Here is a 115,984-nt window from a genome sequence, read left to right as displayed (position 1 = left end):
TTGGGGCTGTAGATGTGAACGCTACCACAAAAGGTTAGAAAATAAAGTTTCCTCTTCTTCCCCAGCTGCATTTACACTAGAGGGACACTGTGGAAGGTGACAGCAGCAGATTAGCCATGCCAGAGTCCTGCCATGCTGCCACCCCAGCACGGTGACATGGAACAGCTCAGGGGAGTGAGCAGCCTGAAGGCAGGGGCTGCAGCTTGCTGCTAACCCTGCTTAGTAAATGCAGAACATGCTGCACACTCATTGCTCCAAAGGGAAATGTCACCAGGGTCCCTTGTCACTCCTCCCCAGCTTTGCCAGGAGAGCAGTGATGGAATTTCTGCCCCAAAGCCAAGTAGGCACTGAGAAAACAGCAGTTCTTCGGCTCGAATCCCAAGGTCATTTGGGCATATGCACTGCAGCGCAGCCTGTGGGAAAAGGACAGGGCTTGACTGGGGAGGAAAGTTCATCAATGTGTTCTCTTTTATTAAGTACCACCTTTCAGGGATGCCCTGACTGCATCTATACTATAGAGATGAAAACACATTAGCCACAGTTTACTGGCAAAAATATTCTTTACAGAACAGTGACTGGCAGGGGAAAGTAAGGGGTAGTGCCAAGTCAGGTGCCAGCACCACTCAGGGCTGCCAGAGCCTGTGGGACGGGGCAGTGCTGAGCCAGGCTCATGGGAAACCAGGGGCAACAAGCAGCAGGTATTTTCTGCACTAAAACTTGCAATTTCTGGAGTCACCAAAGGTGACATTGTTCCAGGCTGCCAAAGCTTCCCAAGTGCTGAATTTGTGTAAACTGCCCAGGTGTGCACAGAGGGTCTGGGCAAAAATAAAGTGAGTGCACAAATTAGAAACTGGGTATAAAAAGAAATCCCAGATCTGGCTCACATGGACCATTTCACCTCCACATAACAGGTTTTTTTAGCAGCCACTTGAAAACATCTGTTTTGCCTGGAGAATGTCCCCCAGCATCACATGTTTGAGGTCTGACTCCTGGTTCAAAGCAGGTATAGCATAAATGCTCCCAGTGTGAACACATGGTGCTTTCTAATGGTCTTCTGTGGGCACAGCCTGGCTCAATGCACCCTCTACCCTGGGAAGACAGAGGTCACTTAGAGCCTTTCAGATTAAAGGAAATCACAAGGTAAAAATAGCATGTGGGTCATTTTCTGCTAGGAGAATTGTTGTTAGCAAAGGTCAGAAAGAGGTAAATGGAGCCAAACTGGCCTCATCAACTGGGAAAGGTGCAGTAAGTGCAGTTTATTTTTTTTGTCTGCTTAGCAAGTACATGTGTGCTGTGGACTCAGCTCTTTCCAGGGGTGTCAATGCCAGGATCACATAGTACATTTATTGCATGCAACTGTATTATCTGGCTTTATGTGTTGTGGATTTTTTTTAAATATATACAAACAAAGTCACCTCAACACCACGGTAAAAGTAACACCAACCTCACCTTTTATTTTGATGTTTTCCAGCTCACATTAATAGACAATCCAGGCAGCCATCGAAGTTGCATCGTTCTAAAACCCCTGGCAGAGACTTGGCCCAGGATTCTTTATCAGCACATTAAAGGCTGATACTTTGAAGTTCTCTATTTCAACAACTGAAAACTGGAGTAATTGCAGCTACTTGTCAATTTTTAGATATACGTGGCAAGAAAATGTTGAGATAAAAATTCAACAAGAAATAAGACAAATGCCAACCACTGCAAAAAGCATGAACTGTGTTTCCCAAATACCGGTTTTACGAAAGCACGCTGTCAGCAGGAAAGATAATCCTCTCCATAAACTGCCACAACGCTCATTCAGAAGCACCAGGTGGGAGCGGGTCAAGAGGGACATGCAGCAGAACAGGCACAGTGTTACCCTCAAACCTGACGAAACCCACAAATGCATTTTGGAGATGGATCGGCCACATGCTTTAAGGTTTGAGCCTTTAAAAGAGAAACATGGGAGACTACGAGACCCACTCACTGCTCCATTGCAATAAATATTCCTGCTTTGTGGAGAAGTGTTCATATGATCCATGCAGAGCCTTCAAAGTAAGGCTTGGGCTGATTTTAATTGTCCTGACCCTGATCCACTTTATCCATCTTTACCAGTGGCTTAGTCAGGCAGCTGCAACAACTGCTGTACTGTTGATATCAAATTAATGCTTTCTTATGGTGAATACCGTCCCTCCCTGCAGCCAGAAGGCTCAAGAAGAACAATAGTATTTTATTTAATGGTTGATGGTGATTTCCCACCCGGTAAGCCAGAGGGGCACAGGCAGGAACCTCTGTTCCACCCAAGCCTTTACCTGGCTATTTTTGTCAGCCCAACTCTTCAGACCTCATCTGCTTCCCTTCCAGTCTTGGCCAACCCTTGAGTCACTTGTAAAGACAGAAAGCCCTGTGCTGCGTTCAGCTTCAAGGAATGGTGATTTTTGAGAGAAGACCGTACCCCTGTATCCCTTCAGCACGACAGATGGTACCCAGAGCCTCACTGTTAGGAACAGAACACAAACCATAGCCTGGGGGGAATACACTATTGTGAAGGGCCCCAGTGTGATTTTGCTCACCCTGTTCACATAGCTGTCCTGAGTTCAGACCCTCTCCTGACACGTGCAAACAGAAGGAGGAGGCAGCCCCAGCCAGGAGGATGCACATCTGGACAGCTGCAGGAGCACTAGCTCTGCTGCTTCCCCAGGTGCCACACACTCACAGGGCTGGGAGGTGCCAGGGGCACCTCAGGCTGCATCACACACATGAAACCCACCAAAGGCCAGCAGGGACAGGGACACATCACATGTTTGGGTGGTCTGGCCAAGCACAAGGCACCACAGGGGCCATCCCTGCTGGAAGTGACTGCTCATCTGCACAACCTGCCCACAGCTCTGCTCTCTGCTATTGATTATTTATCTTTGATATTTGTAGAACAATCCTATGCAGCAAAGCAAGGGTAAAACTGATCTTGGAAGATATTCCAATGCTTATTTCCCAGGGGCTGTATCAAAACCTGCTCCCTTTCTCTTGCCCCCACAAGACCAGCTGTGTGTCAGGGTTGCTGACACCCACAAACAACTTTCCAAAAATACTAAGAAGTGCACTTGAGCTGGGCTTAGTTTTTTATGGGGAAAAAAGCACTTCTGTGTTTGGTTTGGGTTTTTATTTTGTTTGGTTGGGTTTTTTTTTTCTCCACCAGATACCAAAGAGCCCATTGTAAGTGACTAAGAGCAGAGAAAATGTTTAGATTCATTCTACCGGTAAGGGATTATAAATACTGATGTCCTATACAAACACAGCATACTGCTATACTGGTCACTTTTGCAAGAATAGATGCTCTCAGCCCAAACATCCATGGCTTCTGCAAAATTTTTGTTTTTGAGACAAAGCCCTAACTTATCTCAGCATTTCCTATTTAACTTCTGCAGCTTCCCAGCCAGGCAGGGAAAACCTTTGCCCCAGGGTGAGCCAGCACCAGTTCCCATGCTGGAATCACTGGTGGGAACTCAGCTGTGTCCTGCTTGGTTCCTGCTGAGCATCACAGGACCCTGCGGTCAGTGGGAAAGGCAGAAACCCAGCTGAGGGGCCACCCTGCTCCCCACAGGGACCTCATGTCCCCTCTGCTCTCAAAGGAGCTGGAAGCAGACCCAGCACTAGCCTCCAAAAGTAGAAGCAGGTCCTACACCACATCAGTCCCAGGCAACCTTTCCCCAGCTCTCTGCTGGCAGGGAGCAGGTGACAGGCTTCTGCTAAGGATATTTATGCAGTCCCAGTAGCATTAGGACAACCACAAGGTGCCACTGAGCAGCTCCTCAGAGGGCTCATGGCCACCTTGGTACATGTGAGAGCTGCCACTGGGCAGACCTCGCATGGAGATTCTAGTGGTGCAAGGTGGCACCAGGCAGATGCACCTAGCCTGAAAACGGGAAAACCTATTAACCTCCAAACTGGAACCACCCCACCCCCAAGATGTACCCCAGGGTACAGATGAGGGTACCCTGTTTGCAGGTTGCATTTCCCCATTTCAGAGCATTTCTGAACAGCACAGAAATGCACGCCCAGCTGATGACAATGTCCCCAGCACAGACACCAGGGCACACAGGCACATCTCAAGATGCAGCTGCCAGCAGAGCCACGTGGACCACTGCATGCCTGCCACACTGATCCCCTAACTGGATTAAGACTGTAACATGGAGGGCCAATTCACACTGAGCTAACGTGTTTCAGCCTGTTCTGAACATCTTCTGCACCAGAAAAGCTGCCTGAATTGGGCTATGGGGACATCAGGCTGCTCCAGGGCCCACGTGACATTGGTACGGAATGGTTTTAGAGCAGGGAAGAGGCAGAGAAATAGTGTTAGTGCTTTGGGCTGTGGAGAAGAGCAGCAGTCTGGATCTGGCAGTGTTTCAGACCTGCAAATGCCCCCCAAAGCCCACCCTGGAACTGCAGGCAGCTCCACTCTCACCCGGCTCCTGAGATCATGGGGTGCAGATGGACCTGGTGCCCGCATGGTGCAGTTTCACAACCCTTCCCTCTGCACTACCCGCTTCATCAGCTTGTTCCACAGCATTAAGTGTGCAAGTTCAAGACCAAGGGTAATTTCACCACAAGTGGAAACAAGGTTCACCACACCATGGAGGTGAGGTGCAGACAGCTCGTCTCCTCCTGGGCCCTTGGGCTCAAGATGCCCTTCGACTTCTCCTGTGGGTAAAAAAAAGGAGCCAACTCCATCCTGTGGGAAGATGTGGCCCTTTCCTACTTGTGCCAATGCTGTCGAGAGAAAGAGCTGAGAAAATCCTGTACCAGCCTCAGCAACTAAGACGGAAGCCTCACTGGGATGTGACCTCTTCTCAGGTTAAGGCCAACATTGTTATCATCCCAATAAGGCCGAGAGATAAGGGGATGGGCAGGTACGAAGGTTCCCCAGCCGAATATCCAGAAAAAACCCACCACCTTACCACAACAGGCAATGCCTCAGGCAATGGAGGAAAGCTTTGCTGTCAGGGAATTACTAAACCTGATGCTACTTGCAGGACTGGAGCCACCTTTTCACCAGCAGTTGGTTGGGATGACAAAAGGTGCCCTCTCTGGGTCAAAGACTTCCACCACATGGGACAGGAGAGCCTCCCAGTGCCTGTGCCCCAGGGGCAACCAGCCCAGGCACAGTCTCTCCTTGCCCTGGCTCCCATTTTCACAAAGGGAAACCCAGAGCAGAGGTGGATGTGAGCCAGGCATGCTCCAGCATGTCCCCACAGCATGCTGGGGCAGGTCCCAGTGCAGCTCCGTCCAATTCCCGGCAATAAAGGGGTGGGGCACCCTTTATGTGCTGGGGCACATTCCTCTGTTATGTTGTTCCTTAAATAAACACATCCCCCATTCAAGGCACTGGATCTAACAGAGATGGGGGAGACATCACAGCTTTGCCACCCTGAGTAAAACCTTCTAGGAGCACTCAGAGGACCAAGGGCAGAGCCACCCTCATCATTTTGCAGGAGGAAGAACCATCCTACAAGAATGGAGAGGATTTGGCTTTTCTCACTCTGCTGAGGTTGCTGCGCTCCTTGTAGACATGAGACACCAAAAGTGACCAATATTTGCACCCAAATTCAGCCCAGCTTGGCACAACGCTCTTCTCCTGAGGGTTTTTAGCACCAGCTGAAAAGGCACAGCTCACCCGCAGATCAAAACCTCTGCAGGAGCAGAGACAGTATCCAGACTGAGGCTGGAACATGATCCCCATGCCCCACTCAGACCTGTCTGATCTCTCCTGCAGAGCTGGACTAGCCCTTCTGGGCCTGGCTTAGAGCACCGTGAGCCAGCAGTACAGCTTATCACAGCGGGACCTGCCAGGGAGGAGCAGCAGGAAGCTGCCAAGCCCCATCTGGAACACCCCCCCCAGGCACCCCCTCCTGCAGTATGTCTCTCAAAGAAGTTCGGTGCAGGGCAGGCTGTCCTGCTCTAGCCAGGGGGTCACTGAGCAGAGCAATGTGGACACAGCTCCCCAGGCTGAGCACAAGTCCAGCTGTGTCCTGTTAACACATGACTCTATTCAAACCCACTATTTGAATGAGGATCAGGAGCTGGACCATGGGCTGACACCTCTGATTTTATCTCTACAAGACAGTGCCCAGGGAGACAAGGTTTGTGCAGTTTTACACATATGCAAAACTCCTTAGACCTGAACCCATGTTGCTTCCCCAGCTCTTTCTCATTATCCAGGGCTGTATTGAGAGCATATTTCCAAACCCATTCCAACCACCAAGGAGCTAGATCAGGTTTCACACCCCATCCTGTGGCCAAACGCTGTCTAAAAGTTGCAGAGTCACTGCACTGGGGCAGAGCAACAAGGATCCCAAATAAAACCCCTGGTCACACACACCTGGCAGCTGTGACGAGCAAGAACAAGCTTCTCCAGCCCCAGAGAAGACTCTGCATGCCCAGGTTTTAGCTGCACATGTTGCCCTGGGTGGGGGGGCTGAGCTGGCTCCAGCCCCCAGCATAAGCTGGGTAATTAGATTACAAGCACTTGGCCAGACACAGCCACACAGGCCACTGAAGGACAGAGAGAAACTGAGGACAGCATTTCCCAGCAGGGCTGTGATACTACAGGTCAGCACCACACACCCCATCTTCACTGCAACAGGAACAAAAAAAAATATACGAGAAAAAGAAAGAAGGGGAAAATGCTTTTGCCAAACCCCACCTTCTTAAAGATATTTCAGTTGGGACTGAGGAGCAGAAAAGCAGCATAATATTGCCCCCCTCAGACTCTTTCCAGTATCACAGCCTCAGCTCATGAGCAGGATGCTGTCACAGCAAAAACACCCCAACCTCCCCCGCCCAGGGCAGAGGGGATTTGGGAGCTCCCAGCTCTGGCTGAACCCGATGCCACATCTCACCTCTCTACAAAGTGCCACCTTCTAGAGACGTTTTTCTTCTTCCACGGTGATCCACAAGATCAGCTTTGTGCTTATTAAGGAGTTTTAACTGACCTCTCAGCTCTTCCTTGCAGAGTCATTCAGAATAGGACTGTGCTAGAGCCCTTAGAATACTAATTGGCCTGAGGCCCTGGGCTGAGCTTAAACAGAGCTCCGGGGCCCACGGATGTGGGCCCAGGTGAGGATGGTCAGGGTCATTAAGGCCCATCAGTGTTCTCAGGGCTCTGACACTTTCAGTGTCACACCCTGCAAAACAAAGCTGAGGGATTCACTTCATTCCTCTGCCACCCTGCCCAGGGCACAGTGGGACCCTGTGGAACCATCAAACCTAACACACAGCAGGGCTTGGTCCTGGCACTGGTCTATTGCTGCTACAGCTCTGTACGGGGTTTTGAGTCATACAGGAGCTAATTTCATGCCTAGAGAACAGTAACTTCAATTGCTCTCCCTGGTTCCAGCTTCAGGTTGCATCCCAGGATGCCCAAATCACACACTTTGCAGTGCCAGCTAGGGTCTGGCAGATCCCAAACTGAAGTGTCACAGCATTCACATGTGGGTTCCTGGTCTCAGGAGTTGTTCGTTCCTCAAACTTGGCTAACAGACCACTAGCAGAAATATCAACACTAGGCTCTATTGCACCACATGCTATTAAAAGCAAAATTAGCAGGAACGGAGAGAAAGGCATGTGAAGGTGAGAATTAGCAGAAGGAGAAGGGGAACAGCCACCTACTCCCGCCCATCTCCCCAGTGCTGGCTCCCAGCAGGAACGGTGCTGCTGGTGTGTTGGGGGGGCTGCCTGGCTGCTGTCCCAGCAAAAGGTGGCTGCAAACCCCAGGGCAGACAGGGCACGGCCTCCTGCTCGAGCAAAAAAATGTTTGAAGAGAAGCTGATCCTCGCTGCGTAGAGCTGGAAATTTCTGGAGACGCTTTAATTCGTCTAATCCAGGGCTGTGACCCAATTAATATTCTATAGAATCTCCTGGAGCTCTTGTTTTGTTCTCTTCTTGGCTTCAAGGGCTGCAGAAGAAATTGAAAACAGATTATTGGGAAGAAAACAATTTCAACTTTTAGACAGCTGTCTCTAGTGAAGTTGGCTTCACTTCCACTCATTCCCCAAGCTTGATGCAAGTCTGGCTATAAAAAGTTTTTCCCTAGTGGCAGCAGAAATGCTTTGCTTAAAAACAAAAGGTAAATATCCGGGAATGGTGCTCCGGGAATGGTGCTGAGCAAAGAATGGACAGGGTCTGCCTCGCTCACAGCTCCAGCGCTCGCCGACACAATGTGTGGGCACCCAGCGAAGGGGCACGGGGGCGCACGGCGGGGCGGGGGGGGAGGAGGAGGATGGGGGTGCCGGGGGGCAGTGGGGAGCCCAGGGCAGGGATGCTAGAGGGAGGTGCGAAGCCAGGGGTGCAGCTCCAAACCTGCGCCCGGCGGAGCCCGAGCGGAGCGGCCACGAGAGGGAGGCAGAGCCCGTGCGCTGCGGCGGGGCCGGGGGCTGCGGGAGCGGGGGCTGCGGGAGCGGGGGCTGCAGCTCAGTCACCGCCCCCTCACCTCACAGCCCCCGAGCCGGGGCGATGCAGGCGCTGGGCCCCGGTTCAGCAGGGGAGCACACACACCACGGGCAGGCCAGCGCTTGCGGTGGTCGCTGAGTGATATCGCTGCCCACCACCCCGGGGACCTTCAGTTCATCTGCTAGGCCTGGCTGGGGAAAGAATGAACACTTATATACAGAAGTTATGGCTTTCAAAGGGCTATTCTCTCTTCCAGTGTCAGCCCAGGTGCCACGGCTGCAACCCATTCCCTGTTCACACCCAAGACATGGGTTGTGGATAGGAAACCTCACAGGTCAGCAGCAGGATCGGGCAGAACAGAAAGCCTGGGAAGTCCCTGCAGTTCAGCCCCCATGTAAATCAGGGGCAGTCACCCCACTGTGCCTTACAGAGGGACTGTGCAGGTACAATGCATTAAGCAGGGATGGGCTGTCAGTCCCCGCGGCTGTATAACCATCCTCTGTCAGTGGTTCCAGTTCAGCCCCAGTTAACACCATGACAGGCTGCTGACCAGCACCAGGTGCAGTCAGGATCCCATTCCCACCACAGGTTCAGAGCCCAGATGGGCCCCAAAAACACAGAGAGCCCCCGAGGAAACCTCATCAGCAGAGGGGTGTCCTGTAGCAGCTGGGCATAATCTGACAGCCCAGGACATGGTCACACTCTGCAAATCAATGGCCTCTTTGGGTACTGCTGACGCACGTCTGCTGAAAGACCTGATATTCACTGACGGAAAGAGACCGGGTGCTAATGAGACTGAACATACCTGGCAGGGAAGAGGCACTGAAAAGCTGCAGAAGAGGCGTGCGGGTTACCAGGGCCACAGCTGTGCCAGGGCCAGGAGAGCAACTAGAAGGGGGAAAAAAACTCAGGAAAGCTTCTTGTGAAGGTGTTCTTAAAATCATGTCATGTTCAAGTGTGAACTTTCCAGTGACACACAGGAGAACTGGCTGTGTCATACAGGAGTTCCTGACACAGTGACTCATTACAGTCCAGTGACATTTTAAACACCTAATTTCCAACTAACTGAAGACTTTTGAAAGAACAGCCTAAGGTCAGCCTGGCAAGTTGTCACTGTATGGAAAATGACTCCTTGTGGAAATCAGCCTTTTGAGGGGATGCCGCACAGAGGGTGGAACCTGGGGCACAGAAGAGCTGGTCCCCTGGCAATCCCGGGGCGCTCCCCATGCTCTGCCAGGCCAGTGCCAGAGATGCTCCCGGCCAGCGCTTGTCTGCCGTGTGTCTTTCCAAGACAGACTGAGAGCCCAGGGCTGCCCGCCCGCCCCGTTCACCGACAGCAGAAAGGAATGGGGAGGGCAGAGGAATGCAAACCAGGCCGGGGGACTCATTCATCCTTCCCGCTCCCAGCTTCGGCGCGTTCCAGGCAGTCTTACTACAATGCAGCATTTTGTGCGCTGCAATCCGTCCGTACACACACTCACCTCTCATCCTCTGCCAGGACTTACTCTCTGGAGGCACCTAGAGCTGAGTCTGTAATAAATCAGACGGCAGCCTCCATCCAAGACACGCACACTCTGGTTTGCTCTGCTGAAAAATGAGTTCTTAGCTTTTCATGTGAACACCTGCAGCAGGCAGGCAGCCGCGCTGACCCAGGGTGCGGGATCACCTCCTGCATGAAAGGCTTGTTGCTGTTCAGACACTGTCTCCCTGGCTGGTTTTCTGGGCGCCGGCATTTTTCTTTTCCCCGCGCAGGATGGGGCAGGGAGCTGGTTCCCACATCCCGATCCCCTGGGCTCTGTGTGCTCAGTGCTGCCAACATGGGTTTGAATTCATCAGCCTCTTTGAATTCAGTGATGCAGGTGTTGAGAGTGGCCATTGCTTTCTAATGAGCTGGTGAGAGACTGGCAGCAAAATCCTCCCAGTGCACCAATGGAAGCTGTGGAGACCCCTGGGAACCAGCGTGTGCAGGGCATGGTGGGGGAATGAGACCCTTGGGAAAGCCAGGAGAGTGACCAGAGCCAGGACATGGGCAGGGCAGCCACACTCCCAGAGACACCCAGCGAGTGGCCAGGTCCCCACAGCTGGGTCAGCACATGGCCCCACCGTAGCAGGAGCCCTGACGGACAGCTGCCCGAGGAGGGGAGCTCACAGCCTCAAGCTCCCTGCGCTGCACAGTGGGACATGGCCCACTTGGGGAAGCTGGAGATGAGGCCAAACCCATCTGGCTTTGCTTTGCACACTGCTGAGATCTGTTTGGTTGGGTTTATTTTCACGCATATGCCCAGAACTCAGAGATGGGCAGGGAAGCGAGAGCTGAAACCAAACAGGAAAAAGGCAGGTTCCCTCCACTTCTATTTTTAACACTGCAAACAGCATTAGTGTCATTATATTTAGAAAAAAAAATTCAGAGCGTTTCCTGCATTCCCTTTCAATACCTTCAGCTATTTCCTTGCAGATGTTGCCAGGGGCTGGGGCTCAGAGGCAGGAGGAGAGAAACTGGGCTCTCACCCCACAGACCAGCCCAGGGAGGAGACAGTCCTGGGAGACAAAAGCAGGTGCCTGTGGCCCCGTGTGGGAACAAGGAGGACAACCAGGCTGTGGAGGACATGGTCACGTCCAAGCAGAAGCTGTGTGCCACTGCAGAGCCATCAAGCTGCCTCTTTGTGAGCTGTAGCATCTTTGGTGACATCAAAGGTGGCAGAAGGATGAGTGCAATGCAGGGGAAGGCACAGCAGCACTGTTGTGGGTTTAGGAAGAGAGGCTGAGCCTGGGCTGAGCAGATCATGCCTGGCCCAAGCTCCTAGACAAAGCCAGTCTTGGACAAACAGGGTGGCTGATGTTCCTTGGAGTCACAGCTGCTCCACTTGTTGCTTCTCTGCTTGCGTGTACCAGGCTGGCTCAGCTTCACTTCGCAGCTTGGAGGATCTTCCCCTTTGCTTTGACAGCTCTCGGCTCATTGCCTCACACTCAAGGGCTGCGGTTTGCTAACTGTTTGTGTTTAATTCTCATACAGGCAATCCAGGGCATGTTTTCTGGATGGCAGGCCAGCCGAGTGGCTTCGCCTGCACAGGCAGGAGGCCACAGCTCAGCAGGACCAGGGGATGTAAAGAAAACTGGGATTTGACTGCGGTCAGCTTCTGGTGCTGGAGAGCGCAGCCGACCGCTGGGGAAACAGCTCTCCTAACCCCAAACACGCTGTGCTGGATGTGGTTTCCAGCAAAATCACAGCGTGGGGAGACCAGATTTCTCCATGTAGCCTGGGAAGCTCCCTGTCCCAAGAAGGAGATGGAGATAATGTGGGAAATGTGGCATGGGCAGCATGCACAGCAGGCAGAAGCACCTCAGAACATCTCCTCCAGGCCAGGCTGTTAGCGAGGGCTGGCCTGCCCCATGCGCATGCTGGTCCTCACGCTCTAAGCTACTGCCTTGGTGGTACCTGTAAGAGATGTCATCCAGATGCCAGAGCAGGGAGAGCAGATGTCTGTGTTGGTCCACGAGAGGAGCTGCCTTGGGAAGATGCTCCTCTGAGGCTCTGGCTGGCTCCAAATCCCAGGGTAGCTTCGCTGGAACCAGCTCCTGGGACCAGCCAAGCCATAGTCAGGCTGCCATCACCAGCCCTGAGCAACCAGGTGCAGGCAGTCCCATGGGTCAAACACTCCTTTTCTGGATTTCCCTCCCCAAAGCCCTGCAGCAGGTGGAAACCCAACCCCAGTGGGTCATGATTTGAAGAATACATGAAGGATGCCCTGCAAATCCCAATGCAGCCCAGGCTATCCCAGTGCCAGCATGGAATAAGACATTCCCAGTGGTGCAGCCAGAGCCAGGGAGGTGCCAATCTCTGCCAGAAACAGAACATGCCCAGTTAAGCAGAAGGAAAAGGCAAAGGGGACCAGTCCAGAGCAAGCAGGTGCTAATTCGGAACATGACACATCCCAGTGAGTCACAAATGGCCTTTTTTTTCTTTTTTTTAAATTTAGAAAATCATCAACAATCTTTAGTCGGAAAAGGAAAATCTTCCAGAACAGTCTCCCTCCCCATGACCATGAGGGCTATGGGTGCAGAGACACTGCACAGGCAGGGCTTGCACAGCTGAAAGCCAACAGAGTCCCATTAAATAAGAATTAGGAGTTTTCCTGCAACTACTAATCAAGTGTAGTAATCACTGCACTGCAACTACCAATCAAGTGTAGTAAGCACTAATCAAGCAGCCCACCGACACCTCCCCACATTGTGGGGGCCAGCATAAGCCAGCCTGGCTGTGAAAGGCCAGTCTTGCTTTGAGGTCAGAGCACAAAAGAAGCCCAGGCAGGCAGAAATTGCTTTTAGTTAGACCCAGCAGCCACCTCCCTGTTCCTTCATGGGGGGATTCTCGTTTAGGGACCACCAGTTTGCAATTAGCACCTTGCCGCTCTCCCACCTCCCAGGGCAAGGTCACCCTGCCCTGCAGGCAGCCCAGCAGCCAGGCAAGAGCATCCCCAGCCAAACACCTTGTACAAATCATTGTGCATAGTTCGCATTCTCGGCTGGTTTATGAGCATTTCAGCTCCTCATATTGATCAGAGCTGGAGCCGAAGTAATTACATTCATCAGAAATAATTTCCCCCTGATTTTGAGTCATATTTGAGCTGGTGCCCACCTCCTCCACGCGCCCCTCGACACAGGCAGCTCTTTGCTTGCTGGTACATACTTTCCAGGCGACATCGTTGCTTTCATAACCATAGTGAGACCCAGAGGTTTGTTTTTCTCCACTGGATCCCACACACACACTTAAGGTTTCAGTCGTGTCTTTATTGACTTGGCTGGGGATGTGGACAAGAGGAGGTGTTTTATGTGAAGTGATGTCTCCATATGTCTCTGGCATTGGGAGGGCATGTAGGGGAGGTCTGGGGGCCTGGGACCGCTCTGCATCACTGGCCTCAGCTTTTCCAGTCTTGCTCAGGAGATGGAGAGCAAGTCCAGCCCTGGCTTTATTCCCTGGGGTGGAGGTAGGATGTGGGACTCACCCCCAAAGCCTTTGGTGTGAGCCTTGGGGAGCAGCAGCACATCCCCTTGCTGGCTGTTTTTGGGTGGTGACCACTCATTTGGGTATTTTAAGTACTGGGTGTGAACGAAGCCCTGGTGCAAGACAAGTGAACTGTCAGCTCTTCAGTCCCCCCAGACCAGCCCACCGCGCTGAGCCCTGCTCATGTGCCCAGTGTCTAAGCTGAAGCCCCTTCCCCGCATGGGCCAGACTCCAGGGCCAGCCCTGGGGGTGTGAAGGGCCGTGACATTTGGGAACAGACAAAACCTGTGTCACCCAAACCTCTTCCAGCACCACCTGCTCCCCAGGTGCAGCACTTGCATCCTCAGAGGTCTTTGTAGAGTCACAGAAAACAGGGCTGGAAGGAAACACAGACATCACCTAAGCTGTCCTGCTCTAAAGCAGAGCTGGGTGCAATTAAAAGGTGAGTTGGGCAAGACCTAGAAGCATCACTGGCTGTACCTTAGTGCGTGACTCAATTTGCAGCATATTTGATGCTGCAAGGAACATGGCAGCTGCTTGAGAACACATAGCACACCCGAGCAAGACAGGAACTGAAGGAAAAACACTGTCTATTTTAGCCTGAAACCACAAGAGAAACAGAGATAGTCAAAAAGTATGAGCAATTTGATCAGGAAACATGAGTTAGCCATGCAGCTCCATGGAAAATACCAAGGGCTTCTCAGTAACGACGCAAGGTCAGGATCTGGGGTTTATATCTTGTCTGAAAGACAAAACTTCTAGTGAGATTTTTTAAAAGAAGTTTATGTTTGATGACGTTCGATACCAAAAATAAACTCTCAGAGGATCATAATGTTTGATACATTATGATTTCTGACACTGTTTTGCAAATAATAATGGAAAGACTCATCTGGCTGAAGTTTCCAAGCTTTGTTTTTAAAAAGTCTTATTCTTCGGGTTATCTGAATGTTTAACTTAGGGGGACAATTATGAATTGCTCTTGTCTGGACTGCAGAAAAAATAAATCACGCAGAATTGCTGCCCGGGGTTTGATGTGTCTATTAAGAAAAAGTGTTTTCCTTTCACAACAGCTGATACAAGGCTGGGCTGTACAAGTGAGAAGCCCCTCAGTCTGGCTGATGAGAATTCACTGTATTTTGGCTAAGCAAGCCCTTTCTTGGTTGTGACAATCTGTTTGCTCCTGTGTAATCACTGCACTCTTTCCTCTTGGCAATGTCAGACTGTGAGACCAGAACCAGCACCAAGTCCTATTTATCAGTGATCCATTCTAAAGACACCTACTTAAAAATGCCTGGAAACTGGTGAAGGATCGAGTGTCCCCACCACCACGCATCACTCCCCATCCAAAAGACCCTTTCTCCTTGGGACAGGGCTGTTGCCGGCTCCTCGCTGGCCTCGCGGTGGGAGCTTGGAGGGGTCAGTTGGTCCCAGCTGAAGCCGAGGTTTTTCTGATGCAGTCGCCTGACCATCAGAAAGCTGGACGGCAGCCCTGAATTCTTTTCTCGCAAGTCACTTGGACGGGACCCAGATGGTAAATACTTTCAGTCTCTGCTAGCCCGGGTCTGGGCTGGAAGCAGTGACCTCAAGGTAAAAGACTGCCTGGCCCGTTCCTTGGGGTGGCCAGTCCTCCCAGCCTGGCTCCGCTCTCCAGTGAAGGTGCGAGAACCAGAGGGAATAAAAATGGCCAGACAGGGCTGGAAATGGCCATCACCACCTCCCTCAGCTCCTGCTGTTTGAAACTGGAGCCGGCTTCATTCTGGGTAGGAAACAACTTTCCTGTCCTGCCAAAAATGAAGGTATTTCAAAGTTTCCCAAAGCTGGGGTGTTTCCAGAAGTCTCATGAAAAACAGCCAGCAGCCACCCCCAAAGTCTCCAACAGCTGAGGGAGACCTGAGATGTCTCCTTTTCATCTCGGGGCACTCAGCTTTTCCAAGCTGGGTGCCTGTCCAGCTTTCCCACCCATGCCATCCACCCCCATGTTCAACCCTGCTCCCCTGCAGCAGGGATTTGAGCCAGGAGTGCCCAGACGCAAAGGGAACATCCTCCCCACCAAGGTATGGAGCTGGTGTCACCCTAGATCCATTATTTCACTGTTGATACAAAGAGGAATAGACACAGTAAGGACACAGGACAGCCCAGGTTCTCCCCAGCAGAGATGAACATCCAGACCCTGGTCTGACTTCAGCCAGCTCTAGGGTGTAAAGAAAGGAGAGTCTTGAGTAAAGGAAAGGGATGGAGAGCGAATGTGGTCTATATCCCCCACAGATGGATGCAATTTCAGCAGAGCAGGGTGTACAAATGAGAGCTTTGTAGTGTTATTCAAGATGGCACATTAAATGGCACAGACATTAAAAAAAAAAAAACAAAACCAACAGCTGTCTAAAATGTAAATTCATGGGGTCAGTTCCTTCATTTCTATAGAAACAACAGAGCTTGCCAGCGTCTGACTCAAAGGACATGTATTCAGACCCCTGTACCAAATATTTTCTTGCACAACTGATCACAAAAAAAAAATTACACCCCCACCAACCTGACAATAAAACCACGGAAACTGTGGAGCATGACATATGGACTTAATTACTAGCTATAAAATCACATGTATGGTACAGAACACATATGGGCTACATGCTCCAGAGGGGAAGGGTTATAACTGAGTGTTTATAAAATGAACTGCTAATGTGCTGCTCTCGTGCAGCTTTGCAAATCAAAATCTGTGCCAGGGCTGCATCGCTTTGCTGGGCTCTGCCTGCAGCCCATGCCCCTGGCACAGCGATCTGGGTGGGCACATGGGACCCCGCGAGCCAGCAGAGGGAAGCTCAAGCACAAGTCACCCGCGAAAAAGCCTCCTTGGGGAGGCAGAGTCATGGTGGACTTTGTGGGACCCCCTCCAGCCACATCCTCTGGGCACCCCCAAAATGAAGAGGTATTGCTTGACGTGGACAATGCCATCTGATGGATGGGCAGCTGTTGGGGTGCAGGGTGGTGGGTTTGGCTCCTGTCTGGCTGTGTGACTTGGTGGTGCGGGTCTCTGTCGCTGCCTGAGCTCTGCTGGCTTCCTGGTGATGTCATACCATCACAGTGATGTCATACCATCACCATGATGTCACCTTATGGCAGCAAAATCTCAGTGATATCAGGTTGGTGGAGAGCAATGTCCCCTCTTGTCCCAAGCTGAGGGAGAAGGTACACAAGGCGTCCCCACCCCGAAGAACCAAAGCTGTATCTGGGAGAGAGCAGGCAGTGGGGTCCCCAGGCACCCCTGAGCCCCAGCCTGCCCTGGGTACTGATAGAGGCACTGCAGCCACCTCCGGGATGTCTGGCTGAGCCGCAGCATTGGGAGCATGGCGTCCAGCAGGAGGGCATCAGCTCCGGGAATGGAGGAGCAAAAGGTAGCATGAGATGTGCCTCCAGTTTTGGCATCAAACCTTCTGGCTTGTGAGCACCTGTCGGTAGGGCCTGAACCCCCCTGTCAGTGAGGATTGAGCAACATGTGGTCCTCACACCTCCCCTGCGATGGGCAGGGCTTGGGTGATGCAGGGACCAGGGACTCCAGCGCTGGGATAAGTGACAGCAGCCCTTGGAAGGTGGCCTGGTGTTTCCACAAGCTGCCATGACCTCATTAACAGACTGATTGCAACTAATGAAGCAAAACCAAAGCAGAGATGTGTGATGGGTGTGTGATGGGAGAGCTGTGGCTGCGCACTCCTCGCTGCCCCTGGCGTGGCAAATGGCAGAGCTGAGGTTGGGATTGCTGTTCAGGTGTCTCAGGACCTGTCACCTGCCTCTGAAAAAACAAAAGGAGTGGGAAAAAAGATGGAAAGAAGCATGGAGCATCACTCCTAGTAGCATAATTTCAGTGCTCTGCTTCTATGGCACCCAGACCATCATGCCTGTTTGCCAACATATATATGATATATAGCAGCAGTTCTCATTGTGTCTGCAAGGCCAGGACAATCTGTGCGCAGTCACCAGGGTCCGTCCCTTGGGGCAGGGCAGGAGCAGCGTTCCCAGCCCCCAGACCTCATCCCGCAGGTGAGGGGTGCAGGAAAGGAGCCAGGGAGCAGGGCACCCCGCATTCTCACGTAAGCTGACTTTTCCTTTGAGCTCCAGACTCACAAATTGTCCTCCTTGCATCTTGTGATAAGATCTGGGGGATGGGAACGTGGAGAAGGGGCTCAGTTTCCTGAGGGTCTTGAGGTGTTTTGGTTTTTTCTTTCCTAAAAGCCAGCCTCGAGTTCCCAGACACAGCAGCCCCGAGGAAAGCTTGCACAGGACAGACTGAAAAGCAGTAAAGCCATTGGGAGGCAACTGCTGAGCACCCGCTGCTCTTCCCTGAAATTTAATTTTAAATTGTCATGCTTGCCTAAGCCAGTTGTAATTTTTCAGGAGCTGAACTGGGGTTTACAAGGCTTGAAATCAGCAACACTTCTGCAAGGGCCAGCCTGCAGCCCTCTCTGCATCATATCCCCAGGGCAACAAGCAGGATGTGCATCCAAACCCCGCCTCCCAGCCCCTGCAGCCCCCCCGGACAGCCACAGCCCCACTCAGGACAGGGGATGCTGTGGCAGCACCCCCACCACAGCAAATCCCTTTCCAGCTCTTGCTGTGCCAGAGAAATGGAGAGGGACGCGCATCACTGCTGCCTGGAGAGTTACCTGGCAAACCACTGCTACCGCAGCTGCTGGCAACCAAATCCAAGTCACACACACTGTCACTAGCGAGAGAGGGACAGGATCCCACCTGGGACTCCAGGGCTCTGTACAGCATGGACAACTCACCCCACTCCACAGCCTGCCACGCACGGCACTCAGCTTGAAATACAGGGATGGGTCCCCTGCTCAGTAGTGGCAATGTCCCAGAGCGATGGTGGCAGGGACAGCCCCTCCAAACCCTGAAAAACCCCAGAGGAAGACACCGGCTGTGCTTGGGCAGACGTTGGTCCATAGGAAGAGGCACAAACCTTCTCTCCAGGTCGTGGTTGGCAGCAAGGAGCCGGTTCACCCCAGCAGCCTGGCTACCAGACCCTCTCCTGTTCTCCCTCGGGAGAGCATCCCTTCCCTTCGTTTGCTGTCTCAGTGAACAGCACATTCTCACCTTGAGAGGAGTGGAAATGGCAGCTGGAATGTGGACTGGAAAAAAAAATGAAAAAAGAAAGAAGAAAAAAAAATCTTGAGGCTTGTCCAAACCTACTCATGTTTATATTGGAGCCTGTGAGTGACATCAGAGCAGGGAGAGTATAAACACCAGCAGGACCTACTCGGGGCTTTAAAACCTGCGAACACGCCGCTGCCTCCAAACTGCCTGGGGGGTGATGTGCTGAAGTGGTGGAGGGGAGAGCAGCATGAGGCTCCAGCTGGAGAAGCGGCTCCTCTTCCTCTCGCTCCTCTGCATCCTCTCCAAGGTAAGGGAGATGGGGCTCTGGGGCAGCTTTAGCCTTACTCGAGGAAGCACCTGGTTCTTGCAAAATAAGAAGCAGGGAGTACTGGGCTGTCATAACGAGCCCGGTGCTAACGCCGGCTGGCAGCCAGGCTGTATTGATGCAGTCCCGTGGGGGCACAGCTATGCATGGGAGAGACATTTGCAATGAAGCAGTGGGGTCTCATGTTCATGGGCCAAAGGCATCTGTTGTGCAAGTTCACAGAGCACAGAGGAATGACAGCAATGCGCTCTGTTTGCTCGCCCTGCAGCTCCCCGGGGCTGTGGTATGTGTCCCTGCAGCAAGAAGCAGCCCGGCAGTAGCGGCTCCAGCAGCCTCCTTGGTCCCTGCCCAGGCTGCAGGGCCAAGCAGCGAGCACCAGCCACAGCATTACTCAGCCGTCCCTCCCTCCCTGGGATGCTCATGCAGAGCCAATGCCTCCGGCAGAGTTGGGGTTGTTGTAGTCATTTCATTTTTTTTTGCTCTTGGACTCTGTGTGAAAATAGTTGCCTGTGCAGAGAACAGGAGAGTTGAGATGCCTGGGCTATCTCAGCTTCAAGTCCTTCTAATTGCTGCTTGAATCCCAAGGCAGATCTTCTGCAAGCAAGGGCATCACAGCAGCACTGTGCCTATTTGAGTTCTTTCCCACACAGTTAAGATCTCTGATAGGAACCACATTGTCAGCTAAAGACAAGTTAACTACAAGGAGCAGAGGGAAATGGATTAATGGAGTTGGCTTGGCTAATCTTTCTAAAACATTGATCTGTAATAGCAACCTCCTGAAAGATGAAAAATGCCCTTGGCTGCCTGGGTAAGCTGTGATGGAGAAATGGCTTCTGGCCCAGGTGCTCAAGAGTGTCTGGAGAATCACCAAGGGCCCTGGTGCCTCCAGCCCAAACCTGGCCACCACCTTCAGTCCCTGCCGGCAGTCTGTCTCTCATTTCTGCCACACTACTAATGCTGTTCACTGATGAAACTAGAACAAGACTCAGATTGTCCAGCCCATTTTGGATATATTTTATCTCCAGTTCCTGGCACTGACATTTCTACAGATCCATAAAGAACATCTGAACTTCTGCAAACAGGGAGCAGACAGCACCCCAGCACCCACCTTCTCTAGCTGGTTGCGTCAGACCTGATGCTACTTGGAGATGCTAGGAGAGAAAGAACAATGGTATCTAAAATCCACATATTCCAGCTGAACCTATTGATCTCTTGGCAGTCTCAGCAGAGACACTAGTGTCTGAACCAGTAACAGGGCTGAATCTTTTGGTTGCCCATTTGACAAAATGCTGTCTGTGTTGCACGTGCTGGCCGTGCAGCAAGCAGAGCGGCCAGGCTGCCAGAGAGCGGCTCAGAGCTGCTGCGTGGGGCTCACACACATGCACGTGCTGTAAGGCCAGTGCTGGCAAAGAACTCACTTCCAAGCTGCAGAGCTAAATCCCTTGGCTTCAGTCCCCAAATGAAATAGCCCTGTCAGATGCGACATGACAGGAGCACGAGCGCTGCCTGCAAAAGCTCTTTGTGCCAGGGTAATTGTGCGAGCAGAATGAGCCCTGGATGTACCACCGACCTGCCGGCTGAACTGCTGCAGGCACAGCCCTGGCAAACAACCAGCTGAGCAGACGAACGGCTGCCACGCACAGCCCTGCCGAAGCAACTGCTCAGTCTAGCTGTGAGGGGAGATGTAGCTCTCAGTCCTCGAAAACGTGCTTATCTGCCAGGCCAGGCAGAGGATGCTGCAGCCAGGGATGGGCAGAGGAGGCAGCTGGGCCGGGAGGGAAAGCCGTGAGGTTTGCCTGGCTTCAGATCCCCCACTGCTGATGCAACACGCTGTTTCTTGGCATGAATGAGAGCTGTTGAGACTGTTCAGAATGAGGTGCTGGGCCACCACCAAGTGCTTGCAGCCCCTGCAAAGCCACATCTCCAGCTGGGCACGACCCACTGCCTTGGTGGCAAGCATGGGGGCATGCTGCTTACCCCCCATTCCCAGGCTGCTTAGGGAAGCACTCGACTGCCTCCAGGGCCACCAGCCCTGTGAAATGCCCACCACTACCTGGGATGTTCACTTTGCAGCTCCATCTTCCTCCACTGCTACCTGGGTTGTTCACTTTGCAGCTCCATCCTCCTCCTGTGCATTCAGAGCAGTGATGTGTTCCCATCCTGCAGAGTGCTGAGCATCCCTAATTCTCTTGGGTGTTCATCATGCTGTGCCTTTAGAGGACAATAGCTTTCCAGGCTGCTTCACCCTATTCCCGTGGATTTTCAGAGCTTCCCTCCACTGAAAATCTGCCCTAATGATTAAGAGAGGGCTAACCTGGCTGTCCCAGTAAAATAGCAGCCATTAGCCAGAAGAACACCTGTACTGAATCAGCAACGGCTTTACCTCTGCAGGTGTGTGCCCAGCTGTGCCGGCGACCATGCTACTGCCCCTGGGTGCCACCCCGCTGTCCCCGTGGGTCCCCCCTGGTCCTGGATGGCTGTGGCTGCTGTAAGATCTGTGCTCGGCGCCTGGGAGAGCCCTGCGACTACCTCCACGTCTGTGACCAGAGCCAGGGCCTCGTCTGCGACTACAGCACAGCACCCACGGGGACAGGAGCCACCTGCAACTGTGAGCACAGGGCTGCCCGCTCCCCCCAGGCCTGTCCCCGAGCCCCCAGCCCAGCACAAGCCCCAGCTCCATCCAGGGCACCAGCCAGTGCCAGACATCCCATAGCGCTTTCAGAGAAGGAATTAAGGCTCTGAAAATAGCTTTATTGAGGCTGATGCAGTAGCTTGGCTGTGGGGCTGTGCGGCAGCTCCAGTGAGCTCTTGTGCCATTTACTGACTGGGGTCTTGGGGTGGTTTGAGCAGAGATGGACACAGGGGTCCTGGGGATGCTGCAGTCACGTTGCTGGGTCTAGAGCCTGGAGGTCCAGCAGAGAAATTTCAGAGGAACTTTTTCTAATCTGAAAATCCTGAAAGGCAGGGTCAGAACCAAAGGGCAGGGGGTTTCTTACCAGCTGGTGAGCTGCTGCTTTGAAAAAACAGCAGAGATCAGCAGAGGAGGTAGGGAAGCTGCTGCAAACCTCTATCTGCCCCACACACCTCTCAGTCAGGCCTCCCAGTTCAGCCACTTCATGCCAGCACCATTGTTTCCCTCAGCAGTCCCCTCTAACCATCCACATCTCTGTCACTTTGTCCCTAATGGGCTCCCTGTCACTTGCAGTTGAAGACAGCGAGGAGGGCTGCGAGGTGAACGGCCGGCTCTATCGAGACGGGGAGGTTTTCCAGCCCAGCTGCAAACTCCAGTGCCGCTGCCTGGACGGGGGCTTCACCTGCGTCCCGCTCTGCCAGGAGGACGTCCGGCTGCCCACCCCGGACTGCCCCTTCCCACGGCGTGTGGAAATCCCAGGGAAGTGCTGTCCTGAGTGGATCTGTGAAGTGCGGGACCAGCGCCTCCTCCGGGATGCTGGGGCAGGTAAGATGCAGGAGGTGTCAGTGAGAGGATGCCCACACAGGTCTCTGGGGATGGTCCCTTCACCCCCAACCATGAACATCACCAGGAGACACCTCATTTCCCCACCACACAGGGCTATGCCTGCAGCACCCGCTGCACAGTACCTGGCTCCAAACACCCCTTTCCCTTCATCTCTTTCCATCCAGCCCCTGGGGCAGTGTCCCCGTTGCTGCCGTACCCCTGCCAGGAGTGGGGCACAGAGTGGAGCGCCTGCTCAGTCACCTGTGGCGTGGGCTTCTCGACCCGCGTCTCCAACCAGAACCGCTACTGCAGGCTGGAGACTCAGCGGCGGCTCTGCATGGCCAGACCCTGCCCAGCTCTGCCGGCAGCATCCCCAGTGGTAAGTGCCTCGGTGAAGATGGTGCCTCTGGGCAATAGGTTTCACTGAGAAAGGGAAATGCCAGGCAGCACGAGCCGTGGCACCTTATCACACCTTCCCCACCATGAGCTGACTGTCTCAGGGACAGATAACCTATGTCCTGAAACTGAGCTTTGAAAATAGCTGATGGCAGATGCAGACCTGAATGTGGGGGTCTCTGGATGTCTGAATCCAAGAGCACTATGGATCCCACATAACTTTGAGCTCTGCAGGTGAGCTTGCCCTGCACCTGTGGCTGGAGAGACACCTGCAGCTCCTCCCTGGGGACACCAGAGAGGCAGGGCTCTGCCAGCCCCTCAATTTGCCTGACACAGCCCCAGTGTGGGCACAGTCAAAACTGCCTTGCTCACATGCAGGCAGCACTTTCCAGGACTAGGCACCTGCACTGCCACATGCCTCTGCTCCCTAGACATGGGGGACATGCCACCACCCTGCTCCATCACCCTGTCACTCTCTGCCTTTCCAGAGGGGAAGAAGAAGTCATCTGTAGCTGTGCCCACACTGGTCGCATCCCAGAGCCAACGCCTCATCCTGGGAAAGAGTCTGGCACAAACCCATGGCACTGTGGTTTTGGTGGAGATGTAGGACATGTCCTTTGGGAAACTGGGGAAGAACTGCTGGACTTTGGCTGCAAAAGAGAGTGGAAACAGAGAGCAAGATCCCCATGTCACACAGCACCTGTCCCCTTTGTGAATCCCCGCTGCTCTAGGCACGATTACTGGGCAGCATCGCTGAGTTTCTTAGGCTGAATGAAATGGGGAAACCCTGCCATGAGCACAGACACACCTGAGAAACTGGGAATTGGTCTTTTCCTGGATCAGTGGGGCTTTTGAGAGGTGATGCTGCTCCTTTGCCACATTGCACATGCAGCTCTGCTCTGTGGGGGCTGCAAGAGAGACCATCTCCAGCACCTGGAAATCCAAATCCCTGGGGGGAACTCTCATGCCCTGGCCCCCCTGGGATGGAGCAGGTGCATTGGGCTGCACACCACAGCACCTCAACCGGGCACAAGCTCAGCCATCCCACCATAGCCACCTAGCAGCAGCATTCCAGGGCACAGGCAGAGGCATCCCTCTTGATGGCAGCTCTAATTCACCTTCCGTGCATCTCTCCAGAATAACCATGAACCTTCCCACTCTGCCTGGCCTCCTCCTCTCCAAAGCGCTGACGGTTTGGCAGGGCTTCGGTGAGCAAGGAGCTCAGACGAAGGAGACACAGCTCCACAGCACCAGACACATCGCCTGCCATCCAAGCACATACCCCACCAGCCCAGGCCAAAAGAAAAGCAGGAAAAAAGAGAAAACAAATTGCAAGTTCCTGATGGGCTGGAGCTGCTCCAGCTGTGCAAGAGTCGGCGCAGGAGAGCTGCTCGGCAGCTCTGCCGTTGTTTTCTCATAGCAAAATCCTTCTGGGTGATTCAAAAATGAAACCCAAATGCCCTCTAATGGCCTTGCACAAGCTTGCAGAGGGAACGACTGTCCCGTGGCTGGTGAGAATGGCGACTGGAAAGGAGCAGTGGTTTATGCGACACGTCCAGCTGAGATCTGGGCAGTTTAGATGTGTATTCGTGGAACTGAAAATAAAGATGTGCTCATCTAGGTTAGAGCTTGTATAGGCCTGTCTATGTGAGGTAAACCTGGCTCCGGTGAGCCCTGCTGCTCCCGACCAGCTTGGCTGCTGCAGGAGAGGCTTGACCCAGGATGAGGGAGTTTGGAGGCACCTCAATTCAGGCTGCTTAGAATAAGGAAATAAAACAGAAAAAGAAGTGAATCAAAGCACTGAAAACATTACTACAGTATATTATATCCTCGATTAAATTCTGCTCCTTTGCTTTTTCCCAGCCATAAGCCCCATCAGCTCTGCTGACAGGACCAACCCTGGCCATAGCAGTGCCGGGTCTTGCTCGCTGCCGGGATGAGTGGGAGAGCACAGCACGGCCCCAGCTGCATTGCTGCAGGCACAGACCAACCGTGCCTCTTCCCAGCCTCCCAAAAACCAATGGAACCCCTTTTCCCCAAATTACATCTGACCGCCCTGGTAGTCAGTAGTGCAGTGACCCAGGAGGGGCGGGTTGCAACGACCACCCAAGGCAGCCACTCGCCCGCTCCCCTGACACCTGCAAAGTGCTGAAAATAAAATCAATGTCAAGGCTGTTTTTCAGTAACCTCTTGGGGAGAAGGGAAGGAAAGAAGGGGGAAAAAATTAAAAAAATCTCACTGCTCATGCAGTAAAATGTTGCTTACAAAGAGAATTATTTACTGTGATCATCTGGTGCTCTGCTCGAATGCAAATCATTAATTCAGTTTGATATGGGGATGCGGTGAACCTCTGGCAGGCAGCAAATCGCAGAATGAACGTGGCCCTGTGTGCAACTTCCACTGGCTTTTTTACCTCTGCAGTGGCCATGCCAAAAAAGCGGTGACATGAGGCTCTTGTGGACCTTGAAACCACAATGTTCCTCGACTGACATGGGTAAGACATGCCCTGTGTACTGAAAATCCTGGGGTTTAAGCCAGTTCTTGTTTCAGCACACAGTGACAGCGCCAGCGAGGCCGGCGGGGAGTGCTGCCAGGGCACTCACCTCCTCCCAAATCCTGCCCAGCCGCCTCTGGATGATGGAAAAAATCAAAAGGTCACTTTTTAAGCAGCAACCTGTAATTCTCATCTCCAACAGTAATGACTCAACACACCTCTGCTATAATTTTCTTTTTTTTTTTTTTAGTTTTCCTGCAAAATGTCATTCCTCCCTGATTCACTAAGCAGAAAACATCTAAATAATGAATTAATAAATCCAAATAAATCAGAGTTATTTTTCCCTAAGAATACAGGCAAATCAACTCTTGCAATTTGATTGCCAGTCTCACAATATTTGCTATTCGAGCTAAAGCCTTGCTACCCTGGAAACATGTGGCTATTTGAGGATCACTTTTATTGCAGCCTCTGATGCAGCGGGTCCCGGGCTTTGCCTGCTCATGCAGGGCAGCAGATGAATACTCTGCCATCCACATACTATTATGGTCACCTGTAAAGATAATAATAATAATAATAACCAGAAGACAAGTCACCCCTGTCCTCAAGGCACACTGCCACATCTGCACACATCAATGGCATGTGATTTGACAGCCATATTCCTGAACCAGCGGTGAGCAACAGATCACAGCTCATATCAGCACAAGCACACACAGCAGCTGAAGGAGAAACTGTGTGCTGCTGCTGGAGTAAACAACCCGCATCAAAATTTGTTTTTCCAAGCCATTCTCATGACTGATGATATTTAAACGCACGGAGCTGGCTGAGAAAGGGCTGGACAAGCCCCTCATTAAAGCTAAATGTTTTCAGATAGCCAGACTGCAGCGCTCAATAAGCTCAGAGCAGCTCGTGACCCTTCATGATCTCTGCCTCAGTTTCCCTAATGATCAATGCTCTGGGACAAAGAGGACTGCTCCCAGCTTGTTCCTCTTATCTCACTGCATGTCTGCAGCTGTATAAAGTTGTTCTGCAAATGCCCTGCCAACCCCAGGCTGCAGGAGCAGCTGAGATGCACAGAGGCAAAGGGGGCAGGAGCAGGGCAGGATGGAGCACTGCTTTCCCAAGGGGGGAGCCCCCACAGACCCTCTCCTGCTGCTACTCTGGGAGCACAGACCCAGCGCAGCTTCTGCAAACCTCAGAAAACCCATATCCTCACCCCACGGAAACGGCTTTTCAGCCTCAGCTCTCGGGGCACGCCTGTAGTGGCCAGATGTTATCTTATAAGCAGGAAATAACAAACAGCCTTTCCCATCGTGTATCTGCTCCAGCAAACACTTTTTGGAGTCAGCACACCAATATCCACCATAAGCAGCTATCTCCACCCCACATATTGAGCTTCCCCAACCTGCCATGCCCAAGTAGGGTCCAGCAGAGATGTCTGGCTGCTCCTGAGGGACAGGCAGTCAGGATGGCTCAGCAGGACCCACTCATCTCCTTCCCTGACAAGATATCAGCCTCTTCCCAGCCCTTGCCCTGGATTAAGTTCCCAGAAAGCAGGTGGCCAAGCTGTTCCTGGGCCCAGCCCTCCACCTGATGTTGTTTTGCCAAGGTCATTTCCCTATGGCTTGCCAGGGTGAACCTTCTCCCTTCTGATTGCCTGTTTACTCCTGCGCCTGGAGATGAAGTTATTTCTGGCTTTATTTATGCGGCAGCAACTGCTCAGCAATGTGAACGGGGGCTGGCTTGCCTTGGGGGTCCTCTTTAGGGCCATCAGTTTTAGCTCTCACCCCAACCTCACAATATCTGGGTGTCTTCTGCATGACAGCCCCTGTGGCAGGGAGGGCAGGGGAGGAACGCCACTGCCTGTCTCACGTTTCTTCCCTGCATGGGTCAAAACTGCTCAAAGGAGGGCAGGAGGGAGAGGATTTTTGTGTTTGGGGAGGGATACAGAAGGATGGACAGTGTGGTCTGAGCAGCGGGGTCAGGAGAAAGGCAGTGAGGGGCTCATGGGCTGCAGGCATGCAGCCCCTGGTCTGGAGGGACAGGTGGTTTGTCCTCACCCGAGTGGGACAGAACAGGCTGAAAGCTATGGCCCTCACCATCAGACATCTCCCACCCTCTCGGAGGCAGAGTCCCACTCCCGCCTCCCTGCTCCCTTCCTCCAGGCACGCACGGCATCCAAAATAGCCGGAGCCCTGTGCGTCCCTGGCGCCCGGCTCAAAATATCTCAAGTGGGCTGGCGGCAGGCGCCGAGAGCTGCGGAAGCACTGGACACTGAGGCTCTCGGCTGAGGCGGCCCTCGCCATGTCCTCCCTGGGCTCCAGGAGGGAGCCACGCATACCAAACCCCCCGGGAGCAGGGAGGTGAGGGCATCCGGGAGCACCACGCTGGCTCTGGGCACGGCAGCATCGGTGCCACTCCACCCTTGGTGAGAGGCTCCACTTCACCAGGCACCAGCACCCCCACCACCAGCACCGCCCCAGGAGCAGGGCTGCCGATGGCCAGGGAGGCTCTCACCCCGTGGCCTGGCAATGGCAGTGGGTCCCTGTGCCCCGTGGACGCTGCCTTCGCCCAGCGCTTCTTGCCCGCTGTCTACCTGGTGGTGATCCCGCTGGGGCTGGTGGGGAATGGGCTGGGCCTGTGGCACCTCTGCAGCGGTCCCCGACGGGGCGTCCGCCATCCGCTGGGGTTGCTGGTGGGCAACCTGGGGCTGGCCGACCTGCTGTACGTCAGCACACTGCCCTTCCTCGTCAGCTACTACCTGCGGGGCAGAGCCTGGCTCTTCGGGCAGGGCTGGTGTCGGGTCACCCGTGGGCTCTTCCACCTCAACCTCTACGCCAGCATCGGCTTCCTCACCTGCATCAGCGTGCACCGCTACCTGGGCATCGTGCACCCGCTGAAGGCACGGGGCAGGTGGCAGGGAGCAACCTCTTCAGCGTGGCTCAGCGCGATGGTCTGGGGGTGGGTCATCATGCAGGTAGCTCCTGATTTCGCCTTCAGCAAGATGGATGACACAGGGACACAATGCCATGACACGACAGGGCATGAGAACCTGGGTGTTTACTTGCCATACACCGTGGCCATCACCGTGACTGGGTTCATCATCCCATTCCTCATCATCATTGGATGCTACTGCCATGTGGTGGTGGTGCTCTGCAGGAACGACACCATGGACCTCAGCCTCAGGAGAAGAAGCATCAGACTGGTGATTCTCGTGATGGTTCTCTTCTCCATCTGCTTCCTCCCCTACCACATCTTCAGAAACCTCAACTTGTTGTCTCGAGGCTGGCAGCTGCAAGGGTCCTGCACACAGGCTTTAAAGAACATCTACATTTCCTACCAGGTGACCCGGGGCCTGGCCAGCTTCAACAGCGCCCTCAACCCCCTGCTCTACGTGATGACCAGCGAAGACTGCATGTCACGTATGAGAACCATCCGCCAAAGTGCCAGCCAGTCCCTGGGGTCCACCTTCAGGAGGAACAACTCCTGCCAGGCAGATGAGAAGAAGGTGAACATCATTCTTTGTGAGGAGGAGGCTTCTGATGAGCTCTGAGGTACCCAACACCTCCTCCAAAGGATGCACCACTTCAGTCTGTGCTTGACCTCTTCTTGGGAGCAGCCCCCTACCTTGATGCCTGTTTTGCAGAGATGGTGACTGCAGCATCACTGGCTCCAGTCTCACACAATGGACAAACAGGACTGATAGCATCAGAGAGCAGACTGGGGACAGGTTTTAGGGGGAAGCTGCTCAACCCAACCATTTTTCCTATAGAACACCTGGAGATGGAAAGACAAACATTGTGTTTACTCTGGTCCTGAAGCATTTCTCAGTCCAGCCTCCAGTGCAGCACTCATGGCTGGTTAACACTGCCCTGGCTCCCTGGTCACTCATCGAGCTCCTCAGTGAGTGTGGGATGGGGTGAACAATGCTTTGTCCCACCTCTGCATCCCCTCTGTCCCACTGGACATGGATTTTAGACAGGATTCTCTCCTTCATGCAAGGAAAAGGCACCAATAATTAACTCTCTGCATCACAGGACAGCTGAGAGGGGGAATTTTTGCAGGCGAAAGTGCTTTGGAAATATTCATTAAAATATCAGGTTTTAAATACATGACTAAGCTGTGCCAGTTCCTGGGTTAGTTGTTCCTGGGTGACTGAGCTGCTTCAGGATCTGCCCACCTCCTTCATAGAAGAAAGTAAGTATTTTAGCATTACTCACTCTTTTTTGGAAGACCATATAGCAGACAACAAATTGGCATTTTAAAGTTTCTGGAGGCTGTTGGTTGGGTTTGGGTGTTTTGCAAGGCGACCAGCTACAGTGGCCTGAACTGCTGCTTTCAGCAGGTGAATCCTGGAGAGGTCTGAAATCTTCAGGTGGGTGGCTGCATCTCTACTCTTGCATCCAGCCTTGAGAGGGGAGATTAGATGTGTCTGTTAAAAATCAGACATGCAAAGAAAAGAGAGACGATGCTGGTTTGAAGGCTTGTGAAGGCAAGATTCAATAGCATGCACAGTCCGTGTGTTGTTGCTGGGGGGGGTCGCAAGGATCTTTTCCTGACCAGCGTTTTGGTTTTTGCTCTTTGTGCTCCCCACCACGAACAACTTGAACGTTTTAGTCCTTGTGAGAAAAGCGACATGATTTGAAACAGCAGATCTTGCAGCTGAGCTGAAGGAAGCAGATTGTGAGTTAAAACCAGCCCACGCTGGGACGCGCCAACCCACGGACGCTGTGCTCTTTGGACCAAAGCCCGATGTCTATCACAGTCAGCTGCTCCTCGCTCGGACCCACCTTTGCCGCTGCGCAAAGGGAGCTGCAGCTGGGTTTCCGATGGAGTCGATATGTCCAAAGTGCAAATAAACACCTAATGCTTTCAGTCGCAAGTCGTCTGGCTTCTTTTAAAGCTTCACAGGAACACAGGAGCCAGCTGGTCAGCAGGCTGGGGTAGGGGTGACGAGTTTCCCAGGGCTCTGCAGCCAGGAACAGTCCCTGCCTGTGCGGTGAGCCTGCAGGCAGCTGGACATCAGCAGAGCCGGGCCAGACACGCACTGAGGCGGGTCCCAGAGTCTGCTCAGCACCTGGTGGGGCTCCAGCAGAGCCCTGAAACTTTCAGTTCCCACCTCATCCAGAGGAAACCCCAGAACAAAGCTTAAATTCATAAATAAGCTGTTCTTCTGTCTCCGCAGTCCTGGGGACATTAAGACCTGGTCTGGCCCCTGCTCCTTGCACACACACCCCAGATCTGAGCTTCTGCAGAGCTCTGAACTCGAGTCCTCCTTTCCTGAAAAAATACCCACACCTCTGAAACCTGTCCAGCTTTTCCATCTTCACACACAGATCCCATCTAAGATACTCCAGCTTCCCGCAGAACCACCCGTGGATGCCCGCAGCCCACAGGAGCTGCAGCACCCTGACATTGCACCCACCTTGTGCACAGCTGATTAGAACAAAGCATCGCTGTATCCTGGGGAAGGAGCACATCATAGGAAGTGCCAGCAAACTCTGCTCTCACCTCCTGCATCACTGTGTCCAACTCTGTCTTCTCCAGTGCCCCCTCATGTCACCGTTAATGATGATTTAAAGATCTGCATCCTGAGAAGCATCTCTGAGCCCCAGGGACAGTCACAGCCATAAATCTGCTTATTTTTCTGTGTCTTGCACCCCTCAAATCAGCACAAGCCGTGAAGGACCTGTGTGTTAGGATGATAGCCCCAAGATATAGGAGTTTTTTGGTATCTCATGCCTTGCATTCCCCTTGATTTTCAGACAATATTGCTTCCCTTTGTGAACTGAAGAGACGAGCTCCTTCCCTTTATTAGCTGTATGCGTAATTAAGGGCCAACCACTGGCACCTGAGCCAGCCTGGCTGGCTTTCACAGTTGGTGATGGGGCAGCAAAGCAGCTCTTCTCCCTCCAACCCTCGCCATCCAGGCAGGCTCCTTTCCTCACAAAGATCAGCCACTGTTCTCAGTGGGATGCTGCAGGACATTGTCACTGCTGGGGACCTGCCCAAAATGCGTGGGCACCACTGACCCCTCCAAGCCCTCCCAGTGCTCTTTATTCCCTGGGAGCAGAGCGGTGGGACTGTCCCTGTAGCCCTGTTCAGGCTTTGGGAGAGGTCCTTTCCCTCTGCTGCAGAGACTTTCCAGCACTGGCAGGTTTCCTTACACGAGCTGCACATTCTCATGGGGATCTGCAGGAAGAAATAAATTAATTTCACCTCTTTTAGGCTCCTGGCTTGAGATGATCTGAATGTTCCTCTTTCCCTCCCTTGGCCTGAAGATGCCTAAAGTCAGGCGAGAGGAGTCCCACCTGTCCCATCTGCTTTTCCCACAGACTCTGGCACAGTGTGGTGGAGCAATCAACTTGTCTGCAAAGGCAGATTTTCAACTCCCTCACCCAGATTAGACCAAACCAACAAACCAAACATGGTGGGAACTCTCCTGCTGACATTAACAGGATTGGGATCAAGCCTGGAAACCTGACAGCATTTCTTGCCTTATTAAATAAACCCCTCTTGGTTGAGGTTTTGTTGCAAACACAGTCAAGATTTGTTACGTTAAAGAGAATTTTTGAGCTGACAGCCCTGGGAAGCTGTTCAGGCAGAATTAACAGGCACATGTACAGTCACACAGATGTACAACCACCTTCTTTCCCTAAAACACAAAACTGTTTTTCTTGGCATGCAAAACACTCTATGAGAAGAAAATATTGCTATCGGCAGCAGCTAAATGCGTAGAACTCAACTCTTGTTTAATTCTCTATTTCACTTTTGCACAGGTTAAAAAGAGACTAAACATGTCATGGTTCCAGGGTTTTTGTGTTTCCAGAGGCAGCCAGCGAAGCGAGGGGCTGAGAGGCTCTGGTGGGGAGCGGGAGCGAGCGGTGGGTGCTGCGGGAGCGAGCGGTGGGTGCTGCAGGAGGCTCCCGCGGGTCTCAGCTCCCCATTAAGGCACTGGGATTTTGCGGTGCATTTTTACAGCGTGGTTGGAGGCGGCTGTGTGTGCACTGAAAGGGATGAGTCACTCAGGTCACTAATGAAAGGTCACAGCATCCTCAGAGTCAGCGAGAGGCATTTATTTCTTCAACTAAACAATTTCATTGGTAAAGTACCTTTGGCTCCTCTAGCCAACAACAGACCTGACGAGTTATCTTATTTACCAAGGATATCGACCAGACTGGGGAAGGAATAGTGGATGCAATTATGCCAGGCGACCTGGGAAAAAATGGTAAATATAGCTACGGCTTGGTGCTGTTGGTGAAGAGTTTAATAAAAGAGAAAAACCTGAGTCTTTGTCTACGCTGAGCAGAGTGTTTTGGGATCTGAGAGACAAACAGCTTGTGAAGAAGAGCGAATCACATAAATAGAACAACATTTAGCATGGCTGCATGAGGCCATCAGTCTAATATTACTCCTGCAGCGCATGTAGTTATAAATAGGTGATGCCGTGTAGCGTGGGACCTGGGGAGGGCGAGAGCTGAGGAATGCACTCGCGGCTCGGCGCAGCGGCACTAACGCGCATTTGTATGTGCGTGACAGAGCGACTGCGGCTGCACCCGCAGGCAGAGTTGTCCTGGAGGACTTGGCGAGCCCAGGCTTCACAAAGATGTGCCATTTTTCACACCATCCCTCTAAATATCCCCCAGCAGCAAGCACTCTGCACCCCTTGCCATGGGTGCTGCTGGTTGCTCAAGGCAGGGAGAGAGAGCCGGGCAGCAAGAAACCCCCGGGAGCTGCTCTGTGCATCGCCACACAACCTGGGAGCAGAATATAGTTTGAATTTCTCCCAGCACCTCCACTCTGCCCTGACCAGGATATGCTCAGATTGGACCCTGCTCCCTGAAGAGCCCTTCGTGCCAGGATACAGCCCAGCCAGCGTGAAATTCTTCTGTTTGTTTGGGTTCATGGGCAAAAAGTTTACCCCAAGGAGCATCAGAGAGCTCCCAGGCTTCTCAGTAACTCCTCAGAGAAGTTGATCCATGCTGTGCAGAGGACATCCAAGGATAGGAGACAGATTAACTCCATCCTGGATGCCTTTGCTCTGATGTGGAGGTGCCGCTCGGCAGAGGTGGGTGAGAACTGCACACCACAGATCCCAGTCGGCCCTTCCCACCCTGGAGCCCCTGCAGCACTGGTCAAAGATGTTTAGGGTGGGAAGGTCCCATGGCAATGCGAAGCTGCTGGCACAGAGGAGAGCTCTGGGGTAGATTTGTTGGTGGTGATGTCAAGAGCCAGGCACCTTCACTGAATGAAGTGTTAGTTGGTTGTAGAAGCAAAAATCCCCTATAAAAGACTGCAATGCTGGGATGGCAATGCAGTGCCATGCTGGGAGCCTGGAGGGGCCAGGGATGCAGAGAGCCCTTGGGCTGCAGCTCCTCTGCGTGCCCGGGGCTCTCCAAGTCCCCAGCAGGTCCGCAACACCCAGCAGGAGATGCTGCAGCCTCCCCAGGGCTGCTGGGGCAAGCATCTTTCTGCGTGCGAAGCAGAAACAACAGCCCCTACACCACCGCCACTGAGACAGGCGGAGGGGAAGGGCTCTGGTGCATTAGCACCAGGGCCAGCTGTAGAACAGGGACATCGATGGCACAAGGTGCCCAGTGAAGCAGAGGGCCCCCATGAGCTGAAATATGAGGGACAAGTCTCTGTTTTAACCCATCTATCCACAGGGATGAGCATGAGCCATCTCCCTGTGCCTGGGTTTTGTGGGCACAGCCGGTGGTGGAGGAACCAGCCTCTGGGTGGGTCAGTGCCTCCTCCTCCTCCTTGCCAGGTCTCCATTTCATAACTCCTCATCCTCAAATTTACTGCCAGTGGCTCTGGTTAACCCCAAGAGAAGCAAACCCAGCAGCACAGAAGGCAAGAGGAGGGTTTATTTTTTCCTTTCCAGTGCCGCATGGGTGTGGAGCAGAGGGTGGTTCATGGATGAACCGCAGACTCAGCCTGAGAGGACTGGGCAGCATCCCCTCCCAAAGGCACAGCACAGGAATGAGCCATGGACCTGTCACATCAGCATCTGCAAACCCCAAGCTGGGGGACAGCTCGCAGCTCCCAATCCTCCTACATAAAGAAGACCATTAAAATGCAGTTCCCAGCCAGAAACCCAAAAATGGCCATGCTCGGAGTCTGTCGCCTGGCTCCGGAGGTGCCCTGGGGGATCAGCCAGAAGAGCATCATTCCCTGTCACCACTTTGCCTCCGCTCCCACCCCAAGAGACACTCAAACAAGAGACCTAAAAGTTAGCTAAATATTTCAAAACCCAGAGAAGCCCCTGGTTTATTTTCCCATGGAGCTCACGTGGTTTGCCTGCCTCCAGAAAAGCCTAGCATTAATTTGATTGCCCGTAACTGATTCACAGCAGAGCTGGCGCCCTGATGCCCAGAACAGCTGGGATTGCTGTGCCGCTGCTTGCTCAGCCCCAGGGACACCGCACAGCCCCTGAGTGTGGCTGGAACAAAAGGGCCAGGGCTGGAGCAGGGGACAAACAGCTGAGCCAGGCGCCCACAGGAACCTCTTTGCATTTGCAATTCAGAGAGGATGAGTCTCATCTCCCCAATTAATCCTTCCAGAGAAAAGCCTGGAGAGAAGCAGCTGGAAAAATCTCTGCATACAAACAAGACGTAGTAAAATCTGTAATTTTGAGGTGGAGGAAGAAATGTGGCCCCAAAACAGTGCTCTCACCACAAGAGAAAACAAATATTTTCATTTGGTTGTATTCATTCCCTACCGGGAACCTGCTGTGCTCTCAGCCATGGCACAGCTGGGAGCATTTTTGCAGAGCAATTCACAGCTCGCTGGGATGGGAAATTGCTTGTGGCCCCAAAGCTGGAGCTGCTTTAGGCTGGTGGATGCTGGCGGATGGGACCAGCCCAGGGAGTGTCACGAGCAGGGAAAGAAAGATGCATCTTGGTGGAATCAAACAGCCCATTGAAGTAAGTTGATGCTTGTATGGGAGGCGTGATCGGCATCTCAGCACCAGTTCCCTGAGCTTCAGAGGCAGAACAGGAAAGATGTTTCGAGTTTTACAAATAAACACGCTTTTTCCCAGTTGAAGTGCTTGGGGCCCAATTTGTTTCCTAATGGGTTATTTTTAGCATTGAAATGACCTGTTTGCTGTAAACTGTCTGCCTGGAAAGCGAAGCCCCAGGGTGGCAGATGGGGCTGCCGCAGCTCCTGTACCATGAGGTCACTGTCCGAGATGCCGACAGCGCCAAATCTCAGCTCACCGGTGGGACAGGAGCCACTGTCGTTCTTCCCTCGAGCACAACCAGGCAGGCATGCACTGGAACCGGGAGCCACTGCCCTGCGTGTCCCCTGTGGGAAGAAGGGTGCCAGGGGACCCGGGCAATGGACCAGCCATGCAGGCAAACACCTTTGGTACTGCAGCCACCCATGGGGCTCCTGGCCGGGGCCGTGATGCTCATTGAGTGCCAGTTGGGCTATGATGGGGCACACCGAGTACCAGAGCTCATCACTGGCCCGGGGGTGTCCCACTGGAACCCAACAGCGGTTCAGGACCTTTCCCATCTCCACAGTGCAGCGTTGCTGTGGCAGGGGCTGGCCTTGCAGGACAGGGAGAAAGCTGTCACCGGAGCACCCTCTGAAAGAGCCACACATATTTGCAATTCGTTCCCAGACTCTTTTCCCCCCCTGTCCTTGACCTTCCTGGCAGCCCTGCGGGCTGTGATGCAGGAAAGTCATTTATAGCATCGCTGCGCTGCCGTGGGGGGAGCAGAGGGGTGCTCAGGATCAGGTCCTGCTTTCCATTTCGCCAAGGGCTTGACATGCCCATGTTTCTTATGGCGAGTCTGTGGTCACAGCCATGGCAGCTCATCTCCAAATGAACCTTCCCAGGGAGTGAGACCTTTCTCCAGAAGTGTTCCCAAAGCCTTTCTCCTTTGTCACTGGGGCCAGCAGCTCCCACCCCAGCACCCCCAGCAGCACCACAGGGCCTGCCATCCCCAAGCCTCAATCCAAACCAGTTGCTAGCTCCGATTTAACAAGCTCTCAGCAAATATTTCTACAAATTATTAAGCAGGGGTATCAATATTTTATCTTATTTATTTTATTATTAAAGCTGAGATTCTCAAAACAAATAAATGAACCAACTAAAGCGGCTGAGATCAAGAACTTGCTAAAGCAGAGCAGCACCTTTCCCGCTTGGTTGCGGTCCAGGCAGTTTATGGCAGGTACATTGTGCCTGGCTGATGTTCAACTGACAGCTTTCCAAGCGTATAAAAAACTTATTAGGCTGAAAATAGAGTCTGTGACCATAAACTGTCAAGCGCACTGTCAGCATTTCCAGCCCAGATCTGCTTCATGTACGAGCACCAGTAATTCAGGCTACCAGGGGAACAGGGGTGGGGAGGATGGGGCTGTGCAGCAGGACCTGGTTTGGGTAGGAAGGGTAATTAGAGAAGGCTCATGAATGGGTTGTGGGGTATCAGGAGGAAGCACAACCGAGGTTTAGCATGGCTGATACCAGGCAAGGTGGTTGAAGACAGTCATACGTGGAGCTGTGTCCACTTGCCCTGGGGGTTGAAACCTGCGAGCACATCCATGGTGACTACGTGGAGCCAATCTGCATTTGCAACCTGTTTATATCCAACGCTTCATTAATCCCGTCGCTGAGCTTCCAGGTGACAACACAGAGCAGAGCGCCCGCAGCCATCCAGGCTACAAAGAGTCAGGGAGGCAGCGGGAAAATCCCAGAGCCGAGAGAAAGCCGTGAGGTTCCTGAGCCTCCGGTGACCCTGAGCACAGGCTGTAGGACAGACACGGAAAGTTTATGAAACACACACTGCTGTGTTCAGCCCGGATCTCATCAGGGATTCTGTGTCTGCAGAAGAGGGCATGGCCGTGTCCCTTGGCGAGAGGAGGGATCGGTCCCGGTGTCACCTGGCCTGGGACAGCCAGGCTTGGAGTCCCACCCTCACCCGGGCAGCTGCAGCTGGGTGTTATTCACATCCCAGTCTCTAATCCTTTTTAGAAATGAACTAACCCATTGCTTTAAAAATACCCTGCAGTGTTGCAGGGCTACAATCTCAGTATTAAATGGCATTAAAGCGAAAATAGCTGATGCTTTTACTAAGGCAAAAGAAAAACATCTATTTGTTCTCTAAAAATAACTGAAGAAAGAGCATGTCAGGACGGTACCCAGTACCACAGGTCCAACTAACTTTGCTGGGGGAGCAGGAGCTGTCAGCCCAGGCCAGCGCGGACTGAGGCAGCATCGGTGCCCAAAGCAGCTCGAGCAAAGCTGGCGCGATGCTCCCACCTCTCCCCACCTACCTCGTGCTGTGGGACCAACTCAAACAGCCCCATGCTGCTGACGCCTATTTAGCATCTTCTGTCTGATATTGTTAAGCAGCTTTGATTATTTCAATCCATTAAAACTAGAAAAGATTTTTAATCAATTCCCCACCAGCCAGAAATTAGTAGACGTGGGCAAATTAGACACGTTAATTAGGCACTGGTTTAAACACAGATGAGGTTTGACTTTGTTTACCAACCTCGGAAGGAAGCAGCTTCTCAAAGTTCACCTCCGAGGCACCGAACAAACAAGGTACGTTCGTTCCTGGTCACAAGCACCTTACAACAGAAACCCATCACTTTGACTTCTGTTTTATTTTCAGAGCTCTTACTTTCTCTCTGCCTCCCCATGCAATAAAAATGAGACATTTAATCTCATAATGCAACTTCTCACTGGAAATCGATGATAAAGTACATTATCTTGCCCCGCCTAATCCTGCAGCTCCCACCTGACCTTTCTCAAGCACAGCGAAGTCAGGGGAAAGACAAAGGTTGAACTGAAGGAGCTTCCCAGTGGGAAAGCGTGAAACTTTCCTGTGCCCTGCACAACAGTGATCTGACACAGTTGGGTCTCGTTCATGGCCCCGTGCTCGCTGCGTGCAGGAAAACGCAATGCGTGAGCAGTGAGACATCAGAGCAGGCTGACTGCAGCACCATCTGAACCGCAAAGCCTGCAGCCCCATTCAGAGCACAGGGCTCTGTGTGCTGCCGCCCACACGGTCCTGTTTTGATCAGCACTGGTTTTGTTACTGGGGGGGTTACTTCTCAGGAGCTGGATCCTGCTACCTTTGTTCCTGCTGAGTAGCATTTACTCCACAGGAGCTTGTGACCTGCATGAGGTCAAAGCAAATGCCAAAAGGAGAAACCAGTAATGAGACCCTCTTTCAAGTCTGCTCCACCTCCCATGGCTGGAGAGCATCTCTCAGGGTTTTGAACCTGCACTGACATGTTGGTCCGATGCCTGCACGAAGCAGCTGGCTTTGAACAACATGCTACAGCATCTGCTTAAGGCTCCAAATAATACCTGGGGACCTCAGAATTTGGCCTCAAGGCACTGAAGGCCCCAGAACCCCTCCTAAAAGATATCGGACAGGCATGCAATGATAGGATCAGCATGAGATCTTCTTATGTAACAGAACCAAGAGGAGCTCAATTAGCAGCACCATGCCCTGTTTTCAAGGTGTGCTGTCACTGTTGACCAGTGGAAAACATCAGCAGCAGCTGGACAGCAGCAGGTGAAGTGTTTCTTCTCTAGCAGGCGGACCCCACATTGCTCCGGAGGTTTGACAGCACCCCAGGCCCTGTTTGCAGGGCTGCAAACATCCCCACGGAGAACATAAACCAGACACGTTCCTCCAGCAGAGGCTTTGCCATGTGATTTAGGAGGCTGCAAGTGCTGCGATGTCAAACAGCAACCCACCGAGAGCTTGTGCTGCTGGTGATGGATGCCGGAGCCTGTATTTTTTCTCCAGTAACAACTTTCACTAATGGTCCTGGCATGGAGGCTCAGCAAGGAGGAGGGAAATGGCAAGTGTCCAGGGTGAAAAAGAGTTCATGACTACAGGGGGAAAGGACACCTCGTGCTGGCCATGGAAATGCAGAGGACAGGGCTAGAAGGGGCCCCAGGAGGGCAGCAAGTTGTCCTCTGCTCCAGGAGAGCGTCAGCTGTACCCAGAGTACTTTTAGCAGATATCCAGACATCTGCTTATCTTATTTTTAAACTCATTCAGTGACAAGGCTGCCACAATCTCCCCAGGCAATCTGTTCTGGTGTTTTACTGTCTTTATAGTTAAAAAAAATTTCTTATGTCCAATTCAAACCTCCTTTGCTGCAAGTAAAGCCCCAAGAATCTTGTCCTCTCCATAAAGAGAAGTGAGAGGGATGAAGATATAAGCCTGCTTGTTGGTTTGTTTGCCTTGTTTGTTTTACTCCCAGTCAAAAGAAGGAGAGTTTATTTCTTGAAGGCAATAACTGTCTTCTGCAACATGCAACTCAGAGAAGCGCCTTTCTATTTTTAAAAGTGAAACATAAGGGTTACGTAAAAGCTCAGGAAACCAGTAATGAGAAACAAGGGCTTCACTTTGTGGGCTCTGCCTCCTCCCATAGCCAATATCCCTGCACCTCAAAACCAACCCAGGCTGTCCACAGTGCATCAGCATGGGGAAGCTCCGCTCGCTGCCCCCCATGCCAGCACAGGGCTGGCGGGCCCTGCGTCCCCCCACATCTGCGGCATCTGATCAACACGCCAGAGAAATCAGCAGAAACACTGTACTTGGTTATTCTGTTCCTTTCTGCTGTCTTAAAACAGCACTGGACACAGCAGGCCAGAGCATCTGCTCTGCTAAACAGCTGGAAAAAAACAAAGATAACATGCACCACAGCAGTTTCCTCACTGCTGGGGTGTGAAGTGGCATCTCCCACCTCTAGGGCCGAGGGCTGCTCGCAGGGAATGGCACTGCAGGGAATGGCACCGCAGGCTGCGGGAGCAGGGGCAGCTCACACAGCCCCAGGTCACTGCCTTCAGCCAGGATGCTGGCACAAGAAACTCCTCCAGCCTGGGCGCACGCAGCCAGGTGCAACTCTGGGGAAAGGGACTGTTATTCATGTCACCCACATGGGATGAAGTGTGGCCTTGTTCGCGCCCACCTCCAGCCTGGGGCTGCCGGGCACGGTGGGCTCGGGGCGTGCAGGAGCCGGGCTCGCTGCAAGCGGGAACCGGTACCGGTGTCTGCAGGAGCCGGTGCACAGAGCAGGCGGTGCGCGGTGCACGCAGCAGGCGGTGCGCGGGGGCGGTGCGCGGGCGCGCAGGGGGCGGTGCGCGGGCGCGGGGCCGGGCCGGGCGGGCGCGGGGGATGCGCGGCGGGGCCCGCGGGGGGCGGCGGGCGCGGAGCCATGCGGAGCCCGGGGTGAGGCGCCGCGGCCGCCCCTCGCCATGAAGCGGCAGAACCTGCGCACGGCCGCGCTCATCCTCTGCATCTTCTCCTACCTGCTGGTGGGCGCTGCCGTCTTCGATGCGCTGGAGTCGGAGGCGGAGAGCGGCCGCAAGCGGCTGCTGGAGCAGAAGCGCGGGGAGCTGCGGAGGAAGTACCGCTTCTCCGCCGACGACTACCGGGAGCTGGAGCGGCTGGTGCTGCAGGCCGAGCCGCACCGCGCCGGCCGGCAGTGGAAGTTCGCCGGCTCCTTCTACTTCGCCATCACGGTCATCACCACCATCGGTGAGTGCTGGAATCCCAGTCTGTGTCCTGTGCCCTTCTGTCCTCACATCCCTGCACTCCTGCATCCCCACATCCCTGCACCCCATGTCCTCCCATCCCCACACCTCTGCACCTACACAGCCTCCAACACCTCCAACACCTCTGGGTACCGCAAGGTGAGTTGCCTGTGTGGGAGAGGCATGTCTCACCCTCACAAGGCTGGGACATCTCTTCAGGCCATCCCCACGAGCTGACCCTGTGGGATCTCAGTGCACTGTGGTGGAGGAGGTAATTCAGGCAGGCTGGGAACACCCGATCCTGGGGTATGTTGGGGTGCTGCAATGGCTGGAAACAGAAAATGTGACCTGCACAATGTCCCAGGGAGGCGGCAGCACGCGGAGCTTCTGCAGGCACCTTTGGGGCAGGCAGCTGCAGAAGTTGTCAGGGTGTAGGAGGGCAGAGGTGGGAGCCACATCCATCCTCTGTGCAGTGTTGTAGCCAGCAAGCCTGGCTGAAGAGCTGGGCAAGAACTGTTGGCTTGCTTGCCAGCTCAAAACTCGGGATGTTTGGCTGTATGACACCTGCTTCAGGGAGCCAAGACAGCCACCAGCTGCTGAACCTCGCTCTGCCTGAACAGAACCTGCAGAGAGATGGGTGTGAATTAGCTCGAAGGTGAATCAATCATGTTAAGCCCCTGTGTAGACACACACATACTAGAGCCCAGCCTTGGTTTGCCCACTTCGGTTTTGCCAGAGAATGAATCTACATTGAATGAGGATTGCCTTAATTCTAGGTGAGATTAGCCACATGGGAGTTTAGCATTGTTTAATTAATCTACTTCTATTAATCCATGCACCCTGAGCATCCCATGGGGTAGACAGGCGTGGGAATCCTGTGCTAATGTCATTGCTCCTGCTGCGATTTCCATCAGCAGGAGGTTTGGAGGCAGGAGCCCCGAGGCCGAATCCTGCCCTTCCACAGCCAGCAGCCCCCTCCTCGTTGGCAGGATGGGCCTCAGCCTTACCGAGGGGCTTGAGATGGGTGAAATACATCTGGCAGCTGAAAGCATCATCCCCCAGGACAAGGGCTGGTGGGATCAACTGTGCTGGGTTACCAGAGGACAAGCGGTGGTGGAGGGGCAGGTACCCTGCAGGCCCTGTCCTGGGGGGCTCCGTGTGCCCCCACGAGCTCTGCTCTGGGGTTTGTGCAGCTGGAAACACACGTGGCCAGCAAACAGCAGCGGGTTCAGGGCACAGTTAGTGTCAGGCCCCAGCAGGAGGGGAGGATGAATGGCTTCAGGAAGATCTCCATCATCTTGTGACAGGTTATAGCTTCATTTACATTATTTGTCTGTTGACTGTGACAAACAATAGCTACACTTATCACACACCCCGTGCGATAAATAATTTCAGCCCAGGTGCCATATTTCTAAAAGGCTGACATGTCTGATCTCTTTAGGTTGGGCTGTGCTCCAAATCTCAGTTTTAATGTTCGTGTAGCTATGTTTACTCTTTCTAATTCCCTTTGTCATTTTGAAAGCATCAGTCAAATGCTCTTTCAGCAGTCTCTCAGGGTACAACAACTGTTTTTCCACTTACTGCTCTTCTGGATCATTATATCTACCTCCTCATTGCTGTCATTGTATTATCTTGTAGCCTAAGACCTGATAATTGCACTCAGTTATTAAGCTTGGAACTGACTGGTTTGGTTTTTTTGCCAGTGCAGTCTCATGTCTGCTCTGTATTTGTATTCTGTGAAATGTGGCATGCAGGCATTAAGTTGATAATTTTTAATTGCATGGGTTTATGAACAGACAGAGCAATTAGAAACTGGTCCCTTCCTGCCTGCTTGCAGTTTGGAGCACATCACTGTTGAGGATAACAGTGTCCTCAGTCTCCCAGCCCTGTCCCATCTTCTGGTCCTCCCACCACCACCTGCTCACAGCTTCCCTTCCACTGGCAGCGGAGACAGAGGTGACACCAGGTCACAGCTTTGAACAAGACCAAGAAATAAAAAAAGGATGGTTTCCTCCCGTATTTTGATGCAAAAGTCATGCGGTTACCTGGAACAAGTGAAAATATGAATAGCTGTTTGCAACAGGCCATGCAGCAGCGCGGGAAGGAGGTTCTGTAGGTGCCTTCAGAAGGAAGTTTCCAGCCCTGGCAGTTTCTCATATGAACTCAAAAGAAAGGCTTGGTGCCCTTGGATGCTGTTACCTCCTGTGCTCCATGACTCCCTTGCACTGAGTTAGTTACTCATCTGCTTAGGTCAGAGGCCATCGATTCGTGTAAAGCCTCTATAATTAAGTGAGGTGGGTGCAGAATCACTCAAGTCTGGAAGATCGCGGTGAATGCCTCATTACGACTCATGGCGTAATTGTGTGTGTCCTTGAGTCACAGCTCTGAAACTTGGAGCAAGGTGGGGAAATTAAATCTCAGAGGGTGTTCAAGGAGAACCTTGTCCTGCCTGAGCTCCTTGTCCCTGGGACAAGGTCTGACAGGGCTGCGGTGACATAAATCCTTCCCTGCATTTAAAACAGCACAGCCCATCCTCCCCAGCAATCGAGCAGCGGTTTAGATCTGAGTCTTAGTGACACTGGAGTACATCTGAAGTTGCTCTGCAGGAGTCCTCCCAGACTTAGCTGCTCCTGTGGGGACTGGCCCTATAACACAGGCACCATATAGCTCCTCTCCAACAGGCCATGCAGTAAATGATCATATAGCTGAAAGTCAAAGATGCATGTGACACTGGAGGGCTCAGGGCATAGGAATGGGTGCCAGGGGGATGTGGCGATGTCCCTGCAAGGGTGGTTGTGGACACAACTGGCTGAGCAGAGTGACCTGGCACTGTTGGTGTCAGTGTCGTGTGGAGCCCTTGTCCTCCCACTCTGGGGATCCAGGTTTCCCCGCAGATGTGGCACCAGCACAGCATCCATGCCTCTGAATTGCTTATGAGCTGCAGAAGCTTTGCATACCCCAGTCCAGTTCTAGGGCTCCTCTTGGCCTTCACAACCTCGTACGAGCCCAGGGGCTGTCAGGAGGGCACCTTTTATCTTTACAGGCCGAATGAGGTTCTGCCCACAGCAGATACAGCAATGTGCAGTCAGCCCAAAGGATGTGGCATCCCATGGCCCCAGTAGAATTGCCTGTGGATTTCTTAGTGTTTAATGTTCCATTTTCTCCCCCATTCCCCTGCTGCTCCTCTTGTTCCCAGGGCAGCCTTGCTGTAAACCCCAGCGGGGGCTTGACGCCTGCCTTTCCTCTTCGCAGGCTACGGACACGCTGCCCCGGGCACAGATGCTGGCAAAGTTTTCTGCATGTTCTACGCCATCCTGGGCATCCCCCTGACACTGGTCATGTTCCAGAGCCTGGGCGAGCGCATGAACACCGTCGTGCGGCTGCTGCTCAAGAAGATCAAGAAGTGTCTGGGCATGAGGACAACCAATGTCTCCATGGAGAACATGGTCCTCGTCGGCTTTCTGTCCTGCATGGGGACCCTGTGCATCGGCGCAGCAGCCTTCTCTTACTTCGAGGGCTGGACTTTCTTTCATGCCTATTACTACTGCTTCATAACCTTGACCACTATCGGCTTCGGAGACTTTGTGGCTCTGCAGAAGAACGAGGCTTTGCAAAAGAAGCCCCCGTACGTGGCTTTCAGCTTCATGTACATCCTGGTGGGCCTGACTGTCATCGGCGCCTTCCTCAACCTGGTGGTGCTGCGGTTCCTGACCATGAACTCGGAGGACGAGCGGCGGGACGCCGAGGAGCGCGCCTCGCTGAGGAGAGCCCGCAACAACATCCACCTCAAGCCGAAAGAGGACAGCCGGAGCGGAAATGCCATTTTTCTGCCCGTGGAGGACAGGACGAGCCAGATGAACCTCATCCCGCTGGTCCAGGAGGATGCGGGCAGACAGCGGCGCCAGTCGGCCAACTCGGCGGCCGCCGTCCCCTCCTTCTGCACGTGCCTGTGCTACAGACCTCAGCTGTGCGGCAGCCCCGTGCCCTCCCACCCCGAGACCCTGAGCTGCCACACCAACCCCGTGTATTACAACTCCATTTCCTACAAAATCGACGAGGTGTCCCTGAGCACGCGGGGTCAGACCGGCTCTTCCCCCGGGAGCACTTTATCATCCAGCAGCCCTCGCTGCCGGCAACGCTCCCGGCTGCGGAGGAAATCCATCTAGGAGCATGTGCCGAGCTGTACTCAGTGCTCGAGTCCTACTATGATGATAAATTAAGAACAGAGATGTCAGGTCCCTCTTACTGCTCTCATTTCTTCTCCTCGCATCCCCATTCAGCTGGCAGCCAGCCCCACGCAGGGTCCAGCAGGAAACTTTAAACCCCATTGAGAAATAATAATTTCTTTTTGCAGGCACTGAATGACATTGTGTTTCTCTTTGCTTTTCCCAAGTAGGTTCAAGCATTTGGGCCTGGCAAGAGACCCCCCCGATGTGAAGTCCAGCAAGCTGTAGGTTTGCTTTCCCACCTCCCTGCCCCCCCAAAACGATGTTGCTGCCCTCCTGCCCTGCATAACCCTGGCCATGGCCACTGCCAGCCCGTGCCTCTTGCTACATGGGCTGGATTGCACTTGCTGAGAGCATATCAAAAGCAAAGCCCAGGTTAGCGAGCCCTGCAGGGCTGCAGATCTTTCAGCTGTCCCCTGGCAGCGGGTGCAGGTAAGTCGGTGCCATGCAGCAGGTTTGCAGCTGGTGGGTGGGCAGGAGAGGACAGTCCTGGCACTTGGCACATGGGGACAGCTTCATGGCACTGCATCTTCCACACCAGCCCTCCGGGTCTGAGCTCAGGCTTGTGGCTGCCTCTGTATTTTTGGAAGCTGGAGGTTCACACACCCAGCAGCACACCTTACCTCATGCTGGCAGGTCCTCCAGGCTGGGCTGGCTGGTGGGACATCATGTCCCCTTTGCAGGGAAGCTGAACCCCCTCCAGCCCAGCCACGGTCCTCTGCAATAAGCCCAGGCTGCACCAAGGACACAGCCCCAGGGACAGCCTCGCTCAACCACAGAGGCTTTGCCACCTGCAAAGGGTTTGGCCATGATGAGATCGTTAGCTAAAATCACCCTTTCCTGCACTGCCTTTCCTCCAGCTGGCAGCCCAGCAAGCGTGTCTGCTCTTCATCTTCTCCAGTCCCCAGGACCCCCTGGGTTTGTGCTGGTTGCTGCTGGGGTTGTGAGCGAAGGGGTGAGCCCATCTCAGTGTGAGCCCCCGGGTGGGATGCGGGACCCGCACAGCCCTGCCTGTTCCCAGCTGGTCCCCCCCACCATGGCCTGTGTCCATCTTGCCTTGTCTGGAAGAAAGCAGGACTGGGCTCTGAGGGCAGTAGCAGCTCTGTTTCACTTATTTTTTCCTCCATAAACAGCCATTTTCACTCTTAGTTCTATTTAAATACCCTCCGAGATGTTTTCCTGGAGGAAAATCCTCTTTCTTTTTCTGGTGGGAAGGCATGCAGAGCGCCAGCACTGGGGAGGCCTCAGGGGAGGCTTTGCTCTCTCCCTTTTTTTGTTCTGGGCAGTTTAATAAAAGGTGAATCCAGCTGGTGATGGTTGGTTATTTGTCACAAGGGGGAGCAGAGGGATATGTCTGAGCCCCAGCCCTGTCTGGGATGAGTGCACCAGGGCTGGCTCCCCTGCCACGGGGTGTGGGCAGTGTCAGTATCCAGGGATGTTATCCCTGTGGATAGTCACTGGGATGTCTGGGCGTCAGCAGGAGAAGGCGGTCAGAAGGGCTGTCCCAGAGCTGGGAAGCAGTTGGGTCTCATTGCCCATCATGGGTGTCTTGCCCCCAACACAGGGATGCCCTGGGCTCCTCCACCCTCCCTGGTTGGTGACCCTTGTGTTTCTGACCTTCCCTGGAGGCCGCTTTGGGCTTTGATGTCACCCCAAATCTGTGCAGGCTTGTTACGATTAGGACTGTCTTGTTCCAGTCTCTAAAATGGCAGGGATTTGGGCTTCAAGAGAAGCAATGCCCAAGTGGGCAAGTACAGGACGAGCAGGAGCTCTGATTGCAGGGGCCGCTGGCAGGAGAGCACGATGGGGCTGCCTGTGTGGGCGAGGGGGCGTCCCCACCCCTGCCCTTACCTGGGGGATGGTCCCTGCTGGGTTCTCCACTCCGCTGGAGGCAGAGGAAGGACTTTACACCCGCTCTCGAGGTGCAGTGTGGCTGTGGTAGATCCATCCTTCCTGCCCTGGGCAGCAGGACTCCCATGGGACACTCAGCACTTCCCCACCTCACAGTCCCCTCGTCCCATGTGCAAGCAGGGAATGGACAGTGACAGAGCTGGGAGTTCAGACCCAAGCTGTGAAGAGCCTCCCAACACCAAAAGGCCTTGGCTGCGGTTCCCCCAGGTGCTCAGCAGCTGCATTGCTTTGCACCAGTGACCCTAAATCTGGGCTAGCTGTGTGAGCCCTGGGTTAAGTAAGGAGGAGTGTGGGGAGAAAGCAAGCTGTGAGCGTATGCAACAGGCTTAAAAATGAGACTTTCATTGTCTTCTTAGCTCCTCAGTGATATTCTTCCATGTTGATCCCACCAGCTCAGCCCGTGTTGCCATGTCCCATCTACCCTCACCAAACCTGGGGTGTGAAGTGGTGCCCCTGCCACCAGTGCTGTGCAGGGGACAGAGATCTTGCTCTTGCCCTTTCCATGTTGACCCTGGGACACCCTCACAGTGGCCGGGATGGAGCCAGCACCTCCCACCCTCATTCCGCTCTCAGGGAATAAAGCATCTCTCCAACTCCGACACAAGTCAGAGCCCATGTGTCATCACCCCGGTGAAACCCACCTCGTCTGGAGCTGGACGCAGGAGAACCACCAGAACCCGGAGGCTGAGCCGGCCTCATGCTCCCTCTGGATTCAGTGCGGTGCTGCCAGTGCTCGGTGGCTCCGTGCTCGTGCCGCAGAGCCCGGTACCTGACGATGCAAAAGCAAAGCCCAGCAGAGGCACCAGGGCTGGCGGCACGATGTCTGCACCGTGGAGCCTGTCTCAGGCAGAGGATGGAGCTGCCAAGGAGCTGATGGCACACAAAGCAGGGCACCTGCTCCGGTTTGTTGCTGCTCCTGTGCAGTGGTGCTGGGGAACTTAGTTGCTTAGTGACGGCCAGAGCCCCATCCTGCTTTAGGAAGCTGGTGAGGAGATGCCATTCACGCCTCAGCGCTGGGCTGGGCCGCGCTGAGCTGCCAGCCACTCGCAGACCGGAGAACTCATCCTCCTCCTTCCTCCACCGCTGCCCCCCCAGGGCTGTAGCTGCGGTGGGTGGGTGGCTGAAACTCAGTGATCTGGGACACCGCAACTGCTCGCAATTCCATGGGAAAAGGGCTTGCAGTGGCCCCCCAAGGAGCCCTGCACATTCCTGCCACCTCCTCCTGTGCACCCTGCAGCGGGAGTCAAACCACAGCCCCCAAATACTCCCCAAGGACTCACAGCTGGAGCCCATCCTGGACCCGCACGCCCAGAACACCCATAGGTCTCCTTCCCCCAGGGTCCCCAGGCTCGCCCTGCACCTACCCTGACTCCTGGTACTCCCAACAGCCAAGGCCAGGGGTATTTTTTATGCCAGTAGCATCTTCACCTCCAGGGTTTCAAAATCGACCTCTAATGGCCAGCGTTGACCACGAAAGGCCAGGAGCAGAGGGCTTTATGACTGGGGCAGTGAGCAGAGCACAAGCCAGGAGCAAGCTGAGCTCTGTGCCTGGAGATGCCCATGGCCAGAAGACATCTGGAAATGGTGCAGGGAGATGCAGGGGTGAAGCTGCGGTGGGTTCAGAGAGAGCACCGGGAGGGAGCCTGGGCCAGCTGAGCTCCTCGCATTCCCTGTAGGCACAAGGAGAAGGGAAGGGACATCTGAAATTTTAGGTTGGAGATAATAGTGGTGGCAACAGAGAGGGCAGAGACGCTCCACAGAAAACCTCCAACACAGCGCAGGAAAAAAAAAGAAAAGGTTTTATTATCACCATTATCAACGTTTTCATTAGCTTAACACTGAATTGTAAATCACTCAATCATTACATATTGTCTGAATAAAACCTACAGACAGGAAAAAAATACAGCAGAATCCTCTCCTGCCGGCGGCACACCAGCCATGCCGGACGGCGTCCACCTTCCACCCAAGGCAGCCCACGCACCTCGCGAGCCACTCGCCACGGTGGCAAGCAGCCTGCCCAGCTCCATTGCCTGCGCTCCCTCCAGCTCCACGGAGATCACATCTCACCGGATGACGGTAAAAACCTCCAAAAAGTTTTGGAGAGGGTTACAGAGCCCAAAAAGAGCAGAACAGCCACTCCCACTCCTATGGAAAGGGAGGAGGGGTAGAAGCTGTGCAGTGCCCCTGCAAAGCTATCGGGTTTTGCGGAGCAATTAATGAAGTAAAAAGGCTGAACCCCATGAAAGCGGATTTCCCTCCCGCGGCCAGGCCCCTGGGCAGCGGGGGACACGGCGGAGCAGCGGCGCGCTGGGCTGGGCGGCGAGCGGGGACGGGCAGAGGCCAGCTCTGCGGCACGGCTCCCGCGGGATGCAGCCTGCGGTGCAGAGATGCTGCGGGCAGTATCAGCCCCCTCGGCTGGGAATAAGGCCTCGTATCGAGAGGGGAGAACCCACATAGGGACCAGCGGGCGCAGGGGAAAGCAAAGGGAGCCTGGAGGAAAGCTCGCTGGGAGCTCCCCTTCTCCCCGGCCGGCACAGAGGCAGCTCCCTGCCTGCTCCGTACGGCACCTCACGCCTGCGTGAGCTGCCGAGCCCTGGCAGAGACCCCTTGTCCCTACTGGGGACGGGAAAAGAATGACCCTCTGCGGCCTGAACTAAGGGCTGCCACAAAACACAGGCAGGACACTGGCATCCCAGGGGGTGTCAGGCCATGGCAGTGCTGCGTGAGGGGCCTCGGGGACCCCTGTGTCCCCAGGGTGCCATTCCCACCGGGCGCAGGGAGCAGAATGCAGCTCACAGGGGCAAGGCGAGCACAGTGCCGCAGGGCTGGGGGAACATGCCTTGGATTCACTCCCCAACCCTCACTCCTGCTCTAAAGCCAAAACCAGCTCCAGGTCGAGGAGATGGAATCACCACAGCAGAGACCAGTGAGCAGCACTGGGTATGGAGCAACAGCCCCAAAGAAAAAACTGCTGCAGGATTTGAAATTCCAGGCTGGTGTTTAGTGGGATCTAGAGCCCAGGTGGGCAGCTATCCCAGCCCGTGGTGCCCAAACTACAAAAAAAAGTAGCTCCTGGAAAGCCTGCTGGCATGGCTTCAGCATGAGATGTGCCTTGATTCTCCCCTGGGGTGGCTTCTGTCCCGGAGAGCAGAGCTCAGTGCTGCCCCTGCTCCTTCTTTGCCCCACGCGAGGCGCCCAGCGTGCCGTGCGAATGCAAAGGCTGCCTGCTGACCCGGCAGAGTGGGGTTTCACAACATAGCTTTGGTTGCCATTTAGCTACTGGAAAGCCGTGAAGGGGAAATCGTTAGGTCGTAGCCTCTGTTTTGCTGGTGCTCTGTAAAGGGCTGGTGCTGGCTCCTTCTTAAGTCTCAGCTGCTAAAGTGCAAAGAACCAAATGCTACAAGAAACTCTCCCCAGTTGTTCTCCTCCACCAGGACGAGAGCAGCTCCCACAGGGAAGGGAGGGCAGGGGGGTGTCCGCACCGCGGGGACAGCTTGAGGGTCCCCAGGAACAAGCCTGATGCTGCTGTTGTGGGCGAGTGGCTGGGCAAGGGATGGACGTGCGGCTGCTCGGGCACCGGGATGTTGGTCACTGGGCAGAGGAGCCTGGCAGCCTGAGTTTAAGACTCATTAGCCGCATTTTGACAATACCTAAGCACTGGCAAACTCCCCAGGAATTCCATGCTCACAGACGCAGGCTGCAAAGCCGGGCAGGGCGCAGGAGAGCAGCCCTGGGTCTCTGCCACAATGGGTGTCACGAGTGTCCCGAGCAAAGGGCTCACCTGGGGGGCTGGGACACCAACTGCACGACCAGATGTCACCTCCCAAGGGAACCCGGCATTTTCCAAAGCGTTACTGTGCGCCCTGTGCCTGTATACATTCATATACACACGTATGGACAGCCATGTGCACTGGGGTAAAACATGAAAAGCCTTTCACTCGATCATCCTTTTTTCTAAATGTTTGACTCAAATTTGACAGCTGCAATTTCATTTTAGCTGCTTGCTCCAGGTTCGAGTATGCCCTTTCCATTACTAAAGGTGCTACAATGTGTTGTGTCCTGGACTTCTCTACGGACAGCATTTACATGGCTCTTTTTTATTCTCAAAGCATTTCACAAAAAAAAACAAAGAAAAATAATGCCATCACTGATTGGGGCTCCCAGCATCACTGGGCCAGTGACCTGCTGCCCACATGGCCAGCGTGCTGATTTTTCCTATGGGAAATGAAGCGAGAAATCCACAGGCAATGAGCGGGGATGCTGCTTTGAAGCTGCTTTATTTTACGCGCTGCATCAACGACAGAGCTGACTTAAAACCCAATATCCTGATCCTGTCACTTTGGAAAAATCTTTAGGCGAGGCCAGCATTATTGAACTTCTACAGAACAGCACGGAACAGCCTGCTCCTGTTCCACACATCAGCCCCCCGCGATCCCCTGCGAAGGTGCAACCTCTCTGCCTTGGGTGGAATCTTCTAACAAAATGGACAAATACCATCTATGGAATGGACAAAATAACCCACAAAGCCTTTAAAGAAGAGCAGCTCAATGTGCTGCTCCGAAAAACCCCTCCCCTTAGCTTGGCCCTGGTATCCCGAGGAGAACAGGCAGCTGTCAGGCAGAACTCGCGTGGCCCTGGAGCGCAAAGGCTTTTTTGCTGTATCAGGGCTACAGTGGCAGTGGGAACCATTCTCATCGAGTTACACACACTAGATAGCCTACGAAAAACAGGGAGATTGAAACAGTCGTCAAGTTTATATCGAAACTACTTTTTACCTCTGTAATATGAAGTCACCTACAGCCGCTTCATTCTTCACCTAAGAGAGATTTCATGTTGATGGGCACATACACTCACAGAGAAGTCTATAGGATGAATATCTCACAAGGCAATAAGCCCAGTCTTGGTTGTTTTTTGTTTTACAATCAAAGTTAATATGGATCTTTTTCAAAAGTGATGTCATTGAGATTGAAGACAATTATAAACTGTATCAACAATATGTACTACAGCCCGCAAGTCACAATCTGTGCACACCAAATGGAATATATTATTGCTTGTTAGCCTATTAGACTTTCTTTATAAAAAGATTTTTATACAGAGTACAGGATTATGACAAAACTAACTAAGTAGTTCTCATCTCGAAAATACAACATCAATTCTTTCAACAAAGGCCTGAATAGTATCTGAGAGTTAATGAACAATAACAAATACTTACTAATAATTTTATGGCCAGTTTGAACAGAATTTCTTCTAGGACTCTTTTCTGGTGTTTATTTACATATGCCTCTCTTCTTTTGGAAAAAAGTTGATAAAATATAACAAGGAACATAGAAATCAAAAGAATGAGTAAACTTCATACCAAGAACATTAATCATTTTTGAAAACGCTAAATTATGTTGTCCGTTAAAAAACATACAGCATTTTGTCTTTAAAGAAAAATATTTTTTCCTGTTTTAAAATATTACCAACAGCATGTAATAAACTAACTGAAAATGAGTTTCATAAAAAAGTTGTCTTGCTGTCTAAACATGACTAAACATGCTCAGGTTGAGATTCTGTTAACTGCCTCAACATCTTAAAAATAGCTCCTTTACAGGAACTTGTGATATTCATACTCCAGAAGACCTGCAAATTTAGAACAGTACATCGATAAAGGTTCTGGTAGCTAGAAACAATAAATAGATATTTCAATTCAAAGCAAATAATTCTGCAACGCCCTTTTGAAAGAATCCATGGCCAAGAAGCGGGGATGTGCTCGGCTAAACAATGAAGTCCCCCGGCCCTGTCCCTGCCGCGGAGCACGGGACGCTCAGCCTGCCCAGGCGGCTTCGGCTGCGGGACCGGGACCCGGGGGCTGCATCGCAGGGTGAGGACCTTGTGTCGGCTCTGCAGCATCCCGGCTGGGTCGGGGCACAGGGAAAGGAACGCCAGGAGATGGGGAAAATGTCACTTTTCTTTGCCTGAACGAGCTGGGACACACACGGTTCTGCTCGGAGCACAAAGAGCACACAGCCGGGAGGGAGCAGGTTCGCTCTGCTCTGCAGGGATTCCCACTGCACAGAGATCGTTCTGCTCCCAGGGATGCTCCCACCATCAGGATTTCTTTGTTTTCCATGGCAATAGTAAGCAATGTAACATTTAGGGACCAGCTCTCCATTATTTTTGGGGTTTTTGGCAAGCAATCCTCCCATTACTACTAAAATGTGGTATTTTGGCTTGGCAGTGTTAGGTTAACGGTTGGACTCGATGACCTTGAACATCTCCTCCAACCTAAACGATTCTATGATTTCATGCACAATGAACAGGGAATTAGCCCTGAGCTGGGCAGGTGTTTCTCTCCTCAGTCTCATCCCTCACCACTGTGCTCAGACTAAAAATACTATGAAGCCTTTTCTTTTTTTAAGTCTCGTGCTCTTCCTCTCACCCCCTCGCTGACTATAACCAGGAAAAACACTCAGTCGGGACTTGCAAAGGGCACCAAAGCTGAGTTTTCAGCAAACTGCTGCTTTTTACACGACCACATTGGTAATCCCAACTGTCATATCGCATCCCCTTAGAAACTGGCAAGTCAAATTTAGGGGCGTGGGGGGCGTAGAAAAGGTTAGGCTTTATAAGACTAAGCTATATCAGGCCTGAGATTTGCCTTGGATGGACAACCAGGCTTCTCTTTTAACTATAATACGCCGTGGTCAGTGCAGGAATCGCAGGCGTAAGTGAAGCAAGGATTTAGACCCAGGGAACTGTGCGACGCCCCTGGGTACTCTCAGAGGGTCCTGCAAGTCCGGCTTTACAAAACAGCTCATCCGCACGTGGCAGCGGCCGGGACGGGCTGTGCGGGACAGGCAGGGCTGCAACGCTGGGCTGCTGGGGACAAACGGGACTTGGCAGTGAGGAGAAACAAAAGCGAGAACCACCAGACCACACAAAAACTGCAGCAGAAAACAGGACGGAGCAGACTGTTAAAACCGCCTCCAGATCGCAGGAGCTGAGACGTTAACAAAAATAACAGGAGTAGAACTGTAATGTTGGGGTTTTTTTACCTGACAGTGACCTTCTAGCATGATTAAAAACACACGGAAGATAGTCCTTGGTGTTAAGTGGTCCTATTGTAACTACACCGATCACGCTGGAGCCTGCAGAGCTTTCGGAGGGGTTGGATACAGAGACACGCGGCCCCTGCCGGGCGCGCAGGAACCGAGCTCTTCAACAGTCATTAAACAAAGTGTTCTGGGGGGATATATTTGGTATACATAGTCTCCTACTCCCCACCGAAGCCTGCAAACCATGATTAACTGTCTGTTCCTGGTAGATAATGTCCAAACTAAGTGCCAATATAAAGTTTTCAGCATAACTTAAGACAGAAGCCCTGTTAGAGCTGCCAGGTCTGGCACGGACCCGGAGCTCCCCGCAGTCCTTTTAAAGACATAGTTATTAAAAGATCCAGTGCTACAAACCACTAAATCTACCTAATCTATTCTAGTTCATACACATATTGTACAATATTGCCTAGTACTCACTACATACCAAGAGGAAAAGATGCTGACTTGAATTACAGTAAATGTGCTTTTAAAAAAAATGAAAATAAAAGAGAGCCACAACATAGTTTGATCAGCATGCAACAAACTTCCTTCAGCTAGTATATAGAAATTGTCTAATACGATTAGAAAAAATAATTAGTGAGAGGCCAGAGACATATTTGATCAAGGAAATTATGAGATCTATCTGAAATGTTGAGGCTTTTGCCACTGAAGACTCAAAAAACTATTCATTCTATGTCCCTTATCCTCCTTCCCTCTCCTTTACATTATATAATTTTTACAGAGATTATTGTAAGGCCTATTAGTTTTGCATCTAACCTGTAATTTATCTCAAAATAATTTAAAATGCCACAGACAAGCTAGGACCAAAAGCAATTGCTTTCACCACCCACTCGACACTCATGCTTTTATTCTAACAAAGCTGAGGTCCACATGCAGAAATAAATGTTCAGGTCAAGAACCTGCTCATTCCTAAACGTCACATGGGACCTTCACTTCTCAATCACAAAGGAAAACATCTCCAAAAGCTTATTCTGAGATAGCAGTCAGACCCTCAGGAGGACCCGAGACAAAGCCTCAGGTCAATCCAGAGAAAATCTTTGGAGATACTCTGTGATTCGGGGTAATAAGATTTTAATTGTCTGAAGGCTCTAGTGCACTCACTCCAGCACAAGGCTCTGCCCACAGCAGCTGCTGTAGCTCGGAGAATGTGCTTCACCGGCCTAATCTACAAGACTCGTTTAAACTTCAATTAACAAAATATACATGCTGTGACCACTGTGTCTTCAGATTCCTCACCTCGCTACCTCTCCATACTTTGGGGATCGCATCTCCTCTTGCAGGACACTTGGCAAAGTTCATGTGCTACCGAGACTGCCCACAGCACCTCTCTCTGCACCAGGAAGGTTACGTGCTCTCCAGCCCCTTCTTGTCAGATGGCAAACTGGGGTTTCTTTCTTCTGCACCCCCACAAACCTCAATCTCCTCTCCTGCAGCAGGATAAACCAGCCCTGTTCCAGGTCAGTCCACAGGCAGCATCTCCAGCAGATATGTACCAGTACAAAGGAGACGGGAGAAAAGCAGAAGGTAAAAGACATCGTGACTGAAGGATGCAGAGCAACAAGCAAGGGAGTCAGTAAATCGCAGAACGTTGTATCTGACAATACAAAACATTTCTCGAGCTGTAAGTCTGATGTTTGTGTTTGTTGGTTGGTTTTTTGTTTTGTTTTTTTCTGAGAAAAATGTGCAGTTAATTAGCCTGCTAAACTCAAACTCTGTTCAAACTGTCTGGCCTAAGTAGGCGCTGCTTATTCTCCCACCAAGTACGCTTCATCAGCAGTGTTAGACAAGTAATGCAGTAAAGACACTTGCTGGTAATTTGGCACAGTTTGAAAACACAGCGATGACAGTGTTACAGTTAACGTGACTCACTGACAGGGAACTGATTCTAAAGAAAGAGTTGCAGGTTTCTTTCTTTTTCTTTCTTTTGAGAAGAGAGACCTTAAAAAACCCTAATGCTTCCTCTCTTAAACTTCCTGCTCTTTTTAGGTCAGATATCAGCCTCTGAATTTTTCAGGTACGTCCTCGTGAAAGAATCCGTATTAGAAATTTCTAAGATATACAGTTAAGAAAAACTTTCTTACTCCCCCCAAAATCTTTCAAACGCTGCAACTTTCCAAGGTTAATACTGATCTGAAACAAGGGTCCAAGAATGACAGCGAGAGAAGTGAAACAAGAGGTGTATGTCTAATTTGACAACTAGGACTCATGCCCCACGGCACCTCCTCCTCGGGCGGAGAGGGCTCAGCGCCCTCCCCCTCATCTTCTGTCTAAGGTCACTGGTTTATCCTCCTCTTCCAGCTCCACAAGAACTGATTGAACATGCATTGCGCTTGAGGTCAGAGTTCCAGCAAACAAAACCTTGACAGCATGTTTAAAAAACAAAAGCAGTTCCCTTTCCTTACTCACTAAGACCTGTCACAGCAGGGTCCCACTGTGCTCTCCAGGGAAAGCTGGGAGGACTGGCGCAGGAGCGGGCCCGTCGTGGGATCCACCATCGAGGAGGTCGGGAAGAGCTTGTACCAGCCGATCGCTAAAGTTGACAAATCCAGTTCTTCCAGGAGGACCCTGGCGACTCCCATGAAGTGCTTGCGCTCCATGCGCCCGTAGTTTCCCCAGACTATCACCTTGGGAAAACGAAGGAGGAGCACAGTTAATCCTCCAACCTGCACACTTGCTTGGGAAGCACAAGTCTGATAAATCCTCCTTTTACCCATCCAGCTTCCCAGGGCTTCACTACAGTCCAAGAACAGCAGAAAGGTTTATGCTACCAACAGGTGACGTGAAACTCTGGCTGATGATTTCACTTATTTTTTCTTTAAGCACAGTTTTACAAATCCTAATGTTGTCAGACTTTCTTCTCCTCCTCCATGGAAAAGGGGTGAATGCACATGGGGATGAGACATCATTCTGCTGTTCTAGTTCCATTCTAGCACGTGCACAAAGTATCCCCGGAGCTGCAGCTCCAACACCTGCATGTAAAGCCCGGTCCTGGCACAGTAACACACCTTGGGCACAACAAGGGGTGGTCTGTGCAAAAAGGGCAGGAAAGGCTCCTGATCTGGAAAAATACACCAACACAAAAAAAAAGGTGGGCGATAGCTTGAGTGGGCGATAGCTTGATAGCCAACAGTTTGAGGAAAAGAGAACGTCTTAACTTCTGCACTCAGAGCTCGTGACAGATGGTGACGAGGGACGGCCACTCACCTGGAGAAAGGGCAGGAGCCGAGCGCTGGCAAGCGGGACGGTGACATGAGGGACACACGTGGAGTGGCAAGCAGGGGAGGCAGAATAGCCCGTGAGAGAGGCTGGCAGACGCAGAGGAAGGGCTAATGAGAGAGAGCTGGCAGACGAGCAGGGAGCGCTGAATCACGCTTATGACACGATGGAGACCGGTGGGTGGAACGACATGTGTGAGGGTCACAGGCTCGGGCATGCTGGAGCTCTGCACGTGACCAAGTGTCCCGGCGTGGCTCAGGACAAAGGTGACGACTGACAGCAGAGCGAATCCATGTTCTGAGGAGGTGAGGATGAGCGCGATGGGTTATGACGGTGACTAGTGATCTCTGGCTAATCCTGACAGCTCCCTTCCCTAAGCTCTGAATAACCATCACGTTACCATTTTCTGTAAAACGAGGTAGGAAAAAACCAATGAATGTCAAATTAAAAGATAAATAACAACACTCAGGTCAGTGTGAGATGGAGCAAGACACCGCAGAAAGTTCACCTGGTGGCATGGCCACTGTCAGCCAGCCAAGCTCCTGGTGTCATTCTCTTGGAATAAGTGACTTTGCTGGCAGCAGGTAAGGAAACCGTGCAAGGCAAGGGCAGACCCACCCAATTTCAGCTAAAATGTTCTGTCTCATTGCAACAGGGAAAAATGCTTTTAATCAAGGTAAATGAGGAAGAGTTCACTAATGAGAAGGATCCAGCGGTTAACTGGCAATTCATACGCCAGTGGAGGGAAGCAACAGAAACTCACAGGTTAATTACGTCAGTATTACCAAGGGATTTTAGCCAGGCTTTATTGGATGGAAATGATTTAGGTATGAATTAAGAATGCAAATGACTATTTGCTCTGGAAACACAGATGTAGATCTGAAAATACGAGTGTGGCAGAAACTGTATGACAGCAAAAGAAAAGAGATAGGAAAAGGTAGGATATGCGACTGGGTGATAGCCAAAGCAGAGTGCTCTGAATACATGTAAATGCAGAAGACAACCTATGCTACAAGATTGTTTAGCACCTATAGGTACTACCTACCTCCTAACAGGAGAAAAGAATTAAAAAACATAAAAATCCACCTTTTCCTGGTAGGCACTCATGTTACCCGGCAGGGTGTCAAATAATAACCAGTTTGAGTATGAAGAAAAGGTTTTCCTTCCCATTTGTTACATTCAGATCGAGTGCATTTGGTTCAATTAAACATTGGCTTTTTCTCATCTATAGTAATTATCCAGATCCCTTGCCAGACTTAATATCTTCCAGCAGAGGTGGAAGAGACAGCGTGGCAGACTTGAGACTTGCTCATCTTACCTGTAACACTTTGCCCTGGGGGCTCTCAGGAAACAGTAACACCTGATTGTACAAAGGGTCTAACGATTTGCGAGCCACTTTTGTCTTCTTTTTCGCAATGCACACGCCATTCTCTAGCAGGTAAGCTTTGATGTAAGCAGCTGGAAAAAATAAACATGGTCAAATATGAGAGAGTCTTCATGCTCACTTTAGAAAAGACAGAGTGCCATGTCTCAGCTGTTTCTAAAGAAGGCATTTAGAGCAGCGAGAAGACGTGCTCAGCCTGCCTTGTTTTCAATACCGCATACAGACTGCTTATGCTTGCAGAAGCCAAGCGGAATTACCATTTTCTCTATTCGCAAGCGCGGCAGGGGCTCAGGGAATTACTTCAGGAGGTCAAGGCACACTACCTGGCAGTGTTTTGGAGCCGGGTTTTGGTGTCAGTCCTCGAGCCTGAATGATATCCACTTCTAGCTGCCCATTGCGCTCTTGCAAGCCGATTTCCACATCCCCTAAGCCAAAATGACAAAATAGAGAGAAGACGCTGAAAACAATACGTGTGGGCTACTAAAATGTTAAAAAAAACCCAATTTTCACATCATGCCTGCTACAAGCTGTAACAAACTGTGGGCCCTGAGTGCCTGATCTCCCGCATCATCTAGAGCGGCTCTGAGTGATTCAAACCCACACCTTCAAAAGCAATCTCTAATGTCAGCCCTCTAACACAGAATCATAGAATCATTTTGTTTGCAAGAGACTCTTAACATCATTGAGTCCAGCCATAACCTAACTCCAGCACTAAACCACGTCCCTAAGAGCCTCATCTACACGTCTTTCAAACCCCTCCAGGGCTGGTGACTCCAGCACTGCCCTGGGCAGCCTGTTCCAGTGCCCAACAGCCCTTTCCGGGAAGAAATGTTTCCTAATATCCAATCTAAACCTCCCCTGGTGCAACTTGAGGCCATTTCCCCTCATTGTAGCACTTGCTACTCAGGAAGAACATGGCTTGGGTGACTCAGTCTCACACTCTTCAGCAGCATCGAGCCTCCTCATCTCTTCCAAACTGAAGCCCCTTGAATTACAGTCTGCTTTGGAAAAATGCAATTATGGTGGAGCACAGGAAAATCTTTAGAGAGCCCAGTGGGTCTCAGAGAGCAAGTAAACCATGAAGATGAACAGGATGCATTATCAGGATTTTAGCTGTGTTTTACTTAGTCTATGCCTTTCGGATGTGATGAGGAAGGCACAAAGCTGGTGCTCGCCTACTGACACTGCATCCGCAGATATCAGCAAACCCCTTCAGCCAAACTTACTCGATTTAACAGAGAGAGAAAGAGCCAGGGAGTGGGAGGGCAGCAGACGCTGGACACGTTACTAAGCAGCTGGTAGAAGCGGTCTGGTTCGAGATTAAATTAAAGCCACCTTACGCCTTTCTGTTCCTTACCCATGGAGGTGGTGGCCAAGGTCTGACGGCCAACGAACTGCGCGGGGCCCATGCTCCCCAGAAAGTCACTGAACTGCCCCGCAGACGCCAGGTGGACTCCACTGAAATTCAAGCTGCAAAAGAAATATATTTCGGTAAGTGTTTAATTTGCATTTTAAAGCAACCCAGTAACAAAGGAACCAGATTTAATACATCTCTGAAATAAATGGCAACTACAGAAGCCTTTTTTCCTTGCAAAACTCAGAGATTTCCAGGAAGTTAAGCTACACGTGATGTTTTTGTGACATTTAGCTCCAGGTGATCTTTTTGAGATACAACAGGATTTATAACTGGCATTAATTACAGGGAAGATTCTTCTTGGTTTTCAGTGTCACCGACTCCTCAGGGGCACAAGGCATGTCCCCAGTGCCACTGTCCATCCCGGGGACAGGGGCAGCTGTGGGGCCATCCAGCTCCTGCCCCAGTGCCCAGCTGGCATCTGCCAAACCTGATGGGACAGACCCCGAGGACAGGACCACGGCAGACACGCTGGATTGTGCGCAGACAGACAGACAGACAGCCCCAGGGCCAGTAAATCTGCAGGGACGGGGAGATGCGACGGGGAAAGGAGGGGAAGGGGGAGCCTGGAGCCAGACGGGTTTTATCAGGCTCAGGATTTGCCCATACAAGGAGGGAAAAGCGAGTCCTGTTCCAGGGAGGACCAGAGACTCCTCACGCCTGCTGGATCAGGCGTTTTGAGCTGCCCATAGAGAGTCAAAAAAGGATGAAAACTAGTGCTTAGAGAACCTAAAACAGTTTAAAAAAAAAAAGTGACCTGACAGAGAAAGACCTAAGATTCAACAGGAGACGAATGGACTATCAGCCGGAAGGTAAATGTTTTCTTTACTCTCCTCAACTCATGGAAGATAAATGGGCCAAGCTCAGGTCCCACTCCTGCCCTGGGGAGCGTGTGACCTGAACCGGCGCGTAAATAACGAGCTGGCAAGACAACTCACAGCCCTTCAGGGAAATGTTCACTGCTGTGCTCAGAACAGATGCTTGGGCTCATTAACAAGATGCTGAGGACCAGGACAGGGGAGGGGAAGCGCAGGACTGAGCAAAGCCTAACGCTGCGAGAGGCTGCAGAGCACCCAGAGCCATCCAGAGCCTCCTCGCCGTGGGGACTCAAATCTGGGGGACAACCACCCCCAGAAACTCTGCTCGCTGCACAACACCAAAGAGAAACTCTCCTTCTGGCCCTGGAACACCCAAAACAATTCCCAAAACCTGCCAGCAGACCATTTCCCCTTACCTGCTGGGCAGAGAATCGCACTGAAGGCTGATGCCATATATTTCTCTGTGCTCGATACACACGTGGATAGAATCTCCTTGTGCTTCCACACACCAGCTCAGCCCTCCCATGGGCCACACTGCTCTCAAAGGCTCTGCCCAGCGGCTGGGGCAGCTCAGGAGCAAACAAAATCATCTGCTAACAGAACAACTGATGCTGCAGCCTACATCAACAATACCCCAACGTGAAGCAGGAGAGAACGAAGAACAGTGCGAAAAAGCATAAGAACACAAGCTGTTGGGCTAAAGGTGAACCAACAGCAACTGGAAGTGTTTCCAGCAAAGCCAACGTTGCCCTTATCTCTGCACAGATGCGGGAGTCGGAGGGCTCGGGATGACCCCGAGGTGATGAACAGTGCCAGTTCCAGGGAGGGGACAGGGTGTCACTGTGGGGCTGTGCCCCGAGCACCGACCATCGCAAGGGGAGCAGTCGAGCCGCTGCCCGAATGAAGCTGCTGCTGCGTTGTGATCGCGAGAGAAACAGCAAAAACCCGCTTAAAAACACAGGCCAAGGTCAAGACTCCAGCGGTTTGGATAACAGGCTCAATTAACAGGTTTACTGGCGCTATATGGAAGTCAGTATTAGGTAAAACAGTTAATGTCCCCTGTTGTCGTTATATTTGACTGGGAAGGGAAAACGTAGGGAATTAATTCTTTAATAGATGATGCCATTAGCTGGCAGGACTGACTGCTCTGTTGCACAGAGGCTGACCTTCAGAGGCTGCTTTATTAGACATTAGAAGCAGCAGCTTTAAATCAGGCTCCTCGGCTTTGACCGATTCCTGGATGTAAATTTGGGTATTGCCAATAACCATGGAACAGAAACAATTTTTGTCTGGAAAAATCACAAGCCACCTCCAAGAAATCCATTGCTTCTCCCTAGAGAGGAGAGGGAAGGGGAAAATAAAACTGCAAAGATTTAGAATGCATGTGAATTAGAAACAGCAGGGACCATTTAGCTGCATCGGCTAAATGTAGGATGCTCAAATCCATCTTGCTGAGCTGTGTCTGTCAAGTGCTCGGAGAGGAGCTGGGATGCTGAGGTGAGGGGGCCGTGTACGGTTTGGCTCTGAGATCGTTGGGACAGCCCTGCCCCATTCACTCAGTTGCTTTTCACGCAGCTGAAGCGGGGAGGAAAAGAGCTCCAGGCACAACAGTGATTCCTTTCGGGTGTTTAAACGCAGCCCTGGTGCTCGTGGTCCCAAGAGCTCTCTCCTGCATGCTCAGCAGATTTTTCCTGCCTGATTTCCGCACAAAAACGAGCTGTTTCTCACCTGCCCTTGATCCAGCAACCAGCTCTCCAGCTGAACCCCACAGCGGGTGCGCTGGCAGGGAGATGTGCTCCCGAAGGGACCTGCCGCAGGTGACAGTGACACTCATCCCGGGTGACAGCCAGCAGACGGGCCTGGAAAGCCCATCGCCAAACACGCTTGTCCCTTAATGGGAGAGATCCCTACAACCTGGTTATCACCAATATCACCAATTTGAAAAGAAGTGCTAAAAACAGCTGGAGGAATAAAGTGTGAGCATTTAGCAGCTGACTTGCAAAAAACCAACTGCCATAACCAGCAGTGCCCTGGGGACCCGGGCTGCGGCAGGGCCACCTGGAGCTGACAAACAGCCGCACACGAGCAGATTAACAGGTGACACTTGCCAGCCTTTTGTCTAAAGGGCACAAATTGTCCTCTGAGCAAGGGCAGCGCAGCCTTTTGATCAGGAAAGAGAAATTAATTCTCTCTTCTCTGGCCCTCTGCTTTCACTAATCATGATTCACGTGCTCTGCTTTGCCACAGCTGAATGAGGGTGATTGTAATGAAGTTAAAAGCTTACAGGTTTTGCTGGGGAATGGGTTGTAAATTGAATGTGACTCTGTCAGTGACCTGAAGGCACAGCGAGAGCAGCGAGACCTCCAGAGTGTCAAGGACAAACAAAGGACACGTTGCAGGAGGACCTGCAGACACAGCCCTGGGCTCTGAGTGAGGATGCAGAGCAGGACAACACCACACACCACCGATCCCGGGGTCTCCGAGCCCACTAATGTGGGGCAGCAACAGCAGAAACCCCCACGAACGTTAATTTTGTTGGCGCTGTTCCGCTTAAATTTGAGAAGAAACATCTTCTCAGTGAGGGTGACAGACACTGGAACAGGCTGCCCAGGGGGTTGTGGAGTCTCCTTCTCTGGAGACATTCAAACCCACCTGGACATGTTCCTGTGCGACCTCACCTGGGCGTTCCTGCTCCAGCAGGGGGATTAGACTAGATGATCTTTTGAGGTCCCTTCCAATCCCAAACATACTGTGATACTGTGATACCTGCACCCCCAGGCTCAGCACAGGCTGCAAACCCCGTTTCAGACACATGGATAAAACAGCCGTTTCTAAGCCAAAACTGTCCCTGGCCCAGCAGCCGGCTGGCGGGGACACCTCACAGCACAGACACAGCTGGGGACAGAAGGGGACAAGTGCTCTTGCTGCAGTCGTGTGGACACCCGCGAGAGGGAGACAAGGCCACGCTGACACCGGGCTGGAGGCTGCAGGCAGCTCCAACCACGTCCTGACACAGCCCCTGCAGAACAGGGACCTGACCACCCTTCCTGACCGTGTGAAAAACACAGGACTGCATAAACTACTTATTTCTTTTGTGATGCGTTTATATGCAGAATAAAACTGCGTGTTCGCTCAGTCTGAGGCACCGTCTGCTCAAACTCAGGCTGAAATTGCCTAGATGTTCTTCTTTTTAAACACAACATTCATAATCCTGATTATTCAGTCTCTGAAGACCGCACTCCTGTGTTGCGTGCTGTAGGTCAGGGCGTATGAAATCTGTCCTCTGTAGTGTAATTTAAGAGGGGCTTAAAGGCTCTTTGCCAGCTTCTCTTAAAGGCAGCAGCATTTCCTGACCCACCCAAATATTCGTGTCCCTCCTCTGCACATGCAAAGCATCGAGCAGTTGGTTCCTTCACAGCAAGGCCACTTTTCTTCAGACATATTCGAATAGAGAAATGGCTTTTCAAAGCTCACTTGGAAGCTGATCAGGATTTGAGCGCCTAGACAGGCAACGCAGATTTCAATATAAAATGGTACGAAGCAAATTCGGAGCCCCCGTGCCAATCCGTACACACGGCTCTGCTCAGCCTCTCCCTGCGCATCAGCATGCAGAGCATGGAGCAGCACAGACACGTTTAGGGAAAATGTATCATTAATTTCTTTTCCTGTCCACGAGGAGTTTGTCTGACCTCTTTTCTAAAGCTATTTTTAAATTGCTCCTGGGGATCTGGATGCCAGGTATACCATTATGCTGCTGCAAGCGGCTGCACAATCAGCTTGTCAAAACCTTGCAAAACTCGCAGAAAATATGGCAAGAAGGCACATCCACAGGTCACGGAGTGCACACCCAGGTCCAAGGCCAGAGCAGCTTTATTTTACATCATTTGTGACAGCTGCTTGTCTGACCCGTTCTTAAAATACCTCCCTAGGTAATTTATTCCTGTGCTTCGCTTAACTTTTTCCTTCCAAATCTTTTTCCAGTCCTTCCTCTTTGCACATAAATCCTCAACACCATTTGTGAGTTACCAACTGGAAGCACAGACCAACTTATTTCCTTTCTTTTGCCCTCGATACAGCGCTTTTTAATTCTACCTTTCAACGCTTTGGGACTGGTCTCAATTGTACCAACTTGTAATGGCCACGCACTCGCTGCCGTGTCCACGCAGAATAAATGCAGAGCGAGGTGTTCATCTCCTCCCTTCGCAGGCTGAGTGTGACACCTGTTATTGAGGAGCTCTATCAAGAAGAGGGGGATTCTAAGATGACTTTGTGTGTCTCCTCCTTGGATCAAATCCCCATTACTGCCTCTTTATCACACTTGATTTTTGCTGAGCTGCACTGCTGCGGGTTCCGCCGGGGTGGGGGGTGAAGCCAGAGCCACCCCCAGCACACCCAGACAACAGCTATTTTCAGAAGATAACATTTTGCCTTGTGCTTTTCATGGATTTATTCACACTATCCACAAAACCACCTATTTGCCATCGATTCAAGCCTCTCGAGCTGACACACTCTTGAAGAGGTGCCCACCGTGCCCAGGATGTACACGGGATGTGTCTGGGGCCAGGGTTCGGAAATTATTGTTCTGTTCTTGGAAGTATTTTCTAAAAGGCACCTTTTTTTTTGTCCTCTTAGCACACAAAGTTGCAATTAATAAGCAAGATGCCTAAACACAGCCACGTAACTTAATGGTTTGACTTGCACAACTGAACTAACAGATTTGCTATAAGCCTATATCCAATGCATAGCTATGTTCTCCAGCTCTGCCTTTAAAAACTGGGACAGCAACACACGCTTCCCTCATCCAGAAGAAAGAAAGGGAGGGGAAGTCTCCTCTGAGACCGATAACATATTAGACAGTTATTTTATTTGAGCATTAAAAAAAAAACAAACAAAAACAAACCAAAACCCACGCCATCAGAACTCCAATTTCAGGGAGCAGAAATGTTCCACATTACAATCACACTCATCCATATTGCATGATAAGCTCTTTTAAATCACATCTTACACGCGGAAGCCAAGTACATATCTATCAGCTAAGGAGGATGGCATAACTGGTTAATTTAATGTCCACTGCCCCAATCCTTAAAATATTCATGGTGCACACGAGGAATAATTAATGTGACATGCATCTGACTGCATTGTCAGGGGACTGGGCACACAGTCCCTTACCCTGTTGGAGTGGATGTGAATAACACAGGAGCCTTCATGTTGGCTGGGGGGGGTTCTGTGAGGAGCGATCCCCATGGGACCCAAACCCAACCTCACCCCCCCGCCTGCACAACCTGCTCTGTCTCGAACCGGCTCCGCTGCTCTCCCGGGCACTCCACTTTCCGAAGCATTTTTAGCACTGTGACGTGCTGTCTTATGTGCTGTAACACACTGTACTCCGCTCGTGTAGCCGGTTCCGTCTGCTCTACGAATCCTGCCACCTAAACGGAGCTATAAAAACCGTGCAGTGAATTATGTACAAAGGCCTCTCCCATTCCCCTCCCCGCCTCACCAGCCCAGCTCTGTTTTTAGCAATCACAAGTCATCTCAAACGCGTTGAATAAAAGATAGCTACCGGTCTTCAGAGAGCAACATTGCCTGCTCCCAAGAGGCTGCTGGAAGTGGGATTCACTGTATTTACCGCTGTAACAGCAGCTCTCAAGGTCACGTCCTCTCCGAGCTGCACTGGTCAAGCTTAACGGCACCAAAAAACGTGCTGGTGCTGAACAGGTTGACTAATTTCTTGGCATATTGCAGAAACAATCCCCATGGCTTTCCTGGTTTGCATCTCTGAAGGCCCTGATTTCCTATAGCCTGGACTGTATTAACAACAGATTTCATTGTATTTCTTTAAAAGGACTTGGATAAAAGGAGAGCTCTAAAGATAATTTGCTATAAAAGAGTCTAGAAGTTCCCTAGTTTGGATACTGAAAAACAGACATCCAGTGAACAGCTAAGATATCAATCACCTGAACGATGCATTCAGGAATCAAGGCTTTTGGTAATTCTCAAACGACGATGGCTAACTTTTGGTGAAGAAAAGTGAATCTTCACATGGTCAGGCCAGTGTTTTCTCCAGCTCACTTTCAGTCACTGCTCCACGGTGACACAGAGAAGGGCAGGCGGCTCTGCCGGCCTAAGTCCCTGCATTGGTTCACATCAGACAGGATAAGTGGTACAAGCCATATCTTGCAAAACCGGCACAAAACAGAGCAAAACCGAGAGGCGTGAGCTGCCGGCACACGCGTGCCAGGCTGTGTTCTGCCTTCGGGCCGCGCTCAGCCTGGCGCTGCCCTCGCCATGGGAAAAGAGAGATGATTCGGCTAACGACAAGATGATTCCTTGCTGGACAGGCAGACTCAGATAATACAAGAATAATCCTCTAAGTCTTTGCTACTCATCACCTGCTGTGCTTTTCTAAGGTAAAAATCACCTTAGCTCTCCATAACTTAATCATCTCAGCAGTAGCCAGCAAGAACAAAAAAGCTGACAAGTACCACTTATTAGGGACTACGGCAGCTCGCAGTCTTTTGTTCCAGCTCCCTTTTTGTCTCTCTGCTCCGTTTTCAGAAAGGAAGGTGGTTGGCAGGAGTAAGTGACACATAAGTCCAGAATCTCTTGCTTTCTGAACATCGCACATGGTCTCGTGCAGCTGCAGCAAAACCCAGCCAAAACAAGATGTAGGTTGTGCAAGAGCCAGGATGGAGCTGGAGATCCCCGTCAAAGCTCAAGGGTTTGTTTGTGAGCTATTCCTATATTCAGAATTTTATACTTGCAGTAACCTTAGTGTCCTGAGACTGCCCAGTAGGCACATACTACAGGGGGTAACTGGCCTCTCGTGGAGGTTTTTAAGTACATACATAGAATAAAATATCCACTTCAGCAGAGGTTTGTAACCAGTACAGAGACTGGTCTGGATGAATTACAAATGGAAACATCTGTGTGTGTGAAAGCACAACCAACCTGGCAGCAGCAAACCTGTCCCCTGACCACAGGAGGACAGAGTTAGAGCACATCACTTCCACAGCCTGACTGGAGGCAACTACAGCCCAAAACAGCCCCCGAACAAGGAAACAAAGGCAGCAGCACTGCTGAAGGTCTACGAAAGCCAAAAAAACCAAGACCCTGAGGTGAGAGATCACCCCATAATAACAGGTAAGTCCTAGAAAGAGTAAAAAACCATCCCCAGAGCCCTTCTGTTGAGAGGAACAACTTGGAGGACACGGTGAAGGTTTGGCAGAGGGTGTTCCTGGTCCCCCCCAGTGTGGCTGCAGCACCTGCCTGGGGAGCTGAGAGCACAAGTGAGCGAAACCCAGAGGCGGGAATGACTGAAAACAGCTCTGTTTAGAATAAATATCACCTTTCCCTTCCGTAAGCTCTCACATTGAGTTTTATTATATTAATTTCCTACACTGGAGCACAACCACTGTGCAGTATAAAAGGTGGGTAATATAGCTGGAGGACTTAATGTATAGCAAAAAATTAAATGGAGCGGTGTGTTGACATTGTTGGCAGTCGCTGGCTTGCGCACGAGCTTCAATTCCAGTCGACACATCCTTCAGACCAGCTAATCTTCATTATACTTCACCACCAGGTAAAACCCTCAAGGGAATATTTTCTTGAAGGAGGGCCTAGCATATCTGAGAGGTATAGCCCTATGTAATAAGCTTCTCCGTAAGTGCATTTTATGCACTCTGCTACTCAAACAAAAAGCAGCGTTGCTCAGAATCGTGCACTACAGAGCACTCTTCCACTGAGATGCTTTGCACTGGCACTGAGCAGCTGTAGCTGCCTGCAGCTCATCACAACTAACATACAGACCTTTAAAAGTACGCCTGTATGACTGAGAACAGGTATTTAAGGCCTTCTGCAGCAAAATTTCACCAAATTTCAGTGTGCCGCCTTTGGAAGTTGTCCTTTTCATCCTTAAATTGAAAAGGATTAGGAAAACGTATTGAACTTGGGAAACAAGCTCAAGCTCTTGGAAGATGACGTTTTGAATCCACTTTCTTCCCAGTGTGAACGTGCTGAAGAGATGCGTGGGTAGGAAGAACTAGGGTAACCTCATCTTGCTGAAAACCCAGTTTTTGACACTCAGTGCTGAAAACTGCCTCGGACCTGGGAGCATCTGCATCAGTGAGATGCAGACAGCTCGACCTATCCCCAGCATTAAATAAAAAGAAAATAAACTTGCCACTGCTAACACAGTCATATAAATCTTCATTTTGCCTCCCTGGGAACACAGCTACAGCAAACGAGAGAGGTCAAGAGAAATCTGATTTAGGAGAATACGTTTCTGTCTCTCGGAGCTATTCCCCAAACAATTCCTTTCTTTGCCGCAGGAAAAGCAAGCAGAGAAGTTCCCCTCCCACCTTGTTTCAAGAGAATAGAGCCCTCTTAGCTCTTTGTACTCTCAGCCCTGTTTGCTTATCACTCGCAGCTCAGACAGATCGATGCAATTCCCACCAGCCTCCCAGAGGAGATCAATTACCCCACCTAGGAAAAAAGCACCCAGGACACAACACACTTCTCGGAGAATTAAAGAGGAGAAACTGTCCGGTCACTGGCAGAGGGGCTGGCCAGGATGTTCTGGCAGCATTCAGGGTTGGAATACCAAATGTTAGGCTTGTTCTGATAAAGACATTTGGATTGCAAGACAGGATTTTTCTTTCTTTGTAGAGCTGATAAGATACATGCCGCCTGTCTCCAGGATAAAACAGCGCTTGCATGGGTGCAATATTTTGTTGGCAGGAATATTGTCACTCCAAGAAAGCCCAACCAAAGCAACCAGCATATGCGACGACAGGACACAGACCTGCCATAGAATTATACCCCTTTCCCAGGAGGGTAAGCTATGTAAATATAAAAGGAAAGAATCTGACTCGGCATGAAAGCAGATTTTTGCCCCATATTGCCAAGGGACTGAACTTAATCACCAATCCTGTGCATCTCATAGAGGAGGCAGAACGCCAAGCCACAGGACTGTGCTGGGGTAGCAGGAATATTTCCCCGGAGACAGCAGCTCACAGAACAGACAAGGTACATCACAGCTTGGGAGTGACAAGATTGCTGTCGCAGCCTGTGCCTCATTACTATTTCCAACCTCCAGCACAGATCTGCAATGCCTTTCTAGGATTAGCCTACTTCTAACGCTAAAGAAAGTCTCTCTTCATTTACAGCCTGTTACTTATTTAACACCAGAATCACGTTAACTGAGAGCGCCTTTGGACTACCCTAGCATTTTAGCAGCACAATGTACTTGGAATATCACGTAGGACTAGAGAGAGTGTACAGAGAGATGCCAAGTGTGGTACTTGGCCTAAACAGAGCATGTTTTAGGTATACAAACATTTTGGCCTCATACCTAGAAGCACAGAATCTGATGGTATATATTGCCTCTGGTTCTAAATACTGGGCTTTTTTCGTCTCCAAAGATTCCCATGAATGGTCATCGTAATAAAATGATGATTATCTCCATATATGGCTTCTAATAATGGAAATACAAAAATGAGAACTGAAGACAAGTCAGCCCTCAAAGTTCTGCCTTAAGGATCCCCTGCTTTGCATTCTGGTATAAAGCCTGAGTGCACCAAAATGTGGTATAACTTTTCTTAGAGTCAAAACCCACTTCTAAAATACATTCTTTTAGGATACTAACTCAGATGAAACAAAAGAAAGCTTGTTACCAAAGGTATATACAGGCTTCTAAATGTGTATTTTGATAACAGAAAGATTATTTTTCTACTTTCATCCTTTTCATCACCTTCAGAGTTCTTTCTTTTTTTTTTCCCCAAACCAAATGGCTATTTTGAAAGAAGGAAGATGGACAACTATCGTGCAACATTAAAGAATATCAATCAGCTTACAATTTATTACCAGTAATGAGCCTCAGCTATTCACCCTGAATCTGCTTCAGCTCAGAATAATGAGGAAACTAAAAAAAAGTATATAAACAGCTAGAGTATGTGTCAGCTATGCAGACAAAGATCCACTCCACTTGAGTTGAGCGGGTAGTACACCTGCAGCATAAGAAAGTCACACAAAAACATTGTCTATCAGACTGGACATAAATTAGTAAGTATAAGAAGAACAGTGCCTCCCACAGGGGATTACCCAGCTCCCTTTTGACGACTCACTTTCCCTCCGATCCATAGCTGTTCATGCTGTCCTCAATGGACTCGTGGCTGGCTTGGCGGACGGTCCGGCTGGGCATTTCCACAGCCAGCCCCGTTTCTGTGCTCCTCTGGATGGCTCCTTTCAGTCTCCGACCATCCCCATCTAGGAACAAAAAGGGAGTCAGACAGTCAGCTATTGCTAACACAGCCTTTGGCAGTGACAGAGTGAAGAAGCAGTGAAGGTATTTCAGGCCCAGCACCTGGCACCCAGGCAGCATTTTGCCCTCACACAGCATTTTGTTACTCAGTCCTGCTTCATCAGCAGCTCCCAGTCACTTTTGGAACCAACCCAGTGCTCCAGCAAGCCAGAGCTCAGCAGAAACCCAAGACACACGTACCACCTCACCTACTCCGACCATTGGTACCAATTAATTATGCCCGGAGCACAGGTGCACACAGGCCCACAAGCTGGCTACACATGGAGCTGCTTGCTTTGGGGTCACGGCATCAGCACCCATGGGCAGAGCCGAGGCACACAGCCTGCTCATGCCTCAAAACAGCTCCTAAATCCCATGTTGCTGCCTCGGATCGTGTGGAGCAGCAGGTCCCATCAAGGGAGTAGATGCGAGGAAAAGGCCAGAGGTGATGTGAAGGCAGGATCCCTCCCAGATGTGCCATAGGGGAATGGTTGGGCACAGCCAAAATATCCCCCGGTGGCACCTGGAAAGGCACCAGCAACAGAACATCCCAGAGGGGACTATTTCCCTTTGCAGACACCCTCAGCCACAGCGCAAAGGGAACTAAGTAGGTTCTGGTTCCTCCGGGGTGCAGCCCTCAGAGACTCAGCCCTCTGAAATGAACAGCTGCTATTTTCATCCTCCATCTCGAGCGGCCTGTTGCTCAGAACAAACCACGTTATGTAATGAATATGTAATGAATACCATGACTATTAATTGCTTTAGCTAGTGTTAGGAAGCTCCAGATTTCAACCCACATACAGCAGCACTCATCCTGAAACACATCTGCTACGAGTTTACGGAATGATCAAAATCCTTTAATGATGCCCGGCCATTAACCTGGATTCAGGCGACAAACCTCTGGCCCAGGGTGCTCTCAGAAAGCCACCAGCTTTTTGAATGCCACCCCTGGAAAAGAAATGACTCGGCAACTGAGTCTAGAGAACTCAGGATCCCCAGATATTAAAGAAAACAAGTCTTTCCCAACTACTTTAGAAACATGGGGATATCTGTAAGAACCTGTTTAAAATACGCAGAACATTGACTAGCAAGCTGCTTGACCTAAAACATCTCATGTTAGATCTTGTGTGAAAAGGCACTTAAAAAAAAAATCCGTAAGATATCAGAAATGCTTCCTATCCTGCTTCTCAAATTACACTTATGCTGAAATGCAGAGACAAAAATTCTCCAATAAATACGGCTATAAAGTCCCTTTTCCTCTGGTATCATGAGGTTTCCAACTGGGTGAATGTGTTGGCCCCAGGGCTCTGCACCAGCTGCTGTCCTCCCCACATACGGCTCAGCACGTGTGTGCACGTCCCCATGGGCCAAGAGGAGAGAATACGCGTGTTCTGGGTTAACATTAACTACGCTTTGTATTTGTCTGCCTGCAGCGATGTACGGAGCACATTGTATAAATCAGGAAGTCGCACAAACGTAAAACATTTTTAACATGTGCTCAAGATCCGAACCTTCGGGCAAGAATAATAATATAGGCATCAACAAAAGCAAAGCCTCCTGCAACGGCCTGACTTCCCAGCTGCTGCAGAGCCGATCCCTTCGCTGCACCTCCTCCAAGCCTTGTGCAGCTCTGCTGGATCCTCTGACGGGGTTTCTGGGCTCCCCTCAGAGAGCTTCCCACAGCCTCGCGGGCGCACTTGATGGTCCATTTCATTTGTCTCACATCCACCTCCACAAACAATCTTTTAGTCATCCACATCCTTCTGCGCCTTTAAGGTTCGTCCTTACGAGAGCCTTGTAGGCAATCAGAGCCAAAGCAGCAAATGACAAATATAAGAAACAAATTAAAAATGCCCTGTTGTCCATCTGCTTCAAAAAAGAAAAAAAATCTCTTTTTTTCCCCAATCTAATGCCTGGAGACATTCATACTTAGAAGATTATGCACCAACATCTGGCAATAAACTAGAGGCTTGGGACAGAGCGGGGCTTTAGAGCTTGCTGCCCCCTATTAGCCATCTCCCGATTCAAAGCTAATGATGTAAAGCAGAAGGGCCCAAAGGCCAGGAAAGGCGGCACCGTGAGCGGTACAGAACACCGGACTGGAGACCATCCGGCTGGCGCGGCACAAGTTCAGCTGTAGCACCACATGCGCAGCTTTGCGCTGCTGGCTTCCTACCTGGGGGTGGGTATCTACATATACATACAAACTACGGAACACAAGAAGACAGAAGACAAGAGTCCTTTACTCCTCCTTCCTCCTCCAGGCAGGTATCCAGAGCGACTGCTGCATCTCACAAACCATCTCCCCGTACTCCAGAGAAAGGTTTCTCCAGCTTCCTTCCCCTCCAGTCTGCTTTTTGTCAGAAGTTTCCCTTGAACAGAAGGGGAGGAAACTTTTGACAAAAGGCAAGTTCCCAAACCACTGTGGCCAGAGTCAAGACTGAAACAGGATGAGATAGACCTAAGCACGAGATGCCACCAGAAATGAGACAGAGGTTCCTAAATCACACCCTTAAAACCTCTAGTCAAACTTTACTTACAGTCAGCGCATTACAAAAATACCATGTTTTAACCCCCTCCGTTGGGAGAGATGGGCAGATCATAAACGGCACACCCGGAAAGGAAATAAATACGTACAAAGCTGCACTGCTTGTCTGGGGACCAAAACCATTTCACAAGCCACAGTCACCCAAGAACAACCTTCTCTGCCCAGTGTGGAGCATCATCCAGGGGCTGTGCCTCCTCCCTCACCCGAAATCTTGTGCTTCAACAGCTTTGCAAATCAAGGATCATCTGTGAGGGTGTTGCCTGGCAAAACCATTTGTCTTTATTTAATTGTTAGTGGTATCTGGAACAAGTAAGAGTAGCACTGATGTTTTCTGTGGGGTCACCAGATTGATTTTCTGCACCTTTCCCAATGAAGCAGTAAACGACAAAGGTTAAGTGGCTGGTCAAGAATACAGTGCAACATGCAGCTGAAAAGCAGATTCTACTTCAGAATGACCTTGAGAAGAAGAAACTTTTTGCCCCAATAGCCAGGCTGGAGACACCCAGCACCTCGCAGACACCAGGAACCAGAAGGGAACAACCACTCTGCCAAGTTTTCTGTGTTGACAGGTGCTTAGATTTTGTTCTGCTCAGCCAAACAATTTATGTTTGGCTAAAGAATACCTTCCAAAAAAGCCATCCACTCTGGATTTGAAGATATCGAGAGATGAAGAATCTGCCATTTGCCTGTGCAGTTTATTTTACTACTAAAAGATGTGACTTAAATTTGCCTGGTTTAGCTTTCAGCCATCAGTTTTTCTAATGTCCTTCTCCACTGCAGGGGCTGCTTTGTGTTCTCGCTATGAAGGCTCTTCCGCACTGTTATCAAGTCATCTCTCAGTATTTTTTGACAAGTTAAATAGACCAAGCTCTTTATGTTTCGTATGCTCTAGCATTATTTTTCTCCTGGCCTTGAATCTTTTTAATGACCTCCCCAGGTTTTAAACGCCCCTTTGAGAACACGGCAGAACTGGAGACGGCATTTTAGTGCAAAAACATGTACAGAGACAAAAAATCAGCTTGTATTCTCATCTTCACTCCTTCTGCTTGCAGCTCCCCAGACCACAGTGACCTCTTGGAACAGCATCGCACCTCTCCTGGACACTGCAGCCCCTGCCTGTCCTGCTGGTACAACCTTGTAGAACATTATAATATATAAAGAATAATAATAAATATAATAAATTATTCTTAATATATTAAGAAATATGTAAGAAAACATTTTATTTGAAAGGAGACCGCAAAAGGTCCAGACAGCTTTTTGCCACTCTCCCATCCTCAGTGCTATTTATTATCCTGATAATGGGCACATTGCCTGTGAATTTTGTAAGGTTTAAACTCATGCCTGCTCCAAATAAACTGAAAACGTTGAATATCATCACGGCCCACAGCTTAGGGGAGGAGGGACAGGCGCTGATCTCTTATCTCTGGTGAACAATAACAGAACCCGAGGGAATGGCAGGAAGATGAGCCAGGGGAGGGTCAGCTGGACAGCAGAAAAAGGTTCTTCACCCAGAGGTGCTGGACACTGAACAGGCTCCCCAGGGAGATGTGACAGCCCCAACCTGACAGTGTTCAACAAGAGACTGGACAACGTCCTCAGACACACGGCATGACCTGTGTGGTGTCCTGTGCAGGGACAGGAGTTGGACTCGATGGTCCTTGTGGGTCCCTTCCAGCTCAGGGCATTCTGTGATTCTACAAATAGCACCAGCCCTTCGAAAGAGCCTCCTGCCTTCGAGACTGTTCCTTGACAACTGCTTCTTGAGATGCGAAGTAAGTTTTTAAGCCATTTATCATTTTTTAGGGTCATGTTGTTCTAGGACAAAACCCTTACATGCTTATCACATTTACCCAGATACCTGCTTCTACTAAAACTCAAGGGAAAAAAACATCTAAGACCCATTTTCCCTAAGTCCTTCTTGACTGGCATTAATTATATTCCATCATTTTGTTCTTTATTAATTGGATCTCATTATCTTGTTTTCCCTAATTCTGCGACACTAGACCGAATAACCAAAAGTTCCCTCCAGACAAGCCAGTAATGGACAAAGATGAGTAAGGTGATGGAGCAGGTGCCCTGCACAGCACGGAGCATCCTTTGGAGAGCTCCCTTCCTAAATACACTTCCAGCTCTTCCCATGGATGACGCCGCTCCTGTGGCAGAACTGCCTGCCACCCAGAATTGTATTTGCTTTCTCTGGAGAAACAAGTCTCTTCACAGCCCTTCCTCTCTGCTATGGCCAGGACTCTCCAGGCTCCGAGGACATCAAGTCTTGAAAAATCTATGCGAATAATGCAATAGCTCACCACAAGGTCACGATTATGTAATTATTACTACCACACAGAACCGCTCTACACTAGGTGTTTATTGAGTTGATGTTTCCGAGGGACAGAGCGTGCCCCTTTCACCGTTATCCTTGCACCATCTCCTCTCTTGTCACCTCCTTCTCCTCCACCCAAGTGTTTGGTACCTTCCTTTTCCAGTTTGCTTTCAATTTTCTCCTCCATGTTTGCTCAGTTTGCTGAATGCTATCGACACAAAACAAAACCAGCATGATACATGTGCTACAGACCCTCACGTACTTTAGAACTAATTGATATTGATTCAACCCTGAGATTAGGAATTGATGAATTTCAACTCAATTGGCTTTGCTCCTAAATTAACCAATTGCTTCCAAGCATGGAACATGTTGGTACCCAAAGCACATGGCCAGGCAGCACCAACACAGGCCACCCAATACACACCAAGGATCTGGCAAAACAGCCAAATTAGCTTTTTACCTTCCCAAACTTCACCTTGGGGTGCAAGGCAAGAAAAAAATATCAAGAAGATAAAAATCGGTTGCATGCTTACTTTCAGGTTGCATTGGTTCCTATTGCTAAGCTCTGGAAAAAATCACATTTTGCATTTTCCAGGAAAGCCTAGTCCAAGCCTGAGCAAACAGGTTGCGTTTCTATTGCTTTTCTTACCCAAACCAAGCAGTGTGCATCGATCTGCATCCACACACACACAGGGTACCAACCAGGGCAGACTCTGCTCTCCGGTTTCACACCCGGGTTCTTCAGCTTTGCTCCAAAATGAGGCGCGGGTACAAACCAGCACTTAGGAAGCATGGAGAACTGACAACCCCAGTGGGAAAACAGAGAAAAACCCATTTGTCAGAGTTGATGCACCTTTCGGAGCATGTTGCACATCATGTAGAAGCAAAGATGATGAGGAGGATGAAGGTCTGTGGCAGCAGAGCGCTCTGCAGGCAGCATCCAGCACAGGGACGGGACCGACAGTCTGCAAAGGAGATACAGCCCGAGCTATGCGGTACATTACACCAAATCTTTCTGCTCTACCCTCAGCTCAAACACGGTCTCACAAGCGCTTTCATTTCACACAGCCACAAACTTCACTCTTAAGGTCAAAACCAAAGAGTCAATTCTTGCTTTCTTCTCCATGAAGATCCACCCCAGAGAAAAGATGCTACACATTAGTTTTGGGGCTGAAAATGAAGAAGGGAAAACACCAAGCACTCATCTGGATATTATCACCTGTTGAGATTAGGAAGAAGGTCCCCAAGTCCAGCAACAGGTCTTTGACACATCTGTAGGCAAAAAGCAGCAGTGGGAGTCAGCTCAGCACACCGTGAGACTGCTGGTGTGCTCACCATTTTACCCACTTCTTATTTTCAAATACTCTGATAAAAGAACCAAAACGTTAGCTCCTTCGCTTCAGACTTCGTCACTGCATTGTTGCTCCTAATGGGTTTAAAAATAACAGGATACTTTCTGTTTAGTCAGATGCTGAGTCCCTACAGATGTGTGCTCAGATTTGTGTGCCATGAATCAATTCTGAAGCGAATAAAAGTCTTCCCACGGCCTTGCACGACCGTCCAACACCTGCAACAGCCTGGCACACGCTGAGGGAGCAGCTGTCGGGGCGGCCATCGCACGCCCTTCCACATCGGCGTCTGTGTTCGGAGCAAGACGTGCTGCTCTCCTAAGGGGATGCTACCGCTAAGGGAATATATATATATATATATATAAAAATACTGGATTGTCACTTCAGAACGCAGTTTAACGAGACAAACTCAATCTCATCATGCCTGGCAAGCTCTGATATCCAGCCAAGTATTCCCTACATCGACATCCTAATGGAGCGTGAATTATGAGCACCTGAAGAGAGGCAGTTTGTACTGCGCTCCGGAACACGCCAGAATATCATCACAACCTGAATAATCCACCAGAAATGTCAGAAAACGGCTGGGGATAAGCAGGGGCACTAATCAGGCTGTTTGCTTCATTCCCTTGTCCTAGTTTCACACACTAATAAAATCACACCCTTCCCAAATTAAGCAGAAAACCTTCTATGAGATGTAAAAAAAATATATATATATTTATATATGTATTTCAACATGTTAATTCTTAATCTGTGCAAATTAAATACATCCACAGGGTTGGGAAAGGTCAGTCAACTGTTCTTGTGAGAACCAGAAAATAGTAAAATTAGCAACTATTTGTATTGCTGTGACAGCCACAGAGCCCAGCGGAATGCAGAGCAGGGCCAGGCACCCTATGGAGAAGCCAACGAGGCACCTCCTCTGAACTCCCACCCATAGCAGAGTCACCAACACGTCCCACCGCTCCTGGGCCACTACAGTATTTGGTATTTTAGCACAGAGAGCCCTTTGTCTCATCCTAGTGTTCAACCCTGCCCACAGGCAGCGGTCGCACCTGTGCCCAGATGCATGGACGTCAAACCCACTCCCACTGAACACATGATTTTTGCTTCTTTGTCCTCACTATTACAAGGACCAAAACCCATTCACAGGGTTATTTTTATGAGGCTGGCAGCAGTCTGGGGGGCTGCCCTCCCTTCTTCACCCCCCGAGCTGGAGGTGAAACTTCCTCTGGCTGCAGAAAGGCAAATCATCCCATAGCTGTAGACAGCACAGGAGCTCTGCAAGTCTTCAGAAACCTAACAGCCCTGTTTTTAAAGCCTAACAGTAGCTTAATTTAAATAGGACATCGCTTACCTTCTTCCTCTTCCTTCCTATAAACACTAAAAGCAGAGCACAGATCTGACACCCCCTGTCTGTCCCTCCACTGCCCCAGCCCTGGGACAGAAGCATTTCACCCTCTAACCCTCCGCCACCCCCCACTGTGGGCAGGGGAAGCACCAAACCCCCCCCGGGGCTTTTAGCATTGCCTGGAGTGTCCAAAGCCCCCCAGCCCAGCCCATCCCAGTCCCCCAACTCCTCACCCACGTTAAAGCAGCAAGTGTTTTCTCCCCCAGGCTGCAGTTTGTTTTAAACCCCACAATATCTGTATTTAAGCAGATCTCCACCCCAGTGAGATGTTACCACCTCTCGCAGGTTGGCTGGAGCGCTGGTAAAGCACTGCTTTTGTGTCCTATCTCCGCAAGACCCATTTTTGTATTTTAAACTAGGATAGTGTGATACATTTTTCCTGTTCCTTTTTGAGGCTAAATCCAAGTAGTTCCCATGAAACTATTTTTAATTTTGACCTTTTTGATAATTCATCTATATAACAAAATTAAATGGCCAAAATTTTCATTTAAAAATGTCTAAAGAAAGAGCTCTGTAACTAACATTTAGCCAGGAAAATTACTTGGAGATTTTTTCCTTCGCTGACAAGAGAGAAAGCTAATAAACCAAAAGCTAAACATATATATATTCCACTGCCAATGACTTTTAAACAATTTTTGACTATGATAAAAAATTGTTTAGCTTTTCACCATAAAAAAGTTACAGTACCATAACACTAACAAAAACATTGGCATCTCAGATTATTTCATGGGAACCACCTTGCAACTGGATCCAGAATTCTTTCCATGTCTCTATTTTGTTTGCAGCAGTGGGATCCAAATAGCTTCATCTGCTTCTGCACTTTTATTTTTACAAGAAAACGGAACACGCTGCCCCCTTCTTTTCCCCCCAATCTGCCACGCTTTGCAGGAGAGCCTCATGCAATGCAACGTCCATACGCATACAGAAAATTCACCGCTGTAATATTTCACCAGCAGCCAAGCAACGAGACCCAAACGCTGTCCCGGCTGCGGGCCCAGGTCTCCAGGGACAAGCACGGGACGGCTGATGCTGCCCCGGTTGTCCCTGGAATTGCTGCACGTGTCTGGGACACACACAGCCCAGGCCCATCCTGGAGAACCATCCTCTGCTGCTTTGTGTTTGGGCAAGGGCTGATGACTTAAAAAACCCACAACTAACTATGATATTTATCACTCAATGAGCCACATATCTACACACACACCCTGGCTGCACAGCCATGAGGGGATCCAGTCTTTCCACTTTTGTGATTTCGTAGCTTAAGCTTGACTAAGAGTCATGTCTATCTTAGAGTCTGCCAAGCCAAGGAGGGTTTAATTGATGGGCTCAGAGAACAGGTACACCTGGAACAGCCACAGACAATTAATAATAAATAACTGGTTTTATTTAAACTACTACATTGTAGTATTTATTCCCTAGAAAGCCAGGGGAAATGTCTGACAGAGGACTAACAACCAGCAGTGCTTTAAGACAAAATGTTCTCAGTTCAAAACTCTTAGAACTTCGTCAGCTATAAAGGTCTGGGCATCAGGAAAACATGAAAAGCCAAAAGGTGGGTGGTTAGTTCATCTGCCAGGACCATCCCAGGGCTTTCTTCTTGTTATCTCACCAGCAGGACCAGAGGTGGAGCCGATTCGTGTCCCAGTGGCTCGAAGCCCTCCAGCTGACCAACATTAGTTACCAAAGCCAGGTCAGGATCTCTATTTAATTACAAGTGAGTTGAACCAGAGCACCCTGTCCTAATTCTGCTGTCCATCTCACACTATTAATAACTCTGAGGATGTTGCTTAAGTCCAGGATCTGAAATATGAATGAGCCTGAGCTGCAGAAAACCTCTCAATTTAGGAGAAGATGACAAAAATGAGATGACTGCACAAAAATAAATCCGCTAGAAAGTGTCATTGTAAAGGAAGGATGGCACGAGATGAAAGAGCTGCCCTGCCTACATTTCGCTAATCCAGGGAGCTTTGCACAAGGCTGGTCCTAAAACTGAAAAGTATGTGCTACATTTATAGGAATGATGGAGAGAGGGGTGAGGACAGGGCTCTGCCTTATGTATTAAAGAAGTAATTGACTCCCTCAAATTCACAGCTAGGGCAAGTAAAGTTTAGTTTTGGTCAGGTAAAATTCAGGGGAAAAGAGCTGACAAGGCCAGATTTATTAACAAGACTGTCCCCCTCTTCTTCTGTCCCATTGATGCTCTTTTAGGAGGAAGCAGCTTTGTCAAGACCACGTGTGTGAACACACAGAGCAAGCAATGGCCTTGGCACAGTGAATGAGTCATACAACCTCTTGTTCATTTGTTATAAACACAATTAAAAACACAGCCACATTTCTTTAACAGGCATGAAGCCACAGAACCCTGGAGTCATTCATAAACTAGAACCATGATGCAGAATTGCACTTAGAATAGCATTTGATTTGTGTTTAGCTTGGGTTGTAACTACATCATATTTTCCTTAAGGAAGTGAATGATCAGATTCACAAGGAGTTGACTTTAATTATACACACTGCTTAACAACTTGCATCCATTTGGAAGCAATTATTTGATCCACTGCGGCAGCAGAGAGGGGGAGATGATGGTCTGGTTTCCAGAGAAGTCAAACAATTTCAGGCATTCAGCTTCTAATTCCAGGCAATTTCACCAGTTCATACAACTACCTGTGTCAGCCTTCACATTGGGTTTCATCTCATGGCAACCAGCCCTGTCACTCTCACATCATAGATACCTTCAACCGGTGACAAGTCAAGCCATTAAATACTGAAAACATCGTCCAATAGCAAAAAGAGGTGCTAGAATTTAACTACCCGCCTCCTAACAACAACAACAACAAAATCTGAGCAACATTTTCACCCTGAAGAGATGCACACAGACTCATCCGAGTGACAAACTCTCCCACAGACGAACCCGGCAAACATGTAACTACATCTGCCTCCTACATGCACAAAAGAAGCACTCGGAGATAAACGCACCCCAAATTATTTGGGAAATTCAGTTCACTATCCAAGCAGAATATTGAGCTTCCAATAGAGGAAAAAAAGCCCTGTGGCCAGAGCTAGAAAACAAACATAATGTCTTAATCTCCACTGAAAGATACTGGAGAACGTGGGAAACCAACCAAAATATCATGTCTGTCTGAAGATTACTGAGTATTTGAGGGGAAAAAAAGCCAACACTGACAGTGTAGATTAATGTTTTAAGAACAATACCAAAATCTAATCTTCTCAATTATCAACCATTAGATGCAGAAAGAATCTGTCCTTTGCAAAGAAGAGATACACTACGGTGTTCAACATTGTATTAAATGCAATCTGTGTTAATCAGTCAGCGTAGAACGGCCATAAGAAGCAGATGGCTGTTTGTAGCACGGCTACCCCATGACAAATATATGGCAGCAAGTTCTCCAAAATTCCATTAATTGTGCCAAACACTTCTAAATATGTTTTGTAGAAGGAGAAGAGATGAACAAAACACTTAAGAGCGCCTTGCTGACTTGTCTCTACTATGAGAGCAGAAAAGAGAGTGGATGGAGAAGAAATAAAAGTAGTACGGACTTATGATATAGCATCAATCTTGCAGACAACACTGCCAGCTCAGGAAGATCAAACATGCACTCCAGAGCAATATTTATCTTTATTTAGGAGTGAAAAAATAGCTTTAATATAACTAACAAAAAAAAAAAGTTTGATGGGAACTTGTTTGTAACCGACCACCAGTAATGACCCGAGGTCAGAAGAGGAGACCGTGCATTAACCTTGACTTATGAAGCATCAACTTGCTTTCTTGTGATACTTGCAGGTAACTCTGACACTTCGGTGCTCACACTTAAACACCGGGCTGACACAAGGAGGCCTTGGGACTCTCTTGAGGTGGCCCTGGCAAGCTCAGAGCCGTCCATGTCAGGGGCAGCACAATCCCTGCTCCACAGCCACGCTGGTGACCTGCGTCCAGCTGCCCACCCCAGCTTACCGGTACCAGGGTGAGCTGGTTCCAGCCTCCACATTTATCTGAACACAGAGACAAACGTAAAGGAGGGCAGACACACAATTTTGAGGGTGAACTTCAGAGAGAGGCCCTTGGTCCCAACCCATTCCCAGTGCCCCATAACGAGCCAAATTGCAAAGCGAGCTCAGGAGGTAAATAATGTCCTTTCCTCCCCCTCCTGCCTGCGGAGCCACAAGTTCAGGGCTCTGTCTCCTTGGCAACAAAGAAGAGCATCACAACAGCGTCCTCACTAGCAAATGGCACAAGAAAGTGTGTCATTTCTTTTCTCTTCGGTATCTTTTATCCCTAGGGAATAAGCCTGAGCTCAGAATTCACCACTCAGCAAAGATGAAAATAGATATCTATTATTGCTACTTAAAATGCAAGTATCTTTGGAGCCTTTAAGCTTGTCCAGAGATAGGTAGTGAGTAAGGGATATTAATTTATTAAGTTAAAAAAAACCAAAACTACACCTGACTGAAGTCACCTTTAAAGACAAATTAAAAAACTTGAGGAGTTTGGGGAAAAAAATGCAGCTCATAAATTTAAGATCTGTATTTTAGATTCTGTTAATATTCACTTTTGAAAAGCATTAGAAATGAAGATTACAAATTTAATAATGCAACACATGGGAGGAATTATCCTCCTCCCCGTATAAAAAGGCAATTTGTTCTCGCCTATAAATTGACTTTCTATTACCGTCATTAAAACCAGCACAATGTGCTAAAATTAGGGTCTGCCCCACCACAGCTCTGTGGCAACCCACAGCCAAGAACCCGTCATGGTGACAAGTGAGAAGACATCCCAGCGAGTTGAGAGGGGCAGCGGACAGCGCTCCCTGCCCAGGACGCGAGGCCTCCTCGCTGCAGGGCTTTGTGGTGCTGCTGGTCATTAATGAGGGATCAAAAACCAGCTGGACAAATTAATGAGGAAAAAAGTCAAGAGTAGAGGAGGTCCCCAAGCCACGAGTCAGTGACTGGGCCAGCATCCCGATGAAACAGCCCGATAAACCTGCACAACCCCCACTCCCTGGGTTACGAGGTGGGCACTCGCAGAAGCCAAACTCCCGGCTGGCAGACGTGGAGGCTCCTCCTTTCAGGTTTCCTCCATGGTGTCAGACCCTCTTACCATCTCCCTGACTCTCTCCAGACACAAAAAACGCTTACTCCTTCCATTTTGCCACAACACAGAGAAGATCAGAGTCCTCAGACTGCGAGTCTCCCGTTCACTTCCTAAGCTGCTTCCGAGTTTCCCTCCTCTGCAGCTTGTGCAACAGGTTTCACGGATGTCCCGTGTGGTCCCCGTGCTCCGTCTGTGCCCAGCTCACCAGAGCATCTGCTCCTTGCCTCTCACTCAACATGCTCACGTCTAAACCCACACGTGCCCGGAGCATCAGGGACGATGCTGCAATGCCCACACGAGAACTCGCTTAGCAGCACCAGCATCAAAACCTGTATTCAGTGATCTCCTCAAGCAACTGCATAGAAACAGCTCCACTGAAAGAACATTAAAATTGTACTGCCAGCTCTTTAACGTCCCCTGTCCCACAGCTCTTCTCCATCTCAAAGTTACTGATGGGTTATGACACATTTCAATAATAGAAACCTCTTTGCCACTTCCCAGCACTGGCACCATTCCTCCCTTTCACTGCTAACATACCTACGCAGCTATACATTAATTCTGCCTTTTGCTTTACTTTTTTAAAAATCTGTTTCACCCGTACTTTATGTGGCAGGCAGCTAGAAGGTTTGCTCACACCTTAGCTACTTCTAGAAGAAATCTGAGCAACTAGCACTGGGAAATGAGTTCATAGCATCTGCTGATGGTTCTCACCTTTCCTTTTCTCATGAAGTGTCCTGAGTGTTGAAAGAAAAGAAGCTGGTCCTTGTTCAGGATTATCAAAGAGTAACATCGGTCAGCACACCCAGACAGTGCCCTGTTCTGGGCAGGCAGGTCAGGCCAGCTCAGGGCCCTCAAGCACTAATGGGTGGCTCTGATGGGATGTCACTATGCGAGAGTCATCCGGCAGTGTAAGAACTAAGTGCAGCCATCAGTATTTGCTTAAAACCCTCCCATTTACCCAAATATTCATTCAAAGAAGCTTAATGGTTGGAAATTAACGCAAAGGGGACTTGTGATAACCAAGGCAAATCCATTTGTGACTCTGACATGCACAGAAAGCACCTGGCAGTCTCCAGCAAAGCCTGGCTTTAGTCTCCCCGCTAAAGCAACTCCTAGGTCATGACATTTGCAGGTGTTTGGGGGTCTGTGCTTTGTCCTTGGCCTAATTTGGAGAAAAATGTTATGTTTTGCTTCTGCTCTGACTGCACATTTCAATCAGAGCAAACCATAACGCTACACTTGGTTTTGAAGTTACCACTAAATTTTAGTCCTCTGGATCCACACATGACCGTACATCCTCCTGGTATGCTGGAAGCCATATTTCTGCTTGAAGTGTCTTCCTGTTGTATCCGTTCTCCTTAGAAATTTCACTTTATCAAGCATGTTATACTATACTTGTCTTTTTCATGTATTTTCTGCTACAGATATGTGACTTTTCATCCTTGTATTTTACAGTTGTATAAAACAGCTTTCCCCTTCCCACAGTAACCCCCTCCTTTGCACAGCTGCTTAATGAATTCCAAGTGTGACATTTCCTTTTCCACAGTGAGGTTTGGGGGAAGTTGTAAACCATCCCCGAGATGAACCAGAGCCCAGAGAAGGCAGCAAGTCCTCCCCACCAGGAGCCGCAGCTCTCTCAACAGCACCCACCACACAGGGCAACACTCCACTTGTACTCAACTAACCAACAAACTTCCCTAAACAAATCAAAACATCAACTTTAGGAAGTATATTCAAGCTTCTATACACAAAACAGTTTCACAAGCCCAAAAGAGACTTTCAATACTCGATGTGCTACCCCTACCTGGTCACTCGCTCAGACAACAGCTCTAAGTGGATTTAAAGTGTAGAAAGACTTCCCAGAGCACTGCACAAATTGCTCTGATGTTGCCCACACAAATTGGCACCAGTAGTTGTCAACATTTTGTTTTGATCTTCCAGCAAACAAATCCACCCTCTGAAAGGTTTGCAGGATGCCGAGATAAAAAGCAGTAGTGAATAAAGACCAAAGAAATTTGCAGGGTTTATTTTTACCAAGTCATCAATACCTTCTGGCAGTCGTCCTCCAGCTCTAATAATACCAGTGAGGGCAGTAACCCTGGGCAGGTTTTGTATGCTGCTCTACTACAAACATCATCTAATTAACCATCACAATCCACTTCTAAAAAAAGCAAGCATGATCTGAAGTTCTTCTACATCAAACGAGAGGGAGAGGATGAGTGTTGGGAAGGGACACTGATGGACAGAACAAGGTTAGAGTTTAGGAGCTCCAGTTCTCGCACGCCCAGTCTACCAGCCCTGCTGTCCCTGTGGGACCGGTTCCAGGGAAATGCTGTACTGGTCACGCAACCCTTGCTTCACTTTGCAGTGATAAATCATCAGGACAGCTGTCCGAGCCAACTCATTAATAAATCAAATGGCAATAAAGCAGTTGGAGGGACATGATTTATTGAACTCAAAGCAATTTAGTGCTCAGAGGCAAAACTGAACTCTCCATGTTGGGAACTACTGAACACAGAGCCTGATTTCCCTCGGAACGGTTTTACGTTACCGACTGCCAGTCCAGTAGGAACCTCAAAGACGAAACACCATCTCGTTTCTCCATTAAACCACAGCAAGCGATGGCAGCAATCTTCTCCACAAAGTACCACCCCTTGGCAGTGACTTTGGCTACTTTTACACGACCGTTTTCCCCGTTTTGCTCCACTGGAGCCAAGCAGCGGGTCTATCCCTGAAGCACCAGCTGTGCTGCGCTGTGCGAGTGCCCACGGACAGAAAAGAGGTTTGAATCAGTGTCCCCAGCAAAGGACAAGCCTGTTACAGTTCAGCCTCTTATCTGTCATGAGAAGCAAGAGCCAAATGGCAGGCGGCACATCCCGACAGGCTGCGGATGACGGCAGGAGCCGGCAGAGCCTGGGGTGTCTGCGAGAGGAAACTGTCATTAGATCAGTTGTGCCTAAAACAGCCCTTAAAAGGCCAATTGAATTTGAAATTGACTTCCAAAAATGAGTCAAAACCAGTTCAGAGTCCTAAATCTCTTCCCTTCCCTCTCACGCAGTATTCCAGCTTCTGTGATTTGTCAGATTCACGTATTTGAAAATGTTTCTCTCTTCTCTCCCAACACAGCATGGAAGTCCCCAAAAAGTGGGGGGGATTTCTCACCTGCAAATTTTCTGCGAGGAAACAGAAGTGGAATGTGCTCCTGCTAAACAAATGAGACACTTGCGACAATTACATACCATTACTTATGTCCAACTCTGTTGTGACAAATACGCAGTAACAGGAAAAATGTTATTTTTGACAGTAATGAGATTTTGTTTATAAACAAAAAAGGAACACAAACCACACACAAAAACCAGAGAAACTGCTTCCCCCAATGCTGGCTGAGTTCTTTGCAGCACGGGACAGTTCATGCCCGCTGGAAAACACACACACACCACCAAAGGTGACCGAATAATTTCACTGGGAATCCATACTGCAATATTAACAGCAAATCTTTTCACGATACCCATAACCCACACGCTCAGCTGCATTCAGAATTTCCCTGCCCTACAGCTCTGCTTTAATGTTCCCACTGGAGAAATTACGTCCACCACAAATCTTTGGTCGCGGCAGCTCTATATTAGGATGGCACTTCCATTTCTGTTGGCTTATATCGGTTTGAGACAAATGTTGAACTTTAAAACATATTAATATACAACTTTGTTTCCTCTAAGATACAAGAGGGCAGATGTGAGAACGGCTTGAGGCCCAGTTTTAAGGGAAAATATGTATCGGAACAACACAAGCCCTGATACTAAAGCAGCAGAGAGACAGATACTACAGGAAAGAGAAAATTCGGAGTTTGTGCAAAGTCCTCAACAGTATATTTACCAGATACACAGAGGAGTTCAGTACCTCCTTGAAAATTAGAATTTAAGATGCAGTGATAAGAAAACAAAGTTAAAATGCAGTCCCAGATCAGGTGTTATATAAAAGACATGACAAAGTCAGTACCAAGGCAGAAAGTGGCACCCCGCAACTCCCCATAAGTGAGAGCAACACCGGCTGACCCCCCTAAACACTGTGGAAGTTGCACCTTCTCAGACTCTTATTGAGTACACAAACCAGCTTTGTAGCACTAAGAAAAACAGTTCCATCACAGATAGCATTTCCTTTAATATCAGACAAAGAGCCATCAATTGCCTAGTGATCCCCGGCAGTTTTGATGCTCCCACTTGTACTGAGGCTCAGAAGAGGAATAAACTCACAGTGTTTCAGTGGAGTAACTGATATTTTGATGTTGATCATTAATATTGAAGATGGAAGATCAATCACAGGTCATCGAGTCAACCAGGAAAGCATCTCAGGGGATGCTCACCTTGACCTAAGCTAGGTCTAAGAAACACGTCTAAACCCAGAGTCAGCACATGTGTCGACACAAACCCACTTCTGGAGTCTTCTGAACAAAAGTATTTCCTATGACTTTGGGGCAGCCATCACAGAGCCACAATATTTAGTCAACCTTTTACTTCTACAGTCATTAATCATGTACCATTTAACGACTGGTTTGTCATTTACCCTCCTAATCCTTTTCAAATCCTTCTGCTTATTTTCACATCTCTTTTCAACCCCATTCTGTGTGTCTTGCTCATTACACTCCTTCACTGTCACAAGCTGTTTCAACACAGACACGTTGAGCCAGAGGTGGTTTGATCGCCTGCTGTGTTATATGCCCAAGTAATCATTCGCTATTGCAATATTTAAAATATAAACAGTGTTACCAGAAGATGATCAACTGTACTTAATTATCTGGACAGCTACTTATAACTCTAGGGGAGGAAGGGTGAACTCGAAAATAAAGTCTAACCCTGTAAAAAAAGAACAATGAGAAAGGGGAAAAAGTGCCCAGGATGCCCATGATTTCAAGATAAGGAATTTTGCTCCCTCGCCGGACGGTACCGTTTTCAAAGGACTGTTATTTGCAATTTTGCTGTGTCCTGAGCCAGCGATTCCTGCCGGTCCCAGGGGACTTTCTGTCTCCTGAAGTCAGCACACAAGCCTAAGAGTCGCAGGTCAGCAAAAGCAAAGTCACATCCAAATGACAGATGCCAAAAATGGTGACAGATGAATGAGACTGGGAAGACACCACCTGAAAACTTAATCACAACTGGATTAACCGGGGCCAAAAGGAAGAGGCACTGTGAGGGAACACAGGCAAAGGAGGAACCGAGGGAAGCAGATGACTGATGCTGTGAGGAGCAATGCAGGTCTCAGAGGTACCAGAGCATCAGAACCCCCAGCCCAAACGCACATGTCCACAGATTTACTCCAGTGACAAGTCTACACAACTCGACATTGAGCCAACGCCATCCTGAACACCTCCTCTCTTGAATCTCAGTTTTCGTTTCACTTCTACAATGAAGCCTTGACCCATCATGCTAGTGATGCAAACCCCAAAACTGCCCATACATGGGGCATGGCTTCACTAAGGGATGACTTCACTAAGAGCCTGGATGAGCAACTGACTCACCCACCCCAGAGGACAGTTAAGAGGCTGGTGAGGACTAGTTCCATGCCACCATCATTAGCTACTGACTCAGCATCTTCAAAGAAGATGGTAGGAAGCGACAAACACTTCCATATCCTCCACACAACCTCCTGGGGGGCGGCTGGCAGCCCACACCGAGGAAACCAGCGAAGCTCCAGGGTGAGGTGAACCCCACACACTCAGTACAGCCTGGAGAGCACCGTCGAGCCACAGATTGTCACGACACCTTCCGTCGGAGCTAAAGCCTTTGGCTAAAACAAGTGAAGGACCAAACACCATCCAAAGCATCGTCAGCCCTCTGCAGTTTCCACTTGCCAAGACAAACGCTGTGGACAGGCTGCTGAAGCACACTTCACGGCGTGCAACCCCGCTAGACCCGCGGCTCCTAATTAATTTAGAGTGTGGATCAGTCCTCAAACACCTTCTGGTATCAGTAATACCTACTGAAAGTGATGAAGAGGAATCATTATGCACAACACCTGCAAGAGCTTGCTGTAAACACATTTGGCAACACAGGGAGGTTCCTTTATGGCATAATCTATTTTTATATACACCTAATATTTTCAAGTTTTCAACCGATTGTCAGTGTGTTTGTAGAAGCTGTTAATGAAACTCATTGCTAAAAGCAGTTACAATTCTGTAGCTATTAATACAACGTGACATCAGTTATGTCAGCTTCCGAGTGAATCACAGTCGCAAACTTGTAGGTGTTCAATAGCTGGTTGTCAAGTCGAAAGAGAACGTTGTTAAATATAATCCAAGTCTGTCCTAGTTTTGCAGCTCTTTTCCCCTTCCCGCACTGCTGCCTTAGTGGACGGAACACCTGCGGGTCTGAAGAGATAAGCACGGGAATATCAAGGGGAAATACAGCGAGTTTTAAAACGTTCACTTTTGACTGCAATTTCCCCTCAAATCTGATGACTATAAGAGCTTAAGAAAGCAGGTCACTAAATCTTTTACAATGTCTAAACCTTGTAAAACGTACTCATATCAAGATGTTAAGCTTTTTTTTCCCCCCTCCTTAAACTGAAATAAAAGGCGGAGAATCTTTCCTGACATAGTAGTTTAGCACTAGAGCAGAAAAAGTCCAGTTTCCAAACCATTTACTGAACATCAAGGGGCCAAATGCTGCTTTAATCGGCATTACTGACACTTGCAGAACACTTTTGTGTTGGTCAGCTTGTACGTCAAAGCACATTCTTAATAAAACCGACAGGAGCCTGGGAAATTATTAATGAATATTTTGATCGGTGAAACATCACGTTGTCAAACCTTCAGAATTCCCCCCAAAACATCTTTCATGCAGTTAATACCCTGTACAGGTCATCTTTGGAAACCCAGTCTTAGGGTTCCAAGGGAAGGGTGTTTTAGGAAAGAAATAGTTTTATAGTTGCAGGAAATTAAACAAAATTATGGCCTGAAATAAGCCTTCCTGATTTTCACGGTCAATCTGTCCCACAAGCTTGCTGTCTCCCTGCAGCAGATGGCGGTGAAAACAGAGTCACATTCACCAACTAAAATGGACTGCGGATAATTTGCCTGGTATTACTCCTAGAGCAGCAAGCCAAACTTTGCCTTAATCAACCATGCAATGTTTCATGGAGCTCTCTAGCAGGTAAGCCAGGCAGTACTGAGACAGAAATAGGAAAACAGTGAAATTGGGCTGACAGGATGCCAGGTTTAGAGACACTTGGCTTGGGTTGGGTCTTGGGAAAAACTGAGTTTAGGATATAGTAGCTGCCTCCTGCCCTGGAGCAGTAAGAGTGTTTGTGCAGAGACAGAGCAGACAGGGCACAGGAACAGACCTGCTCCTGTTACCAGGCAGAAGCCAGGAATTCAGTGGAAAAAAAGATGAAAAACACATTTATAGAAAGATAACTTGGGACTCTGGCACGGCTCAAAGAGGAGCCCTGGGCAGAACGGGAGAGCTGAGAATTGCTGTTGTGAAACAGTCAAGAAGCGCGTCCCGAGGAACAGATACGATCAAAAGTCAAGCTCTGCTCCTTCCCCTACCCTCAACCTGCACTTTCTCAAGTGTCCCATTTATCTTCTTAGTCCCTTCAAGTGAAATACTTCGGACCAGATGCTAAAATCACACACGCACAACAACTAACCCAAGCTCTCTCTTATTACTCTTAAAAAACACCAAGCCGAAGCAAAAAAATGTGCAATGCTGTAAGGGCCATGGGCTACCATACAGAAAATATCTTTACCTTTATTATTTCTTGCCAAAGCTTTAGCTTACCAATAAAATATTGAGAAGAGCTTTCTGTGTGTCAAGGGAAATGAGCCAATAAACATATGTTGCCTGCACAGTAAAAAAACCCCATGATGCTAATTTTGGAAAATATAACCTGGTGGAAATACAGAAATACAGAATGATAAAGATGAAAAAAACCACAGGGAGAATACTGAGAATCCTAGTGGGACATTGTTACTGCAGTATAAAGTACTGAAATATTTATAGGCCAAAACCATTGATCGAGACAAAAACGAAACCAGGAGACAGCCATGGATCAGACTCTACCCAAAGTCCTCAGGCTGCTCCAAAACCAGCCCCACGGTCGGCAGCGTCCGGAGCAGCCGATGGCCGGGAGCTGCAGATGGAAATCGGTGCTGAGCATTCCCCGGGATTAAAGGATCAGACCTGGAACAAACCTGGAGAGTCTTCACAAACTGAGCGATCTGGGAGCCGCCTCAGAGCTGCGGGATGGGAGTGCGGGTGGCTCTGACGCCAGGCACGGAACAGCCCCTGCAGCCAGGGGTCTGAGCTGACAGCAAAACCTGCTAAAAGCAGCGCAGCAGAAAGCAAAATCAGGTGCTTTTGAGTCGAATTATGTGTATGCTAAAAGCAAAAATACCTGCCCTATTTAAGACACCTGGCAGCACAGAGAGAACACCTCTTCCACCCTCAGCCCCATAACCATGAGCACTGAAGAAATCGGCTTGATCAGAATCACGGCGTTCCTGAAGGCCCCAGATGGAGGAAGAAAGTGCGACGACGACAGCACACGCTGACGCCGCAGTACGAGAACGGGTGTCATGGGATGCTAACGTTGCCATGGAGATGTCCTCATACCACGTAACATTTTGACACTGTTTTCTGCGAAGCAGCAGCGCTGGGGCAGCCTGCGACGGCTGCTCGGAGTTCGCCGCGGTTATTACTGCAGCCGGCAGCCAATTCAAACTCTCTGGGTATTGGATTTTGACCAATCTGGCAGCTCCGCTTCCTAAAGTGCACGAGGAAGCTTTTAACGGCAACGGTTCCATAAATCACCCTGATTTAATGTGCGCTGTCTGCCAGGCTGAGCGCTGGCCTGCACGCCTACCATCAGTGCTGCTTGCCCTGCTTTCCGGACCAGCGTTTCCCATGTTCCTTCATCAACTTGTTGGAATTGCTGGATCCCCGGGAGAGCCGGCTCCTCTGTTTGCCTGGCTCGGCGTGACCGGAGCCGCAATCTCAGCCCCGCACTTGCAGGGCTGTGGGATGATGTTCTGAACTGCCAAAAACAGGTACAGCCCAAAAAACCCTTCGCTTTCAACAAATACTAGAGACCAAAACTCCCAGGCATTTGTTAAAATACCCAACTTTGCATATTTAATACTTAAAACAAGCACAGACTATTGTCAAAACTATGCTCATGGCAGACGCATCAGGTAATACTACCCAACCTTTTCCTGCTTACTTATGTTGAAACAATAAATCCTGAGTCTGGTGGGGACACAGCTGTGGACAATAGGATTCATAAAGGGAGATGCACGGGGATCGACCCTCACAAAAATGTGTGTGTGTGTTTGGACAAACATACCAAAATCACCATCAAAATGTAACACTGGCTTGTGACAGCAATTGCCACCGTTCTTTCGAGCTTCGGGGGATCTGGGGGAAAGCAGAACGCTGCCAAGCCTCAAAAGTTAGTCCGGACCACCATCCACCTTCATCACAAGTTTAATTAAAACGTCTATAAAGGTGAAAGGGCTCTGCAGAACCGCTGCAGAGCAACCGCTCTAATCCCCCGGGCCACCGGTGAGATGTCACAGCAGCTACGAGGGTTTGAGCCAGAGGGACGGCAGCATGAACTGAACACCAGAGACAACGAAAGCTACTCGGTTTGATTTGTCATGATATCGCCAGCCAGAAATGAGCCGGCTACAGCAGCTGGGAGCCTAACAGGCATTAGGAAGGCGAAAATCCTTCACATTTATTTTCCTGACAATCTATTTAAAACCCAAATATGGATATAAAGCAGCAACCTTAAAATCTTGAATCAAATTTTCCTAACTTTTCGCTAGCGCTGTGATGTCATGCAGCAAATACAAGAAAGGTAAATAGTAAAAATGAAAAAAAAAAAAGCACCCACCCACACAATCCTTCTAGGACGCTGAGAAGTGCTAAAAGAAGAGCTGGATTTCCAACAAAAAAAGAATATCTTAATCTTCTTAGACATCTTGGCTGCAACACAATGAACATGTTTTCCATCCACGTGGCAGGATAACTGTAAATACACATTCTGCTGGTGGGCAGCTGCAAAAGCCCCACACCCCTGGGAAACATCGGCCTCACCTGCGCTGTCCATGAAGCCGAGTGAGGGGCAGGTTGTGCCCGCACGCTCCGTCCATTGGGGATGCCGCCGGTTCCTTGCCAAGGTGGGTCATTCTGCAGGTCACTTGTGCCACGGGGCGGGAGAACATAACCTCTGAAATCAGATCTGTCACCAGCGTGAAGTACCACTAACTATAATTATCTTTATTCTAGCTATTAAGTGTGAAAGACACAACAGTCCCTTGAACCCAACATTGCCAAACAAGGTAATGAGAAGGTGCCTGATAAAACAGGCCACCCCGGGTGCACTGAAAGCAAAGGTTTTCAGGGATGCTGCCCTTCGCCTGTGGATCTTCAGTTACAGAGCTCTCCTCCCGCTGCCAAAACCATCCACAAAACGGTGCAGCGTTCCTGGAGCCCGAAGGACAAAGTGCTTTATCACAGCTATTTAGCCCCCTCTCCCAATCCCACACACATCCCAGCAGCACGGGTCTTGCTAAACAACACATACAGAATTCAGAGCGATACTGACGGCATAAAACAGCTCACCCCTCCACATCAATACAAGGAAATTCAATAAAGGCACATGTAAAAGGTAATAACTTCAGAACATTGAAAAATCTAAGCGCACAAATATCAGAGAGAGAATGAGTAGCCAGGCAGCAGTCCTGCAGAGAATGATCTGGAAAGCGGCACAGATTATACCCCAAATGTGAGTCAAGCCACTCTTGCAAAGCACTGTGTGTATTTACAGGCTGCCCAGGCAGGTTGTGGAGTCTCCTTCACTGGAGACATTCAACACCCGCCTGGACATGTTCCTGTGCGACCTCACCTGGGTGTTCCTGCTCCAGCAGGGGGGTTGGACTAGATGATCTTTTGAGGTCCCTTCCAATCCCAAACATACTGTGATACTGTGAATATTGCACACAAGGTGTGGGACACAGTCATTCCTCCCTGCCAGGGACCAGCCAGCAGCCGCCGTTCACACTGCTCCTCCTGCAAGATCCAGAGTCCAGCACCAAGGGCAACAGGATGCTCGCAAAACCGCTCTATGCAAAAAACTCTGCCAGGCTCCTTTAGCCCAAAAATCGAAAGGTTGCAAAAAGAGGAAGAGGGATGCCAGGCAGTGATGGTTTCAGTATGGTCATCTCTGGGCTTGGAATATTAGCACTAGGAAAAACTACTTTGCAATGTGAAGAGTTGCTCTAAAGGCAGCAGTTTCCCATGTTTCCAGGAGCAAGGTAACAGGAATCTGTTTATTTAAGCTAAATTTTAAGGTAAACTTCAACAGGAAAAGGTTAGCTAGGATGAGGAGCAGACACAAGCAACTCCTCAGGACCCCTCCACCTCCACATTTGTATGAATAAGGACACACAGACATCAGCACAAGCCTCTTTTAGTCATAAAATAGTTTAGAGAAAAATGTGACGTTTACCTCTGCACACGCTGTGCTCTCCAAATGGTTGAGCACTCAAACATTCAGGCTGGCTTCTGCAAGGCTGCACCAGTTCTCTGTGTGTTGGACAATGGTGATATAACACGCCAGGGGCACAAAGCTGAAACATTATGAGCCACAGTGATTCATGGTTAAAAGACAGGGCTGCTGAGCTTTGCTGTGTTCCTACATGAAGCTGGGCTGTATCAGGGCTTCCCAGCCTTTACATGCATGCAGTTTTCCAAAAGCAAAGCCACAGATAAAACTTAAATGCAGATCCCAAGGCAAGCCCAGTTTGACAACAACATCAGAGCGTCCCTAATTTGTGCATGTCACCAGCAGATCTAAACAACGGCACCTACTGAGGCATCATTTGTGTTGCAGGATCCCTCCCATGACATGTTTCCATACAGTATAGCGTGGTTTTCACACGCTCTCCCAGAAAATAAAACCAAGCCTACAAAGCAACACCATTTGGATAGATGGGTATTCAAATTGCATTGAGCGGTTCTGCAGAAGACCAAAAATCCTTATTCAAATGTGCGAACGGTGCTTCGTGACAGATGGCTGAGGGAAGAGGAGAAGCCGGCGGGGCTGAGGAGCCCACATGAGCCAGGTCTCACTGCCCCATCAAAACACATGAGCAAATTGCAGACCCTTCTCTAAATTAAAACGTTCACATTTCTAATCTAACTAAAGGCACTCAAATATGAGTAGATAGGGCTTCAGAAAATAATTGCACAGATAAATTATTCCTCAAAACAACTACTCCAATCAAGCTTAATTCTTCCCTACACAAAGCAGATACATACATTCTGTCAAACGGAAATGTTGAAGCAAAGTAGTAACAGCGTTTTACAACTTGTCCTGATGTAGGAATCTGACAGAGTAAAGATAATTTTTTTTTAGCCTGGAGAACAGAGTGCTTTTGAATTAATAAATGTTGCATTAAAATTAACTTCACATGAAATAGAAGCACTAAGGAAACAGTTTCTCCTAGACAGAAAGCTTTCCAGGGATAGACTACTCTATCTGGAAGTAAAGTGACAGCAAAATAAGAGGAGATACCCTTCCCCTGTGGCTGGCAGGGGTCATGTACAACCAGCCTTCTACAACTCCAGCACACATGGCCAGAACGGATCATCCTCTGAACACTGATAATGTACATTGGGCCAGACGCCATCACCTTTGAGAAAGGGAGACAATATTGTGCTTTCCATGACTGCCAGCGTGTGCCGCAATGGGCAGTGCCGGGGGACAGCACAGGGACCTCATTCACGTCCCCTCTCCCTGTAAATCCACACCTGGGTGAGCACCAGGGAAGCGCCTGCCACTCTTTGGGACAAACGTGGCCATTCTGCTTCACGTTCCCACCGGCACAGTGTGAACCCGGATGAGGACTGTGGCCCTTGCATGTGGCCGTAACACCAAGAGCCACACAAACGAGGACAGGGTTTTGAATCACTTCTTCCCAGTGCTGACTCATCTGCAGGGCTCCTGCTCCGCTCTGGTCTCACACGGCCACAGCAGAAGACAAAACCCGTCCTCTCTAATTGCAGTTTACAGATCACATATGCAGGCAACAGATGCAGAGAGCAGAAAGCCGCCTGCGGTGCCCAGGGGATGTATGGAACAGCACGGCTTGCCCAGCTCTGCACCAACTGGGTGCATCCCCTGTGTAAATCAGTCATTGCATTTATGATCCGGATTAACTCGTGAGAGGTTGTGAGATCACCAACCTCTGCAGGTATCATCCACAGCATCTTCTAGGCGGTTGGTCCGTTTCATATACTTCCTTCTGATGAAGGACTGACTGACAGCAGCCCTTCTAAAACTGTTCTCATTTTTTATTTCATTTTAATCCATTTGTAAAATGAACATTTGCGTAACTAGACCTAGAATTTGCCCAGCAGGGACGGCAGCATTTCTTATAATCACCAGGATAACCTATGGCCAAGGATACACCCCTTGCTGTGCAAGAAGAGGGAAACACTGTGGCTTTTGCTGCTCTGCACCAGCCGAGAGCGCCGGGTACCTGTGCAGGAGGGATGAGGCCACAGGCAACTCTCTCCGTGTTCAATTGATTCAGATTTGTCCTGCAGCATTCCTGGGATAAAGCACGGCCAGATGAGCCCTACAGCCTGTGTCTCTGCAGGGTTATGGGTACGAACTATCGTTTCATTTGGAAAGGATTAATAAGAAAAATAGTTAACATTCTAGCTGTGCAAACAACTTCCCTTGTCCTCTGTATGTTTGCCATGTGAACATGGTTACCTACCTAACAAACAACAAAACTGCTCAGGGGCTTACAAAACTTCAAAGGTAGCTTGGGATGGAGCAAAAACAGACTAGACATCAAAAGGACTTAACATGCTTGATACATATACATTTTAAAAATCTATAAATGGACTAGTTAAAAGACTTGAATCATCATTTTCTTTAAAAATCATATGTACCCCAATCTAATACAGTACTGCAACTGAGAAATATCCACGGCAACTTGAAAACACACATAGGGACTCTATTTAATAACTTTGTGATGCTTTAATGTTTAAAATTACAGAGAAGTTTGATGTTTAAAATTATAGAGAAGTTCAACAGATAAAACCCAGACAAAAGAGATTCTAAACTAAACTACACGTCCACAGCACAATCCTCCATCCCAATGTTTTAAATGGTTTTAATCAATCCACTCAAATAATATTTCACACAGCTTCTCTTCAAAGGAGTGGATTGTAGCACAGTGCATCTGCCAGTACTCGATAGCGTGTGGAAGCAGCAGCCTAGGCTGAATTTTATCTCTAACCCAACTCTTTTCTGAACGAGCAGCTGACACGAGGAAGGCTTACCGTCAGTATCTAGGAGACATTTTGACTTTGGAAACCATTTTCTCTCTGCCAGACACTTAGTTCCAGCTCACTGAGACACGACTTGATTCTGCCACGTTGTAGCCAGGGCAGAGATCTGCCAAGCTGGACAGTCCCTGTGCTGCGGTCCCGACCTGCGGGACCCTCGCACATCCCTCACGGTTATTCTGTACCTTCCATTGCTTCCTATCAGAGCCTCCCTGCTTGCCAACCACACTTGCAAGGGAACAAGATTCCTCTGAGGAACACGAGTTTCATCTAATGCAGATGGTCAAGTGGTACCTGCACACCTGGGCACCTGCCTGGCTATAATCTCCTGAACACCCAAATCTGCATCCCTCCCAGGCACACCTCGGATGCCTTCTGCCAGTGCACATGGGCGTCCTTCCCGAGGAAACCAGGACACACGACGGAAGGAAAAGGAGCTGGAGCTTTACTGCATCTCACCCACTTAGGCCACGGCACAGGAGGACACACCAGGCCTCAGAACTGCTCCTGGATCCTGCGGTTCAGGCACAGTGCGTAAGGAAACCCCAACCCTTTCAGTGATTTTTGGCATTTCCCAACCTTTGTTTCTTTAGGTGTAGCCTTTGTCCTGTGTAGCACGCAGGGTCCTTGTCTGGAAGCTCTCATCTCTTCAGAGCTGAGGACTACTTCTGGCTGCCCAGCAGGTCCACACTGACGGTTGCTGCTACTTAAACCACCTTCACTTTCCTGCCCAAAACTCACTGGGTTTTGTACCTGCAGCTCCAAATCAGTTACAGCTGCTGTCCACCAAAACTGCACTTTCTGTTCTGCTTTTGCAAATTTTCCAAACCCCGTGCTCCGCACATGGAGCGAGCTGGTCCTGCTCCATGCCAGCAAACACATCCCCATTAACCTTAAAGATGTGCCTCATCCCTCAGACGCGTGGTGTGAATTTTGGGGTTGTCCTGTGCAGGAACAGGAGTTGGACTTGATGATCCTTGTGGGTCCCTTCCAACTCAAGACATTCTATGATTTTATGATCCCGGACTGGGCAAGGCTGTGTGGACACTGCTGTCAAAGGCAGATTTCATGCACCCCCATTCCGCAATCCTGCAGTTTTAACTGCAACCTGCACCCAGCACTCACAAGCTGCAGGTTCCCACAGTCATCACGAACCCTCAGCGCCCTATTTTTAACCGCCATGCACTTGCCACTTGGTAGTTTGGCCCCTTCCGACATGTCGCCACACAAATACCAGCATTGCAAACAGCTGATCCCAGCCAAGACCAAGATCAAACATACGGCAGATCTTCAGGACAGCCAAGACTCGTGTTCACGCTGCTAGAAAGAGGCACTGATTTAAGGCTCACATTTCTACAAATGCGCACACAAAGAGCGCGTGAATTATTTTTACCTCTTTTTAGCCTAATACTCCATAACTGAAAAATTATCAGAACTAAGGACAAATATTTACATAAATTAAACCAACAATTATGGTGATAACTGCAGTTTCAAAATCCTTAACTTCACATTGCTGGGGACCTCAATGGAGCAAACACAGCGACACTCGGCCAGCAGGAAGGACAGCAACATTATCATGCCAAGACCAAAATTAGCCCAGAGTCCTTACACTAGTGAGTGCAGACAATAATTCCTGTAATTTTAAAGCCTCTCTGCAGCTTACTGGTGAGCAAAGCTCCGTGTTGGCTCAGAGTATCCTCATTGTAACGCAGCTGAGGAATGAGAAGTGTATTACAGAGGAGCGCCAGTCCACATCCACCTCTCCAGAGCGGCAGGCACGTGGCCGTATTTGCCATAGGACACATCTGAAGCTCAAGCATCCTCACGCTCTGGAAACATTCGAAAGGGATGCAGGTTCTTGCTCCAAGTCCTGTCGCTGTCCTGCCTACACCGCCCTCCTGCTTTTGTACACTGACATATAAGCGGGTACCATCCGCACCCACTTCATCGCCGAGAACTCAGAGCAGACCCGTGGGTGGTGCGGAGGAGCTGTGCAAGATGAGAACAGTCCTCTCAACTCATGTCCAGAGGTGCACAGTAAAGAAAAACAGAAGAGCCATGGCAGAAAGGGAAATACCCCAGAAGTAAAAGCATTTTTCCAAAGCAGAGCCATTTTTCCAAGACTAAAAGTGGGAAATACCGGAACCCAGAGGTATTGTTAGCGTGGCCCAGATGTGGCTGTTCGCACATTGCCGCAGCTCTCGGAGTAGACAAGCCCTGCAAATTGCCTTTTACGCTCCTTTAATTTGACCCACCTGGAATACCTTACATGAGACACCTCAATATTTTTTTCTCATTTTTAGATTTGAGCCCACATTGGGCTGTTCTCCCTTTTCAGAGGAAAACGTCAAGTTTCAAGGAAACTTGGCTATTTATCAGCTCCTCTCCTTTTTCCATAGGATGACTATTCTCTTAAAGACGTGGTTCTCCCCTTCACACAAAATGGATGATGTGTCTGCTTGAAATAGGATTGTTTACCTTGTCAATGCTCGTGGGATCAATTTTTCTTTCTTTTCCTGCCATCTCCTATGGAGAACATCTTGCCAAGTGCAGTATTCATCTCCCCGAATGAGCTATCAAGATCTATTTTTTTGACAGAAATCACGCTGCAACCAAAACTGGTCAGAATCTCTCTCAATTTCAGGAGCGTGCATGGGTATGAACTATACAGTATCTTGTCTGGCAAAATTTCAGCATTTCTTTTATCATTTCTCTTTCACGACATTTATTTTATTGAGAAAATTATACGCCTGTAGTTTTAACGCAAAAAATACAAAGCAGCTCACATTCTTTCCTGCTGTTTGCTCATACGTGTCTGAATACACACTCACAGGCACAAAATACAGGAGCAATACTGCGACGTCCCCACTGTAATGAATGTTACTCCACGCAGCTTTGCTAACGAGACTAACTCAGGCAGGCGAGATCCAGTAATAAGCTGCTGGAGAATGAGGTCTTAATTGTAGTTTTATTTAATTCAGAGACAAGTAATCGTGTTGTATTAAGAGCAGCCTATTAACATTCATGCATGAGCATCCAGTAAGTGTGAATAAATACAATTTAGTGCAAAACCATTTTTCTAAGTGCTGGAAGAGGGAGCATTCATTGAAACTGTCACCATGCTCAGAGCAAGAGGGGTCGGATGCCGGGGAACGAAACGCTGTTCCAGGCATTGTGTGGGGTTCTCGTACTCCAGCATGTCTCACTATCAATCATTTCAGAAGCAACAGCGACCAGGCTTCCCAAAGCTCCCGTTATTGCCATATACGCTCCCCAGCATTCAAATCAAACACGAACTGCAAATAAATCATCAGCAAAATTTGAGAACAAATTGAAAATAATACATCTGTTGGAGGATACAATCTTGTGCCTGACACCCCTGCATGATGCTGATGACAATCCTAGGTTAATCATGCAGATGATGAATTTATTCTTACGTCAATCCCTTTAAAAACAACAAGGTTACAGGTGTAGCAGCTAGCGGGCTGATCTGCCCATTATTCCAGCTGGCATCTGCACATCTCGGGATGAGCCGCCAGACAAAGGAGCATGCCGGCATTTTGAGGGATGCAACCATGACAGCCAGCCTTAAAATACGCCTTAGTCACCAACTTTCATTATTTGTCGCTCAGAAGACTCACTTACAAGGTCTGGTCTCTGGTACAGTGTGTACTGTAAAAGGAACCCTGCATTTACAGGTGAGCTGCAGGGAACAAAGTGCTTATCCACGGCTCCCCATCCTCCCCCTCGTGTGTCCGCCCTCCCCACGCAGCTGCTGCGCTGCCCTCCCCGCCCAGCACCTTCCCCAGCACCCAGCACCCTTCCCTTCCCATTCAACCCCATTTCTTTCCTACTTTTCCTTACCAACACCCCTCTTTTTAAGGCTTTCTCTTATTTCATGACCGCTGCCAACTCTTTGAGGCTGGATAGGTTTTTATGAAAAGGGCAAAACAAAATAAATCACTGCATCCATTCTGAAAGGCTTTTTGTATGTGCCGTGTGATCTACTTTGCCCCCATTTTAACGGAATCCCTTTTATTCCCCTCTCCAAAAGCAGCACCGTGCTAATGAGCCCTCAGAACAATTAACCTGAGAGTTCACGCTGTATAAATCAGCGGCAGACTGGACACAGCATCCAGCAGAATAAACGCCTTCTCTGCGAGCACTGCCCTTCACCGCTTCACCCAGCTCGGCGCAGGAGCAGGACGGGAGCGTAAACCGCTCCATCCGCAAACACGCCGGGTTCGCCATCGATCAGGAGAGCGTTTCATCGCCATGAATTAATTCCCCATTCAATGTCCACAGGCACACGCATCCCTGCACAAGCCCTCGGGCCCCCCAGCACCCTCCTGCACACGCTGACAGCCCACTGGGAGCTTGGGGGACCCCTGACACCCCAAAACTGCGGTGGGGTCAGGGCTAGCGCCCACCCACACACCGCGGACACCGGCCCCACTCTCTGCCCCCAGCCCCACCGGCAGCCCCGGCTATCCCCCTGCTTTGGGCGCCCACCCCACGCACACCCCCGCCCTCCCTTCTGCACCCCCACTCAGACCGAGACCCACGGGCTCGGCTGCAGCCCCCGCCCCACCGCGCCCCCGTACCCGCGTCCTCCTCGTCGAAGCTGTTCATGCAGGGGAAGTAGATGGCCAGGGCCTCGAAGGAGGCGGAGAGGCTGAGGCGGCTCTGCGAGCGCTCCATGAAGAGCCCCGGTCCGGGGGCGCCGCCGGGGGCCTCCCCCGCCGCCGCCGGCGGCTTGGCCAGCTTGGCCGCCCCATTCTTCACTCGGAGCACGGCCCGCGGCGTCTTGGCTGCGGCGGGGGCCGCGGTGAGGCGGCGGGGCGAGGCGAGGCGAGGCGGGAGCGCGGAGCAGAGCGGTGCGGACCCACCTGCTGCCGCCCGGCGCTGTGCGCGCCGCCCCGCCGCCCGCCCCGCCTCACGCCCGGCAGCGCCGCCGCCAATCGCCGCCCGGAGGGGAGGGACGGGACCGGCGGAGCGGGCGGAGGGGAATGTGGGGGTGTCCGGGCACCCCCGGCCATCTTCGTAATGGGGCCGGCGGTGGAGGCTTTGGGGAAGCGGGGCGGGCCTCCCCCCGCCCCGCCGGCTCCTCACACGCCCCTATGTGTCGCCCCCAAAATAATCTTGAGACTTTCAAGAGGTTTGTTTTATTTTTTTCCGAAAGTGGCAAAAAATAAACGGCAGTGGTGTAATTCAAAGAGCTGCCTGGCTGCTCAGCCCCACAGTCTCAGGGGGCAGCAGCGGGGCCAGGGGGTCTTTGGGCACCCGTGGAACCTGCAGCCATGGGAGATCATCCCCACCTCTGGAGGGACGTTCCAGCCATTGCTGGTATCAGAAGGCTCTTGTTTTCCCAGAGAAGGCTGATCCCAACCAGGCCTTAATTAGCATTTAATTCCATATAATAAACTTTCTCCCATTCCCTCCAACTCCATCCCAAGGGTCATTATCGCCACCAGCAGAACAGTCTTCTTTCCCCAGGCACCAAAATAAACAAAGGCACTGTTTGGAAGTAGACAAGCTCACAGGCAGAAAAGCATATAAACCAAGAGGTTTTCCTTGGAGATGGATTGGAAGGTTAAATTAAACTGGAAAGCCGCTGCCTGTTCTGGCGCAGCGTTTAAAGCAGTTCTGCCACACACCTTTGGACGGGTGCTGGTGGGAACTGGGGTATCCCATGAAGAGAGTGAATTTTAGATCCTTCCCACAGACTGGCTTCTTGTGTTTCTTTTCTCCTTATGGAGAATTACTGGCTCAAAAGTACCAGCTGCCCGCAGGTGCTGCCTATGGCATGGGCATCAGAGTATCACCCATTCCCACTTTGGGGAAGGAAACCCAGCATATCCTCAATTATTCAGTGCAACAAAAGCTGGGACGCGATGAGACAGAGCATGCTTTCTGACAGTCACTTGGTTTCCCCAGCAAGGGGCACAAAGGCAGATGTTCCTCGTGCACTTGGCCTGTCCACCCATCACAATAACCAAATGCCATCCCACTGGACACATGGAGTGACAGGCCTGTTTGTGCTATTCCAGAAATGCAAATCAGAGCCTAACATCTCCATAAGGAAGTGTGGCTAGAACTGCTGTATGCTGAATGGTGCAGAACAACAGCCTAAAGTAAAAAAGTGTTTTCCTCCTCCAGTGCTAGAGCCAAGCTGCAGACAACCAGAAGATGCCCAGACTGGGCTCAGTCATTCCTGGCACTTGGCTTAATCCCACTGGAGTTTAAGGCTGCAATAGAGCTAGAGACCTCCCACTTTTTGGTGCTAGAATTAGGTTATGGTTCGACTCGATGATCCTGAGAGTCTCTTCCAGCCAAAATTATTCTGAGAGTCTATGATTCTGTACTTACGAACACTGTTTTTGCTTTTATTTCCATATATAGTAAGCAGCATAAGAATTATCGCCCATGATGTTACCGGTATTCTTCTCTCAAATGGTTAATAAATCAGTCCACTAAGAGTTTTCTACCTACTGAAAATCCTACCAATTCTCCAGGAGCAGCCCCATCCAGGGCAGGAACAACCCCACTGAGCAGGCACAGTCCCACGCCATGGGAGGTAGAGCAGGGTGGTGATGGCAGTGGGTCATATCAACACACCACCTCCAGGGTCAACCAAGGAAGAACGAACACCAGCTCAGGAACAGGTCTTAGACAGGCTGAGCTGCAGCTTGGCACAGGCAGAACTGGGAGCCCCCAGGGCTGGACGTTAAATGGAGCTTCTGGCAGAGCTGGTGAATATGAGACCAAGATGAGGCTTGTCAGGGCAATTAAGGCCTATTAGTGGACTCCTGGCCCTGGCAGACAGTCTTCATTACTGGTGGTACATTCAGAATAGCAAAGGTCATTTAAGTATCAGATGCTAAGCTGAGTTTGCAGGGCTTCCCAATAGAAAATAGTTTGGTTTTTTTTAATCCAAAAACAAATCAAAATTTGCTCTGGAGTTAGTTACAGGAATTCCTTCATCAAAGCTAGGCTGGGCAGGCAGTAAAGCAGAAGGAACAGAATGAACTTATTACAGACAACGATAACTCCAGGTCTGAGTTTTGAAAGGCAGGGACATCAGTGAGGAATATATTACCATATGTTTAAGAAGAGATTTCAATAGCACCAATCAAGGCATTAGCAGCAGCTATAGGGACAAATCCAAGTGCATGAAAGCTCTTAAAACAGCTCCTGTCTACCAGCCCTGGCAGCACATTTAATTGGAAGAGCAAGAGGCATCTGTGAATCAAAATCCAAAATCAGCTCCCAGGTTCCCAGGCACACGAGCTACACAGAATTGCTGAGAGCTGCTTTCTATTCATTTAAAGCATGTGAGGAAAAATTGAAATGGGGAATAGAAATTTAATCTCAACTTTATGCTGTGGTCACAACTTCTCAATGCTCCTTTTGTGCCTTTTTTCCCAAGCTGTCTCACACCTCCCTCTTTACCATACCTGTGGGACCAGCCACGCTCCAGTCCTTTCCTACACCTTTCTGCTACAGAGGGGCTTGAGCCGAGTGCTCTCAGCATCATCCCTCTGCTTTGCTGTCATCTGCCTCTCCTTCGCCTGCTACATTTTGCTCCTCAGGGCAGGTATCTGCCTAATTCATGTACTGTGGGGGTCTTTGATTACTGGTTGGGCTAAAACACCCTGAACCAAAACCATCTGCCTTAAAGTGAGACAAAATGCATTGACAGCTGGAAATCAGATGGACAGTTAAAGGCATAATGCCCTCCAGATGCCTGGAGGAAACAGTTTGTTTTGGCTGCCTGTTTAAGGGAAATAAGGATTCGCAGTGAGGCTGGAAATTGTTAGTCCATAAGTGTTTCTCTTCGCTGATCATCATAGACAGAGAGATCCTTGGGAGAAACTTAGAGAACTGAGGATAAGCAAGGAGGAATATTCCTGTGGTGTTGTAAATAAGCTGAAAGTGCAACCAAGAACAAATAAACTCAAAGATTTACTGCCTCTGGAATAGCACGTCTGTGTCCGCTCTAGTGGAAGTGGTTAATTGATTGTTTCCCCAGCAAAGCAGGCTCTGACTGATTGAACCATGGAAAGCTCTGATAGATTTTTCCTTCTGGCTCTTTCTCTTCCCTCTAGTCACGTAGCTTATATTTTTGTCTTGAGTCTTAGGTGTCTGGGTCAGGCTAGGAAGTTAGTTTTTATAAACTGGGATGAGAGGTTATGCTGCCCTCTCCCTCCTGTACTCACAGTTCTGTGTACACCTGTCCCTCGCTTCTGCATATTGCTCTCTCTATCCTGTCTGCCCACTGCTTGCTCAAAAAAAGAGTCCAGGTGCTGGGAGCTCAGCTGCAATGGAGAAACAAACCCTGCTAGTGAGAGCGCATCTCGTGCATAAATCTACTCAGGGTAAATATTACCCCTTTTTTTACCCCAGGGTGAAGACGCTGCTGGAACCGGGCAGTTCATAGTCAGCACTACATGATGTTCTCCAGCTCCCAAAAGCAAATGCAAGCCTGATCATCCCTGCTCTCCAGGGCTCTCATTGATTCCCTGACTTGATTTGTGTTCTTCTTGGTCTTTCTGGGCAGGCTGGAGTGCAGGAGGTGGGAGGTGCTGAGCAGGGATACACACAAGCAGTAAATGAACGCTGCAGAATGGCCTGGCCTTGCCTTCCCCTCCGTCTTGTGGCTTTGTGTCCATATGGGATGATGCTGAGAGATACTGACTTGTGTGCCCAACTACACCAAGTACCACAGTTTCACTGGGCTAGGTTGTCATACGCTTGTGTGACAATACACATTTTAACTTATTCATTATTTCTTGTTGTTTGTGTTGAGGGATACTGATGACCTAAAGATCCAGGCACAGTATAAACAGAGTGAAAGCCTCTCTCTTCCCCAAGTGCTCACTGTCTGAGTAGTCAAGACAAAGACCAGAAGGCAGTATAATTGTTCTTGCACAAGCTCAGGGTATGAAGGGAGTTTTACTTGACTTGCTCAAGACCACATCCGGAAAGCCTCTGTTGGATCTGGGAATTGAATGCAGATTTCCTGCCTTAATCTCAAGACTACCTTCTGCTTTTCACTAATACAAGCATTGATATATTCTAACCTTAGCAAAATGACGTTGTAACCCAGACAGGCTTTTCCAGCATCCTTGCTGGTTGGGATGCAGGCAAGCCAGGAGCACTCTGGTTTACTGATAGCCCAACCACATAGCGGCCCTGCTGTGCCTGAGGAGCTGGCCAGAACACTACGCTGTCTGCACAGTGTAGTCCAGAGTACACTGCACTTACTTAAGCCTGAAACCCCATCTAGAAGCAGATTTGTTTTCAATCTTGCTCTTCCTCCACCCTTCTCTCCTAATATCCTGTTGTCTTAGAGTCACATCTCTCTCTGCCTCTTTAGCTATCAAAAATAAGACCAAGAAGGTGCTAAACCACTAGTGAGACAGAGCCAAGAGGATGAGTAATCAGAGGCTGGGCCATCAGCTCTGGGTCCCTTGCTAGCCCTGCTTCTTTCACATGTGTCCAGCCAGCCTTGTTCTGGGGGTCAAGAGAACTCAAGGCTTCACAGCACATGCTGCTCTCTGATTTTACTGTTGGTGTCTACTAAATCTGGATGGGTTCAGCACATTCGGTGGCTTCCAACCCCTGGGCACAGCAGTGTGGGATTGGGCTCTGCACCATCTTCTGCTTTGCTGTGCCTTCCCAAATGTTGGGTTTTGAGGGGTTTGGTTTTGTTTTATTTTGTTTTGTTTTTTTTTTTTGTTGTGGTTGGTTGGTTGTTTTGTTTTGTTTTTTTCTTTTGGTCCAGACAGCCAGGATAAGTTAATGGATGTTAAATGAGGCTGGTTCTTTTCCAACGACTGAAAGGTGGACCCAGACTGATGAAGTGCAGGGTAGCAGTAATTTGCAGACACGTGTTGTCTGTTGCAATATTCAGCCCCAAGCAAAAGGGAAGAGGAAACACCTGCATAGAAAAAAAATGCCATTAAGAGCAGGTGCTTGCCTGTCCACTTCCCTGATTGATCATCGACACAGCACCTCCCCAGGGGCTGTGCTGCTCCCCAGCTCTCCAGGCTGGGAAGTGCTGGGCACAGGGAGGGAAAGCTCGAGACACGTGGGAAAAAGAGGGTGGAAGAGCAAAAGCAAGAACACCAAAAATACCGAACTGGAGGAGACAGTAGAGGAGAAGGAAAGGACTGGAATGTTTAACCAGTAGAAAGGTTTGTAGCCACAGGCAAGTTCGGGAGAGCTGAAGGAATGGACTTGGGACACATTCTGTGGCCAGGAGCAAAAGTGAGATGCTAAGTGGGAGCTCGTGTACAGGAACAGCCCATCTAGCTCCTCCGAAAAGCTTCATAAGAGAAAAACCCACCTGAAAACCCAGTCAACAGTGATAAGTGTTTGTGTATTAAAGCAGCAGGTTGACTGGCCACAAATGATGGAACAGCTGAGGGGGTGAGTGTCCGTCCTGCATGTGTGTGAAAATGAAGAGGCTGTTTTTGAAAACCTGAGCCGTGGTGTCTTCATTCTACAAAGCATCCCGTAGAGCAGACACTTTGTGGGAAATATCCCGAGGGTTTAGAGGAGGGGAGTTAGCAGATTGTGGCAGAATGAAAGCATGGAATCATGCAGACAAACCGCTTCCTTCAGTCCTTTCATTCATACCCGCTCGTGGTGTTGGCATTGTCACAAGCGGAGGCGATGCTGGGAATGACAGGTGGAATTTAGTGCATTTGAATTTTAGGCAGCAATTATTGTAAAACACAATAATGCTTGAACTGGTGGACAATTTAGCTCCAATTCCAAAAATACAGAGTCATCCACTCTAGCTGTAAATCTCCAACCTCTTTCCTCCAAGCAAACTAGCATATAGAAATGTATGAATGATAACCAAGCAAAGGAATGATGGCTGGAGAATTGAGATGGCTCAGAGCTCTCCAGCCAAATTACATAGCAGTAGTATGGCACCCATCCCAGGTCATGCTTAGAAAGATTCCAACTTCCTTCTCTCACATTAAAAGGACTGAGATTCTGCCTGGTTCCCCTGTGCACAGACACAAGCTTATGTTTGCATGAGTGAAAGGAGAGTAAATGTTTAACTACTGTTGTAATGTCAATATTCAGTGCCAAGACGGGGAAGTTCTGCTACCTGTGTGACTAGACCATTTCTTGGAAGGAGTACAGAAAATAGACATCTCAGCTTTCCGATATTAGCTTCCCAGTTTGAAAATGTGAGTCTGGCTTTTTGGCTAAGGGTGTTTGTGAGCAAACCCCACGTGCTGGAGCTCCGCAGCCCCCGGTGCAGAACACATCCCAGATGCCCATATGGAGCACCCATAGCGGGGACCCCCCCATGCCCTGGGCAGCTCCAAGGCACCAAGCCACATTTACAGGGTTTGGGGAGCTCAGCCCCTCATCAGGAGGCCAGGAAACCAAACAGATAAAGGTCTGTGAGCTCTGTGCAGCAGCAACTGGGAGCTGATTTTGCCACACTGCCCTGCAGTCTGCGATATAAAGCCTCCCTTAGAGCAAATACCTCTCAGCAGCCCAGTGAATGGCAATTTAATTTAGATTTAATGTTGGGATTCAGGTCCTTTAGTTGCCAGAACATATAATCATGTGGACAAAATGTTCCCTGCCGCAGCACGGCTCATCTCAGCGTTCTGCTCCCTCCGCAGGAGGCGCGTCGGGGTCAGCGATGCTGCCCAAGTCGGTGGCTCCAGGACTGCCCTTCGCTTTGCAGCACGTTTCTGAAATATCTTTGTAAAATTAGTCTCCTGCGTCTGTAATAAGAAGAGGACAGAAATAAACCCGTGTGTGGCTTCCTACGGATGGGCTTTAATACTTGTAAAAGTTGTAGAAAATCGATTTGCTCCAGGCTTGGAAAGACATCGGCAGCTTTATAGAATGAGAGGGGATGCGGCATAGCGGCTATCACAAAACTGCATCTCGGAGGGACAAATCACTGCAAACACTTGAGGATACTTCAAATGTGTTTTCATCTTGTGCCTGTGCTTGTGCTGAGGCTGCTCTCAGCCAGAAAGGGCTCTTGTGTCCTGCAGTGCGGGGTGAGACCCTAAAGGCAACGGGGAAAGGGAAAAATGCTTTTTCTTCACCTCAAATGCCAGCAACAGTTTGGTAAATGCATTTCTATTTTTACTGTACTGCCGGAAAGGCTGCTTTTACCCTTTTTCTTGTTTTGCCTTGGATTTTCCCTCCCTCCTTCCTCCAGGCTGTGATAACCATGTTCCAAATTGAAAGGAAGATTCTCTTGTCTGCAGTTACCAAAGGGGCTAAATTTGTCATACATTATGCACATTTTTTCACGATGCAGCATTTTTCGCTGAACTTGAGAGGAATAACGTTACATAAGAAGCCCCTAACAGATTGTTTATAGAAGACTGTACAAGACAAATAATTTGAAGCTGTGACTCAAACTGTGTAACTACAAACTGAAGGCAAGACCAGTTATGATCAACCAAGTGATAACGCGGGTTTTATCATAATACCCTAAAACATTGCATCAGCTTGAAAATAAACAGAGATCTCAATAACCTTCACCAGCAAGCTCATGTTTAGCTGCACAACTCTCTTTGTCTTCTGCCGTAACCCATCCTAAAACCAAAACTAATGTGCTCTACCTTTCACAATGCCTTATAGATATATGCCGACAACAGACTGCTGCAACTTCTCCCTGAATGCTCAGGTATAGAAAACTATAGGAGGAGATGTAAGAGATTTTGTATGGGGAAGCATGCATATCATCTCCAAGTTTAAAATTAAAGAAGCATATGATAAAATTCATTACAACTATGTCTTAGAAATATATTTTTACACTGATTGCTTTAGTAGTCTCAGAGCTATTATATCTTATCTTATCATCTGTCTATAAAGATCTATTGGTTCTGGTAGTACCAGTAAAACCCCAGATAATGTTTCCATGTTTTTTACTGAGACTATATTTCACACTAAGTACTTGAATATATCCCTCCATTTCTTATCTCACCAGGCTTAATTTTATTCCCCTCTTCACATTTCATCTCAAGATTTTTTAACATTTGCAAATTCATCAAATCATTCACCTTCGTCAACCTTTTTGAGGACATTGTTGTCAACATCACTAACTCAATTCAGACTGAGTTTCACACTTTTTGCCAAGGAGAATTCTTCAAGTTCATCCAAATTGCTTCCAATCCTCAAAATATTAGGCCCACTCATTCAAATACCCCGTGAAAATACTGTAAAAACAGTTTACCTTATTTTTTTTACTTTTGCTGCCAAAAAGACTCCCTCACTTTCAAATTCAGCTATTAAAGCGTTTATCGTTATTGCCTGAAAATCTGGCCTTTTTTACTTTAATTCTGCCATTAAAGGCTTGATGATCCCCATTTCACAAAGGTACCGTGTTTAACTTTCCTGAATCCGGTGAAAAACATCCTCAGTTTGCTTTTGACACAACGGAGTTGCGGCAGCGATTCAGGACCGCCGAAAAACCGCTTTAATAAAATAAGACTCTTGTCATACGAAAGAAAATATGGTTTGAATGCATCTTAGAGGTCAATAAATCTGCTGCTGGCTGGCGGTAGAGATAACTACCTTGTCTTACAAGGTCCAAGAATTGCTTTTAGTTTATTTCAGTAAAATTGTGGGGGATGTTGACACATGGGCGAGCAGCCTGTACCGGCGGTACCGGAGCAGCACAGCCCCCTTGGCTGACAACCAGAGCAAAATCTGGAAACCGGATCCGTCTCCAAAAAGACTTTGATTTTTTAATTTGCTTTCTGCTTGATTTAGCTATTTCCTGAAACAATCTCAGCAGTGAAAAGCCTTTCCAGAATAGAACAGGAAGGTTTTCTTTCTCCGGAAAAACGCTGAAACAAGATGTTTTGATGCTGCCAGATCTGTTTGTTTGTTTGTGTCTCTTCGGAAGAGAATTCCAGTGAAATGCAGTCGATTTTGTGAAGTACTTTGATTTTGGTGGGTCCATGTATGCTGGCTTGAATATTTTTCCATCTCTCTCCATTTGGGAGAAGCTGGGGGGCAGGCAGACCAGATGTCACCCGGAGCGTTGCAGAACTGGAGATCTGGCACCCGTGTGACAAACAGCGCTGGGACGGGAGGGGACACAGTGTGGGGGAAGCCAGGGGACATGCTGAGGAACAGGGCGAGTTGTGGGGTTTCCACCTGGTTTCTACCTGGTGACAGGTCCAGGGAAACCACTGATGTCCTGGCTCTGGTACCAGCCTCTCCTGCTGACTTTCCACGGTCACCTCGAGCCAATGTCTGTGGCCCAGTGACCTGTAACACAGGGAATAACAGTGACCCCTCAGGCAGCTGTGTCTGCTGAGAATTTAGCGTTCTTCAGGCTGCGACCCCCTTTTGTGCTGTTATTTCGAAGAGCAGCTTGAACAACACGGCCCTCAGCTGTGTTGCGGACTCTTGGCTCTGTGCACAGCAAGCAACAGCAGTAATTGCCTGGACCTGCGAGTTTTTGTCAAGACAGGCAGTGACAGAAGAATTTAAATGCAGATCCCAGCATTCTGCAGACACAAAAAGAAATCCAGGCTTTGCAAAGTCAAAGAGAAGCGGTTTGGTCCTCCTGGGAGCTACAAAATAGGTTGGGATGCCAAAAATAGCCTGCTACTAGTTATAAATGCTCCAGCTCTTTTACCAAGACATGAAAACTTGAGCTGGGTTTAATACCAGACACTTGTTTAGTGTCACTGTGACCTTCTGCAGATTTCCCACCCCAGCTCTGACTAAATTACAGATGAATCCATCTTGTCACTTCATTTCTTTATTGTGGCTCTTGTGGCTGAGCCGGGCTCATGCTGCAAAGCTTCCTCAGTGAGATTCAAGTCGGTTTTTGTAACGGCTCCATTTCCTCTGCAAATTCATTTCCATGAAAACCTGGTTCCCAAGTGGTTGGTTGGTCCATGTTGTCAGGGAACAGGGGGGAATTGAGGCTCCACTTCTCAGAAACACCCAAAGGAAATAGAAGCTTCTCACAGGTGGTTTTGGGGCTTGGGGTCTCCGCTCCTTTTGATTTAGGGTAGGGGACCTAGCTGGCTTAGGGCATTTAACGGTTTCACACGCTGCATGGGCAGAGCAGCAAGCCATGCCAAATTTCCGAGAGAAAATACTTGGCCTTCTTAAGAGAGTTACAGCCCAAGGATTTTCCTGAGGGAAATTATCTAAACTGCAAATCGAGCTGGCAAATTCCTCCTCTAGAGACCACTCTGCTGGAGACAGGGAAATCATCTGAGCAGAGCCACAGCGGTGGCCTCACCCTGGGGACATTTGGGTGCCCGCAGTGCTGGGGCTGGGGGTGCTGGAGTGAAGTGGGGACTACCCACACAGGGTCTGGCAGCCGGTTCCAAGCCCAGCTCTTCTCACCCAGCATCCAGCCCCGCCAGCAGCAGCCGAGCTGCTAAAAGCCCGGCTTAGTCCCACTGGAGCTTGCCTGAGCCAAACTGGGGTGGAACATCCGTGTGTCCCTCCATCCCAGGACATCCCTCTGGTCCTCAGCAGGAGGGAGATGCCTCCACAGCCCCGTCCCCCAGCACGCACAGACCTGGCTGTGCCAGCCCGGTTTGCAGCCCCTGCTTTCTCCTGGACCTGGAAGAGATTAGAGGCAGGAGGTGATGGGAGGCATGGAGGTTGGTGCTTCTCCTCCCCACCTTTCTCATTCCATCCATGACATGTTTCTCAGGTTCCTTTCTAGTTTCAGGAGTGCCAGACCCCACTCTGTGTTTTGGAGAAGCTGCGAGCTGGGTGGCAGGGTTTCAGCTGGGGAGGGGATGGCTTGGAGGAAAGATGAACAGTGGGATATTCAGGGCTGGGAATGATCACATCTCCTGCGGAGGTGAGGGGAGAGGCAGCAAAGGTGGTCACTGGAACAAAGAGAGATAAACAAAGGATAATCTTTCAGGCAACAATTCATCATTTAAAGCCAAAGCAGAGAAACAATTTCCCAGCTAGTGCAGCATTAAATAGATGGACTAAACCACTTCAGCAGCAAGCAGGTGTCTTGGGGCTCAGAAAACCCATCGGTCCACAGTCACAGGGCAATTATCGTAGATGGCTCAGGTGTTTCCAAGCACAGATGGCCAAATCCCTTGCTGTAGCCACTACTTTTATTGATTTATTTGTCTGCAGAAAGGGTCAGCGATGTCTCTGGAGGACGCCTGCAGTGGTACAGACCCTGCCTGAGGAGCAGATGCTCTCCTGGGGAAGCATTTCCATTTGCAAGATCTCACACCAAGAGAGCAAACACGAGCTGTTCGTGCCGCCTTCGCCCCAGCCGCCTCCTCTGTCCTCAGCTCTGCCCTGGCCTTGCCATTGCCAGAGCTATTTTACTATATTGCTCCATAGCCATGTGGTACCCAGTACACATCTTTCCCTTCCTCCTCCACCCAGGAGCTCCATGTGCAGCGGGCAGGTTGGTGCTGGGGCAGCCTGCTCCGTGCTCTGAAGCCCTGGTGAGAAGGAGGAGGAAGAGGAGGAGGAGGAGGAGGAGAGCTCAAAGCTACCCAGAGGCGGCTGATGCTGCTGTTGCCATTGGCAAACTGTCACTCTGACACCTCTCTGCGCAGAGCTCTGACGTCAGATGCCTCTGACAAACTTTGCTGTCAGTCAAAAGCCTTTTCACAAACAGAGACAGTGACAGTTTGCAATGCAAACACTGGTCCTGCCTGGCTGCTTTCCCTTCTCTCTCTTTTTTTTTTTTTTTTTATTAAGCACACAGATTTAAATTTTAAATTGCTGGCTCACTGATGGCCACCTGAGCCAGTGAAGCTTCCCATGGTGTCTAGTGTTGCATCCTGTCCTCTGCCTGTCCCCTGCCCACTGCCACAGCCCTCAGGACCAGCCCTGGCCCCCAGGAGCCTCCATGCAGCAAGAGCCTCAAGCCTTGGCTCCACCACCACCACAAAGCTCTCAGGAACCAGAAGTGCGGGAGCTGGTCACCAGAACAAAACCCTCTGGTCATGCTTAGCAGGTGGCAGAGATCCTGCAAATGCACATTTTCCCCTTCCCCTCCCATTCACCTTTCTTTTCTTTCCTTTTCCCCCTTTCCTCCTTGCTGGAGTAAGCAAGGCTGGACCCTGCTCTGGAGATCCTGGGTCCTCCAGTTTGAGGCTCTGGGGAAGACAGAGATCACCAGGGCTTGGGCAGTGGGGCTGGTACCTTTTCTCCTCCATCCTGAGCTGTGCTGGATGTCAGGAAGTGTAATATTTGTTCAAACATGTCAGTAAATCCCCCCTGTGCTACAGGAGGTCACCTTCCCTAATCTACGATGTCCAATTGCATAACTGAGATACTGAACAAATAGCTTAAATTTAATCTTTGTTTTCTCCCATCTCAAGCGTGGCAAATCAATTCCTGGGCAAGCACAGCTTTGGTGCAGAGCTGGGAACACACGCTGGTCACGTTAACCTCCAAAAGAGCAGAAAAAAATGAGATAAATACACCAAGTGAGGTTTTACTGCCTGTTGCAGCCCCTCTGCCTGCCCAACACCACTTGGGGCTGCGGTGTCGATCCCTTCAGCAGGGGTTTGCAGCAGAGGCCAAGCCTGGCTGCTCACCGTGGGTGCAAAGCTGTGTCAGGCGAGGTCCTGGGGCAAAGGCAGGAGATGTTTCTCTGGATGTTGGCAGGTGGGAGCAGTTTCGAGCAGCCCGGTGTCAGGTAAAGCACCAGCTCTCATCTTCCCTGAAGCCCTCCCAGCCCATCCAGCACTGACAGCAGCCCAGCTCCCCCAGCAGCTCAAAAACAGCAGAGAAAGGCAGGGGACAAGGGACAGCAGGGCCTCAGCAGAGCTTGGAAGGTGTCCTGAT

General features: G+C 49.9%; 4 protein-coding genes across 5 annotated transcripts; 3 read left to right on the top strand and 1 right to left on the bottom strand.

Annotated features, from left to right (window-relative positions):
* Nucleotides 1-18,585: 18,585 nt before the first annotated feature.
* On the top strand, nucleotides 18,586-25,560 carry CCN5 (cellular communication network factor 5). Of its 2 annotated transcripts, none has more exons than XM_065031990.1 (5): nucleotides 18,586-18,830; nucleotides 21,240-21,456; nucleotides 22,054-22,305; nucleotides 22,491-22,684; nucleotides 24,565-25,560. In XM_065031990.1, the coding sequence occupies exons 1-5, from the start codon at nucleotides 18,771-18,773 to the stop codon at nucleotides 24,568-24,570; spliced, it is 729 nt and encodes a 242-aa protein (XP_064888062.1). In that variant the 5' UTR covers nucleotides 18,586-18,770; the 3' UTR covers nucleotides 24,571-25,560. The 2 variants fall into 2 exon arrangements, with proteins under 2 accessions (XP_064888062.1, XP_013226964.3); XM_013371510.3 differs by having other exon boundaries at nucleotides 18,594-18,830; nucleotides 23,190-25,560.
* Nucleotides 25,561-26,424: 864 nt separating this feature from the next.
* LOC102096894 (P2Y purinoceptor 1) lies at nucleotides 26,425-28,923 on the top strand. Its single transcript, XM_005515301.3, has one exon. The coding sequence runs from the start codon at nucleotides 27,690-27,692 to the stop codon at nucleotides 28,743-28,745; it is 1,056 nt and encodes a 351-aa protein (XP_005515358.1). The 5' UTR covers nucleotides 26,425-27,689; the 3' UTR covers nucleotides 28,746-28,923.
* Nucleotides 28,924-40,313: 11,390 nt separating this feature from the next.
* Nucleotides 40,314-46,244, top strand: KCNK15 (potassium two pore domain channel subfamily K member 15). Its single transcript, XM_021283155.2, has 2 exons — nucleotides 40,314-40,716; nucleotides 43,965-46,244. Exons 1-2 carry the CDS (start codon nucleotides 40,434-40,436, stop codon nucleotides 44,876-44,878), a joined length of 1,197 nt encoding a protein of 398 aa, XP_021138830.2. The 5' UTR covers nucleotides 40,314-40,433; the 3' UTR covers nucleotides 44,879-46,244.
* A 2,386-nt stretch (nucleotides 46,245-48,630) lies between these two features.
* RIMS4 (regulating synaptic membrane exocytosis 4) lies at nucleotides 48,631-103,078 on the bottom strand. The gene is made up of 6 exons (XM_065031988.1): nucleotides 102,775-103,078; nucleotides 70,903-71,044; nucleotides 59,904-60,016; nucleotides 58,870-58,971; nucleotides 58,481-58,620; nucleotides 48,631-56,570 (listed from the first exon to the last, which is right to left on the bottom strand). The coding sequence occupies exons 1-6, from the start codon at nucleotides 102,869-102,871 to the stop codon at nucleotides 56,352-56,354; spliced, it is 813 nt and encodes a 270-aa protein (XP_064888060.1). The 5' UTR covers nucleotides 102,872-103,078; the 3' UTR covers nucleotides 48,631-56,351.
* Between the last annotated feature and the right edge of the window lie 12,906 nt (nucleotides 103,079-115,984).

Source organism: Columba livia, chromosome 16 (assembly GCF_036013475.1).
Source record: "Columba livia isolate bColLiv1 breed racing homer chromosome 16, bColLiv1.pat.W.v2, whole genome shotgun sequence".
NCBI classification, from domain to species: Eukaryota; Metazoa; Chordata; class Aves; order Columbiformes; family Columbidae; genus Columba; species Columba livia.
This window is presented reverse-complemented; position numbering and strand designations above follow the sequence as displayed.

What these genes read in the sequence shown, in the direction of transcription:
- CCN5 (XM_013371510.3), top strand. Translation starts at nt 18,771, where the DNA reads ATGAGGCTCCAGCTGGAGAAGCGGCTCCTCTTCCTCTCGCTCCTCTGC. An exon ending in TCCTCTGCATCCTCTCCAAG is followed by an intron (nt 18,831 to 21,239) that starts GTAAGGGAGATG and finishes TTACCTCTGCAG; the next exon opens with GTGTGTGCCCAGCTGTGCCG. An exon ending in GACAGGAGCCACCTGCAACT is followed by an intron (nt 21,457 to 22,053) that starts GTGAGCACAGGG and finishes TGTCACTTGCAG; the next exon opens with TTGAAGACAGCGAGGAGGGC.
- LOC102096894 (XM_005515301.3), top strand. Translation starts at nt 27,690, where the DNA reads ATGGCCAGGGAGGCTCTCACCCCGTGGCCTGGCAATGGCAGTGGGTCC.
- KCNK15 (XM_021283155.2), top strand. Translation starts at nt 40,434, where the DNA reads ATGAAGCGGCAGAACCTGCGCACGGCCGCGCTCATCCTCTGCATCTTC. An exon ending in CACGGTCATCACCACCATCG is followed by an intron (nt 40,717 to 43,964) that starts GTGAGTGCTGGA and finishes TCCTCTTCGCAG; the next exon opens with GCTACGGACACGCTGCCCCG.
- RIMS4 (XM_065031988.1), bottom strand. Translation starts at nt 102,871, where the DNA reads ATGGAGCGCTCGCAGAGCCGCCTCAGCCTCTCCGCCTCCTTCGAGGCC. An exon ending in AGCTATGGATCGGAGGGAAA is followed by an intron (nt 60,017 to 70,902) that starts GTGAGTCGTCAA and finishes TTTCTTTTGCAG; the next exon opens with CTTGAATTTCAGTGGAGTCC. An exon ending in CTTGGCCACCACCTCCATGG is followed by an intron (nt 58,972 to 59,903) that starts GTAAGGAACAGA and finishes ATTTTGGCTTAG; the next exon opens with GGGATGTGGAAATCGGCTTG.